The sequence below is a fragment of the Podarcis liolepis genome (genome assembly GCF_965112155.1).
Source record: "Podarcis liolepis genome assembly, chromosome: Z".
Classification (NCBI taxonomy): domain Eukaryota; kingdom Metazoa; phylum Chordata; class Lepidosauria; order Squamata; family Lacertidae; genus Podarcis; species Podarcis liolepis.
In genome coordinates this window covers 32,639,847-32,782,752 of record NC_139570.1, presented here as the reverse complement: position 1 = coordinate 32,782,752, position 142,906 = coordinate 32,639,847, and the positions used below count along the sequence as shown (strand labels likewise).

General features: G+C 47.2%; 1 protein-coding gene and 2 long non-coding RNA genes across 5 annotated transcripts; 1 reads left to right on the top strand and 2 right to left on the bottom strand.

Annotated features, from left to right (window-relative positions):
• Window positions 1-5,593: 5,593 nt before the first annotated feature.
• LOC310698396 lies at window positions 5,594-11,419 on the bottom strand. Its single transcript, XR_014521497.1, has 2 exons — window positions 11,141-11,419; window positions 5,594-6,078 (listed from the first exon to the last, which is right to left on the bottom strand). It is a non-coding gene; the product is annotated as an uncharacterized lncRNA (long non-coding RNA).
• A 5,746-nt stretch (window positions 11,420-17,165) lies between these two features.
• Window positions 17,166-19,320, bottom strand: LOC310698364. Its single transcript, XR_014521456.1, has 2 exons — window positions 18,919-19,320; window positions 17,166-17,531 (listed from the first exon to the last, which is right to left on the bottom strand). It is a non-coding gene; the product is annotated as an uncharacterized lncRNA (long non-coding RNA).
• A 19,431-nt stretch (window positions 19,321-38,751) lies between these two features.
• On the top strand, window positions 38,752-135,154 carry NOTCH1 (notch receptor 1). Of its 3 annotated transcripts, XR_014521360.1 has the most exons (35): window positions 38,752-39,277; window positions 48,707-48,788; window positions 75,702-75,964; window positions 76,085-76,423; window positions 79,980-80,102; window positions 80,979-81,212; window positions 81,379-81,534; window positions 82,681-82,866; window positions 84,211-84,324; window positions 88,496-88,609; window positions 92,234-92,467; window positions 93,511-93,621; window positions 94,081-94,273; window positions 96,318-96,463; window positions 98,694-98,807; window positions 101,113-101,232; window positions 106,929-107,081; window positions 108,070-108,298; window positions 112,493-112,694; window positions 113,466-113,619; window positions 114,313-114,497; window positions 115,651-115,783; window positions 118,973-119,230; window positions 120,578-120,690; window positions 122,237-122,805; window positions 123,536-123,961; window positions 124,268-124,416; window positions 126,480-126,696; window positions 127,681-127,771; window positions 128,298-128,463; window positions 129,021-129,316; window positions 129,702-129,849; window positions 129,933-130,030; window positions 130,750-133,395; window positions 133,427-135,154. XR_014521360.1 is itself a non-coding variant. In XM_083484904.1 (34 exons), the coding sequence occupies exons 1-34, from the start codon at window positions 39,196-39,198 to the stop codon at window positions 132,151-132,153; spliced, it is 7,602 nt and encodes a 2,533-aa protein (XP_083341030.1). In that variant the 5' UTR covers window positions 38,752-39,195; the 3' UTR covers window positions 132,154-135,154. The 3 variants fall into 3 exon arrangements, 2 of the variants coding, with proteins under 2 accessions (XP_083341030.1, XP_083341031.1); XM_083484904.1 differs by having other exon boundaries at window positions 130,750-135,154; XM_083484905.1 differs by lacking the exons at window positions 38,752-39,277; window positions 48,707-48,788 and adding an exon at window positions 54,549-54,624 and having other exon boundaries at window positions 130,750-135,154.
• Window positions 135,155-142,906: the final 7,752 nt, after the last annotated feature.

The following is a 142,906-nucleotide window of genomic DNA, read 5'->3' as shown; positions in this document are numbered from 1 at the left end:
GCTTCATGTCTGTGGGGCATTGGGTGGCCATTGTGAGAAGAGGATGCTGAAACAGATGGGCCACTGGTCTGATCCAGCAGCCAGGCTCTCTTTATGTTCATAATATAACACGACTAAGACGACTAAACAACAATACACATTTCTGCAGAGCCATTTCCCCATACTTAGTGCATCTTCATATGTTGCTATTTACCAATATATGCATATTTTATGCACACTTTGTATGCATTTTTGCACACATGACTTGGCTGAAGAATCGCACTGCAAAATTCCAAGGTAAAGGGACCCCTGACCATTAGGTCCAGTCGTGGCCGACTCTGGGGTTGTGGCGCTCATCTTGCTTTATTGGCCAAGGGAGCCAGCATACAGCTTCCGGGTCTTGTGGCCAGCATGACTAAGCCGCTTCTGGCGAACCAGAGCAGTGCACGGAAACGCCATTTACCTTCCCGCCAGAGCAGTACCTATTTATCTACTGGCACTTGACGTGTTTTCAAACTGCTAGGTTGGCAGGAGCAGGGACCGAGCAACGGGAGCTCACCCTGTCGCGGGGATTCGAACCACCGACCTTCTGATTGGCAAGTCCTGGGTTCTGTGGTTTAACCCACAGCGCCACTCGCGTCCCTATATTCCAAGAGTTTGGTCAATTTGGTCAAAATTCCAAGAGTTTGGTCAATTTGCCTATAGATATAATCTGAATTGAATTCCCTCCCGCCCACACCTTGTGCTTCCAACAGAGGACAGCCCTTTTTAAAAGCACCTTAAGTCAGTCTCCTAGGCCGCCCCCCTATAAATTTCATCCTGCTGCTCACACTTCCTCTTTCTCCAGGCCGGATCCAGCTATCTTCGGAGGAGCAGACCCCTCTGAGGAGGGAGGTGTTGATTCAGCTGCTCCATTTGTATCTCCAAAGCCCTGCTGCATTCTCTCCCCCCCCCCACTCCACCCCAAAGGTGCCTGGGAAAGGAAACGATTGTTCGGAGCAGATCTTGATGGCTCCAGCCAGCCCCCTCTCCCGGAAGAGACTGGGGCTAGTGACTGGCTGATGCATCTCTTTGAAATCAGGGAGAGGCCTTGAAAGGGTGGCATTTCCACAGATAGAAAGGAGAACCAGCCATGATTAAGTTCCAAAACAAAATAGGGAAGAAGCAAGCCACTGTGGTGTGGTGGTTAGAGTCTCAGACTAGCACCTGGAAGAGACCAGGGTTCAGATCTGCACGCAACCATGAAGCTCATGAGGCCAGTGACTGCTTCTCAGCCTAACCCACCTCGCAGGGTGTTGTAGAGTTTAAATAGGGTGGGGGGTGGGGAGAATCATGTATGCCACTCAGTGAGTTTCATGGCTGAGTGGAAATTTGAAGCAGATTCTCCCAGGTCCTAGTCCAGCACTCTAACCACTACACCACATGATAATCATGATAATAAATTAATAGAAAACTGCTGAGGAAATGTGAAGAACTGGATTTGAGTTCGGAAGAAGCGAGGGAACTGAAACTGACTGATCCTTCCATCTGTTTGCTCCTCTGGTCCCAAGGATTGATGGCCGCTCCCTCCTGTTCCTTGATAGCCCTCTGACCTCTTGTCGTTGGCCTCCTATACTTCCTCATTCATGCCTTATTTATTTGCTCAAGCGGCCCCTGTGTGCTGCTCCCACCTCAAAGCCTCCACAATCACCCCGGCAGAACTGTTTACACAGCAGAGGAGGGTAAACAGAGATTTGGAGGAAAGCGTTTGAACAGCCTCCCACATTAATCGGAGAGAGATGAGCCCCAGCCTTGCTCCCTGGTCTGTCCCAGATGTCTTCATCCTCCTGGCCTATTATGGGCATCCTGGAGCAATCTGGGACCCTCCGCGTCCCCCCTGGTATTCCTCAGCCACAGCTGAGTTTCTGGTGTGCAAAGGCAGGAATGTTTTCTGCCATCAGGAGGACAAAGCAAATGTACTGCCCTCCCTCCTTTCGCATCCCCTAGTGAGGGGGTTTCTTGGGGCTGGAGGCCAAGCCACAGTAGTGAAGGGGCAGATTCAGAAGTGCAGGTCCCTTCATGATAGTCATAGTCCCACCCCCTCACAGATACCCACCCTTCTAAGATAGATAGATAGATAGATAGATAGATAGATAGATAGATAGATAGATATAGAGATAGATATAGAGATAGATAGATAGATGATAGATAGATAGATAGATAGATAGATGATAGATAAGCATTGCAACAATCAATGCAGATCTGCATGTGTTTCCTTTCATCTATATCTACTATTTCTGGGCATGGGCATGAGCAAACGATTTGGAGTGCTCCAATATCTTCGTCCGGAGAGACTCAAGTTGCATTTTCCTTGAAGTTCTAGTGCATGTGACAGAACTTGCACCCCGTTCTCTTGAAACAGAAGGACCTTGTATTTTCAGTGTTGCTAAATGCTGAGCGTTGGATCAGACAGAATAACTCCTCCTCAGGGTTTTTCCTGTGCACCTTCTCCAGAGGGACACTGGGAGCCCATCCAATCCATACAAAATTATTCCCAATGACTACTAGCTCCCCTATCGTGCTGGCTGGACAGCTCTAGGAAGCTAGAGACAGTGATCCTGCTGAAAAATAGTACAGTGGTACTTCGGGTTAAGAACTTAATTCGTTCTGGTGGTCCATTCTTAACCTGAAACTGTTCTTAACCTGAGGTACCACTTTAGCCAATGGGGCTCCCGCTGCCGCCGCGCGATTTCTGTTTTCATCCTGAAGCAAAGTTCTTAGCCCAAGGTACTATTTCTGGGTTAGTGGAGTCTGTAACCTGAAGCATCTGTAACCCTAGGTACCACTGTATATTATGTCCCACATCCTTTGCCCATTTTATCATTACACACTTAACCTCTTCCTCTTTGGTTTCCCATTCCAACAGCAAATTATACATTTTTGACAGTAATTTTATATTATCTTCTACAATTTCTCTTTGAAATCTTGATATTGTATAGCTAAATCCTTTCTTTTTATCATTTTATTTGATAATACTGTAACCAATCTGTTACCTTCTCTATAATTTCCTCAAATTCTTTTAAGTTTAATTGGTTATCCACTTCTGTTAACAGCTCTCTATATGTTGGCCATTTTGTCCTCATATTTACCTTTTTTAAAGATATTGCTTCTACTAGGAATATCCACCATGGTGTTTTTTGTTCTATTAAATCTTTATATCTCTCCCATACCTTAAAAATTGCATTTCTTATTATATGGTTATGAAATCCTTTGTGGAGTTTCACCTTGTGATACCATAAATATGCATGCCAATCATGCTCTTCCAAGTCTAACAGGTCTATATTCTTTAATTTAATCCAATCCTGAATCCAGCAAATGCAGGCTGCCTCAAAGTATAATCTGGTAAAGAGAAACCTCCTCTATCTTTAATGTTAGTAAAAAGTTTATATTTTATTCTTGGTTTCTTCCCTTTCCAGATAAATTTTGTAATATCATTTTGCCATTCTTTGCCAGCTCACATTGCTCATCACTGGGATTGACTGAAATAAAAATAACATTTTTGGCAGTACATTCATTTTAATCACTGAATTTCTTCCTAAAATTTTCAATTTTACAATTTCAAATAAACATTTTACAAACTTTAAAATATCCAATGACCTCCCTTCTTGTCTTTCATTTTACATATATATCCCTGCATATTTTACTGTAAACTTTCAAATCTATTGCCCAGTGTGTCATTGAAGCTTTAACAAGCTTATCTTTTGTTTCCCATTCTAGTAGAAAATTATACATTTTAGACAAAAGTTTATCCTTATTTTGTAAAAGTTCTTTTTCAAATTGTGATCTTAGATCCAGAAATCCATTCTTTCTATCCAATTTAAACATATTGTATAACTGGTGATAACCAATCCATAACATGGCTTCTTAAGTTTTCCATTGATTTCAGTTTGGGTTCCTCCACTGTAAAATCCAGCAGTTCCCTGTAAGTCGCCCATTGTCTGTCCATATTAACTCTCTTAATCATAATTGCTTCAATGGGAGATAGCCATAAAGGTGTTTTTCTTTCCAGCAGATTTTTATATTTCTCCCAGACTCTATGCAGATTCTTCCTAAGGATATGGTTCATAAAACTCTTGTAGATTTTAGGCTTCCATACCAGAGACATGCATGTCAGCCGGATTTTGTCGTGAGCCTCTAAATCTAAGATGTCTGCAATTGTCCAATACAATCCATTTTTTAACCAACACAAACAAGCTGCCTCATAATACACATGCAAATCTGGCAGAGCAAAGCCCCCTCTTTCTTTAATCTATCATAATTTTATGTTTAATTCTTGACTTTCCCCCCTGCCAGATAAATTTAGAGATATCTTTTTTTCCATTATTTGAAGCAGCTTAAATTGTTTACAATTGGGATTGATTGGAATAAAAATAGCATCCTAGGCAATATATTCATTTTAATGGTTGAAATTCTGCCTAACAGGGGGAGTTTCATTCTCCCCATATCTCCAACTCTTTCTTAACTTCCTTCCACAATTTAATATAATTATTTTCAAATAGTTAGCCAAATTCCCAGGTACCTAACTTTTTGGCCTATTTTTAAACCAGACGTCCTTTCTTTTAAAAAATTGACTGCTCATCCCCATGGTCGCATTCTTCCTACTGAGAAGGCTGGTCTTCTTTGCTGTTTCTACCCCAGGAAGGACAAAAGGGGGTTATAGCAGCTGCTGCGACAGGCAATGGCTGGTTAAAAATAAACCCGTTGTAACATCAAAGGGACATTTATGAGCAAAAAAAAAAAAAAAAAAAAAAAAGCAAGCAAAGCATGTAAACAGTGATAATTTGAGATTGCAAGCAGTCCAGAGCACACTTGTTGTCTCATTAATTACCTCCTTCCATAACAAAGGAAGCCCAATGGTGATATTGATGATGTCACCTTTGTTATTGTTCCAAGGAGGAGTTTGATTCTTCAGCGGAGGATTTCTTGTGTGGTTTTTGGTTTTTTTTAGCCTCCAGCCTTCCTCAAATCAAAACATTGCACCATGTTAAAAGCTTGTTGGATTGTCTCTGATGGTTTCATTTGAATGCAAAATGTGGAATGTGACTAAATCCCAGGCTTCAGCATACAGAGAGTCTTGAGCCAAAATTTATTTGAAGGCCAAGGCTGCTTTGCCAGCATAGTTTGAAGGTGTCCAGCATGACCCCAAAGTTGCAAAAAAAAAAAAAGAAAGTACAGGATATCATGGTTAAATATCCAAAACAAACAAAATAAAACTAGCCGAGCCCAGCTTTGCCAAATTCAGTTCAGTATTGCAACAGGGGCATAGACAGAATGGTTGATGGCAACCTTTTTTAGAGCTATTGAGAAAGCAGAGCTTCAGTCTGTCTTTGTGTCAAAAGTCGCTCAAGGCCAGCAGTTTATGGCACCAGGCCAAATCTTCCTGGCCTGGAATTGCCTGACTCTGCTGATCTGACAATTGCAGTACCACCCCCGGGCCACCTGCAGTGATGGCACTGTGGAACAGATCCTCCCTCTGGCTGCAAGTAGCCAAACTGGAGCAGAGTTCTTTTTTATTTAACAACATTTATATGCCATTTGATACTTTAAAAAAAAACAAACACAACCCACCTCTAAGCAGTGTACAAAACTACTTTTATAATTTTTATTTATTTATTAAATTTGTATACCACCCTATACCTGAACTCAGGGCAGTTCACAACATAAAATCACAATATAAAAAACAGAAAATACATTATAAAAACAACAACAAGGACAACCCAATTATCCCTGCTTCCACAACACATTTTAAAAGGACATCGGATGTCAATCAGACAAAGGCCTGGTTAAAGAGGGATGTTTTTCGCCTAAAGGTGTACAGTGAAGACGCCAGCTGAACCTCGCTAGGGAAAGTATTCCACAAACGGGGAGCCACTGCAGAAAAGGCCCCGTTCTTGTGTTTCCACCCTCAAGAGTTCTCGTGGAGGAGGCACACAAAGAAGGCCCTCAGAAGATGCTCTCAGGGTCCAGGTAGGTTTGTATGGAGAGAGGTGGTTCTTGAGGTATTGCAGTCCTGAGCCCTTTAAGGCTATAAAATAAAGCATTAACATTTTGGAGGAGAACCTATTAAAAAGAGATGTTTGAATTAAAATCAACTGTAGCAAACAAGTGATAAAAACTTCTGTAACTTCTATGTGTGTCTGGATACGCTTGCCAAAACAGAAAGATCACAATTTGAAAAAGAGTGCAGCGAAGATGGCCACCTGATGTCAACAGGGAGTTCCAAAGTGTATGGATAGCTCAATTGGTTAGAGTATGGTGCAAGGTTGCAGGTTCGATCCCCTTAAGGGACAGCTGCATATTTCTGTATTGCAGGGGGGTTGGACTAGATGATCCTCAGGGTCCCTTCCAACTCTGTGATTCTATCATTCTGTGTAGCTGCTGCCATGCTAAAAGATTGATTCCTTACAAGTGTAAAATAAGTACTGTGTGGCACCTGTACTGCTGCCATATGTGAATATAGACCTCAGGCTACAGAAAGCTTGGCTACCCCTGATATAAAGGTAAAGGGGCCCCTGACCGTTAGGTCCAGTCGTGACCGACTCTGGGGTTGCGGTGCTCATCTCACTTTATTGGCCGAGGGAGCCGGCGTACAGCTTCCGGGTCATGTAGCCAGCATGACTAAGCTGCTTCTGGTGAACCAGAGCAGCACACGGAAACACCGTTTACCTTCCCGCTGGGGCGGTACCTATTTATCTACTTGCACTCTGACGTGCTTTTGAACTGCTAGGTTGACCGAGCAACGGGAGCTCACCCCGTCACAGGGATTCAAACCACCAACCTTCTGATTGGCAAGTCCTAGGCTCTGTAGTTTAACCCACAGCGCCACCCGCGTCCCTACCCCTGATATAAAGCCACCCTCAAAAGCTGGATGGCAGAATTTGCAAAACACCATTAGCTGAAGGTGCATCATGTGTGTATTACATTATTTTCTGGAGTGTGCTTGCAAGAGATCCCTCATTTGCTTGAAGCAAATAACTTTTGATTTAGCTTGCGAGTTTTGGACTCTCTCACACACATCTCCGGTGCCTCCCCTCCCAATTTTGAACCCAAGGAGGAGACCAACTGCTCTGCCAATCCCATATCCGTCCCCTAGGACAATATCCAGACTTCCTCCTCCTCTGGGCTATCAGCCTGATGCCATGGCACCTCCTTCCTGTGAAACATAGCGGGAGGAACACAAAGGACACCTATCACAGGGGGGCCCAAAGGGCCCTGATATGCTGCCTCTGGGATCAGAGGGAGGCTCAGGCCTAGGGACAGCTCCAGCGCTATGAAACGGGGGAGAAAGGAAGAAAATATCACTCTGAAATAAGGTTTGGGTTGTAGTCTAATTTAGGCCCCTTAATTGCAATGGATCTACTCTTGAGTGCAGCTTAGTTGGATGCAACTGCTTGATATTATTGTTACACTTTACATGCAGAAGGTCCAGATTCAGTTTCTATCATCTCCAGGTAGATGTTCCCCACCTGGAACCTTGGAGAGTCATGGGATAATACTGTGTTAGAGGAACCAATGGTCTGACTGTAGAAGCCAGCTTCCTATGCTTCTATTCAGTTCCACCCTTGCTTCAGAACAATGACTAGAACCTCACTTCATGTTTAAGGGAAGGGCCATAGCTCCTTAGTAAGGTCCCAGATATACACGCAGAAGCCCCCTGGTTCAGTTGCCAGTGGCACCTCTAGGTAGGGCTGGGACGTTTCCCTGTCTGAAAATCCTGGAGGAGCTCCTGCTGCCAGTCATCACAGACAGTACTGAGCTGGATGGATCAGTGGTCTGACCATTGGCTCATCTTGCTCAGGACTGTCAACTCTGACAGGCAGCAATGGCTCCCCTTGGTTCCAGGCAGGGGACATTTCCCCCGACCTACCTTGAGATGCTGCTAGGGAATGAACCTGGGACCTTCTGCATGCAAAGCACGTGCTCCGCCTCTGAGCTACAGCCCTCTGTGAGGTTGTCTGTGGGTCTTGTGGAAGCCACAGGGAACAAACCAGCAGGCTGGATAAGGCCTGTGGGGCCACAGAAAGGCCACCCCTGTTCCAGCGATACAAGCTCAAGGGTTGCCCCATGGGTAGAAAATCCCTGAGATGATGAGGAATGTCCTTGTTCTGGTGGAGCAACTGTGTTGACTGTAGGAGAGCCTTGTAGCCCCAGGTGTAGAAGTCCTTGACACCCCGCTCCAGTGATTTATTTCTTTATCTTTCCACCCTCAAATGAAAGCTGCCTTGGAGTTCTGGAAACACCCATCTCATTAGAGGACTGGTGCTCGGGGCCACCATTACCAGGATCCAAGCAGCCAAGTGGCTCACAACCTCAGAAGGCTTCCTCTTCAACTCAAAGCCACCGCCTTTCCCCTGGCCCGTAGGCCATACCTACGCATGTTGAGACTGTCCGCTGGACCTGGCAGGTGTTCCTGCATCCACCTGTTTATTGCTTTCTCCCTCCAAGAACACAGTGCCTCGAGCCACGGACTTGGAAGCGCTCCGGTGGGAACGTTCCTCTGTCTCCGGTTCCACGTTGCTCCCGGGATGAGTCTGGGCAGATCCCGCCCAGCCGAGAGAATATTTGCCCTCAAGAGGCCTTGTGGGGCTTCAAATCATGGTGGCTCAGGCAAGGGCAGGGATGAAGGAAGTGCCAGCTCAGGCTGCCACCTGCCCACCGCCCCTCCCCCTGGCACCCATCCAGGCTTTGCACAGGCCCTTTCGAGGCAAGGGCGAGAGAGAAAAGGGTCTCCCTCGGCAATAAGATCCTGGAAGGGTGGGGAGAGAGGCTGGGTGCTGCAGCAGAGCCTGGGAAAGCCAGCTCCCAACCCAGCACCCTTGTGGGTGGCCTGCCGTGCACCCTCCCACCTGTCAAAATGCAGATGCGAGAGGCCTAGCACCCAGGGTTGTTGGTAAGGATCTGAACACAGAAGCTGTGGAGAAGCAGACACATCATGCTGAGTCTAAGCAAGGAGCCACTTAGGCAGTGGGAACACAGGAAGCTGCCTTGTACAGAATCAGACCCTTGGTTCATCTTGCTGAGTATGGCACGCACTGACTGGCAGCAGCGGCTCTGTTGTGTTTCAGATGTTTGTCATGTGCGGCTTCAGTTGCAGATCATAGGTCCATTTAGCTCAGTATTGCATACACTGGCTGGCAGCAGCTCTCCGCTGAGCTAAAATCAAATACGGAGCCAAACTGTTGGTCCACCTAGTTCAGTGTTGCCCACACTGACTGGCAGTGTCTGTCCAGGGTTTCAGGCAGGGGACAATCCCAGCCCTACCCTGGATATGCCAGCAGGGATGGAACCTGGGACCTGCTGCGTGCAAAACAGATGCTGTACCACTGAGCTGTGGTACATCTTCCTTCAAACTAAAATAAAGATTTCAGTCCTCAAGGTTCTAAAGCAGGGGTCAGCAACCTTTTTCAGCTGTGGGCCGGTCCACCATCCCTCAGACCATGTGGTGGGATGGACTATATGGGAGGGGGGAATGAATTCCTATGCCCCACAAATAATCCAGAGATGCATTTTAAATAAAAGCACACATTCTACTCATGTAAAAACACCAGGCAGGCCCCACAAATAATCCATAGATTCATTTTAAATAAAAGCACACATTCTACTCATGTAAAAACACCAGGCAGGCCCCATAAATAATCCATAGATGCATTTTTTTAAAAAGGACACATTCTACTCATGTAAAAACATGCTGATTCCCAGACCGCCCACAGGCCGGATTGAGAAGGTGATTGGGCTGCATCCAGCCCCCGAGCCTTAGGTTGCCTCCCCCTGTTCTAAAGAAAGGGATGGTTTAAATAAGCAGCTGTCTTATACTCAGACTAATAGTCCATCTAACTCAGTGTTGTCTGCACTGACTGGAAGCAGAAGCTCTCCAGGGTTTCAGGCAGGGAGTCTTTTCCTGGCCCTACCTGGAGATGCTATTGGGGATTGAACCTGAGCTCCTGCATGCAAGGTTGAATGCCACCTCGTTGTTTTGATTGTGCAGCGTGTGTGTGTTTTTAATAAAGGGTGGGCGTTGTTGTTTTAACAATGGTGGTGAGCTGCCTCTAGGATGGGGGCGGGATGGAAACATTTTAAACAAGCAAATAAATAAATAAGCCAGCAACCCACGGCAAAAACAAGCCCCATTCATCCCTCGGCTGAGCCTTGGCAGACAGATCTGGCGGGACAATGGCAGGCATTGTCTGGGCTACATTGGTCTGCCATGGAGTTCCTCCATTGCCTTGCAGGAAGAAGGCACTCCAGCCAGCCCATTTTGGCTAAACTCATTAAATGCAACTCCAGGCAGTTATATTCTGGGAGGCTGGGAGAAAATTACACACCCACACCATGACTTCCCCCTGCAACTGAAGAGGACCTGGACCAAGGAGCAGAGAAAGGATAAAGGAGTCAAATTATGATTATCTGCAACAGCTGCTTGGATCAGAATCAGATCACTAGCAGAATCTCTCTGTATGTAAGTTTCCCCATCCTTTAAGAAGGGATTCACAAGTGGGAAGAGGTGCTGGATAGGATGGGGGACACCAGGCATGACAGCAGCACATGTTAGAGGGATCTAGGGGTGTTAGTGGACCACAAGTTTGTCCTGAGTCAACAGTGTGATGCAGCAGCAAAAAAAGCTAATGTAATACAAGGCTGCAACCAACAGAGGTATAGTCTTTGGATCAAGGGAAGCAATAGGACTGCTTTATTCTGCCTTGGCCACATCCCACCTGGAGTTGTGTCCAGTTCTGGGCACCCAAGTTTCAAAAGCACATTGGACAAGCTAGAATGAGTCCCGAGGAGGGCAACTGAGATTATGAAGGGTCTGGAAACCAAGCCTCATGAGGAATGGTTGAGGGAGTTGGGTATGTTTAGCCTGGAAAAGAGGAGACTGAGAGGAGATGTGATAGCCCTATGGAGCATGGGCCAAGCTTGTTTTCTTCTGCTCCAGAGGGTAGGATTCAAGATACAAGAAACGAGATTCCAGCTGAACATCAGGAAGAACTTTCTGACAGTAAGAGCTGTTCAACAGTGGAACGGACTCCCTTGGAAGGTGGTAGACTCTCCTTCACGGGATGTTTTTAAGCAGAGATTGGGTGGCCATCTGCCATGGGGTTTCAAGTGGGCAGCCCCTTCCTACCTGTTTACTCAGAAGTCCAGAAACTGCAGCAGGTCATGGCCTTGAAAGGTTGCTGGCATCATGTCTCTCTGTCCAGCAATATCTTTTCTCTTGGGCTCTGGAGAGGCCTGTTTTGGAGCAAGAAGTCCGTTCAGCAACATGGCCTCAGGGCCCACTTTCAGGGCACCTCCCTGAGGTTGACATTTGTAGAACACACCAAGGTGCCTAAAAACATCATTAGCCAGCAGGGCAGTCTCTTCTCTTTTGACAGGAGCCTTGTAAAAGGAAAGGGTGTGGTTCTTGTGGAGGAAAGAGGATCACTCCTTTCCATTTCTCCTCCTTCCTTTTGTGATGTCACCTGTTTCCATAGAGCTCTGCTGCCCCAAGGAGGGTGTCAGCTTCTGAGCTACCAAAATCTCTTTGCCTATGCTCTTCCTGCCACAGATGGAGACCGTAAAGATTCTGAATCCCAGTTGCTGCAAAATGCAGGAGAGTGTTGCTCTTGTGACCGGGTCCTCCTTGTGGGCTTCCCATCATGGGCATCTGGTCACCCACCATGAGAAGAGGAGGTTGGACCAAATGGGCCATTGGCCTGATCCAGCCAGGTCTCAGATGATGATCACAGGGTCCACATGGGTCTTTATAGGTCAAAACCAACACTTTGAAACCAACCAACTCATTGGCAGCCAATGCAGTCAGGCCAGGATTTATGTTATATACTTAAACTGTCTTGCCCCAGTGAGCAACCTAGTTGCTGAATTCTGCACCAGCTGAAGTTTCCGAACCGTCTTCAGATGCAGCCACACATATAATGTCCTGCAGTAATTAACCTAGAGGTTACCAAACGATAGACAACAGAAGTTAGGCTATCCCTAACCAGATAGAGGTGCAGCTGGGCATAGCACTAGCCAGCGTGGAGAAGTTGCCCGTGGTCTGCTGTGCACCTGTCCTAAGCAGAGGAACCGTGCGAGGGCAAAAAAGTTGGCAAGCCCCCCATCCATTGTTAGTTTCATTTATTAGTCTTGGCCGTTGTCCATAACAAAAAGTCAACATTGTAAAATATGTGGCGATACAAAAACAAAGCAAACCACACATTTCATGTTTCCAGTGACAGCTCAACAACTCCCGGAGTTGTCAGATTTGCAACTGACACAATGTCTGGCATTAAAAACTTTGGTGGGACAAAGCAAAAAGTTGGCAAAAAAGAAGAAGTTCCTGACACACAAAAATGAAGCTGCATGTTGGAAGATTCAGGACAGATAAAAGAAAGGGCTTCTTCACACAGTACAGATTTAACCTATGGAACTCCCACCCACAGGAGGCAGAGATGGTCAACACAACTTGGATGTCTTTAAAAGAGGATGAGACATGTTTGTGGAGGAGGATGTGGCTCTTGATGGCTATGCTCTGCCTCCCCAGCTGGAGGCAGCAGTGCTTCTGAACATCAGTTGCTGGAAGCCACAGGAGGGAGAGCTGCTGTTGTGCTCAGGTCCTGCTTGTGGGTTTCCCCATATGGGCATCCTGTTGTCCACTCTGAGAACAGGATGCTGGACAAGTTAGGCCTTTGGCCTGATCCAGCAGGGCTCTTCTTAGGTTCTCTCCATGGACAGAATGAAAGGAGGCCTTAGTTGGATCAGACCAGACACCTGCATGGCCCCCTGCACAAAACTTCCAATAGCAGAAGTTATTTTTACCGTATTTTTTCATCTATAAGACACACCCATGTATAAGACGCCCAATATTTTGGGGGACCCAGATTTAAGAAAATCCACCCTCGGCACTATCCATGTATAAGACACCCCCTAATTTTGGACATTATTTTTTAGGGGGGAAACTTAGTCTTATACACGGAAAAATGCGGTACATTCTATTTACTTGTTCACTCAGCATCTAGAGACACTTCAGATAAGTTATTGTTTATATTATTTTATTTATATCACACTTTTTCCTTCAGGGAGCTCAAGGTGACATCCATATTTCTCCTCTCCCCCACCCCCATTTCATCCTCACAACTACCCAGTGTGATAGGTTAGGCTGAGAGTGAGCTCACCCAGTAAGCTCCATGGCTGACTGGGTGGTGGTGGCGGCAGGGGGGAGGGAGGGATTTGAACCCTGCTCTACCAGGTCCCATATCTACACCACACTGGCTCCCATGGTGATGGTCGGCCAGGGTTCCTGGGGCCAGGGCCTCTGAGAAGAGTATTTTCAGGAGGAGGGGGTGTACAAAGTTTATTTTGAGCCTCTTCCCTTCTCCAGTAGTCTTCTTGTTTTTATCCACTAGGGTTTTATGCCATGAGCTGCAGCCTGTAAGGTCAAAAAGGGTACAGGAGAAGAGAGAAGGTCGCAGCAAAGCTCTCTGTTAACTTTTCTGAATTGAAGGCCTTACGCTCTTATGCACACTCTATGATAACAATAGATAAACATAAATAAAATAAGGTCAGAGATAAGAAACCACATTTGAAATGAATATCTTTGTTTATGCCACAACACAGATAAGGAAAAATAATTCACGTTGAATCATCCTTTTATATTGCAATGCAGATCAAATAATCAAAAGTATTAGTAAAAAGTATTAGTAAAAAGAAAAAGTAGAAAAACCTATTATTTACTTTTTTAAAAAGAAGCTTTTTAGGCCTTTATTGGGGAAGAATTCAAATCACAGCACGAAAATTAATTGTTCTTGGCAATGTTTGATTCAATACTTAGCCTAGCCAAATCCACAAGACGTCCTTGAGGCATTGTAGACCTTAAGTAATTCTTAATTAACCGAAGTTTGCTAAATGACCCCGCTGCAGAAGCTACTGTTGCTGGAATTGTTCATAGTATTCTTAAGTTAGCACAGACATTTGGAAACAGATCACCAAGTCTGTACTCTGTTAACCAGTGCAACAGATCTAACGGCTTTAACTGTGCAATTACAAAATTTGTTTTATTTGCTGAGGGTGAATGTTGCATTTATTTTCCATAATCACCACCACTAAGGTCAGCAGGATACTGCTCTAAGATAAAGCTTTTCTCTTTACATCACTTTTAGGCATGGTGAGATATTTCCACAAGAAATCATTTTTTTCTGCCAACTGCTTAACACCACTGAAGCTGACGGCTATAACATTGTATACCAAAATGTAAAACATATACTTTCTGTATGAGCATTGTTCTGTTCAGCATTGTTCTTGTAATTTTGCTTGTGGGCCATTGTATTTTCCAGCCATATTTGTTCCATTATTGTAGGCTTGAGCTCTGCAGTCATTGAGAAGGAATAGCATGTTCTTTCAATGTGTCAGTTACCAACTGAGCAATTTCTTCCCCTTTTTCATTGCCACAGTCTGCAAAGCTGAGAAATCGTTCTTGAATCTAATACTGCATTTATTTTAAAAGTAGGTATCTCAGATGAAATGCTGTTTGTTCCATATGGGAAGAATCTGGTGTGGAATCTACTATTACTGCAAAGTACTTTGCAGATTGCCTCTCAAGCAAAATGTGTTTTTTTCACAAGATTTGAGCATTCTGTAATAAATTCATTTTGTGAGTCAGAGGTCAGATAATGAACTTGAAACCACTCAATCCTTTTCTGTGGACTCTTCTACACTTAGCACATGTTCCTGAAGTCCCACGTGGAGGACAGTTCAAGAAGTCCTAAAAAGTTTCCATTGCTTGGCTTACCAATTCGATGGGATGAACCAGAAAATACTAGACCCCGTTCTCCTAATAAGAGTGCAACATTGATGATGTGCTTTAAAAGCATGTACCATTTTACAGCTTCAGCTTTTATTGACAATTCTAAGATGATGTCAACTCCTGTCCCAGATGTAATATAGTTTTCTATTTCCTTTTGAGATGGAAACTCAGTTATGGCGCATCCAATGTCAAGGCTTGCATTATAATTAGCCCTTTCATCTTTCAAATTCACCTCCACATGCGTCTGTATGCCTCTTTACTTCTGTTTTCCATTTCCATTTTCTGCATCTTCCCCTTCATCAGAATACTTTGCATGATTACCCAAATAAACTGTGCCTTGTTTGGGGATGAGGTTTTCAACAGTTTCTTATTGCTCCAATTCTATAGATGAGTTCAATGAAAAGGGTGTGTTTTTTTTGAAGCTGCACTTAATCCAGTTTGTTGGGTTAAGTGTTTGTTGGCCCCTTTTTCATTCTTCTCTTTCTTTCATTCTTTTCTCTTCTGGGTGCATGATTTGTGAGAATACATTTTGGAGAGATGATTTATAAATTAATATTTTTATATCTGAAGAAAGGGGGGAAAGGGAATGTGACAAAAAGATATATACAGGCAATCTTTGTTTTGCATGGGGGTTACGTTCTGTACCTCCCTGCGTGTTGACATGTTGTAAGCAATATTATAAACATAAGTTAAAACTGCAGCACCTAGCTGTGCTTGCTTGATCAAAACAACAATGCAGCAGGAGCGCCCCTGAAATTTTTGCAGCTTGTTGCAAGTTGGCCAAAATAATTTGAGTTGTGTTCAACTGTAAAAAGACTTTACAATTCCTTGTTTGTTCTATCTGAGCAACACTGTTTCTCAGGTTAACCAATAATTCCAAATTAACACCTTTTTCCAGAAAAAGCCCAAATAAAAATTCAGAGAGATGAATAATGACCCAGTCTTCTATTCATAGTATTAATAAAGCAAAACACTATGGGGGGGAAATGGGTGGGGGCGTTGGTAGAATTTTTTGTGTTTTTGCTTTTGTTACTTTTAATTACTTTTATTATACTTCTACAAATGTAATTTGAATGAAAGCAAATATGAACTCTTTCCTGATTCTTAGGTGAGTTGTTTGGAAAAGATAATTTTACCCAGAAATGGCCATGAGATGCTTCACCCTCCTCTGCTTCAAGGCGGACATCAGTGCCAACACCCCCTGCCTGTCACCGGTCCAGCAGGCAGTGGTCCCCTCAGTAGGCAGAGTGCATCTCCCACAGGAGAGGCAAAGCAAGCCCACCTTCTCAACTTGCCCACTTGCGATATTGTTTGCTGGGATTTCAGCGCTGCCTCTCTGGATTGCCCAGGAAAAGTAGACGGGGAGGAGGGGGGAACTGGCAGATGAGGAAGGAGGCAGGGGAGAGAAGTGTTGTGGTATTTTATGTAAAAGGTAAAGGGACCCCTGACCATTAGGTCCAGTCGTGGCCGACTCTGGGGTTGTGGCGCTCATCTCGCTTTATTAGCCGAGGGAGCCGGCGTACAGCTTCCGGGCCATGTGGCCAGCATGACTAAGCCGCTTCTGGTGAACCAGAGCAGCGCACGAAAATTCCATTTACCTTCCCGCCAGAGCGGTACTTATTTATCTACTTGCACTTTGACGTGCTTTCGAACTGCTAGGTTGGCAGGAGCAGGGACCAAGCAACAGGAGCTCACCCCGTCACGGGAATTCGAACTGCCGACCTTCTGATCACCAAGTCCTAGGCTCTGTGGTTTAACCCACAGCACCACCCGCGTCCCTCGGCATTTTATGTAGGCTTACACAAAATGTAAATAATAGGCTTCATACAATATATGCAAATGCTTTCTGAGGTCCCAGGAAATTTCTGGGTCTCCTCTTTTGACTCCCAGACCCCCTTTTTGATTCCTGACTGGGGCATGATGTACCCCCTACCCCCCTCTCTCCTGGGCCCAGGCAGAGCTGAGACCCCAGAGCCTTTCAGAATGAGGCCCACACAAAAAGAGACACCTGGCTGGCTATTAGGTCCAAGCACCATCCCCTCAGCTGGGATCCTCATTTCTGCAGACTCTCCGTGGTGCTTTCATCTTAAAAGTAGCCACTGGTGTCAAAGGGAGTTCTCTGCTTCTCTCACTTAGGTGTCAAGGGCTGCTGGCTTCCTGGCATCCCAGGCCCAGCACAATCTGATAGGCTGGTACCCAGTGCTATTTCACACCCTTCCAAGCTGCAGAGGTGTTGAGGCCTGGCTGGGACTCTCTGGGAGGTGTGAAAGTTGCTCTGAGAGAGTCAGCCAAAAATCTTGGGTATTTTTGCCATAGCAGGGTGTGGGGAGGTGTGATGGGGAGAGGCGAGAGATTCCCAAACTGAGAATTAAGCTGCTGTCTGCATTTTTATTCATTATTCTCTTACATCTATACCCTTCTTTGTTCCTTCACTGTATGGAACCATGCATGGTACTTTTCCCTTAAAAAATAAAGTGAAGATTCCTGTCCTTTTGGTTCTCAGTCAGGGGCTGGGGAAGCTAGCAAGCAAAAAGTCCTAGGTTCAGTCAATGCAGGCCTGGGAATGTTCTCCGCCATAAAACCTGGAGTGCTGCTGCTACTGCCAGCCAGAGTTTACAATATAGAGCTTGGTGGACCAATGATCTGTCTCCATAACAGGGCAGCTTCGTCTGTATTGCCCATCACCTCTCCTCTGGAAGCAGGAAATCGAAGAGGAAATCCTTCTATCTTCCAGCTGTGAAATGAAACAAATATGCATCAATTTTGTTTATTTCCTGGTTCAATTGTGATGTGGGAGGGAGGGAACTGGGCAGAGGCCAGAGGCTCCCTCTTTAACTCTTCCCATGCTCGCACACACACACACAGGTCCAGCTTCCCGGAGTATAGGGAAAGCCCTTTGCATCCATGCTCAGGAACTAGGCTGACCTTCCCCCTCCCCCTTCCTGATTTATGCTCAAGAGGGAAGCCTCCAGGGCCATAAATAAAGGCCACTGCTGGCATGTGAAGTCTGGGAACCAGGAAGTCATTCCACAGCACCCGCCTCCCCCACCCTCAAGCGGTCTGGATTGGAAACGTTGGAGAGAGGAATTTGGGGTGGGGGTGGAGGAACGCCCACAGTTTTCAAACTGCCCAGAGCACAGGAGCTCAGGTCCAACGTGGCTTCTCTCCGCAAGGCCTTTTCCCAGCTGCCCTGAGCTCTGAACCAGAAAATTAACTGGCTTTTCACAAAAAGCAGGTCAGAGCATCGATTTATGTAAGGTATAGGGGGACCTTTCCCTTTTGCAAGTCAAAACTGAGCAAACTTGAAAACAGCAACAACCAAGGGACTTTGATGGAGGTTTGGTGGGGCTGCATCACATTGCTCTGGCCCAGTAGTTTGGGGTTAGGCCACTGTAGGAACTAGATGCCCCCTATTCCTAGGTTCTTCTTTATGTTCAGCCTCAACCAGTAATGCTTCTGAATACCAGTTGCTAGACTCTCTGGAGGGGAGAGTTGTCAGGCTCATATCCTGCATTGACTTCCCTTAGGGGCACTTGGTGGGCACTGTGAGAACAGCAGACTGGTCTAGGTGGGCCTCCCTTGACTGATTCAGCTGCAGGGCTCTTCTTTCTGATCTAGATGCAAATACAGGTTGAGAATAGTAGAGGCATGGCGGGGGGGGGGAGTTATTGTGGCTATCTCAAGTGGTCTCCACAACCCCCCTCCTTCCAACACAAGAAGCACATAAAGCTGAGTGCCATCAGCCAGTGGTGACACAGTGGTTAATGTTGGGACTAGGAGCTGGGAGACCAGGGTTCAAATCCCCAATCAGCCATGAAGCTCCCTGGGTGACCTTGCAGCCAGCTGCTGCCTCCCAGTGTAACCTACCTCGCAGGGTTATTTTGGGGATTAAACGAGAGCCATGTATGCCACTTTGAGCTCCTTGGAGAAAAAGGCAGGAAAGAAATGCAATAAATAACAAGAACGACAACCATACTGGCAAATGTGCTGAGTTTGCAAAATTTCAGCAGTTTGCAGGATCCCTTGCTGCAGAATTTGTGGCCTCTTTTCAGTGCCCTTTGGATTCTGCCAGCCAGTGTGATGGTGTCGCTCTTGTAAGACAAAGGCCGTGTTCACCATACCTCACGTTGACAGCTTGCTTGGGGGGGTGTCTTCGAGCCCTGTTGCGAAAACCAGGCCCCAGGGACCCTTTTCGGCAGCCTGGCTGGTTTCTAAAGCTCCCTGCAGGCCTTGGTTTTGCATGAAGTTCTCAATCCGGAACAGCCGGAATGCCTGCAAAAGAGAGATCCTTGTCTCTTCCAGAGGGACTTTATCTGATGGACCGGCTCCTTTCTTATGTGCCTGGAAGGAGGAGGGAGCCCCGCCTTGGCCCGGTCTCACTATTCCTCCTCTGCTGGCATCCAGAGGCCTCCTGGCCATTCGCTGAGCTGCTGCCCAACAGATAACACAGCTCAAAGCCCCTTTGTGGGGAAGGACAAAAGGGACTTTTTCTGCAACTCTCTCTTCTCTCTCTCTCTCCTGCATTCCCCCCCCCCCCTCTGGCTGAGCTTGAAACGCTGCTTATGAGGCATCAAAGGGCCCCTGCGCAAAATGGCGGAATCCCAAGAACAAGGATGATGATCTTAATACTATTATGTATATAGTACAATTAACTGACTTACCCCATTAAATAATATATACATTATCCTATATATAGGACATAATACATACATGCTTAATTGTGCATTAAATATTTACCCCATGAATATCCTTATGAATACTAGTACCCATAGCTGTCAACTTTTCCCTTTTCTTGAGAGGAATCCTATTCGGAATAAGGGAATTTCCCTTAAAAAAGGGGAAACATTGACAGCTATGCTAGTACCTATAATTTTACACTCTCTGTGATTATATATATATATATATAAGTCTGCAGAATGAGGCCAATAGCCCACATAGTCCAACAGTAGCCAACAGTAGCCAACCAGATGCCCCAGTGGGAAGCCTGCAAACAGAACCTGGGTGCAGCTTACCTCCCCACGGTTCCAGCCTTGATGATGGAGCCTGTCATGGGGGTGCCTGGTTAAACCCCTCAGAAATTTGCGCCTGTTGCCGCGGCCCCTGTGCCCTCCCCCCACCATGCCACTGACCCTCATTGCCCTTCACTATGGTATGATTCTGAAACAAAGTTAGCCAGGAAACCTGCTCCTCCTGCTGCAGCCTTCCTTACACCACTGAGGGTTCCTCTTCCTGTTATGGAAAGGCATTCCCAAGCACAGAGGGCAATTCTAAAGAGCAGCTGGGGCACATTCCAAATGGGGACCTGAAAGCCACATGTACAATCTGGAGGTCATCAGCGCAGAGCAGGGGGCCACGTCCCTCAACCAGGCTTAGTTAAACAGCCTTAGTAAATGGGGGGGGGGCTCTCATTTTTCCAATATACTCCTTTTGCAATCTTCCACTGCAAAGCAAAACAGCTGCTGAGTTAAATGGGAACTGGAAGTTGGGAAGTGGGCAGCTCAGGTTTAGCACCTCTGGTCCAAGGTCAAAGGAAGGATTTGCTGTCTCAGTGCTGAAGCTGCAGCCTCCTTAATGCTGTCACCTGATTCGTCATTTATCCATGCAATGAGCATTATGTATGGGGGGGAGATGGACCTCCAACAGTCCATCTAGACAGGGTAGTGGCAGAGGACCAGTCATGCATGCAGAAGGTCCCAGGTTCCCAGAGCCATAGAACTGTAGGGACCCCAAGGGTCACCTAGTCCAACCCCCTGCAATGCAAGAGTCGCAGCTAAAGAATCCCTGATAGTTGTCCCCTAACCTCTATTTAAAAACATCCAATGAAGGACAGTCCACCACCTACTCAGGGAGTCTCTCCCACTGTCAAACGACTCTTCCTAATGTTGAATTGGATCTCCTTTCGATCCACAACAGCATCTCCCGGCAGGGTTCGGAATGCTCCCTACCTGAAACCCCGGAGAGCTGTTGCTGCCAGTCAGTGCTGAAGATACTGAGATTGATGGGCCAGTATTCTGATTTGGTGGAAGGCAGTAACCTTTTTATAAGATCTAGCAAAGTAATCCTGACATTCTTATTGTGCAAATGAGCTGTGCTTAGTAGACACAGACACCAAACGAAATGAGCTTGCCTGCTTTGGATTCTTCCAGATTTCTGCCTTGCATTGAACTCATGTCAGATAATGGGGGGGGGGGGAGAGGCACGGAGAGAAGATGTCTAGCAGTGCGTAAAAGCAGGCACCCGAGCAAAATCTTTGCTCTCTTTCAAGCCCCCCATCCCCATGTAATGATCCTGAGCTGCTAGGGTTACACTTATGAGATGGGACAGGGGGGGTGGGGGTGGGGGTGAAGTTGGAGCAAATGCTCCAGTTTGTAGAGCAGCCATGGATTGCAACAGATGACTGGGAATAAACTATGTTAGGAATGCCTTTTGAACACAATAATCTTTGGGAACGCGGTGCCCAAGTTCAACAACTCGGACAGGCTCCTTTAATCCTTGCTGAGGCTGCATTTATTACTTTCTTCTGCTTCTCTCTCTCTCCAAACCTCCCCCCCTCCGTGTGTGTCTTTCTCATAAAAATAATCCCCAAATCCTGCTCCTGTCCCAGCAGTAGGGTGCTGAGAGCTACTAGCCTGCCCTGCTTACCATGATCCCAGTTTATCCAACTCAGAGACTGCCCACATTCAATAGGATACCATCAGCCACTTTATCAAATGCTTCTGCGAAAGGCACCCAGGCAACAGTCTACTGTCCTTCAGTTGTGGGTCCCCAGATATTGTTGAATTACTATGCTTATCACCCCCATACGGATTAGCCCATGGCCAGGGATAATGGGAATTGTAGTCCAGCTGAAGACCAAAGGTTGAAGAACACTGCAAGAGTCTATTGGTGGCTAAAGTCACTCCAGGGACCCTGAATGGTGCCAGAACCAGGGCACTTTCTGTTCCCCAGCTGCCCACCTGCTCAAAGTGGATACAGCCCGGCCATTAACTGTGGTTCCTGCATTGCAGGGGAGTTAGACTAGGCGGCCTTTTGGGTGCCTTTCAGTTCTATGATTGCAACCCCCTGGTCCTCTTCCAGACTCAGAGCTGATTTTGGAGACTCAGAGGACACCCAATCCAGTGTATTTTCCCCCTAAAATTTCACACTATGATCACCATCAGAGTCCCTTCCTTGTGTGCCCCCTCCACAAGAGGTCTGGAGGATGGCAGCATGAGAGCGGCCTTTTTATGTGGTGGCTCCCCATTTGTGGGATGCTCTCCCCAGGGAGGCTCACCTGGTGCCTTCACTAGATATCCTTAGGCACCAGGCAAAAACATTCCTCTTCTCTCTGGCCTTTGGCTAATTAAACAATGAATTGCCCTTTAAACTGTGCATGGGAAGGGATATTGCTTTTGTTTGTTATGAAATTTTGTGTTTTTATGTTATAAACCACCCTGTGATTCTCGGATGAAGGGCAGTTTAGAAATTAAAATAAATAAATAAGGACACTTCTTCCATTTCTCACTTCCTAACTCCCAACAGTCCAACCATAGCATTCATTCATTCATTCATTCATTCATTCATTCATTTGCAAAGGCCACAGGGCATTTGCAACAGGCAAGTAGATTAATAAAAATACATAAATGACATAGTCTTTAAAAAGACTTAAATCACTAAAGAACAATGACTGGTAGCAGCAGAAGGCTATATGGACCTAAATTCCTATTTAATCCAGGCCTTTATTCAGAACTATGAGGACTTAGGAAGGGCCATAATTAAGTATCAGAGCATCTGCCTTGTGTGCAGAAGGTCCCAGGTTTGTATGTTCTATGCTTATGATATTTTGTTAATTATGAAGTTTTAAATGTGCATTTTATATTTGACTTCCTTTAGTAATGTCTTATTCTGAAATGTTTAAGATAATATTTTAGTAAAAGGCGAAAGATTTATACGATCTGAGGAGAAGCCAGAGTATAATGTTTAAGATAATATTTTAGTCTCCTGTTAATTATGTTGCTTTGAATGTATACTTTATACTTGACTTTCTTCAGCAATATTTTATTATGGATTATTTTATTTTATGTTTTAATCTGTTGTAAACCACTTTGATTTTTTTTCTTTAAAAATATAAAGCTATATAGAAATGAAAATGAAAATGATGATGATGATGATTCCAAGACATCTCCTGGTGGGACCAGAAATGTCCCCTGCCTGAAACCCTGGAAAGCCTCTGCCAGTGTAGGCAATACTGAGTCAGATAAACAAATGGGCTTGATTAAGCATCCCTGTGCATTGGACTAGATAAGTGAACAACTTTGCCTGGTGCAAAGTAGCTTTCAATAGCAATACCCTTGGATAATTTTAGACCCCAGGCTAAATGGACTTATGGGGTCCTTTCTTTAACTAGCAGCGTTTATTAAATCATGTCCTTCAAAGTGTGGTAAGCCAGCTGCATTGCGTTCAGGGGCTCTCCTGACATTCCTGCCACAATAAGATGCACTCCTCTGAGCAGTGTGGCGTAGTGGTCAAGAGCGGTAGTCTCGTAATCTGATGAACCGGGTTCACGTCTCTGCTCCTCCACATGCAGCTGCTGGGTGACCTTGGGCCAGTCACACTTCTTTGAAGTCTCTCAGCCCCACTCACCTCACAGAGTGTTTGTTGTGGGGGAGGAAGGGAAAGGAGAATGTTAGCCGCTTTGAGACTCCTGAAGGGGAGTGAAAGGCAGGGTATCAAATCCAAACTCTTCTTCTTCTTCTTCTGGAAGCACTCTTGTTGTATAGCAGCTAGTGTTGGACAAAGACCTGGAAGCTCAAATCCCCACTTGGCTATGAAGCTCACTGGGTGCCCTTGGGCCACCCACTGCCTCTCAACCTGACCTACTTCACAGGGTCGTTGTTGGGGTTCAAAGTTTGAGTTTGTAGTAAATGCATGTACTGTACTACTTTAAACTACATGAGGGCACTGCTTGTGGAGCAATCTAGCCAGCACTTGCTTGTAGCCTCTCTGTTGCAGATAGGTAGCCGTGTTGGTCTGCCATAGTCAAAATAAAAAAATTCCTTCCAGTAGCACCTTAAAGACCAACTAAGTTAGTTCTTGGTATGAGCTTTCGTGTTCATGCACACTTCTTCTAACTCCACCCCTAAAAGCTGAGGCATCCTCCTTGTTCTTGTCTCCAGACAAGATGTCTTCTTTCTTTTCATCTCTACTCATCCTTAGAACTCTAGAACTCTAGAGGCCTTAGAACTCTAGAAACTGTAAGTGATTATTCCAGTCTAATTCACCCAAGGTGCAAGGTGTGCTAACACCACCTTGAGCTCCTAGGAGCAAAAAAGGTTGTATATAAATGCAGTAAATAAGTATAATGAATAAATAATTGTTCTGGGCCATGCAAACTCTTCTGGGTTTGGAGGAAAGATTGCAATTTGGGTGACTTGAGGTCCCTCAGGAGCTGCCTCTCCTCCTGCTGCTGCTGTTGCCGCCTCTTATTTTCTCTTGGACAATAGTTTATCTGCCCCTTTCCTGTTTATTTTCTCCCCTAACAAATGGACTTTGATGCCATTTTTCTTCCTTTTTCAACTGTGTTTCCTGCCTCCTGATAGCAGTGATTGTTTTCTTACTGCACACCCGATCCCTGCTGCGGATCAAGCACATTTGCCTGAGCCCCATATGGTGGCGGGGGGCATAGGGAGAGTCAAGCCTGCCTTTAAGCATGAACTTGCACAATTTGCAATCTTGAAAACAGCACACCAACTATCCTTTGACATTTGGACTTCTCCATATTTTGCTATACAGTTCTCCAGCCCAGTAATGTGTACAAAAAGGCGCACACCAGAGCAAGGCGTGCAGGATGCTTCTGAATAATATCAGTAGCTGGGAAGCTCTTACTGCAGACAGGTAGGTCCTGCTTAAGGGATTCCCGTAATGGGTGCCAGGTTCCATAAGAATATCAGAACAGTGTTGCTAGGTCAGGCCAAAGCCCACTTAGTCCTCACAGTAGACAACCGGCTGCCCCAAAGGGAAGCCCACAAGTGGGACCTGATCACGACATCACTCTCTCCCCACTTGCAGTTCCCAGCAACTGATATTTAAGGCATTTACTGTAGCCATTGATAGTCATATCCTCCATGAATCTGCCCAGTCCTATGAGAATTGGGCAAAGGGCATTTATAGGCAGGTTGCTCTTTGAATTTATGCACTACTCATTTGGTTGCTATTTTGCAAGGTGAGGTACAACTTTTGTCTCCCTTCCTAGTGGAAACCAGCATCTATGAGAGTTTCTCATTGTCTTCGCCAGCATGCTTTAATGTAGGTGCATTATTGCAAATTTAAATGGGGCAAGGTAGAGAGAGAGAGAGAGAGAGAGAGAGAGAGAGAGTACAGTTGTAGGACACGGATGGGATGTTCCCCAAGGGCAGCTCTAAGGTAGGAAAGAACAGACCAGTGGCCCAATGGCCAAACCAGGTCATGACTGAACTTGCTCAGGAGTGATGCCAGTCTCTCCCCAAATTCATCTGCCTGAGTCCCAGCATGGCATTGTACCAATATCTTCATGCTATCATACCAATACATGGTGCAACCTCATTTGGAACACTGTGTACCGTTCTGGTCACCTCACCTGAAAAGGGATATTGCAGAGTTGGAAAAGCTTCAGAAAAGGGCAACCAAAATTATCAAGGAGATGGAACGACTCCTCTATGAAGAAAGGCTGCAGCATTTGGGGCTTTTAAATTTAGAGAAAAGGTGAGGAAGACGGGACCTGTGGTTACTAGCAAGTGTGATTCAGAAGCATTATTGCCTCCAACTGTGAGGGAAGAGCACAGCTATTCATATAATCATAGAACTATAGAGTTGGAAGGGACTCAGAGCATCATCTAGTCCAATCCTCTGCAACTCAGGAATCCCAGCTACAGAATCTATGGCCATCTGATCTCTGCATAAAAATTTAAAATGAAGGAGAATCCACCACCTTCTAAAGGAGTCTGTTTCACTGTCAAACACTGTCAGAAAGCTTTGCTGATATTTAGTCAGACTCTCCTTTCTTATAACTTGAAGCAATCAGTTCTAGACCTACCCTCCGAATCAGGAAAAAACAAGCTGTGGCCGGTAGCCACTGACAGCCCTCTCCTCCATGAATTTTTCCAGTCATCTTCTAAAGCTATTCAATATGGCGGTCATCACTGCCTCCTGTGGGAGTGAGTTCCAACATTTAACTGTGCTGCATGAAGACATCATTCTTTTTATCTGTTCTGAATCTTCCAATATTCAGCTTCATTGGATGTCCACAAGTACTGGTGTTATGAGAGAGAGGAAAAAGATTTTCTCTGTCTGCTTTCCATGTCGCATGCATAATTCTACAAACTGGATCTACCCACTTTGGAAGAATGGCAGATGAAGCTGATTGACTGTATGGTACTGGCAGAAATGACTGGCAGAATCCGGGACCAGGGAGAAGAGTCGGCAGAAGAAGATTGGAAAAAATTCAAGGACTGTCTACAAAAATATTGTAAAATTAAGGAATGTTGAATGATGCTGGATTGAAATTAAGTGGTTTCAAGCTGTAACTATGATAAAACGACTTTCTTTTTGTAAGCAAGAATTTAAAGCTATAATAATTTAAGATGTTGAGATAAGGATTTGCTGTATAAACAACTTAAACTGGGTATACAAGAAGGGGAGGTATGAAGAGGTCGGGGAAATAAGTCACAAGAAAATAAGTTGTGAAATTTAAGTGTTTTTATTATTTTTATGTTTGTTTTTTCTTTTGTTTGTAAAAAATTGGAAACTCTAATAAATATCTTTTTTAATAAAGTTGTTACAATGTTACAAAAAAATAAAAATAAAAATTCTATAAAAATTATCATGCCACACCTTACTTACTTTTTCTCTAAACTAAGTTCCAAATGCTGCACCCTTTCCTCAAAGGAAAGGCACTCCATCCCCTTGATCATTTGAATGTCCCCTTTTCAATTTTTCTTAGACCTTCAGCTTCATGAGTTAGATCCCAATGCCGCTAATTTGATCATCTTGGTCTGCCTGGGAAGGGAGGTAGGAGAAGGGTTTGGCTGTTATGCTTGGCCCTCATCCAGACAGCATTTTCACTTAGAGACACTCAGGGTCAGGGAGGGCTGGGAAGCCCACTCCTCAAACCAGTCCTTTCACACAGGGGAGGGGGTAGCAGCAACTTCAGCAATGATCATAAAAGGATGATAGCCCCCGCCCCCTGTACTTTGAGGGAGAAAGCAGAAGGAGGAGAGGCGACTGACCTCAGGCAGATCTTCATCCATACAGTTGGGACTGGTGTGTTTCACCTGGAGAAGAGGAGAGGGAGAGGTGAACTGACAGCCACCTTCAAACATCTGAAAGGCTGTCCCAAGCTTGCAAGCTTGCTTCCTGCTGCTCCAAAGTGCAGATCTCTAATCAACAGATTCAAGTTGCAAGAAAGGAGATTCAGACTAAATATTAGGGAGAACTTTCTGATGGTAAGAGCTGTTTAACAGTGGAACAGACTCCCTTGGAAGGCAGTGGACTCTCCTTCTTTGGAGGTTTTTAAGCAGAGGTTGGATGGCAATTTGCCAGGGACTATTGTGAATCCTGCAATGCAGGGGGTTGGACTAGATAACCCTTGAAGGTACATCCCAACCCTACAATTCTGATTCTATGGCCTAGTGAGAAAGCCTCTTCCTAAAGCAAGGACCCAGCCATGAGTGCCACATAGACAGACACCCTGCAGTCCAGAGGAGACTCTGGCTGGACCCATGAAAACCTCTGTATGTGTGTTTGTGTGCGTGTGTGTACGTGCGCACACACACACACCCCATGTATGAAAAACCTGCATTTCAAACCCCTGATTTTTTTTTTGATTTTTTTGCACAGAGCCAAGCAATGAAATCTAATCTATGTGTAATATGAATAATAAACCTGTGTTGTGAGAGCAGCTGTGGCTCAGTGGGTAAAGCAACTGCTTTGCATGCATAGGGCCCAAAGTTGAATCCCCAATGACATCTCCAGCTGAGTGGGTGTGGAGATCCCTTGACTGGAACCTTGGAGAGCTGCAGCTGCCAGGTAGTGTAGACAATACTGAGCTAGATGGACCACACTGCTTGTTCGCATAAGTATGGCTTGTGGCTTACTAGGATGTGCAGACATGGCTGTTGCAAGAACACTACAAAAGCCTACTCTTCTGTTTCCAACAGAGGCCAGCCAGAGGCTTCTGCAGAGCCCACAAGCAGGTTGAGATGAAAGGTGTGGCTTCCCACTGTTGTCACCAGGATTTCCCCCTTGTATTTGTGGAGTTCGTCTGCGTCCCAAGGAAAGAGCTCTGCTACTACACACAATTCATTATTTTCTGGGTTGCCACTATTGTGTTGTCCTAGGCGTAATCTATTGTGTGTTGCAGTTCCTGGGGAAATCCTCCAGCTGAAAAATAAATAAGACCAATTACTGGAGAATAAGAGCAATGACATAAAATGGCATAAAAATGGAACCTACTTATCCAAGAGCAGTTAAGCCCCAGGCTTTTTCTCTCTTTGCCACACACCCTGTTTTGTGATCATCCACACACAGCCTCATTTTTCAAGAGAATGTTTGTCTAGATGGAGCTTCCTTCAGCCATCCTATTCTTATAACCTTTAAAAAAAATTTAAAAAAACAAAACAACACTGTGCTTTAATAGCACTGAGAAATCTACCACAGAGACTATCAGGGCTACAGCTGCTTTGAATGCCATGGACATTCACATTCTTTTTTAAAAGGAACCTCCACATACAAGAACTGTATAGCCCTACTTTCTCTCTTTGTTTATATACCTTGTTTTGTGATCACCCAGTGCATCTGGGCACAGCCTTCGATGCCAAGAGACTGTTGGCCAGGTGCGCAGCCTGAGAGTCATTTTGGACTCACAGCTGTCCATGGAGGTGAAGGTCAATTCTGCGTCCAGGGCAGCTGTCTACCAGCTCCATATGGTACACAGGCTTGGACCCTACCTGTCTACAGGCTGTCTCATCAGAGTGGTGCATGGCCTGGTTATCTTGCTCTTGGACGACTGCAATGTGCTCCACATGGGGCTATCTTTGAAAGTGACTCAGAAACTTCAATTAATCCAGAATGCAGCAGCTAGACTCGTGACTGGGAGTGGCTGCCGAGACCATATAACACCGGTCCTAAAAGATCTTCACTGGCTCCCAGGACATTTCTGAGTACAATTCAAAGTGTTGGTGCTGACCTTTAAGGCCCTAAATGGCCTCAGCCCAGTATACCTGAAGAAGCATCTCCACCCCCATCACTCAGCTTGGACACTGAGGTCCTCCTCTGAGGGTCTTCTGCTGGTTCCCTCACTGCAAGAAGTGAAGTTACAGGGAACCAGGCAGAGGGCCTTCTCGATAGTGGTGCCCTCCCTGTGTAATGCCCTCCCTTCAGATGTCAAGGAGATAAAGAATTGCACAACTTTTAGAAGACGTCAGAAGGCAGCCCTCTATCAGGAGGTTTTTAATGCTTGGTGTTTTATATTTTTAGATATGCTGTGAGCCGCCCAGAGTGGCTGGGGAAACCAGATGGGCAGGGTATAAATAATAAAATTATTATTTTTATTGGTTTAGGTGGAGCTTATTTTTTCAGTCAGGCTCTTCTGATATTCTTTTTAATTTTATTTATTTTAAAATAAACAATTTTATTTATTTTAAAAACTGTACTTTGAAGGCACTAAGGAATCTACCATAGGGGCAATCAGGACTATAAGGTGCTTTGACTGGCACGGACTTTCACAGACAAAAAAAAATCCAGTTGCATTAACTTCCTTCTAGGAATGAGTTCATCGTCCTTTATTCTTTAGAATAAAGTGGCAGTTGAGGTCTCTTGCCCAGACACGTAGGATGAGGAATCCAGCTTACAATTTCTCTTTGGCACACTTGCTGCTGTTGCTGCCATCAATGCATTGCCGTTGCTGCATTTTTTAAAATCTGTCCAATCCCGCCTTTCTCACACAAACCCTGAAGTTCCATCCTTGCCAATGGAAGCATTTATGTATCTTGGGCTAAAAAGCAAATGTCATCCAGGAAAGAAATTCCCTTGCCTCCCCACCCACAACTACATTCATTGAAGTTTTTATTTCATATAATTTATACAGGGCTTTTTCTTTTTTTCTTTTTTTAAAGAAATACCTCAAAACAGTTTACAAAGAGAATAAAACAATAAAATCATCAGCAAAACCAACTCTTTAAAACATGCCAAAGGCAAAACCATCAATAAACTAAATACAGATTGAAACACACACCAACATTCCATGTCTAAACAAAAATGTTATCAGATGCTGAAAGAGGGCAGCGAAGATGCCTGTTTGATGTCAATAGGCAGGGAGTTCCAGCGTGTAGGTTCTGCCACACTAAAATATCAAGTTCTTACAGATGCAGAGTGGGCGTTATGTAGCACCTGTAATAGCACCAGGTCTACGGACTGAAGCAGTTGAGTGAGAGTATATGGGGCAAGGTGATCTCACAGGTAAACTGGTTCCAAGTTGTTAAGGGCTTTATATATTAATAATGACACCTTTGGGCTCCACCACAACTAGGAGCCACCTAGACTGGTGTTTCTCAGCCTCCTGGCAGCTGATACACCACCACTCCCCACTCCCCCAAGTTAAGACTAACGTCTGCCTGGAAAACAGGAGACCCTATAGCACAAACGCTCCATTTCTTAGGATCAGAGTGACTGTCATCTTATAAATAGCTTCCTGCAGGGATCCACCATTCAACTTGGTGAAGCTTACTTTTGACTTCATCAGTTCAAATTGTAAAACACAATGGGTGCTTTAACAAGATATATTCAGACAGCTGAACTGCAGCCTTTGGCTTTTAATTAGAAATGCAACTTTTTTTTTAAAGTTACCATTTTAAACTGATGGCATGAAGCAGGGGCCCTATCAAAGAAAAGGAAAGTAGTATCTAGCCTCTACTTGGTTATCTACCTCGTTCTAACTTCCTCAGGGCTAAGAGGCCAGAAACAAACTTTAAAGCCTCATTAGCACTTCACTTATTTCCAAATGAGACAGGCTAATAGTTAATGCGTGTTTCATTCCTCAGAAATACTGGCACCTGGGCCTAAACCTATCTGAACATATGGGGAAGGACTGCTGCTCAGTGACAGAGCAGCTGCTTTGCATGCAGAAGGCCTCAGGTAGGGCTGGGAGAAACTCCCTGCCTGAAACTCTGGCGAGCATCTGCCAGTCAATATTGGCAATAGTGAGCTCGATGGACCAAATATCTAACTCAGTATAAGGCAGCTCTCAGCTTTCCTATTTAATTCAGCCCTTTCTCCACAACTATGACTAGAATCATATTCTGTATTTAGGTGAAAGGGCTGTAGTTCTGTAGTAGGACACCTGCTTTGCATACAAGAGGTCCTGGAGTCAATCCCCAATAACATCCTCGGGCAGGGCTGGGAGAGGCAGGCCCCTATCTAAACCTTTGGACAGCTGCTGCCAGTCAGTGCAGACAATACTGAGTTAGATTGACCCAAGGGCCTGACTTAGAATAAAATAGCTTCATATATGTTAGGGATGGGGGACCATTTTTCAGCCGGGGGGGCACATTCCCTTCTGGGTGATCTTCTGAGGACTACACAGTGAGTGGGGCTTCAGGCAAAAGTGGACAGAGCAATGGATGCAAATGTATAACTTTGTTCCATAGGCTGATCTCTACATATGCCCCTCTCTATGTTCCATCCAGCCAAGCAAGCATGACCAGAGTTCCAATGATGCTTTCCAGCTACAGAGGCAGTGAAGCGAAGCTGGAGAAAGTGTTTCATTCATGGGATAACTAGCCTCATATAAGGTTCCTCCAGCTTAGCCGCATGGCTCTCACAAGCCACTCTTTTGAGTTCCTATACCAATAATTTAAGAACTTTCACCACTGCAACTAAGCCATGTTTTACAGCTTGTGCAGCTTTTTCTGACTGCTGTAGGAGAAAACTGTGCATCAGATGAAGAAGTCTTTTATTTTCTGTCCTGAATCTTCCAACATCCAGCTTCAGTGAACATCCTTGTACTATAGTATTATGAGAGATGGAGAAAAACTATTCTCTGTCCACTTTTTCTATGTCGTGCATCATTTTATAAACATCTATCATGTCACCTCTTACTTGACTTTTTTTTCTAAAATAAAAAAGGCCCAGACACTGCAAACTTTCCTCCTAGGGGAATTGCTCTGCCCCCTTTATAATTTTGACAAATTTGGCTAGAAAAAGCAAGTAAAATCAAATCTGATAGCAGGCTTTTGGGGGTCCAGTGCCCCATCTGTTTAAAAGCCAAGATATTGATTGTGTGATTATGTAAGAGAGATGAAAGGGACATGGATGGTGCACCCACCCAACTGTCTGGGCAATTGAGTAGCTGTAGGATTCGTGTGGAGCATGCATTTGCCAGAAAAAAAGTGGCTGATTTTATTTAAATAGCCTAGGGCAAATTTCTCACTAAACCAACTTTCCCACGCTGGGACTCTCCTCAGCCTCCACATTTTGGCAATTTTTTTGTTCCCTGAGCTGTCAGGGCAAAATATATAAGCATGCTGGTTTCACTTAGAAGGTTTTTTTTCAGCCCCTGGGGACATGAAAATAATTTACAGATGTGTGTTACCTGTTTATATTTCCTCCATGAACATAATTTCCTAGCTTGCAGGAGTGAAAAAGAATTAAAATAATCTTACGGAGGGTTTTTCTTATCCATTTTATTTTAACTTTCAAGGGGGGGGGGGAAATAAAGAAAGGGGGGGGGGAAACCCAAACCCCAACAACCCCAAACCCTCTGAACTTAATACATGTTTAAATATGTCTGGGCAGGAAAAAAGTTCAGAAGAACAACGAATCCTGTGGAGATTTGCCAAGGTTTCCATTAAGACAGACTTAACAATCATTTATTTTTAAATGCCTAAAGTCCTGCTATTTTAACTGAAAACATGGACTCAAATTGCTCTTTTTTAAAAATAATGATCTGGCACCCAGTTATCATTTAAGATATTTTATTTTGTGAAAACATTTCTCTCTAATGCATCATTTAAAAAAGCAACAGGGAAAAAGTTAGTGTTTGTTACAAAAGAAGAAAGAAGTCTCTATGTCCCAAGTCCCATGATTTAAAAAATATGCCTTTTGGTTAATTACCCAGCGGATAACTTGAAACTAACTGGTTGTGTCTCACATAAGGAAAGCAAGATTGTTTCTGATTTTCTCCCAAAACCCTTTCCAAGAAACCCAGCAGCAGCTATTTGCAACCCTCAAACAAGCACCCACATTCCGCCAGACCTGTGTGAAATATCTTTGGATCACAGGTTTCTGCATGGGTACACCTTTAGCTCTGTATGAGCCATCTTTTAAAAAGTTATCCTGGTTGGGAAAACAGACCGGGCATAATCCTGAAAGAGATATTAAAAATACAGAGGCCAAGGATGCTTAATAGTGCATGGTCAGTGCCAGTAAATACTGTACCTTGGGTTACATACGCTTCAGGTTACAGACTCCACTAACCCAGAAATAAGAACTTTGCTTCAGGATGAGAACAGAAATCGTGCAGCGGCAGTGGGAGGCCCCATTAGCTAAAGTGGTGCTTCAGGTTAAGAACAGTTTCAGGTTAAGAACAGACTTCCAGAAAGAATTAAGTTCTTAACTCGAGGTACCACTGTATATCTAATGTGGTGAAACAATGATAGGATGTAAGGCCCCCCCACCCCCTGCTGTACTGATTTAAAGCTTTAGGAGGCTAACCCTAATCCTGCTCCAATAATTACTTGCATTGGAGCTTATTTCTGGGATACAATGGCCCATCAAATACAACATCCTGTCCCCATAGTGCCCAGCCAGGTGCTCCAATTGGAAGCCCACAAGAAGGACCTGATTCCCAGCAACTGGTATTCAAAGCATTTCTGCCTCCAAACGTGGAGCCAAAAATAGCCATAGAGGCTGATAGCCATTGAGAACCTCCTCCTCCATGAATTTGTTTAATCCTCTTTTAAAGCCATCCAAGTTGATGGCCATTACTGCCTTCTGTGAAAGAGAGTGCTTCTGTCTAACTCTGTGCTGCAAGAAGAAGTCCTTCGTTTTATCTGCCCGGAGTCTTCCAACATTCAACTTTATTTGATGCCCACCAGTTCTAGTGTCATGAGAGGGAGGAAAAACCTTTCTCTATCCACTTTCTCCATACCAAGCATCATTTTGTGAACTTCTTGTCATGCCCCTTCTTGCTTGCCTTTCCTCCAAACTGAGAAAGGGAGTACCCCATCTGCTGCCAAAGACTCAATGGAGCCAAAGACTCAATGGACTCAAAGGATTCAATGGAGCCACTGAATACTTTAAGCTGTGGAGCATTAAGGTCCCTGACTCTCACCTGAAGTAGCTCAGTGTTCTCTAACCCGTAACCTCACTTATCATATACCCCAGTTCCATCCTTAAATCATTTGCTCTACTTTTCCTAGGTCGAACGTAATTCCAGAGGGAAAGGAGCAAAATGAAACAGGAGTGGATGGTTCCACTATTTCTCCATCACCCGTTTGCTATCTCCTCAGAGCACCAGAGACCTGCCACTTCTTGAGCTGAACACAGCCAACAGTTTAAAAAGCACTCTCTTCTTTCCAGACGGGATCCCACTCAACTGCTCTATCTGAAATCTCTCCCCCAAGTTCCTACCACCAAAATCATTTCACACTCACCCTTAGAAAGAACCTTTGAAAGCAAGAAATGTATCGGAAGCAGCCACTCTTTTCCTTGGGACGGGGAGGCCTTTGTGGGCCTCAAATGAGAATCGCTGTCTCTACTCAGCTGTTGCTGGTGCTGCATGCCTAAGGGGTATTGCTGTTGGGGGGGGGCAAGAAATAAGGTGCCTGTTCCTCGCTGCAACCATGATTTTCAACTGCCCACATGCCAAGATTAGCTTCCCTCCTCCTTCTTGGAATTGCTACCAGGAAGAAGAAGGGGGTAAAAGAGTCTTCAGCAGAGAGAAGGAAGAAGGACAAAGCGGGGGGGGGGGGCATGATGTTCCCTCTGCCTTTCCCTTGGAAATAAAAGAATGCCCCACTATATCCAGCAGAAATATTTTGCTAATGTGATGAAGGGGGATGGGAGACTAGTTCACAGGCCACAACAACTGCTGTCCTTCGGAACATTCCTCTAGAAACATGTCTCCGGCTTTAAGAACAACTGCTGTGGGACAGTGGTACTCCAGCAATTTTGGAACTACAGGAAGCTGCCTTATACCTAGTCCTAGCCCATCCCTTGTACCAACTACCTCAGTGGTGTCTACACCAACTAGCAGCAGCTCTCCAGAGTAGGGGACATTCCCACCCCTACACGGAAGATGCCACTGGGGCTTGAACCGGGGACCTTCTGCATTAGCCCCAGTGAGTCAAACCATTATGTCACCCAGCTCAGCAGCTTCACCCAAAATTTTGGATCCTCTCCAAACTAATGGCAAAGTTTTGTGCTTGTTTTGTGCCATGAACCCTGCATTTTGTGCTGCCACCCCAAACTGAGTAAATGATACTCAGACTGGGGGCCATAGGTATCCTTCCAAAACCCAGCATTGTCCCATTCACTCCAAGCTGGTGCCAAACCTTTGCAATGATTTTGTGCTGTTTTGTGTTGCAAACCCCACATTTTGTGCTCCCCCCCCAACTGCATAATAAATCTTACACATTTCCCTGCCTATTCTGCTTTCTTTAACTTCTCATGCTTTATGCTTCTGGAATTCTTGCTGGGCCTGGTGATGCCAACTTTAACTGCTGAAAATGTCTTTGTTAATAATTTCCCAGTGTATTTGTGTAAATGGATATTTGTGTATATGGATATTTGTGTATACTCCTTGTTATTCAACCCATGTGTGCATGTTTGGATATTTGCTCAACTTCTTCTCCATTCAGTTACATATCTTAAAGTAAGAAACCTCAAGAACAGAGGAGCATAACTTTGACATTGGGGTGGAGTAAGTAAAACAATGGAGGAAGCAGGTGGCGCTGTGGATTAAACCACAGAGCCTAGGACTTGCTGATCAGAAGGTCAGCGGTTCGAATCCCTGCGACGGGGTGAGCTCCCATTGCTCGGTCCCTGCTCCTGCCAACCTAGCAGTTTGAAAGCATGTCAAAGTGCAAGTAGATAAACAGCTACCGCTCTGGTGGGAAGGTAAACGACATTTCCATGCACTGCTCTGGTTTGCCAGAAGCGGCTTAGTCATGCTGGCCACATGACCCAGAAGCTGTACACCAGCTCCCTCGGCCAATAAAGCAAGATGAGCGCCGCAACCCCAGAGTCGTCCGCAACTGGACCTAATGGTCAGGGGTCCCTTTACCTTTGTAAGGCAATGATGATTTTGAAGTGGGATTTTGAGTGCAGTTAACTACAGTGACATTAACTAGGAACCCAGCTTTTAGTATCAATTCCTCATTTTGGGAGTGGGGTTAAAAGTGCAGAAGGATTTGAAACTACAGTATTGTAAAAGTCTGGCCCCACTTTAGAGTGAATCTGACAATGCTGGGTTGTGGGGGATACCTATGGCCCTTGGTTGATTATCAATTACCGTACTCAAAACAGCACAAAACTTTGGCATCAGTTTAGAGACAAAGTTGGGTTTTTGGGTGTCAACTTGTAACCCCAGTTTTAGACTGGACACATTCCCAGCGCTGCTTGCGATTTGGGGATTGAACTTGAGACCTTCTGCATGCAAAGCAGATGTTCTGCCATTGAACTGAGCTATTGCCCTGTACCTAACACCACAAGCCCATCCTGCATTTTGATAGGCCAACAACTGTTTCTTTATGATACCAGTGTTCTCCAATATATCCCTTACTTCCTTTCTCTTTGCCCAGCTTTGTGTGTCAGACTGCAGTTTAAGAGAGACCAGGATTCGAATCCCCATTCAGCCATGAAGCTCAATGGGGGACCTGGGAGAACAGTTGCTGCCTCTCAGCTTCCCTTACCTCACAGGGTTATTGTTGAGATTAAGTGAGGAGGGGGAGAAGAACCATGAACGCTACCTTGAGCTCCTTGGATGAGGTATATAAATGTAAATAAATAAAATACTGTAATATATGAGAAACTCTTCAGCCTCTTCCCCTTGATGATCCTTCTTGCCTGGATAAAAGGACCCACTCATTGCCCTCCCCCTATTAACTACATTAAACATGTTGAGTATTGTGGGTTTCTTTTTTATTTCTTTTTTCGTTTAGTCAGACATATTGATATAATGGAATACGGTATTAGTCATTGTTCATTAAAGTTTACTCATAACCTGATGTGTTTTCGGTAAACTGTGTAATTACTGTTTGCTTGTTTCCATTTCTGGACTTGCATTTTCAGCATAGTGACATGTCTGTTATCTTTATAAATATAGATGCATTTTTAAAAGGCTTTTGTGTGTGTGGCAGGGTTGGGGGGCAGGCTCCTTTGCTGGACCAATATGCTCGGGGGCCAGCACCAGGTTTCAGAGGGCCCTTGGCAAGGCACCACCCCATGGGCTGCCCCATGAATCACCTTCTTCACTGCCCTCGTGCGCCTCTTCCTCCTCCTCCTCCCTAGTTCCACACGCTTCCTTCCCAGGCAGAGTGCCAACGGCTAAGCAGGCAGTTTGCTCCGCTGCTGCTTCACTGACCTGTAGAGCCTAAGAAGAGCCTGGCTACACCTGGGTCAGGCAAAGGGGCCCCATCATAGGCTAACCTATTTTGCTCTTGCAGTGGGCAACTGGGTGCCCCAATCGGAAGCCCAAGTGCAAGAGCAACTCTCCAGTTGTGTGTGTCCCTCACCATCTGGTGTTCAAAGGTAGACTGCCCTTGGGCACTGAGGTTCTGCTACTATACTAGACATCCGTATGGAGAGCACTGCTTGGATTGGGCCGTAGTGGTGGTATAGTGGTTAGGGTATCAGACTAGGACCTGGGAGACTCAGGTTCAAATCCCTGCTCAGCCCTGAAGCTCACTGGGTGACTCTAGGCCAGTCTTTAGCCCTAACCTACCTGGCAGGGCTGTTAGGAAGATAAAAGATCATGTATGGAAGAGTCACGGCGTTTCCGTGTGCTGCGCTGGTGCAGGCTCACCAGAGCAGCTTGGTCACGCTGGCCACGTGACCCGGAAGTGTCCTTGGACAGCGCTGGCCCCCGGCCTCTTAAACGAGATGGGCACGCAACCCCCGAGTCGGTCACGACTGGCCCATACGGGCAGGGGTACCTTTACCTTTATGGAAGAGTCAGTGTGGTGTGGTGTATGAGTGTCAGACTAGAACTTGGGAGACCCAGGTTTATCCATAAAGCTCAGTGGGTGATGTTTGTCTTTTTTTGGCAGAAACTATCATGTGTTTGTTGTTTCAAATTTGTATCACTTCTGTTGTTTGTCTTGGCATTATTTCATATTTGCACTATGGTATTTGTATGTGTCTGTTCATTCTTGTGAGCCTCCTTGGGGGCTTTTTTTGGTTGAAATGACATACAGTATAAACAAACGGTAACGTAACACTCTCAGCCTAGCCTACCTTGTAGGGCAGTTGTGAGGGTCAAATGGAGAGTGGGCATAGCTCCTTGTAGAAAGGGAGGGCCAGAAATGTAATAATAATAATAATAATAATAATAATAATAATAATAATAATAATAAATAAAAACAAATGATAAATAACTAAGTCCTCTCCACTCTTGAGGGGTCCCCTCTCCGCCTCTCCCCGGCGCTGAGGCAGGCAGGCAAGCGAGCGAGCGGAGCGGAGTAACTTCCCTCTGGGTGGCAGGGCCGGGTCGGAGCAGGCGCCAAACTTTGCATGCGCTCGAGCGCCTTTCCCTCGCCCACCTAGAGGAAGGCTGAAGCCCCCTTTGAAAGGAAGGGAGGGAGGGGAGGTTCGCCCCTCATATACTAAGCAACCCCCGAGGCTACCCCGCCCCGCGACCGGCTGGTCCCGCCCCGCGAGAGGCTGTGGCTGGGCGCTCGCTCTCTCCCTCCCACACATACTCCCCAAACTTATCAGCGAAGAGGAGGCGGCGGCTGCGGAGGAGGAGGAGGAGAAAGTTCCTGTTTCTCTGTGCGGCGCGCGAGAGAAGGGCCGTCCCGAAGGAGAGCCCGCCGCGCGCCAGGGCGAGGAGGGGGACCGGGAATCGGGCGACGGGGGCTCCTTCTCTGCGCCCCACTGGGAAACTTCGCACCTGGCCCGGCGCGGAGAGATCCTCCGGCGGGGTGAGGGAGGCAGCGCGCTCCAAGGGGAGCTAGAGCGGAGAGAGAGTTAATAAGTGTCCCGGCGTTTCCTTTCGACGGGCTGCTGCAGCGCGGCGGCGCCCGAGAGCGGACCGAAGGGGCGGCCGCCTGTGCGGAGCCAGAGCCTCGGTGGGCAGGGCGGAGAGGACGCTGCCACCGCTGCCAACTTTGGGAGGCTGACCTTCTTCTTCTAACCCGGCGAGCCGCGCTCGGCTGGGGAGCGGCGGGATGCGGCCCCTTGGGGTGCGGAGCCCCCGCGGCTGCTGCTGCCTCCTGCTGCTGCTGGCACTGCTGCCCGCCTTCGCTCAAGGTAGGTGCGCTGGAGACGGCGACGCCACTTCGGCCACCTGTTGCGCTCCCCGGCCTGGACATCCTCTGGTGGGGTTCGCGGGACCTGATCCGGTGGGGGATGTGCTTCCTGGGCCGCTTTTTTCACTTTCAGGATTTCATGACGAGCGGTGGAATGGAGGGTGGGGGCTGAACTGTCTACCTGGTATGGTCCTCCTATGCTCTGCACTGCAGGGGGTTGGACTAGATGACCCTTGGTGTCCCTTCCAACTCTACGACTCTACGATTGTGTTTGCAAGCGTCTCCCTTGCCCGCGGCGTGGTGGTGCTGACGTTTAGGGCGATTAAAACAAAACAACGAGCCGGGCCGTTGTGTCGGCTCAGAGCAGCTCAGATGGGAAGCCTCCCCGTGCAAGCGCAGTCTACCCTGAGGGTTCCTTCCTGCCCTCCGCGCGAGTTTTCCAAGCTGCCTGGCAGCTGGTTCAGGCAGCGTCGGTGACCTGCAGCTCACCTTAAAAGGAAAGAGGGCAGGATTTTCTTTTCTTACTCTCTTTACATATTTATTTGATGCAAAGGGCGCTTTGGGGTTTGCAACAAAAGTGAAACAAAACCGAACAGCTAGGCTGCTTGGGGATTTTTTGCTTTTGCGAGAATGAGCGAAGCAGCTCCGAAAAAGTTTGCAGAGATGTTGGTTTCCCCGGGCAAATGCAGCATGAGCCTGGTGTTTTACTGGGAACGGCAGTCTTTCAAGAATAGGAGCGCGCGCGCGCGTGTGTGAGAGGAATCCCCTCTCCAGCTGCTTTGCAAAACTTTTCGGCTGCCCCCTCTTTCTAGGAAGTGGGAGTGGGAGTGGGAGTCTCCCACCACCGTGCTTGAGCAAATGCGTAGCCGTGCAGTACACAGTCCTGACAAAATTTGTATGGGGAGAGAGGAGGGAGAAGAGTTGTATCTAACAAAGCTCTTCTCGGAGTAGACTTTGATTGCAGGGGGTTGGACTAGATGATCCTTGGGGTTCCCTCCCAGCTCTACCGCTCTGTTTCTACACTCACTGAAACATACCCATGCCCATTCATTTCAGTGAGTCTGCTCTGAGCAAGGCTGGCATTGTAGATGTCCCCAAATCATTGGATATCTGGTCCTCTGCCTCTTCCTGGGCCTCCTGGGAGCACAACTACAGTTTCCCCCCTCCCATCTTGGAGAGGGGGCTTCTTTTGCAAGCACCCAACCAACCCAAACCTGGGTTTGCTGCATTATAATGTGTGAAAAGACTTGCCTTCTGTTTGGTAGGAAGCTGTGAAAGGCCAAACTATTGTCTGCATGGTGGTTTCAGATTTAATTGGGAAATTTAGGACTCTGTCACAGGTTAGGGTGCTTTTTCTGCGGTTGAGGGGGGTGTTTCTACTTTGTGGATATGCGTAATATTTCCTGTATTCGCACCCTTGCCTCTCTTTCACCTCCCTCTTCCTTTTTAATTTTTGCTGTGTTACTTTCTGGGGGTGGATGTCACAAGCTGTTTCTTGTTCTCTTGTTCTGCAGAACTCTTGTGAATCCTTGGTGGGAAGGGGGACAGTGGAATGAAGAACCTGGATGGGGCAGGCGAGCGCTAGACTTGGAGATGGGGCAAAAAAGTTTTGCACAGAGCAGGCTGTTCTCACTTTTCTCTGAAGCGCCTCAGGGCAATCTGTTTTGGAGACAGAATTTTAACTGGAGAAGTGGAGACAAAGGAAAAAAGGCTGTGTGTGTTGGGTGAATGGAACTTCTCACCAGCTGCCTGATTCATTGAATGAAGTCGTTTCAATTTCAAATCAAAGTGTGCAGTGGGGTGCTCGCTGGACAATTTTTCTCACCTTGATTCATATGTTTCGCTGCCAGGGAACGGTTTGTGATTGTTGCTGCCGTGATGCTGTGTGTGCTGAGAGTATATAATTCAGGGCACTTGCAGAGGTGTGTTGGTTTAGCCTCTGAACAAAAAACAAAAACTAAATTAAAGATTGAGTTTCAGGTTTCTCTGTCACACATGCTGTGGGTTTGGAGGAGAAGGCATCCTTGCTTTTGCAAGCACCTTGAAATGGGGCTGTGGGGGTGGGGGTGGAGAGAGCGATCTGCTCTGGGGTTTGGTGGGTGGGATCCTTAAACTATCTGGACACATAGATGTACACACACATCTCAAGCATAGCTCTCTCTGGATTGGAGCTGGGAGGAGACTAGGGCTCAGATCCTGATTTGGATCCCTTAGTGCAGAATTCATCAACTTTGTACTTCCAGGACTGCAGAGTACCATCATTGGGCTTACCCCAATTATGAGAATCATAGGAAGCTATCAGGCAATCTTGTCCTAGCCCTACCTGGAAAGTCCAGGGATTGAACCAGGAATCTTCTGCATGCAAAGCAGTTGCTCTACCACTGATTTACAGGATGATGGGAGTTATAGCCTAACCACACGTGAAAATCCCAAGGTTGAAGGGGGTTGACCTAGTGACTCCAAGCTCAGTCACTAAAGTCTCCCATCAGTGTCACAGGTCTTGGTCTCTCTTTCTCTCTTGGTTGCCAGAAGGAGCCTTTCTAGCAGGGACATAATTTGCTAATAATTTGAAATGGTCAAGCAATTCAGTAAATGTTTTTTGGAATAAACTTCTGGTGATAGTTGGCATGGATTGACCCATGTTAGTGAAAGTGAAGTGATTCTCTCCCCACCCCGCACTCCAGCCCCCTTACTTTGGAGCAGCTTGTAAATAGTTTCCAAAAGTTGTCGGCCCAATATCATCTCCTACCCCCAAAACCCTTGCATTTCTAGTCACCCAGAAAGACCTTTTTGTCCCCACAGCCTTGGTCTTTCCTGGTTTCCTCATACCCAACAGATAGTGCCATTTCAGGAAGACACCCCCTCCACCCCCACTTTGTGTCATCAATGTCTTACATTCTGATCCTAATTCAGTTCTCACAGTGCCATCGATTAATTAACTGTCTTTTTTAAAAATTGCATTTATATCCCACTTTTTTTTTGTCCAAGGAACTCAAGATGATGTACATTGTTCTCTCCCCTCCCCATTTAACCTTCATAACAACCCTGCGAGGTAGGTCAGGCTAACCTAAGGTCACCCAATGATCTTTATGGTCAAGTGGGGGATTTGAACCCTGGTCTCTTGCAGGTCCTAGTCCAACATTCTAACCCCTATGCCATGCCCACACTGGCTCAGTGGCAAGGCAGAGGGTGCCTAGAAGGCTTGCCATAACCCTGAGATTTGCAGAAATAATAATAAAATCATAAGGGAGAGAAGGGAATTCCTACAAGGCTTCTTGAAAAGTTTTGAGTGTGGGTCCTGAGCCTGATTGATGGTTAAGGGGCGGGGCTGACAGCTGTTTGGGATGAATGGAATGGAAGAGGAGGAGGGAGGAAGAGACATAGATATGGAAAAGGGTAGAGCTTCATTGGCTAGGTAGCTCATTTCCTGGTTCAACCTGCGATGCTATTTTTATATCCCTCCCGGGGTGGAAGTGATTAAACTTCCCATAGAAATCAGCAGAGAAATCAGAAGATTTTACGTAGCCGGGATTGGGAACCTATGTTTCCATCACACTCAGGCACCCAAATGGAGTATTATGATTATGCTCTTACTGACTGCCTTTATATCCAAGGAGGAAAGCCAAGGAGCTCAAGGTGGTGTACATGGTTCTCAGTCTTCTAATTTTATCCCCACAGCAACCCTGTAAATAGGCTTAGAGGTACTGACTGGCCCATTGGCCCAAAGTCATGAGCATCATGGCTGAGCGGGAATTTGAACCCTGGGCTCCCAGATCCTATTCTGTGATTCTAAGCATAACACCACACCGGAATACACAGCTTGCATGGAGAGTCCTGATTGATTTGGTAATAAAATTAACTGGCCCATGAACAGAAGCACTCTACAGTCCTAGCACTTTGCTGCAGGGCCATCACAGTCTATATGCCAATCCTGATCTGATTCACATAAGAGGGGCTTGTTTGATCAGGCCAGTGGCCAAAGAGACCCCTTCCCATGTCTGGGTTGTGTGTGCATGTGCAATCTTGGACCCAGTCAAACTGATAACCTCCCAGTCTCTCATAGAAGCTGGACTGTTTTAGCTTCCTTAGCAACTGAAAAAGTCAGGACCTTTGTTCCTGCTCAACCCATCAGCTTTTGAAGCTTCACCACCAGAATAATTGAGACAATAATAGGTTTTTCTGTGGGATTCCCAAGAATATCTCGGGTGGTGGAAGGAAGAAACTAGGAGGCAGGAGTCTCCATTACCAGAGCTGAGGGGCAAAGTTCTAACAGGGGGTTGGGGGTGCCTTCCCCATGCCGCCCCCCAGGCAGTTGTAGAGCACAGCAGAGATTAAAGCAGGCATGGGCAATCTGTGGCCCACCAAGTGAGTCTACAGTCTGGAGGGGGAGGGCACCATGTTGGTTGTCCATAGGTTAAACTGGATGCTCTTCCAGCTGAGTTCGTTGAGTGGAGTTTGGGGTTCAGTTGTGACAAGCAACTGGGAGCTGTAACAAAATGTTGCAGTGTAGGGTCCTTCTTTTTTGGATTCCAGTCAGGATACTCCACCCAGCTGTACCCCCTCCAAGAGTCAGGCTGCGCCCCATGCCTACTCAGCACACTCAGTGCTCACTGGGCTGTTGGGTTTCTTTCCCCCTAAAACTTGTTTGTGCTATGTTGGGACTATGGAATGTGCTTCCACAAGATGTACTGGTGGTCACCAGCTCGGATGGCTTTATATAAAGGCGATGAGACAAAATTCAGGTTGGATTGCTATCTGTCATGGATGCATTGCAGGGGGTTGGACTGGATGACCCTTGGGATCGCTCCTGTGATTCTATGCAGGAGGATAAGGGTACCAGTGCCTTCCTTGTTGGAGGCAGTATGCTTCTGAAAACCAGCATTCCTGGGAACCTCAGAAGAGGGCGGCTGCTGCTGCGCTGAGGTCCGCTTTGTGGACTTTCAGTAGGCACCTAGATGGGCCTCTGGCCCGGCCCGGTAGCCTCTTCCCATGCCCATGACAGGCCCGTAGCTGTCAACTTTTCCCTTTTTTCAAGGGAAATTCCCTTATTCCAAATAGGATTCCTCGCAAGAAAAGTTGACAGCTATGTACAGGCTACTTCTGGAGCAGGTGCTCTTTCAGTATTCACACATTTGGTGCAAGCCATCAAGTGGTTGTGTGTGCACATGTGAACCGCCTACTTTGGAAGGGCCTTCTAAGGATCTGGGCTGCCTGAGGCCACCCTTTTCTGGTGTTCCTGTGCGCAGCGGAAGTCTGCAAGTCACCTTAGTCATCATGCCAAATAGTAATTTCACCTCTTGCCTTCCGGGAAATGGAGGAGGAACAGCTCTCTTTTTTTGCATACCTTTTGGGGTCAGTGTCTAGTTTCGCTCTGTGTTTTCTCCCCCCAGCGGCAGTTCCAGCTACACACAGGCCCATCCTCCACTTTCCTTCTGAGCTATCGGTAACTAGAGTGCCTGGTTGAGGTTGCTGGCTGTGTGTGTGTGTGTGTGTGTGTGTGTGTGTGGTATGTCTGTGTGTGCATGGGTCCTGAAGAGTGCTCTCTCCCGACTCAGTCAGGAGCATGTAGGTGTTGGGTATCAAGGGGACTGAGCCAACCCCATCAGCTTGTAGTAAATACAAGAGGTATCCTTGGCTTTTGACAATGGGCAGCTCTGATTTCACCCCCTCCCTTCCCGCTTTGTTTGGGGAAGGCCCAGAGCTCTGCTCTGCAGCTGTTGCTTTTTCCCACGAACTCGGACCCGCCTGCTTTACAACTCTCTCTTATCCCGGTCTCTGTTGGGCTCCTTTTGCAGACACACTGCGATTAAAAAAAATATATTCATGAATATCTGAGCAGCCAGACAATTCAAAAATAGCTTTGTAAGAGAGAGTGTGTGTTTGTGTGTGTGTGTGTGTTCTGTGAGCAGGATGGTGGCGGGGTGTGTGTCTGTGTCTGCCCTCTGGAAAGAAAAGAGCCTGAACTTCTATAGCTGTGAATGAAAGACAGGTTTTTGGCTTCCTCCGTCCTGAGTGGTGGGCTTTCTAGAACGCAGCCGTGCCCCGGCTGCAAGGATGATCTCCCGCCTGAATGTTTTTGAAGCAGTAGCTTAAAAACTTAATTGAAATACCAATACTTTGCTAATTTGGGGGAATAGTCACTGCCCCAGCCTCTTTGGGACAGAGACCAATGTTTCAGTTTCTTGCTTATGCTCACCTCACAGTGAATGTGATGGAAGCATCATATCCATTTTTATTTTACAGAGAGGTGCTGAGCTGAACTCACCTTGTTGAAAGCTAAGCCATAAGCCAGGGGTATTTTGTTTATTTAGTTAGTGAAAGTCCTTGTTTTCTGGTTTTAGAGCACTTGCAGCCAAAAAGACTCAGAGTGGCTTTACATGCAGTCAATAATAAACAACAACAATAAAACAAAACAGTCTTTACCTCAGTAGGCCAAACAGCTGGTTCACAATCTAAACTTCCTTCATCTTTTGTCTCAAAAGCAGCCTTAACTTAAGGTATAAGTGGCAGCCTATAAAGAGCAGAGCAGTAATAGGGTTTTGCTTGGTTCTGGTTTTCTTGTCTGAGGTTCTCCTGGCTAAGTGTAGCCTTGAACCCAGGATCCCAAGATTCAGCCATGCAGGTAAGTCTGCAGTAGCAGCCCTGCCCATAGCACATGTCTCATGTGACCCATCAGGGACCTAAAGAGAAGAAATCAACAATTCTTTTCTGATGAGCAAGTACTTCCGTGCCTTCCAGGCAATCCAATGAATGAGCATTTAAATTCCACTACTGTTGCCATTGTTATACAACGGCAGAAGTTAAGCAGGCAGCTCTTTGCTTCAGTGAGCTACCACACAGGTGTGGAATCTCAGGCCTAAGGACCAGGTGTGGCCCTCAGGACTCTCTCTTCTGGACCACCCACATTCACCAAGCTGCATTAAATAGCCCTGCACTGCCCTCTCCTTAAGTGCTCTTACCTGGCTAGCTCTGGTGTCCTTAAACCATGATGGTGCTGCTTGCTTGTGTGGATGGAGAGAGGTGCGTGTACAAACTTCTGACTTTTGCATGGCTACAACAGAGTGTACTGTTCAGATGTAACAGCTGCATCTGTCTGTTCTTCCCACTTTTTTCCCTGGCCATGCCCTCCTCTGATATGTGGCCCCCCAGAAGGTTGGCAATGAAAAATTGTGGCCCTTGGGAGCTGAAATAAAACTCCCTGTCCTTGGCTTACTAAACGATGCCGGCTGGCTTCTCTTGCACCTTAGCCACTAATTCAGCCTTGTCTCGTTTGCTGCCTTAGAACCCCATTGGAGAAGAGCTTTCTTGCTCTTTTCCTTTTCGCAAAGAGTGTTTAGCTTAAGACTGAACAGTAGCAGTTGGAGCACAGGTACCCTGTGGCCGAGTCCTGACATTTGAGGGTCTGATGCTGAGCTTGATCTTCTGAGTAACCACCGCTGACATCATTATGGGGCTCCAGCAGGGTGGCGTGAACCTTTTTCTATTAAAACAAAGCCCACGCTTATGTGCTTTGAAACCATTGCTGGTCAGACATGAACTTCCTATTTGCAGGGAAGTAGGGCAGATTTTGGGACTGACAGCTCCACACCCACCCTCTTGCCCATTAAAAAAATGTGGCTCATCCAACAGCCAAGAACACAATATGGTTGCTCTTTGGATTTGGTTTGAGAATCAGACTTGCAGCATTTGCTTTTCCACAAAACTGGCCCTGAGGTCTCTCTGTTGGCTAACCAGAATTATGCTCAGCCAAGATGCGCCTTGTTGCAATGCGTTACTGCTGGCAAACCACAACACGTTCCAGTTTGTGGATCTTATCTGTAGGGCTGTGCACGTTTTCCCTGAATTGAGTTAAGCATAGAATTTGGCATCCTAATTTTTCTTCCTTTTCAAAACATTAAAACAAAAAACCCACCCTAGTCCTCATGGTTATGGAGGAAAGTCTGGAACTCTGCAGGGAGAATCAAGAAGGAGATCTGATGTGGCTCGAAATTGTGGGGTTAGAGCTGGAACTTACCATTCTGCACAGATTCCTGTCCCTGCCAGGCTCCCTCCTCTTCCCACTATCTTTGCTTGCCCCTCCATCCTCTTTTAGCTTCTTGGGGAACTGGGACTCTGGTTCCAAGCTAAATTTGCACAGATAGGAAGCATGGGTTTCATTGCATCATTTGTTTTAACTGCATATTTTATTTTAACTGCACTTTAACACTGACTTGCAATTAACACATTCAAACCTGGATCTCTAGCCTGCTCCAAGGTGGCAGAGGTGTCTTTGGCTGTGTTTGGGACCACGTGCAAGCGAGAATGTCTTTCCACACTTTCATTCCACGTGTGGCTTAGCCCGGGTGGTGCTGAACTTGAAGCACAGGAAGTGTTCAGAAAGAGACCTTTGGTGGAAAGAGGCCTCTCTTCTCTTCTCTTCTCTTCTCTTCTCTTCTCTTCTCTTCTCTTCTCTTTTGCCTGACTGATGCTGAATTCCTACTTGTTGCATGTCTGTAGTGGAGGAAAGTGAATCGTGTAGAACTAGAAAAACTGAAGGGCTGTAAAAAAAATCCCTTTCTTTACAAAGAAAAATGCCCCTCTTTGCAAATCTTTGGGTTGTTTTCAGTTCCTAAACTGAATTGCAAACAATTGCTGCTATATCTGAACTTGTTTCCTTTTTGCTTATTCTGTGTTTACTACTCTCCAAAGGCTTGGAAATAATGTTTTCCTTTTCTTTTTTAAAACACATTTATTTGATATTAAAACAAATTATAACAATACGTTCCTCACAAAATCAGGAGTTAGACTGCAGCTTTGTCCACTGCCATAATACCACAGAATAATCACTCCTTGCAAATAATAAACTAGGGTGGAGATAAGCGGCAGGCGGCTTGCGGTGACCTACTCCATAAACTTGAATACATTGTACTCACTTAGCATTCTAGCTTGGTTTAAAAAAACCAAAAAACCCCTGAATGCTGCCACAGTCAAAGAAATATAATCATCAGACCTCTTTCCTCTCAGCATTAACAACCCCACAAGGTAAAGGAATCCTGTCCCCATTTCACAGATGGGGATCTGAGGTTGAGGCAAGGCCCAGACTCAGGCTGTTGGCTGACTTAAGAATGAAGGTGGTCTGAAGTTTCCCAGGTTTCAGGATTCAAGTCCTATGATCTAAGCCTTGTCCTACATTGCCTTTTCAACCAAATTCCCAAATACAGTGGTACCTCAGGTTAAGAACTTAATTCGTTCTGGAGGTCCGTTCTTAACCTGAAACTGTTCTTAACCTGAGGTACCACAAATGGGGTCTCCCACTGCCGCCGCACAATTACTGTTCTCACCCTGAAGCAAAGTTCTTAACCCCAGGTACTATTTCTGGGTTAGTGGAGTCTGTAACCTGAAGCGTCTGTAACCTGAGGTACCACTGTAACTCTCTGCGGTCTCATTGCAGGCATCCAGTGTTCCCAAGCTTCGGAGTCCTGCTTGAATGGAGGAAGGTGTGAAACCTACCCCAATGGAACAGGGGTTTGCCGGTAAGTGCGAAATTATATGCAGTGGAGGTGTGACTTCTGGTTTACATCCTCAGACCTGGGGGCCAGATGTGGCCCTCAAGACCTCTCTGTCTGGCCCTTGGAACTCTCCCCAGGCAACATACACCCGGCTTTGCATCCCAATTTTTTTTGGGTGGCTTGGAATATGTCCTTGAATTCTGAGGATACCCTCTGCTTGGAGGAGAGGGGTATGGAGGAGTGTGTAACAACAACAACAACAACAACAACAAATAACCCTTAACCTACTTACAAAGGTATAACTTAAAGTGGTTGTCCTACTCACTTTTGGCCCCACCTACCACTGGCAGTATGGCCCTTGGGCAGTTGCCCAGAAGGCAGTGTGGCCCTTGGGCTGAAGCAGATTCCCTACCTGTTTTGTTTTTTAAAAAACATACATGGACTGATGGAAGCTAATCTGCAACCTGGTTCTGATAGGCAGAAAAGGGCTCCAGATTTTAATAGGACACTTTACATTTTGAGTTTGAAGTCCAGGATTACAATATGGCTTCCAGAAGGAGTCAGATAGCCTGATATTACATTGGGGTGTGCCTATTAAGAGGGAGACAACTTTTAGTCTCCACATGTGATAGATGTGACGCTGGGAGCCAACAATTTCCTGCCATCGCTCCCAATCCCCATCCCCACTAAGAGTTTGGGGATGTGCATCTTCTATTAACTGCTGCAAACACAGGCATATGTGTGTCTGTGTGATATGAAACAATGCTGTGCTGATGGGAGTTTGCAGTCTGGATCCTTGGGAGCTGAACCTGGGTTCAAGGTGCAGTTCCATCTGTGGAGTTGCCATTATCCAAAGTAGTTTCAACATGGCAGCATGCATCTAAGAGCGATCGTGAGGATAACACACACACCCACCCACACCCACCCACCCACACACACACCCTCCCCTTTAATTCATGCTGAACTTTGTGGAAGGGGAAGGAGGCGGATGATTGCAATTTAACTGAGCAACCCTAAACTATCCATGTCAATTGATCTGTAATTGTGTATGGCCCTAATGAGTGTATGTCGTACTTGTGCTCTGTGCTGGGGATTAGAGATAACTGGGGTTGAGGGACAGAGCCTCTTCCAAGTGGGAATAGCCAGCCCTTGTCTAGATTTTGGATGATGAGCATAAGAAGCTGCCTTGTGCTTTTAAACCGCTGAGAGTTTTTGCTACTATCAAGCAGTATGTGTGTTTCACTCAAATAAATAAATAAATAATAGTAAGTCAGGCCATTAGTTTATCTGGAACAGTGTTGTCTGCAGTGGCTGGCAGCAGCTCTCCAGGGTTTGGGGATCAGGAATCTGTCCATCTCAGCCCTGCCTGGAGATGCTGCTTGGGACCTTCTGCATGCAAAGCAGTCTCTCCCCCCCCCCCAATACTCCTAATGTTTCTGAAGAAAGAGATGTCAGAAGCACCAGTTGCTGGGAATCACAGGAGGCGAGAGTTGCTGTTGAGCTCAGGTACTGCTTGCAGGTCGCTTGCCATCGGAGCACTGTTGCGAACAGGATGCTGGAGTAAATGGGGACTCCTTTTGACCCATTCCAGGATGCTTGCCTTATGTTTCTGTGAATTAAGTATGGAAATAAGCAGCTGCCTTATATGCAGTCAGACCATGGATGTTGTCTGCACTGGCTGGCAGTGACACTCCAGGTTTTAAGGCAGGGATTTCCCCCCAGTTGCACTTGGAAATGCCAGCAGCTTTATTGCAGTGCCACCAAGTTCCCTACAGTGAGGAAAGTTTAAGAGCCTTTGAGTTTCTCATGGGCTTCCCCAAGTGATGGCTGCAGGGAACAAGTTGCCCACCAATTAATGTGGGGTGCGGGGGACGACGACGACGACGACCCAGCATCTCCTCCACCTCTGCTCTCTTTTCTTAACCCTTCTATAAAAGAAAAGCAGAAGGCAGCAGCCTCTCTGCCCCTCCTGTCCCCAAATGCATGTAGCCTCAGGATATGTTCAGTGGAATCCACTGCTTGCAAGAGTCCTGGAACAGAATTTGATTGAGAGCTGGATATGTTGAGATTGCTTGTTTTGGTGTGTTTTTTTTAACTCCACCTGTTGGAAGCAAATGTGAAGGCTCTTTTTAAAAAAAGGGGGGGTGCGTCTCTCTAAGGAAGCAGCTCTCCCTACAGGCATTCCTAATCCCAACTGTTGAATGGCAGACTTTTTCGGTGCAGTTTGGAATTGAGGGTGGGGGATGGAAAGCCTGCACCTCTCTGTCCCTTGTCTGCTCCACTTCTTTAATTTTGCCCCCACATTTGGCGTCTTCTGTTTGCTCCGGGGATGATGGGCGGGAGAGGGGGGGGACAGGGGGAGAGAGAAGAGAACCCTTCAGCAAATTAATCGGGCACATGAGCAATTTAAGGGACAAAGGCTGGGCGCCTTTGTGAGCCGCTAATGAATGCGCACCGCACAGTCGTCCCCCCCTTCTGCAGAAGCTGTAAGGACGCTTGACGCTCTAAATCTTGTTTTCTTTCATTCAGGGAGTGACAGCTGGGATTCGGTCGAAATTCAGCAGCTATTGTTGCGGGATGCAGATTAATGCTATGTGACTAATCGCGGAGGGCTTCCCAGAATGCATAACTGACTCCTCTTCCCCACCTCCTGTACCCTCACCCACCCCCCATTCTCACTCTCTCTTCTCTGGGTGTCCCCCCTCCCCCAATTTCTCTCTTTGGCTATTCTGCCCCCCTTACTATTTCTTCCTCCAAAAAAGAAGCCTTCTTGTATTCCCCTTGATTTACATTGGGTGTACAGATGGCAGGGGAATCTAATTAGGCCTGAGGCGTGTGAGCTGTGGCGGGGGGGGGGGGCGTGCGACGTTCAGAGGACTTCCCACTTGTAGAATGAGCAAGGATGACAGTGGGAGAACGCAGCCATGAATTTCCTCCTGGTGTCTCAAGCCAGCCTAGAAACCTCTAGTCATGTCATATATATATCAATATTTGGACGGCTTCCAGTGGTCATCATCATTGAAAGGGCCAAGCAGCGATGTGGAATGGAACCTTTTTTTCTGTTTCATAAAATTTGCTAGCAGTGATCACAAATGGAAGCAAGCCTTCAGGAGCAATATTGCTAGGCAACCTTCAGCAAGTTTGAAAGTTTCCAACTTTTTAATTTTTTCAACTAAATATGAAAGTAAACAAGTAAGCAGGCTGCATTAGATGGTGCACTCTCTCTGTCTTGGGTGTCAGAACATTTTTCAGTTGCAACCTGAACAAAAATGTTCTGATAAAAATCAAGCTTAAGATTTGCCTAGAGAAAATGTTTTCCCATTCAAGGTTTTCTGGGGAAAGGTCTGCAGCCCTGAGGGCTGATATATTTGCATGGCTGCCCATCCAAGCCTGGCTGTGTATAGTTGGACAAATGCAAATGGCATTGTTATATACAGTTTATTTCATTTCATAGCATTTGCAAACTGCTTTTCGACCACTGAGCCTGCCAAAGTGGGTTATATACCATCAGTTAAAATAAGACATTAAATCCTTTGGCAGGATTTCTAAGGTGCTGTTGTCCTGGACCACAATCTCTGGATAGGTGAGTGGGGGGAGGGACCTTTCAGCTTCCAGATGTTGCTGAACTACAATTCCCATCCTTCTCCCTGCCACATTGGCCACACTCTCTGGAGCTGGTGGGAATTGTAGTTCAGCAAAATCTGGAGGGCCAAATACTCCCCCACATCAGCCCTGCAAGGAGGACCAAAATCTAGGAAGCAACATGTGCCAGAGTTGCCTCCTCTTCTGCTCTTTCTATGCATGAGCACTGACTGTCTTCTGCATGCCAGGCAGCTGCTCTTACCACTGAGCCAGGGCCCTACCCTTCCAAGATGTTTCTGTTACACTGTATTTTGTGGACAGTGTAGGAACTTGGATGATGTTTTCAAGGCAGTAGCAGGAATTGAAACTGGGATCTGCTGAAGCATTTTGAGAAGAGAATCATGTCTCAGTTGCCGCAGTGTGCAGGAGGTCTCCTCAACTTGAGAATCTTGTTTCCAACTTCAAAAGTCAAATTAAAACTCTCCTGGCTGCCTTTGGTAAATAGGAATCACATCCAGGTGAACTTTTTTATATACTGTAATGTTTGCAAAACAATTCTAGATAACAGTGGAAGCTGCTTTGTAGATAAGACCTTTCCAAAAAATGGGGTAAAAATAAATAAATAAAAATTTATGAAAGATAATTTTAGCCACACTATTTTGTTCTTACTAGATTATATGCCCATAGAAAGAAAATAGCCAACTTTTTAAAATAGATAAATGGAATAATAGTCCCAGCCCACCTGCTTAGAACGAAGTTTTTCCCTTGCATGTGATGATCTGTGTTCCGTCATCCTTGCAAAAATAGCGAGAAAAGCACATAGAAACCAGAAAGCAAAACTATCTATCTATCTAGATATATAATATGATAAAAACAAAATGAGTGCTTGGAGGTGGCAGGGCTGGTCTTGTGCCAACAAGCACTGATGGTAGCTTCAGCTTTTTTCCTGCGGAGTCCTGTGGCTTTGGGGTGGAAAGTGCTAACTGCAGCTTTGCAGAGGAAAAAATTGGGCCCTTCACTTGGGCTAAATGCTTTTTCCCAGATCAGATGAAACGGTTTCTGTAGGGATCATGGAGCTGTCGTAGGTACCAATTAGACCTTGGCATCTCTGTCTCTCAGGCTGGCATCCCCACCACAGATGAAAAGGGACTTGCTTATTTATTTATTTGTCTTGGGATTGTGGTGACGCGGCTTGCCACTTTCCCAGGAACTCCCTCAACCCGCTGGCTTAGTTAGAAGCAGATGGTGCTATTGGGGGGGGGCAGGGTTTGGATGAGTGATTGGGTAGAAGGATGTGCTCATAAACTGGCCCAGAGTTGGGCTGGCTTATGTGTGCAGCTCTGGAGCCCAGGTGATGTGAACATACCTGCCATGGGCCTTGCATGGCAATGGCATCCCCATTTTGGCTGACAGGAGGTTTCTCTCCTGCTGCTGCAGTTGTCTGGGCCACAGTGAGAGTCAGGTGGACAAGCAGTGTGGAAGAGGATGGGGAGGGGCTTTTTCGAGGGGTCATCCTTCTAGGTGTGGCCCCTTGGTAGTTGCCCAGCTAGGCCAAACCTTGGTTCTAGCAATTTGATCTTATGCCTATGTTGGCAATACACTGCGACTTGAGCCCCAAGAGGAGCAGGGTGGCCCAGCCAAGGCGGCCCATTTTCGCAGAAGGCCACTATGGAGAGAACAGCTTTTTAGATGGCTGGCCCTGTTGGCTACTGGAAATGAATGGAGGCCAGGTGATTGGGTGATGATTTGCACCTCAAGGCGTCATTTTCAGAAGTGGCAGCTGCCTAGAAATTAGATTCTGATGTTTGAAACTGATCCTTCATTCTCGTGAGGGGGGATAAAGTTGTGAGGTGCTGCTTCTTGTTGTTTCCAACCCCACCAGCCGGGCAACTGCCTCTGCCTCCCAAGCCTCCGGCCATGGAAGGTTCAAAATGGGTGCCAGCAGCAGAGGACAGTATGTCTGACATGGGATAGCTATTCTCTGCCTCCACAGTTTGAAGCAGAAATGGTTCTGAATACCAGTTGTTGGTGACTGCAGGAGGGGAGAGCACAGCTATTGCACTTGGGTCCTGTTTTTGGGCTTCCTATTGGGGGCATCTGGCTGGCCAATGTGAATAAAGGATACTGGACTGGATGGGATCCCTTGGCCCAATCAAGCAGGCCCTTCTTAGGTTCTTAGCTTTTTTGCAGGGGTTGCTTAACACTCATGGGTGTTGCAGAGAAAACCATACCAGACGAGGAGAGTAAGTAAAGGACCTTGCATGGAAAGCTTCTTATGGTGAGGAGTCCAAAGCCCCTTCTGGTATTGGGTTTCTTCCCATCCAGCCCTGGGGTTATTTAACGCCATTGTTTAATGCTGTGAGAGGTGGAAGTTTTTCTGCCTGAGTTTTTTCCTCCCGTTTTAAGCTGCTGTTAATTCCATCAAATAACAGCAATGTGGGGGATGGGGTGGGCAAGAGAGAGAATAGGGACTCTCAGTGGGCAGGAAAAGGATGTGGTGTTAAAATAGCCAGAGGAAGTCCATAAAGGAACAGGGAATAGTCTTACTGGAACTGTTACAGGTCCCACATAACACTCATTCCCATTTTTAAGAAATCAGATCTTTTAATGTGGTGGTACCTGCCCTTCAGAACTCCTTGCCTACTGATGCCAGGCCAGCCCCTTTGCTGTACACCTGTTAGAAACATTTTTGTTTAGGATTTTTTAAAAGTTTCACATAGCCTTTTTTCAAAAGTAAAATGCTTACGCTTGTGAAAAAAACCTCAAAGTGATTTACAAAAAGAATAAAATTATCAGTTAAAACAGTTAAAAATAACTGTTAAAATATTTTTTTTTAAGTAAGATCAGCAATAAACTAAAAACTGGATTAAAACACACACCAGCCATTCTACATATTGGCATAGGACTTGCCTAAACAAAAATGTTTTTAGCAAGTGCCAAAAAGGGAACAGTGAAGGCAGCTGCTTGATTCCAACAAGCAGGGAATTTCAAAGTTTTCAATTGTTTTAACTGATGATTTCATTGCTTCATATATATTTTTTGTAAACCCCTTTGACCTTTGTTTGCCTTTTTTACCATCCATCAGTCTATGAATGTTATGCAATTAAATAATAATTTTTAAAACACAAACAATAAGTGAAACCTAATTTGGCTGCCATTCTTTGTTGACAAGGGTGCCTCCTCTGCTTGAGACAGGGTGATCTTTTGCTTCAACCCAGAAGTGAACTACAAGCACAGCCATTTCCTTCGCAGCTTCCTCTTTTCTGTGGCTCTGTAAACTTAAATGGGCATTTCTGGTTTTGCAGAGAGAGATGAAATGCATTTGTGGCGCTGCTGAGAGCAGCCCATGACACAGAACAAAAAAGCAGTTTGGTGCTAAAGGACTGGCTTCCGGTATCGTGGGCCTGTGTTCATTATTATAAAGAGACGGCAAGTGGAAGGAAACAAACACACCCCTTCCCTAAATTCTATTCCTCAGTTGGGCATGCAGCCCTGCCTTGCATCGGGCTGGTTTCTCTTCCCCCAAACTTGCAAGGTCTAAAGTTAAACCAAGATTTCATGAAGATTGGATTATACCAATTCATGGAGGACTTTTGAGGGCAACCGGCCGTGATGGCTATGCTCTGCCCTCCATGTTTTGAAGCCACAATGCTTCCAAATACAGTGGTGCCCCGCAAGACGAATGCCTCGCAAGACGAAAAACTCGCTAGACGAAAGGGTTTTGCGGTTTTTGAGCTGCTTCGCAAGACGAATTTCCCTATGGGCTTGCTTCGCAAGACGAAAACGTCTTGCGTTTTTTGCAAGTTTGTTTCCTTTTTCTTAACACCGTTAATACAGTTGCGACTTGACTTCGAGGAGCAACTCATAGAACGCGGTGTGGTAGCCTTTTTTGAGGTTTTTGGTGATTTTTGAAGCTTTTCCAAAACTTTTCCGACACCGTGCTTCGCAAGACAAAAAATTCGCTAGAGGAAAAAACTCGTGGAACGAATTAATTTCGTCTTGCGAGGCACCACTGTACCAGGTGCTGGAAACCACAGGAAGAGGGGGGGAGTGTGGGGCTGTTGTGTGAGTATGTGTGGGGCTGGCCCAAGATCACCCTGTGAGGATTGTGGCTGGGCTGAGATTCGAACCCAGGGGCCTCCCCAATGCTAGTCCGACATACTTAAGTATTACACCGCTCTGTCTCTCTTGCTTATCTCAGTCAGGGGACAGTCCAGCTGCATTGTATAAAGTGTTGGGTTTGGCATAGAAACATTGCAAGCACACACACACAAGCTCTGGCAACATCTTGTGGCTTCTGTGCTTTGCAGCAGGGAGTGTGAAATTTTGGTCCCTGTCTTAATTCCAAAAGAATTGACACCTCTTTGAGGTTCTGACAGCCTTTTGGCTCCTTTCCTAGGTTGGGCGCTATTTGGAAGTGGAATTGGGAGAGAAATCTGCTTCATAGCCTTGTCGCCTTTTGCTGCTGGCAGTCTTTGGATGCTGGGCACGTGCAGCTGTCCTTGGAGTGACCTGGAACCGGGCAGGGATCTGGTAGAACAACCCTAAGTCTATCCTGTGGGGGTGTTTTGCCTAAGGGGAGATGGCCTGTGCCCACTAAACTCAGAACTCTGGTCCTCTGACGCTGAACCCCCAGTAGCATTCTGACCACACTGACTCAGGAGGCGCTTTTAGGAAGCTAGACTTGGGGAGTGGGGAACCTGCACACTGGCACACCTACAACGTCCACAGTTTCGTAAGATGCCTTCTAGCAAGCCAGACCTTTGGCCTATCTAGCTCAGTACAGTATTGCCTACACTGGCTGCCAGTGGCTCTCCACATGCTTCTCCCAAGGCTTCCCCTCTTCATCTTCTGTGCTCCCATCAGATTCCTGGCCCACACTGAATAGAACGGCACTTCCTAAGTGGGGTGGGGTGGGGGGAGTCCCTGGACCTGCCGGCTATCTTGCAGGAATTTTAGATTGAGAGCGCCTGGGGGGAACTTCCAAAGGCTGCATTCCACACCCCTCTTATCCATGGGAAGGAGGACAGAGTTGACTTATTCAAAGGCTGGGGCAATAACTCATACTGATGAGGCAGTGCCCCCCTCATCCCCTCCCAAGAAATGAGTGCAGTTTACTTTGCAATGTCAACAGCTCAGATTCAGTACAGCTCAGTGGTTCCCTTTTCTTTTTCCAGGCTACTGGTTTCATAAACTCATCTGGCATGCACCATACTCTATCTTATAAGAAGCATTAATCAGAACAGCAGTTTACATGATAATTTTGTTGGCATTGGCTTAGGGGTGTGTCTTTGGGGGTGAAGTCAAAACTGTGGAAAGGTTACAGTGCCTGCTATAGCTGTAGAGACAAAATGGTAAGAATTAACTTCACATTTATTCCAAGTCTGATAGGCATTTACACCTCCAGTGCCTCCCTGTCACCCCTTGCCTCTTAGTACTCCCCGCCCCCCCCAGGGAATCCCACCTCCCTGTTTGTGTCTTGGTCTGATGAGTGTTTTGCACTGATTCCTTGTTCTGCCTCTGCTTCTCTTTATCTCCACCCCCCACCCCATGTCTGAAGTTATTCAAGGGTAGAGTTCATCAAAGTTGAAAGCAATTAACTTCCTGGGTCTGGGTTGCCATACCTTTTTAGTGGAATGACCAAGGAAGGTTTCAAGGAAGAGGGATTGATGGTGAGGAGTTGCATTTTAACAGAGAAGTTTCACGCTTGGCTTACCTGCAAGAGTTTACAGGCACGTAAACCAGTGCCTTCTTTAACAAGTTTTTTCCTCTTTGCATGCTCCTTGGACCTGTATATCTCTACCCTACATACACACACACACACACACACACACACACACACACACACACACACTTATTCAGGTGGCATTTATATGTCTAGAAAGCCGATTTGTACCTTTTACAAATTATGCCAAAACTGCACCCTCATCTCTCTCCCTTTCTGGGAATCACAGCTAAGCCAGTCATTTGAGGTGCTCTGGCAAGAAAATGCGAGCCCTTCATAGCTTGGGGGCTTGGATGGAACTGGCCGTTCGTTCCTCTTTGCTCCAGACACACAGCTGGTCACGAGAGTCTGGTGCAACAAGTAGAAACACGAGAGGGGGGGGGGGTTGGCTTTAATTTCTGACTGTACTCTTTTTGAACACTGGGCTCATCCAGACTTCAACTTTCCCCGCCATTTTCTCCTGGGGAAATCCAATCTTTAGCACTGAATTGGAGCAAACAGCAACTGGGTTTTCCGCAACTTAAAGCTAAAGAGCAAGTTTTCCCTAGAAGCAGAGCAAAACCACTTGGACCCATAGCTAGAAAGCTTGGGTCAAGTGGAAAACTGCTTGGACCTGTGCTTTCTAGGCACAGAACAAGAAGAGCCCATGGTAAAGAAACAGGTGGGAAAGCAGGAAGGTATCTTCCGTGTCCTGGCTTCAGTCTGTATCTTGCAGAAATGTTGTTTGGAGATGTGTTAGGTCTGATTGGATAGAGCGGAAGAGAGACCCCTTGACACTTGTTGTGGCCTGGAAGAATTGATTGCCCAGAGGAAGCTGGCAGGGAGAGTTCAGAAACTGCCCCCTGCCCCCCCATCCAGCTGCCTCCTCCTCTTCAGAGTCAAAGGGCAGAGGGGTGACAGACTGCTTTTCCGCACAGTGCCTGTTGTTCACCATGAAAGGTGGGTTTCCAAGAGACCCCATGGAAGAATGGCAGGAGGGCCAAGACTCCCCTCATTGTCTAGAGTCTGTCAATAAGGCCTCATGTTGACACATGGGCTTCGCTGACTGAATCTTGGTCTGAGGAGCCGCTGACAGTATGCTCCCAAGCCCAGCAGAGAGGATTTCTTTGCTCTGCAAAGTCTGCTTGTTTGCTTTAGGAAGTGGCAATTGTTTTCCCCCGTTTTGCCCACCAAACACAACCAGAAGCTTCTCTTATAATAGTGCTTGAGGAAAAAACAGATAACACCACTTGTTAGCACCCACCTTGTTTTTATAACTTGTTTTAAGCGGCTTTTAATGTTGTCACTTGTCCTAGAACCTTAGGGTGAAGGATAGGTAATAAACAGCAAAAACACAAAACAAAAACCATGTTCATTTCTAGTGGTTTGCTTTTATACTTATGACTGTCCGGAGTTCTCTACTTAACCCCCTTGCAAATGTTCTCTCAGTTGATTGGTATGCCATCTGACTCATCTGCTGATGAAAGATTGTGCAGTTTTTTTGTTTTTGGTGACAGCAACTGTTAGGAAATAGTTAGTTTGGTTTTGATGTCAGTCCTTGGGCCACATGTTGGGGGTGGTGGTCTTGTCTCAAAAACAGAACCATCCCTCCATCAATGCTCCACAGCACCACAAAGCAGCCTGAGATCAGGGCCACATTTCTTAACACTCCCCTCCTCCTCCTTTAAATCCCCCCACCTTGCTCTTCCCTTTCAGAAAGTCTAGACCAGCTAGCCCAGATACAATTGCTCCAGCTATTGCCCTACAGCAGTGCAAAATTAAATCCATCAGACATCCAGATCCAAGTTTATTAAAACACTCCAGGATGCCATCGGGAGACGGGGGACGGGACACAATTAAGCAGTGGCAAAATGCAAGGTGCAAGTTATGAATGGCAGACAGTGTTTTGTTTTTTTTTAAAAAGAACCCTGCCTCTTTGGTTGTGTTTGCGGTCCCCCCCCCAAAAAAACACCCCACCATTCTTAATTAAAAACAAATTGCAGACAGAATTGCGAACTTTTATCATCATCAACAACAAAAACCCATGTCTACCATTTATGGTGAAAGTTTGGGAGTGTTTCTTTTCCAATTTGTGTGCAACTTAGAATTGTTTTTCTTCCTCCATCCCAAGTGGGGCAGGGAGGGATGTATGGAATAAATCCTCAGTGCTGTTATGTAGGCAAATGTCACCCAATTTTTTTTCAAAGTTTTTTTTAAAGAATTGGGAGTCCCTATTGTAATGAAAAGATAGTACAGTCCACACTGATAAAAGGAGTGGGGGGGAGAATCACAGTTTGTGTCTGTCTCTGAATGGGGCGGGGGGGGGGGTTGGGGTTGGAAGAGAGGAACTGCTTTTGAATGAAGCATCTACAAGGTTCCATTCACAGCAGAAATACTCCTTTGCCAACTGAAGGGATTATGAATGATCATTTGCATCCACCCCCTTTTCTTTCTTTCTTTAAAAAAAAATCTAAGAAGAATCTCTTGTCTTCAGGTCTTTGAATATTAACCCTGTATATGCAAGCTTGCTTTTTTCCTTTTCAAATGAAATTTTGAGGTCTCAAGAAATGATCTGGGAATGTGGGGTGAAAACCACACCTAGCATAGGCTCAGAAAGCGGAGGGCACGGTTGTGCAGGGTTCTGAGCTGTTGCTCTTTAATGGGTACAAGGTGACTTCTAGCCAACGCATGGCCTTGTCCACATCTAGCTTTTCTCCCTCTCTTCTAACACTGGAACTCGTGGACCTCTAATCAAGCTGATGTTTTTGGGAGATTCAGGATGCATAAAAGGAAGTACTTCTTCATGCAGCGAAGAATTTTAACTACAGAACTCTCTCCTACAAGAGGCAGTTATGGCCACCAACTTGGATGGCTTTAAGAGAGTTGACAATATGCACAGTCCATATGCAATTACAGATCACTATTGAACAAAAACCAGACATAAAACAAATAAAAACAAACCACAAGCATACAAATGTGTGGAATGTAGCAACTGGATGTATTCATGGCATACGTACCTTGGTTCTTGAACGCCTTGATACTTGTACGTTTTGGCTCCCGAATGCCGAAAACCCGGAAGTAAGTGTTCCGATTTGCAAATGTTTTTCGGAAGCCAAATATCCGACACGGCCTCTGTTTGAGTGCAGGAAGTTCCTGCAGCCAATCAGAATCTGTGGCTGGGTTTTCAAATGGTTTTGAGAGTTCAACGGACTTCCGGAACGGATTAAGTTCAAGAACCAAGGTTCCACTGTATCCGAATGCCCCAAGTTACTATATCAGCCATATTCATTTGTAAGTCAAGGGGGGAGGGGTCCTCCGCCATGTTCCTCTTTGCTTGAGGTCAGACCAAAAAGGTACAAAACCATCCAGAACTCCTCCACCCATAGGTTCATGCAGTGCGCAGCTGAATTATGGAACTGCCACCCATAGGCATCAGTGATGGCCACCAGCTTAGATGGCTTAAAAATAGGATTGGTAACTCTCATGGAGGAGGAGAAGGCTGTTGATAGCTACTAGCCATGATGGCTGTGCTCTGCCTCCTCCAGGGTTGGAGGCAGTCATGCTTCTGAAAACCAGTTGCTGGAAAATGGTAGGAAGGGAGAGTTGCTTTGTACTTAGATCCTGCCTGCAGATTTCCCAGAAGAGGCACCTGGTTGTTTGGCCAATGTGAGAACAAGATGCTGGACTAGGTGGGCTCCCTTTTGACCTGATCCAGCAGGCTCTTAAGTTCTTAAATTTAAGAAACTCATGGCAAATCCAGATCTATGCAGCTTTAGTGGAGTCAGGAAGCTCAGAGCCCTTGATTCCTTTCCTAGCGTGTGCTGGAATCACAGGAACTGCTTGGAAGGAGAGGCTCTGAGTCATGAGATTGAGCTATCTTATCTGGGATAACTGATGAAAGACTCCCTGGCAGCACAGATTAGCTCTCCACAAGCGGCAAGTGCCTCCGCCTTGCCTGATTGAGAGCCTCTGCAACTTTCTAAGAAAGGATCTAAGAGAGTCTGGCTTCTAGATAAGGCCAACGGCCCACCTAGTCCAGCATCCTGTTCATACAGTGGCCAATGAAGTTCTCTTTGAGGATGGGTCCACTGTAAACTTGGGTTGATGCTTGTTTGGGCTGGAGAAGTCAAACTGGGCGCACCAAAATGGTTGCCGCCTGTACTACACAGTACTATACTTCACTGAACTGTTTAAATGCTCCTTTGATTGCCTTTAAACTCCCCACCACACTTGCCATCCTCTCCTGCCACACTAGTGTGGTGCGTCACACCCTTTGAGAACCACTGTACTAGTGGTATGCAACAGGAGCATTGCCACCAGCAAAAGATTAAGAAATGGGTCCCTAGATGCATGTTTGGATTCTGGGTCTAAAAAGGTTGAAGACTACTGTTTTAGGGGCACATCTCCCACTTTTGGGGACCAAAGTTAGCTGCCTTCTGCTGAGCCAAACCCCATCAGTGATCCACACAGCTCAGTTTTGTCTACGGGACTTAAGGCAGGGAGTCTCTTCCCAGCTTTACCTGCCGATGCCCCAGGCGAGTGAACCTGGGACCTTCTGCATTCAAAGCAGATGCTCCACCGCCCAGCTACAGCCTTTCCCCCAATTTTTGTTGCTCCTGGAGTGGCTGTAGGCAGTTTATGGAGAGCGGCAACCCCTTTTGATGGGTGTCATAAAACACTTGCTAGACCTGAGGCAGGCGATATCTGTACTGGATTGCTGAGAAACCTATTTTGTCTTCTTGCAGAATATTCCTCCCAGTTCTCCCAGGCATGGGAGGAAAGAAGCCCTTATATTTTAATCTTTATAAACACCCAAGAGTGCCAAACTTTCCTCGGGGTGGTGGGGGGCGGCACATCCTGGGACAGAGAGTGGAGAGAGAGGCACTTTTTCTGTTGACTTTTACAGCCAGCTTCAAACTTTGAGCCTCTGCATGGATCAATCATTAAGCACTTTCCAGATACAGGGCTAGGTGGCAGGGCCATAAAACAGCACCTGGAGCAGCAGAAGGGCTTTATAATCTCCACCAGGTGATACCTGTAATCAGGAGGACTTAGGGAATTTGCTGGGGAGAGCGCAGCTGTCAGCTACGGAGCTGGGCTGGCAGCTCACCTGGGAGGGTTCCCAGTTGTCAGAGCGGCAGAGGTGGAAACTCTTAGTGCTTAATTAATGTGGAGGCGGGCGGGGGGTCTAATTAAAAGGCAGTGACCTTTCTATTCCCAGACTCCCCCTTGAGTTGTTTTACCATGGGGGGGACGGACGGACAGGCAGAGCCAATATGATTCCAACAGATAAAGATTTTGGGGAGCAGCAGCTTCCATGACAGAGAGTTAGCAGGATTGGGTGTGGAAAATTTTTTTAGAGGGGCATTTAGTTTGCAATCCTAGAACTTTCTTAGAAATTGATCCAAGTCATTGGTTCACACAAGCGCTGATCTCACTTAATGTGTGGTGCTTCTTCATTCAGGGCATAGTTAAACTGTGGAACTTGCTCCCACAGGAGGCAATGATGGCAACCAACCTAGATGGTGTTAAGAGGATCAGATGAATTCATGGAGGAGAGGGCTATTACAGGTTACAGACTCCGTTAACCCAGAAATATTGCTTCAGGTTAAGAACTTTGCTTCAGGATGAGAACAGAAATTGTGCTCCGGCGGCGCGGCAGCAGCAGGAGGCCCCATTAGCTAAAGTGGTGCTTCAGGTTAAGAACAGTTTCAGGTTAAGTACGGACCTCCGAAACAAATTAAGTACTTAACCCGAGGTACCACTGTATGACTAGGCCTTTTTTTGTATAGCTTTTGCTACTCGACTTTCTGTGTTCCTTTCTGGTAAAAACAAACAAACCTCAAGTTGAACGGACAGGCAGTTTTAAAAATGAATGAATCAGAATTAGTTTGAGGGAGGGAGGCTGTGGAGCTTGGATGCCTTATGGTCCATGGGAAACTTCTTTCTTTGCAGACAGATTCCCCCCTCCTGAATTCACGCTTTCTCTTGTCCCGTGATGGACCTTTTGATTTCTGTGTCAGATTGGCAGTGGGCTTATCCATCGTAAGGTGGGAGTAGGGACTCCCCCCGCTCTGAGAAAAGGGCAGGATGAAACGGACTGTGAGGCTTTTTTTAAGGGGGGGAGAGTGTGTGCGATGTGTGGGGGTGCGTGTGCGTGGCATCTGTCCCTGGGGTGGCAGATGGTGAGCTGGAGGCTGTGAAAGAAAAACGGTGAACCTCTTGAATTGATCGCGGGTTAAAGGTCAGCAAAACATCTGCCTGGGGTTGTGTTAGGAGACGGCATTTCTATACAGGGAGAGTGTAGGGGAGACAAAACCTGTTGCTGGTAGAAAGGCAGAAAAGCCCTGAAAAACAGTGGAAATATTGAAATAAGAGAACAAAAGACGGGGGGGGGGGGCGCACGTTTTGTCAAACAGGCTCCAGACTGCCAGAGGACTGTCGGCTCTGTTTCAGTTTTAATTCAGGAAAAGTATTGGGCTTCGCCATTATGAGTTTCCCTAGAGGTCAAGCAGGCAGTTGCCCAAAGGGGTAGCTAGCATTCTCACTTATAAAACTAGGTGGGGGCGGCGCAAAGCTGGAGTTGGGGAAATATTTCCTCCCTCTCCTAAACCTAGAACTCATGGGCATCCAACAAACCTGTATGTTGGAAGATTCAGGACATTTAAAAGAACGTCCTTCATCACATAGTGCATAGTTAAACTATAGAACTCACTTGTGCATTTTGGATAGCTTTAAAAGAAGATTAGGCAAATTCATGGAGAGGATAAGGCCACTGATAGCCACTAGCCACAATGGCTATGCTCTGCCTCCAGAGTCAGAGGCAGTAATGTTTCTGAATACCAGCTGTTGGAAACCACAGGAGGGGAAGGGTGCTCTTGTGCTCAGGTGCTGCTTTTGGGTTTCCCATTGGGGCATTTGGTCAGCTACTGTGAGAACAGGATGCTGGGCTAGACGGACCATTGGACGGATCCAACAGGTCTCTTCTTCGAAATGAATTTTATAGGAGAATTTGTGAGAAATGCTGTTGCCTCTTAACTCAGACTGCACATTTTGGTGAAGTGCAACAGGCACCAGCTAAGATCTCCCTCGTTTCCAACAAACGCCACCTAAGAAAAGCAGAGAGCCAGTTCCAGGATGCACCCAGTTTGTTACAGCAGAAATGTTTGAGAATCTTGTGGCATTTTGAAAGACGCAACACGTATATTTGTAGAATCGTGGAATTGTAGAGTTAGAACCTCCTGTGATGCAGGAATCTTAGCTAAAGCATCCATGGCAGATGGCCGTCAAACCTCTGCTTGAAAACCTTCAATGAAGGAGCGTCCACCATGTTCTGTGGGAGTCCATTCCACAGCTAGTTCTTCCTGACATTTAGTCGTAATCTCCTTTCTTGTAACTTGAAGCCATTGAGAGTCCTACCCTCCAGAGCAGTAGAAAACAAGCTTGTTCCGTCTTCCATGGGACAGCCCTTTATATATTTGAAAACGGCTACCAGGCCTTCTCTAGACTCCTCTTTTCCAGGCTACACATGCCCAGCTCCTTCAACCATTCCTCATAAGACTTGGTTTCCAGATCCCTGATGATCTTGGTCACCCTCCTCTGTACATGTTCCAGCTTGTCAACATCTTCCTTAAATTGTGGTGCCCAGAATTCAGACACAGGTGTGGTCTAACCATAGCAGAATAAAGCAGCGGGACTATTACTTCCCTTGGTCTATTCTTCAGTTGATGCAGCCTAGAATAGCATTAGCTTATTTTGCTGCTGCATCACACTGTTGAGCTTGTGGTCCGCTAAGAACCCCTAGATCCTTTTCATATGCACTGCTAGTAGAGTGCAGTTTCCTGGGCCAGAGCCCGTGTCATCAAATGCATGAAGCACTGTCCATATACGTACAAGTGTGTGTGTGTGTGTGTGTGTGTGTGTGTGTGTGTGTGTATCTTGTTTTCTCCTGCTCTGGAGGATAGAACCCAAACCAATGGCTAAAAGTTGCAAGAAAGGAGATTCCAGCTAAACGTCACGAAGAACTTTATGACAATAAGTGGAACAGCTTCCTTCAGAAGGTGGTGGTTCTTTCTTTGGAGGTTTTTAAGCAGAGGTTGGATGGCCATCCGTCATAGATGCTTTAGTTCGGATTCCTGCATTGCAGGGGGTTGGACTAAATGACCCTTGGGGTCCCTTCCAACTGCAGTTCTGTGATTCCTTTCGATTGGAAGGACTATCAGGCAGATCAATGAATGTGTGCACCTACACACATGCTTTTGACAAATTGCACTGCTGCGCTCAGAAAAATCAGAGCCTCCTTTGCCAATATGACCAAGGCAACTCTTCTTCCAGTGCCCAACACCGCTGCCTACAGCCTGCAGTACAAACTGTGATGTGTTAGCAGAAAATATACACCGAGCTCACTACACACAGAGCCAGTTTTCAAAAGAAAAGCCCAAAATTTGGTGAACAGGTTAGATTAAGCACCTGCATTTATGGGTAGTTTTGTTGTGGTAGTTCCAAGATTGTGCTTTTAAAAGAAATACTTTGTTGGCAAAGCCCTACACGGGAAGCTGACGGGTGGGTGCTGTGGCATTCTTAGATTAAATGTCATGTCCTGATGTGATGGGAGGTAATGGAAGGGCCCCGGAGCCACAAAGAGCTTTGACAGGATGCGACAGTTTGCCTCCCTGCTCTGCATACCACCAGAAAGCTTTCTTCAGCCTCGTTTGGACTTCTGAGAATTGAAGCACCCTCTTCCCACACAGGTTTCCAAGCTTTTATTTGCAGGCATCGGGGCCACAGAGAGCTGTGCTTGTCTTTATAGACACACAACACAAATGCACACTCTAGGAATGGTGGGTCAATGCAACGGTTTAGTTTCCAACGGAAGATCTTCACCAGGGCAGATAGATATGCCATGAGTTTATCTGGTGCTTATCTGCAGCAGATCTTGAATCCACGGGAGGGTTAAGAGCCAACCTCTCCAGTAGATAAGCAAGAGCCTTTATCACAGAGACACAGGTCGGGGGATGCTCAGTCAGACAACCAAATGTAGTCAAGCACTATTACCCTGGACCAGGGGTCAGCAACCTAAGGCCCATGGGCCAGAAGCAACCCACAGAGGTCGTTTGACCGGCCTATGACCTGCCCCCGAACTGAGCTGCTGGCTCGCATGCTGCGCTAAACTGGCGCAGCACAGCACGGGGACTCACTTCTGTGGCACTGGAAATTGTGTCTGTGCATGCGCAGACACTGAAAATTGTGGGTGCACTTGCTCATGCGCACGCACGATCCAGCCCACAGAGGGATCTCTATGGGACCAATCTGGCCCAGGCAAGATAAACCTTCCTGACCCATGCTCTGACCTTTGAGGGTGTCTGAAAGCTTGCCTCGTCCACCCAGAGACCTAGCTACTGCCTTGCCTCCTCCTGTCTATGGAGGGATTCACACACACACACACACACACACACACACACCCGCACAACCAATGCATTTTAATTTAAATGTCTATAAGGCACAAATTTCATTCAGTAGATCCAGGTGTTAATTGTTTTCGTTTTAAGCCAAACCACATTACATTCCAGTAGGGAATGAGGGAGGGGAATTTCCCCCAAGAATCATAGAACTGTAGAGTTGGAAGAGACCACAAGGGTCATCTAGTCCAACCCACTGCAATGCAGCAGTCTTTTCCCCAGTGTAGGGCTCGACCCCATGACCCAGAGATTAAGAGTCTCATGCTCTACCATCTGAGCTATCGTCCTATTTCTTTCTTTGTTTAATGTATTTATATCTAACATTTCTCCCTATTTGGCATTCAAGGCAGCTTCCCACATTTTAGAAGTGTCATTGTAATAAATACAAAGCAATAAAAATAAACTAGGTAAGATCAATAATTAAAACATATAAATAAACAAATTTAAAATCAGCATTCAAATATGGTTTGACCTGATGACAGCCCATTACAGAAAATGGGGAAGAAACAAGTGATTAAAAAAAAAGTGTGTGGATGGGAAAGTAGTTTATTAACCATCATAAATCAGAGAATATCATATCATAAAATTAAAGCTGCTGGATTGTAATTGTTGCTAGTCGTACTCGCAGTGTAGAGGGTGGCTTTGCAAGCGTTTACTGTATTTTTTTTTATTGTTACTAATAGAGTCTTTGCCCCCTGGATCCATAGTTTGGCTAAGCCCAAACTACATGGATTCTGCAAGGATTTGCAATGATGTCTATAGTATTATTATTGTATTATTATTATTATTTATTGAATTTATATCCCACCCTATACTTGGAGGTCTCAGAGCAGTTCACAGAACAATATCAAAATATATAAAACCACAAAATATATAATAAAAATAAAAACAACAACCCAATAACACCCCCCCCACACACACACCAAAAACCCCCCACATTTTAAAAGGGCATAGGATGTCAATCAAATCAACCAAAGGCCTGGTTTAAAAAGATCGTTTTTGCCTGGTACCTAAAGGTGTATAATGAAGGCGCCAGGTGAACTTCCCTGGGGGAGCTTTCCACAGATGGGGAGCCACTGCAGAGAAGTCCCGTTCTCGTGTTGCCATCCTCCACACCTCTCGGGGAGGAAGCACACAAACAAGGGCCTTAGAAGATGATCTCAGGGTCCAGATAAGCTCATATGGAAAGAGGCGTCCTTGAGGTATTGCGGTCCTGAGCCTTTTAAGGCTTTATAGGTCAAAACCAGCACTTTGAATTGGGCCCGGAAACAAATTGTTAGCAAGTGCTGTCGGACCGGGATCGATGTAATATTATATGCTCAAACCGTCTTGCTCCGGTGAGCAACCTGGCTGGTGAATTCTGCACTAGCTGAAGTTTCCAAACCATCTTCAGAGGTAACCCTGCGTATAACACATTGCGTAATCTAACCCTGAGGTTACCAGCGCATACATAACAGTAGTTAGACTATCCCTGTGCAGATAGGGGTGTAGCTGGGCCACCAACCTAAGCTGATGGAAGGCACTCTGGGCCACTGAGGCCACCTGAGCCTTGAGCAACAGCTAAGGATCCAGGAGTATCCCTATGCTACAAACCTGCTCCTTCTGGGGAAGTGTAACCCAATCAAGAGGAGGCGATTTCCCACCCATCTGGTCTAGGGAACCACCCACTAACAGTGCCTCAATCTTATCTGGATTGAGTTTCAGTCTGTTGGCTCTCATCCAGTCCATTACCGAGGCAAAGTATGGTTTTTTCATTGTTATTTGTAAAGACATGAGAGCATTTCCTGCAAGTGGCTCACAAATATGAGGCAATTTTCCTTACTAGTAAAGTTCGTGGGAAATGTAGAAGAGCAAAATTACTCCCAGACGTGGCGCACAGCATGATTTGTGAGTCCTGCTTGCTGGCATGGTGCTGCACAGACAACATCTGTGGAACCGAGTCGGTCCGGAGAGTGTCCGCAGTAAGATAGTATCGGCCAGAAAGTTGTTCAAGAAATTTGACAAGCTTTTGAGACTTCCAGAACTCTTCTTTAGCAGGCGGCCCGCATTTGTATAAAAAAGAAGAGCCTGGCTGCTGGATCAGGCCAGTAGCCCATGTAGTCCAGCATCCTGTTCTCACAGGGGCCAACCAGATGCCCATTATGGGAAGCCCACAAGCAGGACCTGAGAACAAGAGCAACACTCTGCCCTCCTGCAATTTGCTGCAACTGGTATTCAGAGGCGCACTGCCTCCAACAGTGGGGGAGAAACTAAAGAGGGTTCCTGTTGGCTCAGGCCTGTGGTCCACCTCGTCCAGCGTCCTCCTCTCGTGGTGGCCAACCAGATGCCAGAGAAATGTGCAAGCAGGGCCTGAGCACAAGAGCACTCACTCTCGTGTTTTCTTCAGCAATTTCTATTCAAAAGCATTGTTGCCGCTGACCATGGGAGCACAGTATAACCCGCATGGCTAGTAGTTGTTGCTAGCCTTATTCTCCTCCATGAGTCTCTTTAAATCCATCCAAGCTGGTGCCCTTCACTGCCTCCTGCAGGAGGGAGCTCCATAGTTCAGATGTGCGCTGCATGAACTTACTCAAGCAGGAGCTCTGGGGAACTTGGGACCTTCAGCTGTTTATGTGACTTCTTTTGGTTGGCCCCAATGCAGACAGATACCCAGCTGTGGGCTGCTGAAATAAGGAAGTTTGCTACTTCCTTCTTCCCTTAAACAACTCACAAACCTCTCCCACTTCACACACTCTTTAATGCCAGCGCCATGCACTTGGGGTGATTTGCTTCTCCAATCTGAGCTTATGAGAAGGAAGAGAGGGAGCCACCGCAGGAAGTGCCAGAGGGTGCAGCCGCTGGTAGCCACACATGCAGTAGCAGCCCTGCAGCCGCCTCCTCGGGATGCCTCCATTGCTGCCCTATGCCTCCATCTCGCTGGCGCCTTTCCCCTGAGCAGCGCCAAAGCAGGCAGCTGAATTCCCTAACAGAGCCGTGTGTGTGTGTGTGTGTGTGTGTGTACGCGCGCGCACGCCCAGCCCCCTGCAGTTCCCCCTTCCCTGCAGCATTCGGTCCTCTGGAACAGCACATTGGCTGGCGAGCGGGAGAGCAGCTGCTCTGACCCTCTAATTAACATGCGCACCTGCTCCTGGCACCCTTTTGTCTGCCCAGCAGATGCCCTGCTTTCCTTTTTCCCTTCCCCCTCCCCTTCTTCCCCTCCTCCTTCTCTTTCTGTTATGCCCACTTTTCACTGGGCCTGGCTCATGCCATCTCATTAACTTGAAATGTCCTCGGATTCTCACAAACACAAGGACCCCAAACAATGGGAGCTTGGGAGTTTGTGGAGCTGGAGGAGGAAGGGGTGGCTGCTGGCTGCCTCCTTCCTTTGCTCTCTCCATTTGCATGAAGGACATTTGGGGGGGTTGGGTTTCCTTGCTCCCTCTGGATCAGCTGGTTCTGCTGACCTACTTCCTGCCTTGGTCTCCCACTTGGTGTTTTTGCTGCCCCCCCGGGGTTTTTTTTTATTGATATCATCTGGACACATTTTGGCCTCCCAGGTCTTCAAAGTGTTGAATGTGGACCACCCAAAGCCGAGCAGTTTTGAAGCCCCATAATAGCAACAGTGCAAGGACACAGAGGGAGCTGCGCTTGCGTCAAGTCAAACCATCGTTATTTCAGCTCAGTCCTTCCAACGCTGACCGGCAGCAGTATCTCTCAGGGGTCTTTTCAGGCAGGGAGACTTTCCCAGCCCTCCCTGGAGATGCTGCAAGGGGTTGATCCTGTGGAGCCTTGAGCAGTCTTAAGTTGCAAATGGTTCTGGGTGGGTAGAGGAGGTTTTAGCAGGTGGGGGCATCTCTTGCCCTCCAGATGTTGCAGGACGATGGCTCCAAATCATCACTCCTGGCCATAGACCACACTGGCTGTGGGGCTAAATTGGCGGGTACCAGTTTTGCCTGAAATGCCTCCAGCCCCCCACACGGTGATCTGTGGGTGGCAGCGGGGAAAGTTCTTGGCACTCACCCTGCAGCTGCCCTAGGAGAATGGGCTGTGCCTCAAAAGGCTGCCCTTCCATGTTGTGGCAGTTTTGCTACATCCCATCCCCCTGTGTAAAGTGCTGCTTATTCTCCATGAATGCAAGAGCAGGCTGGGGCTGAAGCCAGCTGCAGTCCTCTTTGTGCAGGATGGCAGAGTCGTGGCAAAGTTAGATGGCGGGTGCAGGGAGTTGAGAACGGTGAGGAGAAGGAGAGAGGGGGGGGGAGGGAACTTTCCCTCCCTCTCTCTTTCCAGAATCCAGACACAGGGCGCTTCTTAATAATAATCGCCATCATTGTAATCAAAGGGATATTCCCAAGACAGCCCCTGTCAACACCTGGCTAGCACAAACCCACCTGTCTCCTGGCCCTTTGTTCGGGCATCTGTGGCACAGGATGGGCCTTCATTTGCCGCCTTTGAACTCTTTGGGTTGTTCATGTAACCAGCCTTGTGGAAAAAAAGGGAAAGAAAGAGGGGAATTATGGTACACAGGACACCTTTTCTCTTTTTTCTCCCTACCATACAGGCAGAGTTTCACTTGCAAAGGGCCAAGTTCAGCCTCTGAACCAGAATTGGCTTCTATGTCCTGAATCCGGTGGATTTATTTATTATCTTTTTATTGCATTTTTATCCCACCTTCTTCCCTTCAAGGGGCTCAAGCTGGTGTATGTGGGTCTCTCCCCCCCCTATTTTATCCTCACAACAGTCCTGAGAGGCCTGACCCTCCCCTCCATCTTTTTAAGTTGTGGGGTGTTAGGCTAAAGCCCACAGTGTTCCTGCCATGTTGTCCATTGCTCTCTTGGGGCAAGAGAGCCGTCTATAACAGCCCTGTTGTGTAGTTCTGTTATGCCAGCATTGCAGGTAGGAATGCTGTACTGAGAGTTGCTCAGCCCAGCCCAGCAGTGTAGTCCACTTTTAAGTGTTTCAGGCCAGAGGCAGGAATATTAAATTGCCCCATTCAGACCAAACCAATCACTTGAATTGCTTGGAGAGGCCTCGTACTGGTGGTGATGGTGGTTGTTTAATTCAATTTATACCCTGTCCTTCCTCTCCAACGAGCCCAGGGTGGCAAACAGATAAACCATTTAAAACCAAAGCAAAAGCATTCTAAAAACAACTTCAGTTAGACAACATTCTTCCATCCTATTAGCATGAGGCTTCCTAGAGCAGCTGTCTTCCGCCTCCTAATGGCTGGGGTAAGCAGGAATGTTTTTAATTTCCTCCTCCTGAAAAGCTTATAATGATGGAGACAGCTGCACCCCACTAGGGCGGGCATTCTGCAGCTGGGGAGCCATCGCTGAAAAGGCCCTGTCACAGGTCAGCACCAACCAAGCAGCTCCCAACAAGCCCTCACTAGACAATTGCAGGGTCCGAGGTGGTTGGCACTTGAGAAGGTGCTTGCACACCGACTGGGTGCTCTTTTTAAAAAACATTTGGAACTTAAAATAAATCTTGTTTTTTGCACATGATGTAATACCCACGTTAGAGATGGGGGCTCTGGAGTGTTTCTCCATCCTCCCACCCACACCAGGGATAATGCTGCAATGGTTATATTGCAGGGCTGTTTTCGACTCTCCAGAATTCCACCCCACATCACCACTGCAGCCCTCTGCAGGAGAAGAAACTGCCACCTTTTTGCTAGGCTATCCTTAAAATACCTTCCTTTCCCCAAAGCACTGAAACTTGGGGCCACAAGAAAGATTAGAGCTGCACAGGATTTTGCTGCTGAAAGACTTTCTCCTGGTTTAAAATAATGATTGTAGCTTTCTGGAATCTCAGAGCATCCTTTCCATGGAATACTCACATCTGCAAATCCGCCTCTTTCTCCGGCCCATATGTGTTTGTGTCACACGCTGCCTTGTTTTGTTTAGGGTCTCTCTCTTTTATTAACGAGCTGGCCCTTTTGGCTTCTGGTAACAGATGGCTCTGCCAGTGACCACTTGATGGATGGGTGTGTTTGCTGCTAGGATGTCTCTATTTTTTTGAAAGAAAGAGAGAAAATAAAAATGGAAGCGCTTTCACACTGAGATAATCTGGCATATGTTGCATGGGGGGGGGGAGCCTTGTTTCCTGCCTTTTTAGCTGTAGGTAACAACTTTTGGAAGGGAGCTTATAGTTGAAGGCAGCGGCGAGGCAGTTGTCTCGAGGGTTGTGCACCCAGTAGGAGTGGGGGCATTAGTAAGGGTGCTGCTTCACCTGTTGACAAGCGCAGAGTGGGCCCCTCGCTCTTTGACTTCCACCGCATAAGAACATAAGAACGGCCTGCTGGATCAGGACAATGGCCCATCTAGTCCAGCAGCAAAAAAGGGTGTGATTTCTCAGGGATGGCTCTTTGATCTTTGGAGCTGCCTCTTTGAAGGCTGGGAGATTTATAGCTCCCTCGGTGGCTCTGGGAGGAGTTGGGGCAGGTGGTTCGTGGGCATTGGGGGTGGGTGGGAGTGTGTGGCCAGGGTGTGAAAGTGGTGCCTAAGGTGCATGTGAAAAAAGGGTTCCCATGGGCTGTGGAAGGCTTGGACAGTTGATGGATTGCTTGTGATTCTCCAGCTCAGGTCTTTGCAGGAGCTGAGGGTAGTTTGTGATTTAAAAACCCAGGGGATTGAGTTTGACTTCTGTGGGAAGCCTGCCTTTATCTTGTGCAGTGACCCCTGTCTCTTGTCATAACATCAGAACCCAGGAGTCATTCAGTGAAATTGATTTGCAGCAAGTCTGGGGGCAAGTGCAAATTGTGATATGGCTGCTTTCCGCAGGACATAAAGGCCACTAGTTGTTAAAAGGGGGCTGGACAAAATTCAAGGAGGGGGACACATTTATTCACAGCTATGAGCTATGACAGCTCAGTGGAACCTCCACATTCCAAGGCAGTCTACCTCCAAGTATCAGTTACTGGGCCGGTGGGAAGCAAAGAAGCCTGTTGAGTTTCTGCCCTGTCTGAGGACTCCCTAGAAGCATCTGTCTAGCCACTGTGGGAGACGAGAAGCAGGGGGCTTTTAATGCAATCTGGCAGGGCTGTTAAGAATTTACAGCCTTGAGGCCCTGCCCTCCTTCTTTCTTCTTCTTGTGTCCCCAGTAACAGTTTATTCAGCTGTTTTTAAATGTGTTGCTTCCCACCTAGAACCTTTTGAATGGGATGGGCTATAAATCCAAGAGAAACCCACAAATGTGTGACAAGAGGTAACAAAAAGCCTGTTGTGGCCCTGCGGAATATACAGGTTACCTGTCCTGTCCTGGAAATGAGAGGGCATTTTTTTCAGGTGGCAGGGGTCAATTGCAGACATGGGCTGCAGGAGGTGATAGTTTGGGGGCACAATGCAGAATGCTGGGAGGGGCTGATACAGGTCCACCAACCAGTTGCCCTGAGCATTGTATGGATTGCTGAGGTACCTGAAACATGCTGGGAAAAGTCTCCTGGAAGACCTCCTACTACAAGTTGTATATCCATTGCTAGATCCTGGATATGGCCAAAGGGGCCCCCCAGCACCCTGTCCTCACAATGGGTGTCCAAATGCCTATTGTGGGAAGCCCACAGGCAAGACCTGAGCACACAGCAACTCTCCCCACTTGTGATTCTCAACAACTGGTATTCAGAGCTAGACTGCCCCTGGGGATGGAGGTTCTACTCTTAGGGTAGACCTCTTATGGTAAACCTTCACGTTGGCTAACCAGATGCCCCAATGGGAAGCAGTGTTAGATATATAAGTTAGGCGCCAAGGGTCACCTTAAACCTAGTTTGTGGTCACTACAATGGAGTGCCTTACTTGTCAGAGAGTTGGACTAGATGTCTCTTGGGGTCCCTTCCAACACTACAATTCTATGATCTCAGCTACATTGCTTGACTATAGCTTGCTCTACAATAGTTCATTTGTCCCAGTATACAAGGAGAAACACAACACAGCGGAAATGGTATTAACTATGGCCTAAGGCAAAGGTTTTTAAATTGTGGTTGCCAACCTTGCGCCCAGAAATCTCCACATAGTTTCAATTGGACCTGCGCCAGGAGCAAAATGCACCTTGGGAATTTTAAACACTGATGTGTTCTGAGTGCAACTGTAGTCTCCTCTCTTGTAGTTGGCATTCAGAGGCAATGGAGGTGCAATGTAACCATTGAGGTTTGCTGTTTTGGGTAAATGCTGCCATGCCACCACTCTCCTTAGTCCTGATGTGTCCCCTTCTTTCTCACTCTAGGTGTCCCAGCTCTCATGTGGGCAGCCGGTGCCACCTGCAGAACCCGTGTCTCAGCTACCCCTGCAAGAATGCGGGCACCTGCCAGCCCATCGTCCGTGGCAATGTGGCTGAGTATACCTGTGCCTGCCACCTAGGCTACACTGACAAGCTGTGCCTTACTCCCGAGGAGAACGCATGCCTCAGCAGCCCCTGCCACAATGGAGGGAGCTGCGACCTTGTCACACTGACGGAATACAAGTGCCGCTGCCCTCCAGGATGGTCAGGTAAGCGGGCGGCAAGTCTTTGAGCACCAGCAATCCCAGGTTATTATCAGTCCCAACTCAGTTGGGCTGCAGAATGTTTTTCTAAAGGAAGCTTGTGTTCTGTGTTCGCCCCTTCCCTAGGCAAAACATGCCAGCAGGCAGACCCTTGTGCCTCCAACCCTTGTGCCAACAGTGGGCAGTGTGTGCCCTTCGAATCGACCTATGTGTGCAAGTGCCCGTCGGGCTTCCATGGGGCCACATGCAAGGAGGACACCAACGAGTGCAGCCGCTCCCCTGCCATCTGCAAGAACGGCGGCACCTGCGTCAACGAGGTGGGCTCCTACCAGTGCCACTGCAGGCAGGCCTACACAGGACAGAACTGCGAGCACCTTTACGTCCCCTGCAACCCCTCGCCCTGCCAGAACGGAGGCACCTGCCGGCAGACCGGAGACACCACCTACGAGTGCACCTGCCTGCCAGGTATGGATGGGGGCACTGCCCGGTTCTTGCTGGCTGCTTGAAGCTGCCTTTCCTCCTTGGCTTCTAGTGGCCCTGAGCCCTTGGTGGGGGTGGGTACGTAGGAAGCTGCCTTCTGCTGAGCCAGAGAATGGGGCTCCCACTGAGCTCCAGCCCTTCACCAGGGTGTTTGTGGAGAGGAGTTTCTAGACCTCAAGAGTTCTGAACCAAAGCGCTGAATTAAATGGAAATACAGGAAGCTGCTCAGTGCTGAGATATAAAGCTAGAATATTCCAATTGCCCAACTGCTATACGGCAGCTCTTTATGCCCCATGCAAACCACCTGCACCCAGAGCAAAGAGGGGCTTCTTTGCCCCTTCCAGCAAGCTACCCACTAGCAGCCTGGCTACTAGTGGTCCTGTCCTGTGGCACCCAGGCTTGACATCTGCAGCTAGAGGTCCCTTAGATAGGTTTCCTCCCCACCCAAAGTGCTGCTCAGTATCAGTGCAGTCCGTTTCCCAGGCAGCAATCAGATCCTTCCGTGTACCCAGGAGGGGCAGAGAGGGGTCAGTTATCGCAACAGGAGTGTGCTGCTGCCGGGCTCTTCAAAAACAAAGCCCTCTTCCCCTGTTGTTGTTTTTTCCATCCCAACTGCCTGCTAACTTTATCTAAGACCCCTATTGCTGCTGCTGCTGCTGTTGCTTCTGCTGCTGCTGCTGTTAATGTGCTGCTTTGAGTTTGAAAGCATTGGTGCCTCTCCAGCTGATTAATTGCTTGGGACAGGCTCAAAAGGAGTTGCGAAGTGTCTTTGCTGCCTGATCCTTAGATTGGTCAATTGGGCTTCTTTGAAAGATTAATCAGTTTGGAGAGGCACAAGTTCAAAAAGTAACAAAGAAGAACAAATCAGGCTTCCTCTTATCTTAGCTGCCCTACTTTTTTAGCATTCACAAATGACTAATTTTTCTTTTTCTTTTCTTTTTGTCTGACCTGCTGCCTATTCTTTGCATTTCTTTTTTTTTAACACCCAGTCCTCTTTCTGTGCCTCTTAACAGCAGCCAGAGAGGCAGCAATTTAACAGCTTTGTGGCGAGTCAGACATTGGTCCATCTAGCTCCATATTGCCCATTCTGACTGGCAGCAGCAGTGACTCTCCAGGATTTCAGGCAGGGGACATTATTTTTCCTCCAATCACAGCATCTTCATGACAAGAATAACTTCTCTGAGCTATAGCTCAGTGGTAGAATACCTGCTTTGCATGCAGAAGGTCCCAGGTTCAATCCCCATTGGCATCTCCAGGCAAGGGCGGGGAAAGACTCCTCTTGAAGCTTTGGAGTGCCACTGCCATCTGTGTAGACAGTATGGAGCTAGATGGCTTTTTGGTCTGACGTTCCTGTTTTATTCAGAATCTTAACTTTATTTTTAGGAGGAGGGCTGCTTTTTGTGTGCAGAAGGCCCCAAATCCAACCCCCAGCATGTCCAGGAGGCTCTCCACGTGAAAACCTAGACTGCCACTATCAGCCAGTGTAGGAAGGTCCTGGGCAGAATGGGCCATTTGTAGTTACTCATTAAAAGGCAGCTTCTATTGTACATATAGGAAGTAGGAGTTTTCTAAAACACACACACACAAAAAACCTTGCAGCCCGCAGTCAAAACAGCTGTTGCTTCACTTCTAGGTGTGTGTGTATCTTTTTGCAGAACCTGCTTCTCCAGCTCCTTCACTGTATACTCTCAAGTATATTGCTTTCACCCTGAGTTGAGGACACAGGGTGGCAGCTGGAGAAATCTGTGTCAATGAAGAGCAGAGAAGGAGGGTTCCTTGATCAAACAAGATCCTGCCTTTTCCCTCCTCCTCCTCTTCTATTTTTGAGGGTGGGAGATCCTTTCTGTGTGGAAACAAGCAAGTCTCTGGGTCCATTGCTGTGTCACGTTTAAGCCTTCAGACTTTGATGGAGCTGGTTTCTTGGTAGGAGGCAGAGTATGCATCCAAATGCCAGCCGGCTGGGAAATCACAAGTGGGGGAGAGCGCTGCTGCTGCCGCTCTTGTGCCTGAGTCCTTCTTGTGTTCTTCCCTTCGGGGGTATCTGGTTGGCCACAGGGAGAACAGAAGTCTGGGCAAGCTGCACCATTGGCCAGACCCAGCCACAGCAGGGCTCTTCTTAGGTTCCTGTCGCAGAAGTGGACCCCTTGTTTCGGGCTGCAAGTGTCAGGATGCTAGGAGGACTTCCTTGCGCATGGGGGGGGCGGGGGAGAGAGAGAGCGGCAGGAGCAGGAAGAGAAAAGCAGGTTACATCATGGACGGCACAGGGAGCTAAAAGGAGGTGAAGCGGGCAGGGCCCTTCCGCTATAAAACCCTGTGGTTGGCTGAGTCTGTGTGGCACCAGTCCCATTCTCTACCCCCACTCCCAATTGCAGTGCAGTTCCTTCCTTTCTGGGCCCTGTTTTCCTGCTGTGCTGAATGGAAGGACACCAGGCGATGGAGCCTCCTGCACTGGAATCTCCCACACACTTCAAATTGCATTCTCTCCCCACAGTTATTATACATCTCCTCTCTTGGGAGCTTAGGTAGAAACAGGTTGCTGTGGCCAGATACTCACACAGCTTTTCTGCAAAGTCTTGTACCCGGGGGCTCGCTACTCTGGCTTCACAGTAAAAGTGAGCGTAAACATAGTCTTATGCAAATTCAGGCGTGTTGGTTCCTCCAGGGTGCAGCAGTTAAGTTTCTGGAAAAAACAAAACAAATGGTGATGCTCCAAGAACAAATGTGAGCTGAACCTTTGGCCCTCCAGGTTGTTGTTGAATTACAGCTACCTTCCTCCCATAGGGATCAAGAGCTCCTGCTGAGAGAGAAAAAGGGGGAGTCCCATTAGTGGGGTCACAACATGTCTGGAGAGCGAGGGGTGGCACCCAGTTCACCGTGCTATATTTGAACCAGCAAGGTTCAGGCCCCCTGCCCCCCAAGAGAAGAAACAAGCAAGCTTGTGTTCTTTTAGAATGGACTTCTTCATGCAGCACATAGTTACGACTGTGGAACTCGCCCCCCACAAGGAGAAGCGATGGCCAACTTGGATGGCTTTAAAATAGGTTTAGACAAATTCATAGAGGAGAGTTTACTAGGCACACTGGCGATGCTCTGCCTCCATATTTGGAAGCAATAAATGCTTCTGAATAGCTGTTGCTGGAATGTTCAGGAGGGCAGGGTTGCTGTTGTGCTCTGCTTGAGGGTTTCCCAGAAGAGGCACCTGGCTGGTGACTGTCTATGCTACGTTGGGCCTGATCCAGCAGGCTCTTCTTAAGTTCTTAAGCAAGCATGGAGGCTCCAAATCCAATATATAAGGTAATTTTCCAGTATTTTTTTTTTTTTATGGGGCACCCATATTTTCTGAGACTGGATGGCATTTCACGTCAAGTCAGAGTGACAGCATCTCTTGAGGTTTTCCAGCAAGCTGAGCAATTTTGCTTCCTCTGCCACTAAGTAACAGCCTGCTGTTTCTCCCCCATTGTCAGAGGGGGCCAAAAACCAGGTCTGACACACGTTTTCTTCCTTTCCCCTTTTTCTTTCCCTACCTTCAAACACCTGGCAGGTTTTGCTGGTCAGAACTGTGAGGAAAATCTCAATGACTGCCCAGGGAACAACTGCAAGAATGGAGGGACCTGCGTGGACGGGGTGAACACCTACAACTGTCAGTGCCCCCCTGAATGGACAGGTAGGGAATGAAGGCCAATATCTTTGGGTGGGGGACTAGGGAATAGGCAAGGGTTTGGCTCCAGGGAGGGTCATGGTTAGGGTTTGAAGACTGGCTCAGCTGCACCCTTCCAATCCATTTTCTGTTCATAGGGCGCACCTAAGATGCCAAGGTTTTAATGCACTTGCAGACCTTTACAGATTTATGTTGAAAGTTATGCATTATGAAATACGCAATACAGTCGTATCTCAAGTTGAATGTGCTTCGGGTTGAGCGCGTTCGAGTTGCGCTCCGCAGCAACCTGGAAGTAACGGAGTGCATTACTTCCAGGTTTCGCCACTCGCGCATGCGCAGATGCTCAAAATGATGTCACGTGCATGCGCAGAAGCGGCAAAACGTGACCCGCAGACGCATCTTACGTTCCGTTCGGAATGCAAACGGGGCTCCTAACTGATCCCGTTCGCATCCCGAGGTACCACTGTATTAGTGTTGTTATTGCCATTTTATTTGCCTTAGCTACAACTATTATTGGTGTTGCTCTTGCTACCATTAATAATGTGGCTGGGGCTTATCCCACATTACACCTCCTCAAAGTAAGCCTATTGAAATGGGTGAATTTGACTCGCTCAGGTCACCCAAATTTTAGTAGGTCAGCTCTGCATAGGACTTAGCTGTAAACAACCCACTCTTACAATTATCACGATTGTTACTGATGACCTTGCGTTATATAAGTGAAATAAATTTGCTGTCTTTTGACAATGAGGGCAAAGATGATGTCCAACTCATCTCTTTACTCCGCCCCACTGCGATTCCTGCGTTGCAGGGGCTGGACTAGATGACTACCCCTTGGGCCCCTTCCAACTCTTCCAATTCTGTGATTCTGTGAACCTCTTCCAGGCCAGTACTGTGCAGAGGACGTGGACGAGTGCCAACTGATCCCCAATGCTTGCCAGAACGGGGGCACGTGCCACAATACCCATGGCAGCTACAACTGCGTCTGTGTCAACGGCTGGACAGGCGAGGACTGCAGCGAGAACATTGACGACTGCGCCAACGCTGCCTGCTTCGTGGGAGCCACCTGCCACGATCGTGTGGCCTCTTTCTACTGCGAGTGCCCGCATGGACGGACAGGTGCGGATCGAGGGAGCTGAACGGAAGGTCCCAGCTCTCTCCCCTGTTGGTACACAAAACCAGAGTGCCACTTTGGGGTGGGTGGCCATGGCACTTTTGAGAGAGGGAGGGTCGGAGCCCCCCTGCAAGCATTCTTTTCTAAGCACCTGTGCCCGTTTCCTTGCAGGTCTGCTGTGCCACCTCAACGATGCTTGCATCAGCAATCCCTGCAATGACGGGTCCAACTGCGACACCAACCCAGTCACTGGGAAGGCCATCTGCACCTGCCCCTCTGGCTACATGGGGCCTGCCTGCAACCAGGATGTGGATGAATGCTCGCTTGGTAAGTGGGCACAGGGAGGACTTGGCGGGGAGAAATACCAGTGGAAAGGGACCTGCGTAGTCTGTTCTAGCCTGAAACCCAATGTAATACAGTCAGCACACAGGAAATAAAAAAAAGCATGCCTCACACAAGGACTTTCAGAACATAGCAGATATCTAAATGCAAAATAACAACAACTGTAATCTCGAGTTAGAATCGTAGAGTTTGAAGGGATCCTCAGGGTCATCTAGCCCAACCCCCTGCAATGCTGGAAGTCCGGCTGACAGAGTTACTCGCTGAAAATGCTCTCTCTTGGTTTCAGGTGTTGTTTTTTTCTCACCGATAGAAATTTAGCTGCCATTGATGCCTTTGTTTATGTTTTTATCTTCCATTAGATTTTTAACATAAAGTTGAACTGACCTTGGTCAGCAAAGGGGCCAATTTTTTTTCTGCTGCCAAACTCCAGTTTAGTAATTGCAGAACAGATATACATTGTTTTGTGGATTCCAGCTCCTGATAGTTAACAGGGGCATAATACCTTGAAGGAAAGAAGGGAGCCAGCATACCTGCTGTCCCACAGCACTTGGGATATGGAAGGACATTGAATCTGCCCAGAGTTAACACTCTGCATTATTTAGCAACATTTGGACCCCCCAGAATAGGGAGCTAGCTAGAGCAGGTCATCATAAGAAATACTCAAGGAGTACAGTGGGATCCTGAAACCCAGCTCAGGAGACTACATGCAAACAGAGAGTTTGGGGAAGGACAAGGCCAGGAGCCAGAAAGGTACAGGCTGGGAGGTCCCGATCCATGGCCACCATCCCCAGTCATGCTCTGTTGCTTCCTTTGGGAGCTACTGCTTCTCTACACTGTGTTTTTTTTTGTGTGTGTTCAATTTGGATTTGATTTAATATTTGTTTGCTGCTTTCTGGAAGGGGGGGGGGAGCACAACGGCAGTGCCAAGCTCAGAGCATCTCACAACAACAACCGTGTTACAAATGAACAAACAATATTTCTTGTATTGAAAAATTCACGACAGCCTGTAGATAAAGCAAAGGCGAACATAGGAGTAGTAAAGAATGAACACAGTTCAGTACAAACTCGGAAGACCAGTAATGCTAATATAGAATGCTGATTATGTATTTTTAATGGTTCTGAACCCAACAGGTGCCAACCCCTGTGAGCATGCGGGGAAGTGCCTCAACACAGAGGGCTCCTTCGAATGCCAGTGCCAGCAAGGCTACTCTGGCCCCCGCTGTGAGATTGATGTGAATGAGTGCTCCTCAAACCCCTGCCAGAACGATGCTACCTGCCTGGACCAGATTGGGGTCTTTCACTGCATTTGCATGCCAGGTGAGTGCCCAGTTCTACGTACCACCCAGGAGGTATCCCCAGCAGTGTGCCCTCTAGGTGTTGTTGAATTCCCAGCTCCCTCTATTATTCACTTACACACACACACACGCCCCAAAGGAGTTCAAGGTGGCATGCATGGTTTTTTCCTCTGCTCCTCATTTAATTCAGCAACCCTGTGAGGTTAGGCTTAAGCTAAGAGGCGGTGACTGGCTCCCAAGTTCCTGTCTGGAAAGCTTTGTGGCCAAGTTGAGGGGTGGGGGATTTTAACCCCGATCTCTCCCAGGTCCTAGTCGACACTCTTAACCACTGCATCAAACCTGACTCTCAGCATAGCCAGTGTTTGTGAATGATGATGGGAGCTGGTGGTCCAGCAGCAGCTGCAGGTCACCACATTGACAGCCTCTGGTACAACCTATTTGTGTATCAGTTTGTGCCTGCACTGTGTGAAGCCTGATGCCTAGGAGAGAGGTGGCGTCTGGGCATATTCTGCTTCGACGTTTGCCACACCTGGACTTCTCCTACCAATGAAGTAAAGCCATAGGGTTGGTGCAGCTACTGAAAAGGCCCTGTCTCTTGTTGCCATAAGCTGTGCCTCCCTCTAGGGTGGGACCATAGAGAAAGGACATTTCCTTCTGATCTTAGGAAGAGGGGCAGGTGGGAACCCCATGAAACAGATCAGTATGCTCTTCTGAGATCTGGGAGAGACTCTCTCTGTGTGGGCTGCCTTTACACTCTTGAGTAACTTGTAAGAGAGCTGCCTCCTAAAACACAGGGTGCTTTGGTCTTGGAATGCCTGGGTTTTAGGAAGTTTAAGAGGGTCTGCCAGGGAAACAAGCAAGCTGCTTTGACCCTAGCCTGGATGCACAGGCTCAGAGCCTTTTTAAAAGTAATTGCCTTGGTGCACCCCAGATCCCCTCCCTTCTGGGCTGCAGGAGTAAGTGGGAGGATGGAAGGTGGCAGCAATTACCATAGAGTAAAACCCATTGGCAACACTGCAGGGCTGTTGTGTTGCAGCTGGTCAAGGAAGGGGGTGGGAGAGCCTCGCTTAGGCACACACACACGCATCACATCCTGAACAAGAGCAGTCCTGGTATGTGTTGATGCACTACAACATTTTGCTGCCACCAAACTGCAGGAGAAAGTGGCTTAGCAGAGCCAGGAGTCTCTCCTCTACCATAAAGCCAAAAGAGGAGCTGGCCTTGCCAAAGGTGGGCTTGAGCCATTTGCTGCAGGCTCTTTGAGGCACGGACCTTTTTCTGCTATAGGTGTGCTGTCCTCTCTGCATGCATCAGGGGAGCTCCTTTAGGCTTACCTTTTCTTTCCTTGTTTGGAAACTCCTTTCAGGCTACGAGGGCATCTACTGCGAGATCAACACGGACGAGTGCGCCAGCAGCCCCTGCCTGCACAACGGGAACTGTGTGGACAAGATCAATGAGTTTGCCTGCGAGTGCCCCAGAGGTACTACTGGAGCGGGGTGGGGTGGGGGTGGAGGGGCATCGATCTCTCCGCCTTCAGTGCAAAGCCTTTGTAGTGAGAACGGAGCTGCAGTTAATCCACCACCCAGAGGCAAACCTCGCCGGCAAGTTTGAAATACGCTCAGAGTGGGCAGCTCGGGGGAAATTGGATGCTTCTCCTCTGATGTCTCTTAATTCTGGCAGTTCCAAGGGGCTCCATGCCTGCATTTGAGGTGGAGGAATGTGGTGTTGAGAAGTGGGTTGCCCTGTCTTTGAAGGAGTGTCGGGGGGGGGGGGCTGCCACTGCTGTTAGCCTTGGTAAGTAAAGGAAACCTCTGGGTCCAGAGGTCCAGTTTACCTTTCAGGCAGGGGGTATCTCCTAGCCTTACCTAAAGAAGCCACCAGAGGCTGAACCCTGGGGTTTTGAACCTTTTGCATGCAAAGCAGACGCTCCATGCTACTGGTGGCTTTTTCCCCTAAAAAGGGAAGTAAGGTTACTAGTCCTCATGATTCTAAATAAAGGGCAGGTTTAAATAGAAATCTGCCTTGCACAGACAGAATTTGCACTGTGTTCAGGACAGAAAGAGCCCCCCCCCCCGCATCAGAGGTGTTGTGTCTTTAAATGCCAGTTGCTGGGGGTGGCTAGCAAGGAAGTGCTATTGTGCTCAGGGCCCTGGTGTGCACGTCATGTGTGGATGAGAGGAGTGTGCACTGGGAAGCTTGGGAATCACCCAGGCACGCTCATCATCAGGCAGACAGGACTGGTTCCGTTCTCTGCTCAGTGCCTGCCCTATGGAGAAACTGAGTTTATCATTTGGTTTGTTTGTTTGTTTGTTTGTTTTTGTGTGTGTGTGTGTGTGTAAAATTGCTTTGTCATTACAAGATTCCTAACAGCAAGTATAATTTAGGTTAAATAGTTGTGACCACAGGGAAAAAACCAATGACCTCTGTGCATCCTGTTACCTTTTTAGAGGCTGCATTCACTCGGTAGTTTATTTCGCCTTCATGATGTTTCCTCTGTGTTATATTTGAACTTTTGCATGAGATGAAAACCAGAGATCTAGCAGAATGCAGCGGAGGTTTCACTCTCATTTCTGTGTTATTTGCAAACAGACGTTTCTTCTGGAAGCAAATAACAGAGATACATGTTAAAACTTGCTCTACATTCCACTAGATTTTTAGAGGTGGCTTCTTCGCCATGTTAAAGCTCATATATAATGCAGGAATCAACAGTTAGGGAAACTTCAGGAAAATGGGATAAACTGTGCTGGGATTACAGCCTTCTCTATATTCCTGGAAGTGAATTTACATCGTGTGAAAGCTCAAATATAACATGGAATCTAGCAGTTGGGGAAATGTCGGGAAAAGGGAATAGACCAGGGGTCAGCAGACTTTTTCAGCAGGGGGCCAGTCCACTGTCCCTCAGACCTTGTGGGGGGCTGGACTATATTTTGAAGGGAAAAAATGAACAAATTCTTATGCCCCACAAATAACCCAGAGATGCATTTTAAATAAAAGCACATGTTCTACTCATGTAAAAACACGCTGATTCCTGGACCATCTGCAGGCCGGATTTAGAAGGCAATTGGGCCAGATCCTACCCCTGGGCCTTAGTTTGCCTACCCATGGAATAGACTGTCATGTAAACGCAGCCGAAATTATGCCACACCAGCTGCACAACGAGCCTCTGTGCCACTTTTGCAGAGTTAAGATGCTGAGGGTGGGGGTTAGGGGTTCTACCCTGTTGATTAGAAGGGGCTGCTACTTTGGGGGTTGTTTTGCCCCATTCTGACACCCCCCCTTTTTTGTGCAACTCAGAACAGCAAATGCACACACCTCTCCTCTCAGCATAAAGAGACCTTCAAGCCAAGCTCTACTTCCTCCTTCATCTGGGAGACAGAATGAAAGCGAGGGAGTGAGAAACCGAGGATCAATTTAAATAATGGCAGGAACAAGATTTGCACTTATAATGGCCCCCCTAGTTGGGGAATAAGTTGGTGAGGGGGAGCACTGGGAAGCTGGGAGAGGCAGAATGAGAGGAAGGCTGGATGGATTTAAATGAGGTCTTGCAGTCCACAGGACGAGAGAATGGGGGAGAGGGCTGGATAATCCATGAAATGGGGCTTTGGGGGCTTTTTGAAGTCGAGAGGCCGGGCTTTCCTCCTCCTCCTCCTCCACCTCCTCCTCCTCTGTAGATGTAAATAAGATGTTCTCAGGGAGAGCCAGTCCAGCGGCCATTCAGAACCCTAGGCAGCCGTTTCCATGGCAATGGAGAGCGAAGGCCCTGAAAAACTTGATTTGGGGGCTGAATGGAGGGAAAGCAGAGCCCCAGGGTACAGAAGGCTGGCACCCCAAGTGTTGACGTGGAATAGTTGCCACAACAAGCCACAATTTACTAGCAAGAAGAGGATTTGAAGGTCCCCCTCCCCTTCAGCGTCTAGTTGGAAGAGTTTCTGTGTGTATGGAGGGGTGTGTGAAAAACCCACATTTTCAAGCTCTTTTTTCTTACCCTGCTTGTAGGGATAGTTATGGGGTCCTTGTGTGTGTGTGTGTGTGTGTGTGTGAGAGAGAGAGAGAGACAGAGAGAGAGAGAGAGAGAGAGTGAGAGTGCTCCACATTCACACCATAAAGCACTATGATTCCACTTTGAGGAGTCATGGCTTCCCCAAAAGAAACCTGGGAGCTGCTGTTGGTTCAGGGTGCTGTAAGTTCCTAGGAAACCTCTCTATTCCCTTCATGGAGTTACAGTTCCCTGAGTTCCCTTTGAAGAGGCATTGATGGTTAAACTGCTCTAGGAATTGTAGCTCTGTAAGGGGAATATGGGAGGTTGCCTAACAACTCAACCTCCTGAACAAACTATAGTTCCCAGGATTCCTTGGGGGGAAGCCATGGCTTTTTAAAGTGGCATCACAGTACTTAAAATGTATGGTGGCCAGAGGGTGCCGGGGGTGGGAGAGAGAAGTCATATTGGCTTTCTGCAGTGAAGTGGAGCAGATTTCTACTGCTGCTTTGGTGCTGCAAACTTCCCAGAAACAAAATGTGTAACTAAGAAGGTGCTGGAGACAGAGAGAGTTGGCTGTCGCTTTCGCACCTGGGCACTGTGCCAAGTGGGGCAACTGAAAAAAGGGGGCAGCCAGACCCCCATGACATGCTTTTTACGCTCTCTAGAGAAGATTTCCAGAGACAGGACAAGATCTTGGAAGGGGGAGCAGTGCCCATCTGTCAGTTTGCATTTTCACATTTCTGGACATTTTTTAAGGGATTGAGGATGGGGGGCGGGATACAGCTTTACCCTCCAGTTTGTGGGAAATCACAAGAGTTAACGTAATTGTCCGCCCCGAACTGGGTCCCCCCGCCCCACTTTGGGGCTGAGGATGTTTGTGGGAAGGCAGCTGTGAAGTGTATAATGACAGCCTATTCATCAAGATATTTCACAGAAAAGGTTTTTTGGCTTTTATTCCCAACTCCTCTGACTGTCCCTTGGGTACTCCTTTTTTAAAATAAAAGTGACTGGGAAATTCAAGCAGGGTGTCTGGACTGCATCCTGACCAGATAAAGATGTGCACAAAGGGGTCATCGCCAGCTAAGCCCTACTGAAGAGTAGAACCATTGAAAACTGAAGTTTTCGTAATTTCCCGTAATTTCCAATAGGTCTATCTTGAGTAGAACTAAAACTGAACTTAAGAAGGGCCTGGCTGCTGGATCAGACACCGGCGCCCCTCTATGCCGGCATCCTGTTCTCACTTGTGGTGAACCAGATGCCCGTATGGGAAGCCTGCAAGCAGGATCTAAGCACAAGAGCCCTCCCTATGCCATGGTTTCCAGCATCTAGCTCAGTATTGTGTCCAGTGGTTTCATGCAAGTCATGTTCCCAGCCCCACCTAGAGATGCAACCGGGGACTGAACCTGGGACCTTCTGCATGCAAAGCAGTGACTCTGTCACTAAGCCACAGCCCTTCTCCTAAAGCCCCTACAGTTTCCCTTTCTGGTCACCTAGAGGAATCCATTACTTGCCACAGGTGACTGGGCAAGAAGAGGCTTCTCACCTGTGGAAGAGGTGGGAGCCATATTTGTTCCTTATCAGCAAGGGAGAGGAGGAGAGTGACCACTGCAGGGGTCTTGACCATACTGAAGTCGGTGCTCAGGCCAAGCTCAGCCTCTTTGTTTCCCGGCAGGTTTCAATGGCCACCTGTGCCAGTATGACATTGACGAGTGTGCCAGCACCCCGTGCAAGAATGGTGCCAAGTGTGTTGATGGCCCCAATGCCTACACCTGTGAATGCACTGAAGGTAAGCAGGGTTGGGGGTGTGGGATCTCTGACCTCTTCTGGAGGGCAGGGATTCTGAGGAAGGGGGCAGGCCACTGTGGAAATAATGAATTTCATTGCGCGCAAAGGAATTTTATTTATTTGACTTTTATATCGCTTGTGCTAAAAGAAAGTCTCTAATGTGCTTTAGTATATATTTTGTAACATGCCTTGATTGAAAACAAAACCCTTCTGTGCAGCACAAAAATGCTTAAAACAGATTATCAATAAGAAGAATAAACAACAATAATTTAAGAACTTTTTTAAAGGTTAAAAGCACAATGAACTAAAGCTTTCATCAACTTTCTAAATACCTGGTTAGGCCTGTCTAAACAAAAATGTTTTTAACAGGTGCCAGAAAGAGTACGGAGAAGGTGGTTGCCTGATGTCACTAGGCAGGGAGTTCCAAAGTATACTGCAAAGTAATGCAAAATAGAATAACGTAGTAGAGAATGTTACACAATGTTGGAACAAGAATTGTAAAACAAAACTTCACACACCGTAAAGCACAGACTGAACATTGTTAACAACAGTGTCATTAAAATCACCCATATCCCCAGGAGAATAAGGGCTTTTATTGGAGGAGGGCTACCTGGAGATTCCAGGGACTGTATACCACAGAGCTCCGACCCTTCCCCTAAAAGTAAAGTAAGATTCTAGTCCTCATAGTTCTGAAGAAAGGGCTGAGTTAAATAGTTACGTTGGGGGTGCCATATACTGAGACTGACCCTTGGTGCATCTAATTCATTACTGTTTGCACTGAGTAGGGTCTAATTTTTCTTTTTCTGCATTTCATCAGACAAGAGTCTAACAAACACTTTGCTCGTAAAGCCAGGCTACTGCCTATTCTCTCTTTGTATGTGTGTGTTAAAGAAAAACCAAGTCCTGCTTCTGTGCCTCTGACAGTAGCTTGAGAGGCAGCAGTTTACCAGCCTTCTACTGATGCCATGGTCCCTCTAGCTCAGTCTACTCTGGCTGGCAGCAATGGCACTCCAGAGTTTTCAGGCAGGAGATGATTCCAGCCATACCTGGAGATATATGTGGGGATTGAGCCCAGGGGCCTTTTTCATGCCAAGCAGATGCCGCCATGACACTTCCTCAGATGTTTCTTAAAGGCCTAAAGGGGTCTCAGTTCAGCTTGCAACCTAGAAATGCTTTCAGGAGGGGAGGAGCAGCAGCTCTGATTCTTGACTGGTGCAATGCCAGGATCCCTGGCACCGACAACTGGTGGCACCCCCCCCCCAAAAAAAATTGGACTCTGCTTCCATTTCCTCCCTCTCTTCCCCACTCCTCATGAGTTTTTCTCTGTGCAGCACCTGACACAATGGAGGCAGCCCCCCCTCACCTTGGCTGAAAACATTGCTGGGGAAGGGGGTGTTGTGTGCCAGCCATTGGGGTCTTTGCCTCTGGTCTCCTCCTTCCTTCTTGGGCCCCTCGCCTCCCCGCAAAGGAGAAAGCGGGGACAGAGCAATACAAAAAAAAAAGGCCATTTCCAAACCCTCACACACACATACACACGGGGTTTTTTTTGGGGGGGGTAGCAGGGGCCGTGTGCACTCGACGAGTGAAACTCAAGTAGGTTTGGGGACAAAGCCGACGCCATGAGCCGGCAGCAGTGAACAGAGGTGCTTTTGTGGGGGTCCTCCGCTAAAAATCTTCCAGCTGAACAGTCTCTAATGAGCATCTTGGTCTCGCCGATGAAAAGCTGAGATGTGGATTTCGTTGATGGGGGAGGCCTGTGGGGAGGGGGGGAACAGTCAAAGCCTGACTTTGTCTTCCTTCCAACCCCCCTCTTCCTCCCCCCACTCCCGGCTTTTGTCCTTCTCCCTCCTCTGTCTCCCGGCACTTCTCAGTTGCTATTATCCCGCCATACAGGCAGCCGTACATGCAGCCGTTTGTCCCAACTGAACCCCCCCCCCACACACACACCGCACCTCCCCCTCCCGTCCTGGTCCTGCCCTTTTGGATTCCATGGCCAGCCTCTCTGAGCTGCATGCAGACAAAGTGGGGAAGAGGCTGCCTCTGGGCTCCTGCGAAAGACAGGAAGAAAGGGGTAGTCTGTGCAAGGGGAGCCATTGTGCGCTCCTGGGGACAAAGCCGGGCTCTCTTTGCATTCAGTTGGGAGGCAGTAGGGAGGGGGGGTGCGGCTCCTTCTCCTTCCTCCAATCGTTAAGGAACCTCCCCTCCAAATCCTCTTGCCACGCGCTGTCTTCCCTTTGCAGCCAGGGTCCCCCCTATCCATGTCTTGGCCACGCCGGCTGGCAAAGGGGTTGTTAGCTGCTGGGCTCAAGGGCACTTGGTGTGTGTTTGGTTCAGCTTCTGTGCCCCAGGCTCTCTGTGGGGGCTTCCCCGGGAACTCATCTGTATAGGAAGCTGCCTCATGCTAAGTCAGACCATGACATAGGAACATCAAGTGAGCCTCTTGGATCTGGCCATCTAGCATGCTGTTTGCAGAGTGGCCAACCGCAGCGGCCCACAATCAGGACCTGAGCACAAGAGCAACTCTCCCTGTGGTTTCCAGCAAATGGGGTTCAGAAGCATTGCTGCCTCTGACCGTGGAGGCAGGGTGCAGCCATCATGGCTAGTAGCCACTGATAAACCTCTTCCTCTTCCTTCTCCCTGAATCTGTCCAATCCTCTTTTAAAGCCATCCAGGTTGGTGGCTGTCACTGCCTCCTGCAGGGGTGAGTTCCGTAGTTTCACTGGCCTCCACTTCCTGCACCAGGCGCTGATTCCAAACCAGCTTCAAGGTCACAGCAATGAGAAGAGCCACCTAAGGACTGGTCATACTGGTGTTCTGTAATCAGGCTCTCCCTTAGAGAGAGGAGGCTCAGAAGGTGTCCACAAGAGGCTTTTTGGCTGTGTCCCACCAACCTCTGAAATGCTTTCTCAAGTGAAACCCACCTGCTGCAGACATTGGCATCTTTTCAATGCCTAGTTAAGACTTTCCTCTCCTTGCTCCCTGCCCAGGCTACTCAGCAGTTGATGGAAGTTGAAAAGTTTTGAAAAGTTTTTAAACTTAATTGCAAGTTGCCTATGGGTTGCCCTGTGTTGGTTTTTGTTGTTGTTTATTAAGCTTACAAGTTGCTTTATTACAAAAATAACTCAAAGCAGCTTATAGCACGTACATTAAAACCAGCAGAAAGGTAGACTCTTAAGTGCAGACGTGTTTCATATCTGGACCTCACAACTCTGGAGTTTAATATTAATGCACAAATGGACAACACGTCCAAGAGAGTCAAACTAACAATCAAGCCACTACTGTTCAATCAACCTGGTGTAGTTCTGCGATATATATGCAACATCAATAGAACATGGTTATAGGCTCTGAGGACATCTGGCAACTTGTGGAATGGTACATTTGTTTAAATCTTTGAAGTTAATTGTAATTAAATGGGCATTTGTTGCTTCTGCAGGATGAGCGTTGGCATGGTTTAATAGTCATTGTTGTTTCTTGTATAAAGAAGTGAAAACAACAACATATTGGGGGGCGGAACCCAGTATAAAACGAAACAGAGAAAGATCTGTGTTGGGGTGACTAACTCCCAATTTATTGATTGACTGATGGACTGATTGTCATGACCTGCTTGGTGTTGCCTCCTCCTCAGGCTTTTCTGGCCCCCATTGTGAGACTGACATTAACGAGTGTGACCCAGACCCTTGCCACTATGGGACCTGCCAAGATGGCATTGCCACCTTCACCTGCCTCTGCCAGCCAGGCTACACGGGGCGTCTCTGTGACATGAACATCAACGAGTGCCAGAGCCAGCCTTGCAAGAACGGGGGCACCTGCCAGGATCGGAACAACGCTTATAACTGCCTCTGCCTCAAAGGGACGACAGGTAAGAGCTCCCAGGGGTGTTCACTGCAGCAGTCTTTTTGTAAAAAAATTAAAATAAAATCCTAAAGGATGTTTAGGTAAGGCAAAGGCTCAGGACAGACAAAGGAAAGTACTTCTGCACTCAGCACATCGATTAGCTATGGGAATCGCTCCCATTTTCACAAGGGCCACATCATCTCCATTCTGTACTTGCAAGGAACTGATCCAGCAGCATGGCAGCACCGCATGCCCGCTCGGGAGTGTCCCAAAATAAGAGCATAAGAAGAGCCTGCAGGATCAGGCCAAAGGGTGCCCATCTAGTCCAGTGTCCTGTTCTTAAAGTGGCTAGCAAGGAGGACAAGAGGCCTCCAACTGTGGAGGCAGAACAAAGTCTTATGGCTAGTCTTATGGCTAGTAGCCCTCTCCTCCTCCATGAATTTGACTAATCCTCTTTTAAAGCTATGCAAGTTGATGGGCATTTCTGCCTTCATTGGGAGCAAGTTCCACTGATGACGGAAGAAGTCATTTCTGTTCCAAATTTTCCATCATTCAGCTTCATTGGACACCCACAGAGTTCCAACGTTACAAGAGAGGGAGAAAAGCTTTTCTCCATTCATTTTTTCCATGCCATGCGTAATTTTGCAAATTTCTACCATGCCCTCTCTTGCCTTTTCTTTAAACTGAAAAGTCTCAAATGCTGCAGCCTTCCTCAGGCGAGAGGCTCAATCAGCCCCTTGTTGCTGTAGTATCCAGCTTGGGTCCCCCGTCGTTCAGCCCGGACACTGAGATCCAGCTCCAAGGATCTTATTGTGAGAAGTGAGGTTAAGGGAATCGGGCAGAAGGCCTTCTCAGCAGCCATGCCCACCCAATGGAACGCCCTCCCAGCAGATGTCAAGGAGATAAATACCTGACTTTTAGAAGACATCTGAAGGCAGCCCTGTATAGGGAAGTTTTTAATGTTTGGTGTTTTGCTGTTTTAATCTGTTGGAAGCCACCCAGAGTGGCTGGGCCAACCCAGTCAGATGGATGGCATAGAAATAAATTCTTATTCTTATTCTTATTAAGGTCCCAATTGTGAGGTCAACCTGGATGACTGCGCCAGCAATCCGTGTGACTATGGCAAGTGCATTGACAAAATCAATAGCTACGAGTGCACCTGTGAGCCTGGATATGCAGGTGAGGACGGGGGATGAGATAGGAGCAGAATGGGATCATAGAACCATAGAATTGTGGAGTTGAAAGGGACCTAAACCAATAACGGTTGCGTTGAAGTGCAATGCAGGGAAGCCATTCTTGTACTGTACAGTGGTACCTCGGGTTACATACGCTTCAGGTTACATACCCTTCAGGTTACAGACTCTGCTAACCCAGAAATAGTACTTCAGGTAAAGAACTTTGCTTCAGGTTGAGAACAGAAATTGTGCTCCGGCGGCGTGGCAGCAGCGGGAGGCCCCATTAGCTAAAGTGGTGCTTCAGGTTAAGAACAGTTTCAGGTTAAGTACAGACCTGCGAAATGAATTAAGTACTTAACCCGAGGTACCATTGTATTGGGTTTTCTTTACGGCTATGGTGATTGGTTCTGGGTTGTGACACTGGGCCAGCCTGTGACCTCTTTCTCTTACCCAAACTTCACAGGGAGGATGTGCAACATCAACATTGACGAATGTGCCAGTAACCCTTGCCACAATGGAGGCACCTGCAGGGATGGCATCAACGGCTTTGTTTGCGTCTGCCCAGAGGGCTACCATGATCCCATGTGCCTCTCGGAAGTCAATGAGTGCAACAGCAATCCCTGCATTCACGGGAAATGCAATGATGGCCTGAATGGGTAAGCTTCTGGGGAGGGGGCTCTGGGGCTCTCTGGCTGGCATGGGGGAGTTCCCTCCGCTGTCTCACATGGTCAGATGCAGCCCTTGCCAAGCTGAGAGTAGAGCAAGGTGAGAGGTTCTGGGGTCACTTCCCAGACAGGCATCTCTCAGGTTCTCATAGTCACTTAGTTGGGCCCCATGACAACAGGATCATCATCAATAATTATCTATTGATTTATATGGAAAAAAACACCATCTAAGCAGTTTCTATATAACACAGAAAGACAATTTTTAAAAAGAGAAAGAGAAATGTATGTACAACATTAAAAACCAAAAATATAAAGGAATATACAAAGGAATACATCATGGAAGCTGCAAAATGACACTGAGCAGAAGGCTCAGTCTAAGAAATCGTACCAAGCATTTTGGCTACAGAAGGAAATTTCTGATCGCTATCCTGCACATAACGATAGACAGTGGTTTAGAAGCTCCTTGTTGCAATTCCAACATCACATTTGGTGGAACATGCTTTTAGTGTGGTCATCCAAACAAAGAAATCAGATTCCTAAACGTGGTGATTTAATACTCCTGCTAAGTGACTTGAAACCAGACATCGGGAAACTGGTATCACTTCATGAAGCCCATGCATCGAATTAAGAATTTGCTGCACAGTGAAGGAGTTACTAAGACTAAATGACTATCAGATGTTGAAAAGCTGGCATCCCTGCAGCAAGTTCCATCAATTCTGTTGAATTAATTAAACTCAATAGTTTTAATTGGATTTTGAATAAATGTGCAATTAATTGTTACTGTTTTGAATTTTATTCTGCTGTTACCTTCCTTAGTGAGTTGTGAAAACCACTCTTCTGAATAATGCTTTTTATAGGTTAGGGGGCCGTGGGGATGAGTTGATGGAGCCAAGGGCATGGTGGCCCAACAAAATTTTGGGAACCACCGCTCTGTGTCTAGGGAAAGTCTACCTCTGAATAACCAATGATGGGGAACAACAACTGGAGAGTGTTCTTGTGCTCAGGTCCTATTGAAGCATCTGGTTGGCCACCATGAGAACAGGATGCTGGGCTAGATGGTCCACTGGCCTGAGCCATCAGGCTCTTCTAATGTTCTTTGAGTCTACTCTGAATAATTCTTGGTTTGCATTATCCTCCAAGCATCTGTAAGAGATGTGGTCTTCCTGTGACTGCATGGAATCTGTGGGGTCAGAGGCAAGTTGCCCGTGAACTCCCAATTTCTAGGAATCACAAGTGGGGTTGTTGCACTCAAGTCCTGCTTGCCGAATAGTGGCATCTGTTTGGTCAAGTTTGGGAACAAGATGGCTGGACTAGATGGGCCATTGGCCTGACCAAATAGGCTCTTCTTATGTTCCTATAACAGCCGCCATACACTAAGGAAAAGAGAGCCCAGAGAGGTTTTGGGAAGTGTCCCAGCTTAGTAGAACAGCAGATGTTTCCCAGGTAGAAAGTCCAGTAGGGCTGGGACTGTCCACTGCCTGAAACTCTGAGGAGCCACTGCCAGCCAGTGTAGAGAATGCTAAGGCAGATGGGCCAAGAGTTTGGCAGCTTTCTGTCTTTGTTTGCCAGTTTGATGTCAGTTGCTAAGAATCACATGCAGGGAGGTAGCTAATACATTCAGGTCCTCCTTTTGTGGGCTTCTGTGAGAAGATGATGCTGGACTAGATGGGGCCTCCTTGGCCTGATCCAGCTGTTGCGGGACCCTTCTGAGGTTCTTAGAACTGTATACATGCACAGTGTCTGAAAGGAACAGGGCATCCAGGATGGCAGCTGCTTTGAGCAGCAGACACTTGGAACCAAAGATTACAAGAAGCATTACAAGATGGGTCTCTGTTGGGGGATGGCTGCTGTAGACACACAGTCTGCACCAGCCCTTTCAATTGCCAACTTGGTGCCCGCCAGATTCTTTGGACCACAATTCACCCGCCAGAAGCAGGAGTTGTGTCATCCAAAACATCTGGAAGCCTCCACGTTGGTCTTCACACATGCACATGCTCAGGCACATGCTCATGCGCGTTCTGCTTCTTAACGACAGCTACAAGTGCGATTGTGACCCAGGCTGGAGCGGGACAAACTGCGACATCAACAACAACGAGTGCGAATCCAACCCTTGTATGAATGGTGGCACCTGTAAAGATATGACCAGCGGCTACATCTGTACCTGCCAGGAGGGTTTCAGCGGTAAGAGGTCTGGGGAGAGAGGACAGGGAGTGCTTGCCCTGCCTTGAGCACACCATGAAGTGTGACTGGCCCATGGTGTAACAGGTAGTGTCATTCTACTGTTCAGTCAATAGGTGGCACTAGACTTCCTGGTTTTGGCTGGGTGGAGCTTTCTGGTCACTGTTCTTGGTGTTTTGTTTTGTTTTGTTTTGTTTTGTTTTGTTTTGTTTTTTGAGAGAGAAACAATCGAAACTCTATTAAAAGCCAGGAGAAAACAAACCAGAAGGAAGAAACTTTGATTAAATGGAAGGATGGGGTTTCTTCAGGGGGCGTTGGAGGCTGTATAAAATGAGACTGGGGGCCACAGGTTGCCCACTTCCAGGTGCTCCGAAGTTTTTGTAGCCAGTGCTGGTCCTGCTCTAGAGTAAACCCACTGAAATGAATGAGCCTGAGTTAGTCATGGTTATTAATTTCAGTGGGTCTGAGAAGGACTAGGACCTTCACCCCTAGGATCCCAAGGTGGGTCACAACAATTTAAAATACAACATTAAAAGCAGTTTAAACAAATTGCCTTAAATGGCTCGGCGCCGCAATACCTCAAGGACCGCTTCTCCCCTTATAATCCATCTCAGACTCTGTGTTCATCATCCGAGGCCCGTAGTCGTGTGCTGCCTCCATGTGAGGTCCAAAGGGTGGCAGCACGAGAATGGGCCTTCTCCGTCATGGCTCCCCATTTGTGGAATCCTCACCCCTGAGAGGTTTTGCTGGCACCATCATCATATATGGTGCCAGGTGAAAATGCCATTCTTCAACCAGGCTTTTGGTTGATTAATATGCTACAGCCTGTTAAATGTTTCTGTGGGACGAGGGGTGTATTGTTTTGCTGTTTTGTTTTACTTACCGTATTTTTCGCTTCATAGGGCGCACCGGACTATAGGGCGCACCTAGTTTTTAGGGGGGGAAATAAAGAAAAAAAAATATTTCCCCCCAGCCCCAAAGAGCAAAGAAGCCAAAACAGCGAGTGGGATCCATCCCGCTGGCTGTCTTGGCTTCCTCTTTAGCCACGCACAACCTCTCCAGCTAGGAGAGGCTGCGCATGGCTTTGGCAGAAGCCAAGACAGCAAGCGGGATGGATCCCGCTCGCTGTTTTGGCTTCGTTTTCAGCCGCGGGGCTGGGGCAGGGGAAGCCCGGGCTTCCCCCACCCCCAGCCCCCAGAACGGGTCTGGGAGCGGCGGCAAGTCTTGCTCTCCCGGATTCAGCAAAAGGAACCCGAAGCCTTCGGAGCGCAGCGCGAGTTATCGCTGCACTCCAGAGGCTTCAGGCGGCTATCCCTGAAGCGTGGAGAGTGAGAGGGGTCGGTACTCACCGACCCCTCTCGCTCTCCATTCGCTCCATAGGACGCACACGCATTTCCCCTTCATTTTTGGAGGGGAAAAAGTGTGTCCTATAGAGCAAAAAATACAGTATTCACTTGTTTTTATCCTGCATTTTATTCAGTGAACTACGCTCAGATCTTATGATGAAGGGCGGTATATCAATCAATCAATCAATCAAATAAATGAATGAATAAAATTGCAGGTCATAAGAATAGGGAGGATCCTAAACACATGCCTCTCAGGTCTGTCAAAGACCAGAGTGAGGAAGATACGTCATCAGCATGCCTGCTGAAAACCTTTCTATTCCTCCAGACCTATGCAGGCAATTAAGAGTACATCCCCACAATGGCCTATGGACTTTAATTTATTTTTATTTTTAACTGGTTTCAAACTTTTAATGATTTTATTATTTGGTTTTATGTTTTTATGCTGTTTAAAACCACTGTAATCATAGAAACAGTGGCATAAAAAAGTATTTTTTATAAATAAAAGCTGTACAGTGAAGGTGCCAGGCACACCTCTATTGAGGGGAAGTCTCACAGCATAGGGGCTGCCACAGAGAAGGCTCTCTCCCAGACACCACCTTCATTAACTTATATGGGAGTGGGAACTACCAAGAGGGCCCCCTTTGCCGACCACAACACCCAAGGAGGGTCTGAAGGGAAGGAGGCTGCCTCTCAGGTATTTGGGACTTAAGTTGTTTATGGCTTCAAATACTAATGTGAGCACCTTGAATTGGGCCTGGAAATGGACTGGCAACCAGTTAAAGGCTTCCGGGAGGCTGGCTTGGGAAGGATCCCAGTCTAGGAGTCATGGAGAGAGGAGGCAAGCTTTGGCAGGCTGACCGTGCATGTGGGTCTCTCAATCTTCCCAGGTCCCAACTGCCAGACCAACATCAACGAATGCGCCTCCAACCCATGCCTGAACCAAGGGACCTGTATCGATGACGTGGCCCGTTACCAGTGCAACTGTCTTCCACCCTACACTGGTAAGAGACCAAACCCTGGATCAAAAACCTGTAGCCGTGGGAGCACCGGAAGCTGCTTTCTGCTGAGTCGGACCCATTGGTCCATCTTGCTCTACACTGACCGGCAGCAGCACCTCTTCAGGCAGAGAGTTTTTCTCAGCCCTGTCTGGAGATGGTGAACCTCGGGCCTTCTGTATGCAAAGCATCCATTGCATGCTGCTGAGCTATTGCTTTCCCCCTTAAATATAAAATAAGGTTCTAGTTCTCATGGTTCTGAATAAAGGGCTGGTTTAATGAGAAGCATAGAAAGTTTCCCATAGTTTTCTCGGAAGAGGGATTGATTATTAAACCGCTCTGAGAATTGTAGCTCTGGTGTGTGTGTGTGTGTGTGTGTGTGTGTGTGCAAATAGAGGTCTCTTGGACCCCTTAGCATACTGCTGTTTCCAGGATTCTTTGTGGGAAGCCATGACTGTTAAAAGTGGTGTGGTACTGCTTTAAATGTATCTTACAGGTATGTCTTCCCTCCAAGAACCCTGTAATTTACTGCACATAAAGCTACAGTTCCCAGCACCCTTAACAAGCTACAGTTCCCAGAATGCTTTTTTTGGGGGGGAGGAGGGTGTCATAACTGTTTAAAGTGGCATGGTGCTGCTTTAAACATGGGGGCAGATGTGATCTTAGCTTTTGTGCAAATCCGGAACTCAGGCCAGCAGAAGCACCTACGCCAAGGTTGTCTGAAGGGCTGCTTGCTCCTGTTTTCTGCCCTGAAATCAAAACCAGCTGGAAGAGTTTTCTAAACATAGGATGCTTCCTCCCGCTTATCATTTTCACATGCTCCTGAGTGGGGAGGGGGGAGGTCATATTTTGGTTTGCTGGAACAGGAGGGACTCTTTCCCACACTCACATTTTGCAGCACCTTTTTCTGTGAGAAAGCCTTCTTATATGAACCAGCTTTTCTTCAATGAGTCCATTTTTCACTAAAAAAAAACACAAAACTGCAAAAAGACTTTTCGCTCATGCCCCTGGATGCTTCCTTTTGGAATGATGGAGGCCTCTCCCGCATCACCTGCATAGGCAGGTCCATCAGCTTTGTAAGGGCAGGGATTTTCTGCTGAGTTGAGTCCTCTCTGCCCCGTTTCCTGCTTCACAAAACAGCAGCATCCTGCACACAATTAGAGGAAGCCATGACTCCTTTCCTGCCTTGGCCAGTTGCTGTGGAAACAATCCAGAGAAAAATGGGGGAGTCAAAGGCCCCCTTCTGGAAAACAGCAAAAGGGTCCTTGGATGGTAAGGGCCTGACAAGGGAGATAACGTAAAATGTGGGGAATATTGGCTTCGTAAACAGGAAGACAATGGGACAGAGGTGGGGAGGAGAGAAAATATGAGTTAAGTTGAACTCGCACACCCCATACAAATAGTGTTCCCTTATTGGGGTCGCCCTGACAGCATGCAGAAGCATGTGAAATTGGGAACGTACCTTTCCAAAACGCCCCTTCACAAGGGATAAGAAATACAGTGGTACCTCGGGTTTAGAACTTAATTCGTTCAGGAGGTCCGTTCTTAACCTGAAACTGTTCTTAACCTGAAGCACCACTTTAGCTAATGGGGCCTCCTGCTGCCGCCGCACAATTTCTGTTCTCATCCTGAAGCAAAGTTCTTAACCCAAGGTACTATTTCTGAGTTAGCGGAGTCTGTAACCTGAAGCACCTGTAACCCGAGGTACCACTGTATGTTTCTTCCCTGAGAAGAGAATCTCTTGGAAAATCTCTCAAGGCTCCCAGCAACACCCTGAAGGCCCACAGGCCAAAGGGCACAGAAAAGTTTCTAGGAATGTGTGTTAATCTGTCTCTCTCTCACACACACGAAAATTTTGCACAGCATGTTGCTTCTCCATGCACACACAGATCATCCCAAGTCTTATTGGGCAGCATGAGAAAAACATAGCATGTCCGCAACATTTTTAGGGCAAGTACTGGACCAAGAGGATGTAAGGAGCTTCCTTCTACTGAGCAAAGACAATTGGTCTGTCTAGCTCAGGATTGTCTACCCTGGCTGGCAGCAGCAGCCCCAGCACAAGTAGGGACATCGGAAGGTGCCTTATGCTGAGTCGTTGGTCTGTCTAGCTCAGGATTGTCTACTTGACTGGCAGCAGTGATACTATAGGGTTTCAGGTGGGGAACAATCCCATCCTACCTGGCGACGCTGGCAGGAAATGAAACTGGGTCCTCCTGCATGCAAAGCAGATACCCTGCCTGTTGAGCTGCTATGGCTGTTCCCCTGACCAAATGTGTGGACTCCTCTCAACTTTGATGTATTTACACTCCAGGGCCGACCTGTCGGGATGTCCTGGCTCCATGTGCAGACGGTCCCTGCAAGAACGGTGGCAAGTGCAGAGAATCTGAAGATTTTGAGAGCTTCTCTTGTGCCTGCCCTCCAGGGTGGCAAGGTAAGGGTTTGGTTCCCATTCCATGGTCTACAGAGGTGCCCACATGCACGTATGCGGTGGTGGTGATGGTGCCTGCTTCATTCACTGCAACAGAATATAGGGATGACCTCCAGTTTGGACAGCTTTAGAAAGGGGTTTGGTGAATTCATGGAGGAGGAGCAGGATGCCAATGACTGCCAGTCACAATGGCTATGTAACTGCCTCCACTGTTGGAGGAAGTAAATGCCTCTGAAGTTGCTGGGAATCACAAGTGGGGAGAGTTGCTGCTGTGACGCTCAGGCGCTGCTTGTGGGCTTCTCATTGGGGCATTTGGTTAGCAGCTGTGAGGACAGGATGCTGAGCTAGACAGGCCCCTTTTGGCCCAATCCGGCAGATCTCTTGTGAATGGCTTTAAATGTGGATTAGACAAATCAGTGGAGGAGAAGACTATCTAAGGCTGCTAGCCGCAATGGCTATGTTTTGCCTCAGTGGTTGGAGGCAGCAATGCTTCTGGACACCAGAAGCTGGAAACCAGAGGTAGTGGGAGTTGCTGTTGTGCTCAAATCCTGCTGGTGGGTTTTTCATGATGGACATCTGGTTGGCCACTGTGAGGCTGGACTTTGGCAGGATGCTGCAGCCAGAACACTCAGACTTAATAGACTGAGCCTTCTATTTCTTATAAACTATTGGGTGTAAGTCCTCAGAGTAGACATGCTGAAATCAGTAGACCTAAGTTAGTCATGATCTGGGGCCTGTCACTGCCTTTTAGCATAGCCTACCCCACAGGGTTGTTCTGAGGATGAAACAGGGTAGGAGGAAAACCATGTACACCACCTTGAGCTCCTTGGGAGGAAAAGGTGGGATATATATGTAATAAATAAATAAGATTAAAATAACATCTGTGTTCATTAACTTCAGGGGATATACTCTTGAGTAAGACTACTGTTAGCTGCAACTATATTGTTGGTTTTATTTTATTTTTAAAACTTGGACCAATGCAAATTATGTTCTGCGGTGTGCAGGTGGTAAAATAACTTTTTGAGAGTCTCCCAGGTCTCAGATATTGTTAATTTCCCTCTCTTCCCCCACCCAACTCCCTCAGCACTGAGATTTGAGAAAAAGAGAGTATTGCATCTCAGCTCTAAATAATAAAGATACCCTGAAAAGGCCCCAGATAGCCCCCCCCCAAACCCCACCTCCCTCACTCTCTCTCTCTAGTGGCAGGTTACTTGATTTATTGCCTGAAGCGACAACCGCTAAATAGGTCTTGGTTTGCCTAGGATGCACCTGCCTTCCTGCAGCCCCTTGCTCTGTGGTTAGCTGTTAACCTTCTCCCTTTGCTCTCTATCCCTCCTTTCTTGTTGCTGGTGCATTTCTGGGCTCATTTACAAAGAGCCACTCCTCTTCTCTTCTCTTCTCTTCTCTTCTCTTCTCTTCTCTTCTCTTCTCTTCTCCAAGGACATCAATGATTGTATTTGGCGCTAGCGCCTCAATTGTTTTGCATGTTGTCAGTGAGCTGATCCCAAAATGACAGGCATTCATTTGGAATCCCTAGACAGCCCCAGGACAGGCAGGAAACTCAGCCTGAAAGTCTGTCTTAAAGGGGTACACTTCCTCTCTCCCCTTTCCAGCACCTGTTTCTTCTAATGATTTTTTTCAACCCTGGTTTACCATCACACCACAAACCATGGTTAGCACTAGGGAGCCTGTGCTATGTCTGCACCAGGCAGATATTAAGAACATAAGAAGAGTCTGTTTGGTCAGGCCATTGGCCCAGCTTTCTGTTGCCACAGGGGCCAACCTGATGGTCAAATGGGAAGCCCACAAGCAGGACATGAGTGCAACAGCAGGAATAATAATAATAATAATAATAATAATAATAATAATAATAATAATAATTTATTAGTTATACCCCGCCCATCTGGCTAGGTTTCTCCAGCCACTTTGGGCGGCTTCCAACAGAATATTAAAATACAATAACCTATTAAACATTAAAAGCTCTCCTAAACAGGGCTGCCTTCAGGTGTCTTCTAAAAGTCTGGTAGTTGTTTTTCTCTTTGACATCTGGTGGGAGGGCGTTCCACAGGGCACATGCCACTCTTGAGAAGGCCCTCTGCACAGGACCTCAGTGTTCGGGAAGAACGATGGAGGTGGAGACGCTCCTTCAGGTATACTGGACCGAGGCCACTTAGGACTTTAAAGGTCTGCACCAACACTTTGAATTGTGCTCGGAAACGTAATGGGGACCAGTGTAGGTCTTTCAAGACTGGTGTTACATGGTCTCGGTGGCCGCTCCCAGTCACCAGTCTAGCTGCCGCATTCTGGATTAGTTGTAGTTTCCGGGTCACCTTCAAAGATTGCCCCACATAGAGCGCATTGCAGTAGTCCAAGCGAGAGATAACTAGAGCATTCACCACTCTGGCGAGACAGTCTGCGGGCAGGTAGGGTCTCAGCCTGCATACCAAATGGAGCTGATAAACAGCTGCCCTGGACACAGAATTGACCTGCGCCTCCATGGACAGCTGTGAGTCCAGAATGACTCCCAGGCTGCGCACCTGGTCCTCAATGGGGCACAGTTACCCCATTCAGGACCAGGGTGTCCTCCACACCCGCCCGCCTCCTGCCCCCCAAAACAGTACTTCTGTCTTGTCAGGATTCAACCTCAATCTGTTAGCCACCATCCATCCTCCAACTGCCTCCAGACACTCACACAGGACCTTCACCGCCTTCACTAGTTCTGATTTGAAAGAGAGGTAGAGCTGGGTATCATTCGCATACTGATGAACACCCAGCCCAACCCTCTGATGATCTCTCCCAGTGGCTGCATGTAGATGTTGAAAAGCATGGGGAAGAGGACAGAACCCTGAGGCACCCCACAAGTGAGAGCCCAGGGTCTGAACACTCACCACCACAACCACTTTCTGAACAGTGTCCCCAGTGTATAACAGTGCCCCCAGCTCCCAGCCCCTCTGGACGGTCCAGAAGGATGTTATGGTCGATGGTGTCAAAAGCCGCTGAGAGATCCAGCAGAATTAGGAAACAGCTCTCACCTTTGTCCCTAGCCCGCAGGAGATCATCGACCAGTGAGACCAAGGCAGTTTCAGTCCCATGATGAGGCCTGAATCCCGACTGGAAGGGATCCAAATGGTCCGCCTCTGCCTGGAGTTGTTCAGCAACCACTCGCTCAATCACCTAGCCCAAGAATGGAAGATTTGAGACTGGGCGATAGTTGGCCATATTGGCAGCATCTAAAGATGGTTTTTTAAGAAGTGGTTTGATACCACCTCTTTCAGCAGGTCTGGGAAGGCTCCCTCACAGAGAGAAGCATTCACCACCCCGCAGAGCCCATTGCCCAGCCCTTCCCGGCTAGCTTTTATAAGCCAGGATGGGCAAGGATCAAGTAGACAGGTGGTTGGTTTCATTCGTCCAAGCAGCCTGTCCACATCCTCTGAGGTAACAGATTGGAATTGATTCCACTCAACTTGACTAGACAGGGTCTAGCACTCTCCCGCCCTGGTCCTGCTCCCACGGTGGAGTCTACCTCTTCCCAAATCTGAGCGACTTTATCTGCAAAAAACTTTGCAAAATCATTGCAGGAGATCATGTGGCCCGTTCTGGGCCCCGATGGAGCAGGTGTTTCCACTAAATTGCAAACTACCTGAAGGCGCTTCCTGCTGTTTTCTGCAGATGCAATAGAGGCGGTGAAGAAAGAATTCTTTTCCGTCGCTTCCGCCACTTGGTAGGCTCGACATTGAGCTCTAACCCATGTCCGGTCCGCTTCATAATGAGTTATCCACCACCAGCACTCTAGCCGTCTCAGTGATTGTTTCATTGCCCTCAGATCCGTGGAAAACCATGGGGCTGTCCGGGCTCCATGCAATCAGAGAGGGCGCTTCAGAGCCAAACAGTCAGTAGCCCTGGTTAACTCCACATTCCAACAGGCCACCAGGGAATCAGCTGAAAGGCCATCAACATGGATAAAGCATCCCCTACCACTCTCTGGAAACCATTTGGATCCATTAAGTGGTGGGGGCGGACCATCCGAATCAGTCCCACCTCCCTACGGAGGGGGAGGGTCGCAGAGAAGTCCAGTTGCATCAGGAAGTGATCTGACCATGGCACTTCTTTAGTTTCACTTTTAGCTAGTGTCAGATCACCAACATCCATAGAGGTGAACACCAGGTCCAAGGCATGTCCGCGGATATGAGTTGGGCCAGACTTATTCAGGGACAGTCCCATGGACGCCATGCTTTCCATGAAGTCCTGAGTGGTCCCTTGTAAGGTTGTGTCGGCATGGATGTTAAAATCCCCTAGGACAACCAAACTAGGTGTCTCCAGGAGAACATCCGCCATGACCTGAAGGAGCTCAGGCAGGGAATCCTTGGTGCAGCGGTGAGGTTGGTACACCAAAAGGAATCCTGTACTGCCCCTATTGCCCAACTTTCAGAACATGCACTCAGAGAACTGGGTCTTCCCAATAGGACGCCTGGTGCAAACTCTTTCCAGCAACTAATACAGTGGTGCCCCGCAAGACGAATGCCTCGCAAGACGAAAAACTCGCTAGACGAAAGAGTTTTCCATTTTTTGAGTCGTTCTGCAAGACAAATTTCCCTATGGGCTTGCTTCGCAAGACGAAACGTCTTGCGAGTTTGTTTCCTTTTTCTTAAAACCGCTAAGCCGCTAAGCCATTAATCGCCGCTAAGCCGCTAATAGCCGCTAATAGCCGCTAAGCCGCTAATAGCCGTGCTTCGCAAGACGAAAAAACCGGAACGGATTAGTTTCGTCTTGTGAGGCACCACTGTATTCCAGCAACTAATATTCGGTAGCATTGCTGCCTCCATCTATGGAGGAAGAGCACAGGCATTGTGGCTAGCAGCCATTGATGGCCTTCTCCATGAATTTGTCCAATCCTCTTTTAAAGCCATTTTAGGTTGGTGGCCATTATTGCTTCCTGTTTGAGTGAGTGCCACAGTTTAAACTATACACTGCGCGAAGAAAGGCTTTCTTTTATCCATCCTGAATATTCAGACACTCAGCTTCATTGGATATCCATGAGTTCTAGTGTCCTGAAAAAGGGAGAAAAGCTTTTCTCTGCCCACTTTCTTCATTTGATAAACTTCTGTCATGTCACCTCTTCCTTGCCTTTTTTTTTGCAAACTAAAAAGCCCCACATGCTGCAAGCTTTCTTAATAGAGGAGCCGCTCCATCCCCTTGATTGTTTTGTTTATTAAATTTGTACTCTATTAATCTTAAGCTTCATTCAGTATCTCAGAAAGGCACCTATATTGTGATGAGTGACAAAGATTTCTTTCTTAGTTTATGGTGCTTCGATCAGCAGAACTGGCACAGTTGCCACATAATACCCTTTCCAAATTTGTAAGAGCTCCCATCTTTCAATATGGCGGCACCTACATTTTGGAACTCCTTGCCTATTGATGTCAGGCAGGCACTTTTCTTCCTTTACTACCTGCCAAAACCATTTTGTTTAGGCCAGCCTGTCCAGATGTTTAGGAAGTCGGTACAAGTTTTAATCTGTTTTTAATCTATTGTTGTTTTCAATTTTTGTATGTCTTAAAATATCGCTAATTTTCTTAGTGGCAATTTTATTGTTTAATCTTCATAAGCCTCATTTGAGATATTTATTTTTTTAGCAATCAAACTCTGTAAATTTTATGAAATACGTAAAAAATAAATATCCATTCAAATTGCCTTCTCAGGGCAAACCTGTGAGATCGACATCAACGAGTGCGTGAAGAGCCCTTGTCGGAATGGTGCCGCATGTCAGAATACGAATGGTAGCTACTGGTGTGTCTGCAAACCTGGGTTCACAGGCAACACCTGCGAAACGGACGTCGATGACTGCCAGCCTAGTAAGAGCCTCAAGGAGGCTGGGGAGTGGGTTGCCTTAGGAGACCTGGACCCCATCTGCACCATATATTGAAAGCACTGCTGCACATCACTTTAAACAGTCAAGATTTCCCCCAAAGAATCCAGGGAGCTGTAGTTAATAAAGGAGTGCTGAGAGTTGTTAAGAGGACCCCTCTATTCCTTCCCAGAATTCCAATTTCCCAGAGCTCCCTGGGAAGAAGGATTGATTGGAACAGAAAAGAACAGGATGCTGGACTTGATGGGTCATTTGGCCTGATCCTGCATGCTCTTCTGGTGTTCTTAACATGAGGAAAGGGAGGTCTTGTGAAAATTCATTGACATATTGGAATTGTTCTCAAACATAAATATTCTGGAAACTCATTCAGGCTAATAAGATCTCTGCTATGTGAGGATATCATATACCCTTCGAACATAAAATATTTCTGCTTGGTTAATGTAAAAGATGTTCTTCTGGAAAATGATCAAGAAATAGTGTTTAATCTTTTAACTTTTAACTAAGATTGTAATAGCTTAAAATTCGGGTTGGGGGTTGGAGAAGCCTATCTCCTGCTATGTCTGAAAGAGCTGAGAACATTTGCTCTGCAGTAACTATGATATGCTAACTTACTACAAAAGGCTACATCTAAAGCAGGAAAACAGGTTTCATGGGAAAATGGGCATTTTCTGTAATGTTTTGGAAGACTGTTCAGTGATAATGTTCAGCTGTGTACAGTTTGCAGCCATCTGCAGCAGTGTTTCTGTAAGCTTTATCTTTGATTTATTTTGTTTATTATTAACTAGATAAACAAATAACAGGGCACTGAGTTATCAAAGGCTGGGGCGAATTGTGCGTTCAGTTCACACAGAAGGTTTAGGAAAGAATGTGGGAAGTTTTGCAGAGGCCAAGGCAGCCTCAAAAAAAATAATTAAAAAAACCATCAGCCCCATGGAATGAGAGTCCATCGCTGCCCCTTTCCCCACTCCCTCTAGATCCTTGCCACAACGGCGGGTCCTGCTCCGATGGCATCAATGCCTTTTTCTGTGACTGCCTCGCTGGCTTCCGGGGCCCCAAGTGTGAGGAGGACATTGACGAGTGTGCCAGCAACCCTTGCAAGAATGGCGCCAACTGCACGGACTGTGTCAACAGCTACACCTGTACTTGCCCTTCTGGCTTTAGCGGGATCCACTGCGAGCATAACACCCCTGACTGCACAGAAAGGTAATTCAGGAGCCAGAAATAACGTTGGAAGTCATTTTTAAAAAAAACAATGTGCTTGGCTATAGTCATGCTCCTGTGTGTGAGTGGGGATGGTTCATCCCAAGAGAACCAACATTCTGCACACCGCAGTGTTGGTATAAATCACACCCATCACTTGCAAATTTTTATTTTGCACAGTCTATTCTGGTGATGGGCAAGAGGGCTCTGGACCCTAATCAAATGGCCTTAGAATCATAAAGTCGGAAGGGACCCCATGGGTCATCTAGTCCAACCCCCTGCTTTGCCGGAATCTCAACTAAAGCATCCACGACAGATGGCAATCCACACTCTGATTAAAAACCTCTAATGAAAGAGAGTCCACAACCTCCCAAGGGAGTCCGTTCCAATGTCAAACAGCTCTTACTTTAAGTTCTTCCTTAATCTCCTTTCTTGTAGCTTGAAGCCATTGGTTCGAGTCTTGCCCTCCAGAGCAGGAGAAAACAAGCTTGCTGCATCTTCCATGTGACAGCCATTTATATATTTGAAGATAGCTATCATATCCCCTCTCAGTCTCCTCTTTCCCAGGCTAAACATATCCAGCTACTTCAACTGTTCCTCATAAGGCTTAGATTGCAGAGCCTTTATAATCTCCTCTGCACATGCTGCAGCTTGTCAACATTCTTCTTAAATTGTGGCACCCAAAACTGGACACAGTATTCCAGATGTAGTCTGATCAAGGCAGAATAAAAAAAGGCAATGTCTTTTTCTGTGACTGCCTGGTTGGCTTCCGGGGCTGTTACTTCCCTTGATCTGGAGACTATACTTCTGTTGATGCAGCCTAGAATAGCATTAGCTTTTTTTGCTGCTGCATCACAGTGTTGACTCAAGTTCAGCTTGTGGTCCACCAAGACCCATAGACCCATTTCACATGTACTACTAGTAAGCCAGGTGTTCCCTATCTTCTCTTTGTGCAGCTAGTTCTTCCTGCCTAAGTGCAGAACCTGCCATTCATTCTGCAACTGTTGGCTACTTGTGTACACTCTTCCTTTGTGATTTCCTCTTTCTTCCATTTCTGATACATGCCCTTCTTAAATCTCAGCTCATCTGTAAGCTCCTTATGCAGCCACACCAGTGTTTCTTTAGATACTTCCAACTTTTCTTTCTTGTTTGAATTTGGATCTGCATTTGGATCTTCAATATTTCATTTAATAAACTCCCACCCATCTTGGACTCCCTTCTCTTTGAGTATTTCTGACCATGGGATCTCACCCAGTAGCTCCTTAAACTTTTGAAATCAGCCTTCTTAAAGTCCAGAGTGCCTGTCTCACTATACTCAGCTTTCCCTTGCCTCTGTATCATGAAACCCAGAAGGACACTATTACTTTCTCTCAAGTTTCCAAATGTTTCCACTTCTTTGATCAGTTCCTCCCTGTTGGTGAGGACCAGGTCCAAGATAGATGATGTACTTGTTACTTCTGCCACCTTCTTGGAAATGAAATTGTCAGCAATGCAGTGGAGGAATTTGTTGGACCTTACATTCCTGGCATTGTTTGAGTTCCAATAGATATGGGGTACTTGAAGTCTCCCATTACTACTTTATCTCTCCTTTTTGAATGTTTAGTAATCTGCTCTAGGAAGGCACCATCCAAGTCTTCGGTCTGACCTGGTGGTCTATAGAAAGCCCCCATAGTAAGATCAGTATTGTTTCTCTCTCCTACAGTTTTTACCCATATACTCTCAATATGCTTTCCATGCTGCAGGTCATTGATTTATTCACAAGTTTGGACATCCTTTACATATAATGCTACTCCTCCTCCCTTCCTGTTTGGTCTATTCCTTTTGAACAGTTTATGCCCCTCAATTCCTGCATTTCAGTCATGAGTCTCATCCCACCAGGTTTCAGTAATGCTTCCCAGGTCATATTTGCCATCCTGCATTAAAAGCTCCAATTCGTCTTGTTGGTTTCCCATGCTCTGCATTTGTGCAGAGACAACTGGAACCATGAATCATTCCCTCCAGTTGCTTCCTTCCTCTAGTACTTTGCCCTTTAGCAGGGCAAGCATCACCTCAATTTCTTGTGCACCGATGAAGCTACTATCCCCAGTACCAGGTGTTCTTCTGCCACCTGTAATGCTGTCTGCCCTCCCGCTCAGAATCTAGTTGAAAGATCTCCTGATCAGGTATGCTAGACTCTTATCAAACACATTTTTGCCAGTCGCTGTGAGGTACAACCCAGAAGTCCTTCCTCAAAGAAGTGGAGATGGTGATCCAAGAAGCCAAACCCTTCCTGATGACACTACCTGTACAGCCAGTGGTTTACTTCCAGTATTTTACTCTTTTCCTGGGCCATGATCTTCAACAGGAAGAAGTGATGAAAAGACAACCTGTGCCCCAAGGCTCTTCAGCTTCCTGCCCAGTCTCATAGTCCCTTGCTATATGTTGAAGTTGTGGTCAGCGGGCTTTATAAGACATGGCAAGTTCTCTGTCACATTGCGAATCTTTGCACCTGGAAGACACCTCTTGGGACATCCTGTTTCCTCCAAAAACTATTGCCTCTTGCCGTTTACTACCACCAACAGTCTCTTCCTCCTCTGGGGAGTGTCAGGAATCGTTCTGTACACTGTGCTTTCCAAAATCGCCTTGGAGCGTTCTAAGGTCTGCAGCTGCTGTTCTTGAGTCTTCTCCTCTCATCTCTTCGAGCTGATCTGGATATTACTGGAATAGGTTACAAAGGCAGGAACCTTATGGTTCTAGTACTTCCTCCTCCTCCTCCACTCAACTTGCCTTCTCCAGACTGCAATTCCTTTTCTCCTGAGATCATTTCCTTGGAAGGTAGCAGGTGGATTATCAGCATACTCATTCATGATCAGTAGCCTTGGATCTGAAAGGGTTAGATCAAGAATGGGGGGGGGGGAAACTCCCAAGTCCATCTCCTCCTGTCTGTTCCTCCAAAGGGGGTGACAGGGATCATTATGTGCCCTGTACCTTTCACAGCTACCTTGGTGTATTCTGAGTTCCCTAACTCTTCTGCCCCAGAATCAGTGTCCTAGGTGAGAGCATGGAACCGATTTCGCAGTTCTAATGACACAGCATGGTTCCTGACAGTCCTACTTGTGTGCGTCACGTTCCTCCAGGGGTTGGTCTCTTGCCATGAGCAATCTTCCTCCTCCCTTGGGGCGCCTGTGTTGCTGTTCTGTCACAGTCCACTCAGCTCTATCGCATCTTGCCCTATACCTCGAAGTGTTGACTATTTGGACCTCAGGTTGTTGTACCTTCTCTTCCAGCAAGCCAACCAGTTTGCACTTGCTACAAGTGTAGCTTTGCAAGTTCTCCTGCAGGAAGACAAACATGGCGCAGGTCTTCCTTAACATTAATTTACTTTCATTTATCTTACTGCATTTATATCCCACCTTTCCTCCAAGGAGCTAAAGTTGGGGTACGTGGTAATCCTTCAGCCCACTTTACCTTCCCCAACAACCTTGTGAGATAGGTTAGAGCTGAGAGAAAGCTGAGAGAAAGATCACCCAGTGAGCTTCATGGCCAAGTGGGGCGGGCATTTGAACCCTGGTCTCTCAGGTCTGAGTCCAACACTCTAAGCACTACGCCATACTGGATCTTGCTTTGTTGCCCTCTCTGGCTTCTGAGATTTCAGCAGACATTGGCTGTGGACTAACTTTGCAGCTGTAGAATCATAAAACTAGAGTTGAAGGCACCCTGATGGTCATCTGGTCCAACCCCCTGCAATACAGGAATCTCAACTAAGCACAGAAGCACCCAAAATGCCATTTTTCACTCCTCCCCTAAAAACTCGATATGTCTGAAACCCTGGACAGCTACTGTGCTGCCAGTCAGTGTAGACACTACTGAGCCAAGTGAACCCCATGGTCTGACTAGGTATAAGTAGCTTCCTATGTAATTCAGCCCTCCATTCAAAATCATGAGATCTAGAATACTATTTTACATTTTGGGGAAAGGCCACAGAAAGGCTCAGTGGTAGAGCACACACTCTGCATGGAAAGAGTCTTGGGTTCAATCCCCAATGGCAACTCTGTAAGGCTGGGTAAAACTCCCTGTTTGAAACCCTGGAGAGCCATTGCTGATGGTGGTCAGTGTACTCTGTACTGTACTAGACGGACCCAGCATTCTGGCTTTTGCTATAAGGCAGCTTCCAACGGAGAGCTTTGATGGCACAGCCAGTTTCCTTCTGCCCCTCAGCTCCTGCTTCAATGGGGGCACATGTGTGGACGGCATCAACACCTTCACCTGTGTCTGTCCACCTGGCTTCACGGGAATCTACTGCGAGCACGACATCAACGAGTGTGACTCCAAACCCTGCCTGAATGGCGGCACCTGCCAGGACAGCTACGGGACCTACAAGTGCACTTGTCCTCAGGGCTACACTGGCCTCAGTTGTCAGGTAAGGGGGCCAAGACCCCACTGGATGCCGAACCAGTTCTGCCTGCAGAGCCTGACCTTGAGTGGGACTTGCCTTTCCCAGTTCATTTGCTTCTGTTGTTTCACTGGGGGCTTGGGGTGGGTGGGCTCACAGAGTGAGGAGCAAATGGCTGAAGTGTTGGGGTCAGAGCAGAGAGGCAGCAGCCCTGGTTCGCACCTGGCACAAGCTCATGGTTTGGTTTGTTTAGCTTGCCTATGGTTTGTTTGACTGTCTGAACCCCACCTGGCAGACTTAACAGTGGTTCATTTCACCTGGCAACAAACCATGATGTGAAGCCAAGGTACACTGCTGGCTTGAGAATAGGTCAGCATTCTGTGCATTCCCCATCAGCCTTGCTTAACTCTGGTTCTTTGACAACCCCAAAGTCACATGGCAAGAGCAGCTGGGGAAACCAAGCATGGTGAAACAAACTCTGGCCTTGCTTGTCTGTGAGATGATTTGTGGTTTGCTGAGCCAAACCATGGTTAACACAACAAAACATTGCTTAGCCATGGGAAACCGTGTTGCTGCACTACAACTCCTGTCATCAACATCCATGGCTATGCTGGCTGCCAGGAGTTGGAATCACATGGCACTTGGAAGGGCTGTTGACTCCTCTCCACCCTGGCATCTTCAGGGCCATGTCCTTCAACCAGCTGTGCAGGGTTGACCCCACAAAGCCCCTTCTCTGTACCACCCTACCCTGGCACTGGTGCTGTTGCACCCACAAACCTTCTGATTTTTCACCCCCAGAACCTGGTGCGTTGGTGTGACTCCTCACCCTGCAAGAATGGTGGAAAGTGCTGGCAGACAGACAACCTGTACCGCTGCGAGTGCACCAGTGGCTGGACTGGACTCTACTGCGATGTCCCCAATGTCTCCTGTGAGGTGGCTGCACGGCAGCAAGGTAAGAATGTCCCATCCTGCTTGCTGTGTTCCCCTTCCTCTGTCTTCCCCCTTTGGTCTGTCCTGGGAGCAGACTCTGGCCAGGGCAGGACCCGGTGAGGGTTGGCTGACCCCAGCCAGATGCATAGATTGGTGTTTGGCATTTCGTTTTGAAGTATTTGATAGTTGTTGCAGTGAGATGCTTATTGGTTTATATATATTTTTATTTTATTTTTTATATATTACAGCTATGCCATACACACACACACACACAGACAGACAGACAAAATCCAAGCTGCTGTAGTTGCATACATAAACAGATTTCTTCCAGCTCTTAGGGACCAGCTTACACAAATTTAAACAACACAGATAAAATACAAAAAGCTAAAAACATATTTAAAAAAATGTTTAAAAGCAAATTAAACTCCCAACGGGGGGGACCCCAAAAAGAAGCACATGACAGATGATGATGATAATGATGATGAACACCATATAGAAACACCCATTTCTTTAAAGACAGTTATTTCCTAAAAGCCTCCTGGAATAAAAACAGTCTTCACCTGTGGAAGTGTGACAAGGAAGGAGCTGGTCTGGCTTCTCTTGGGAGGGTGTTCCATGGTCTGGGAGTAGACATCACTGAGGAGGCGTTCTCCCACACACACACACACACACACACCTGTTACTTGTACCTGACCTCCCTCCTATACCTTTGCAGGCGTCGAGGTGGTGCACCTATGCAGGAACTCTGGGCTCTGTGTGGACAGGGGCAACACCCACTCTTGCCAGTGCCAGGCCGGCTACACAGGCAGCTACTGCGAGGAGCAGGTGGATGAGTGCTCCCCCAACCCATGCCAGAACGGGGCCACCTGCACAGACTACCTAGGGGGCTACTCGTGTGAGGTACGGTTGGTGCTCAGAAGGGAGGTGGCATGGGGGGGCAGTGGACACAGGGTGAACCCTCCTTTACCTGGGTTTGTGCATTGCCAGCAGAGCTGGGTACATGTCCTGAGATGTGGTGGAACATCAGAACGAAGTACAGGACATCCCTCCATCATAGATATTTCCAGATTGCTAGGTAGTTTACAGCCACCCTGCAAAGAAGCCACAGTTTCCAGGGAAAGGGGTACATCATAACTTGGTAGCAGAGCATCTCCTATGCCAACAAAAGATCCCAAGTTCACTCCCTGCCAGCACGTCTGGCAAAGCTAGTTAAAAGATGGAGGGCTGTCCTTCATTGGAGGCTTAGAAGCCTCCAATGAAGAGGTTGGAGGGCCACCTGTCAGGGATGTTTTAGCTGGGATTCCTGCACTGCATGGGGTTGGACTAGATGATTCTTGGGGTCCCTTCCAACTACAGTCCTATGATTCGGCAGTCTGGCTGGGTAGAAGGCAGCACCTTTGTCCCTGCTTGTGCCAGCCTCCATTTCCCAGTCAATGTAATGCATTTCAGTGGACAGAGGCAGCCTCATAAGCTCTTGCATGATAGAACATTTGGGTGCTTCCCTTGCGGACTTCAAAGCTAGCTGAAATCGTAAAGCTACTGTAGAGTGGAGGGCACCTAAACATCTTTTGGCTTTTCTTAATGAAAGGCCAAGTAATGCAAGTATTTTTTATTATGTCTAAGCAGCCTTGATAATTGTTTGACCATGAGCTTCAGAAATATTCCCAGCACACCATGCCATGCCCACCCAAAGTCCCCACCCCAGTCTCAGCCCCCTATTTTTTTCTCCACTTCCCGCGGCAAGATTGCACAGTTCAGTCTTGGCCTGTCCTTGCCAACCTGACCCTCCAGCGGCTCGTACGCTTGCAGCTCCTGTGACATTACAGCAGCTCAGGCACTAGCCATTTTTGGTGGGGTGGGTGATTTGAGGACGGTACAGTTTGTCTATTTTTTATCTGGTTGCATTTTTAAAAATATACTACAAGTTGGTTTTGGCATTTTCCATTGTGGGCTCCCTTTTGAGGGGCTGCCTTCCAAGGTGGGAAGGAGGAAATCCTCCTACCCCTCTAGAACTCATTTCAACTAGGGAATATTGGACTACCTTTCCTTGTAGTGTGTTGCTGGCTACCACGGGATCAACTGCTCAGAGGAGATCAACGAGTGCCTTTCCCACCCCTGCCAGAACGGAGGGACCTGCATTGACCTCATCAACACCTACAAGTGCTCTTGTCCCCGAGGGACTCAAGGTAAATGTGGTTTTGGGTGGAAGCAGGGGCATGGGCAGGTAGGGAAAGACCCAGTCTTTAGGGGTGTCCCACTTGAATGGGGTGGGGTGGAGGGCTCCAGTATTTCTATCAGTCTGTTCTGTATTGGCTTAAAAGACATCAGTTCAGTGGGTGCCTGCTTTTGAATGCAGAAGGTCCCAGGTTCAGTGCTCAGCAGAACCTCCAGGTAGGGCTGGAGAAAGACCCATCCTTCCCTGGTAGAAATCCTGGATTGTTACTCCTGATCAGTGTTGACAGTACTGAGCTAGATGGATCCAATGGTCTGATTCAGTACAAGGCAGCTTGCTAATGTTCCTATTTAAACCCCAAATTTATTGAAAACCCTGAGGATTGAGATTTTGGTTAAGTGGTCGAGCATGAAGTGCAGGTTGAATGCTGGTTGGGAGACTTTGCATATAGAGCTGACTGAATAGCTTCTGCTTACACACACTTTTGCAAAGGGGTGTTGTATGTGTATGTGTGTCCGTCTCAGAAGGTGTGGGAGGGGTATTCAGCAACTTGCCGGGGGAAGGGGCACAGTGTTCTTTTTGCAGGGGAAGGGTCTTGCCTTGATTGAAAGTAAAATACATTGCTTCTCCCCACTCGCGTTCCCCTTTGCTGTTTTCATGGGACCTTATTTCGAGGAAGCTGACTGGAATGCCATTGGGTTGGCAGCTGGTTTGTCTTATCTGTGTATTTATGACTATGTTGAACATTCCACCTTTCCTCCAAGACTCTCCGTGCCACCTTTGTAGTTCTCTCCCCTCAGTTCACAAAACAACCCTGTGATGCACATTTGGACAAATACTTCCATGCCTTTGAATCCACCCAAGATGGTGCCCATTGCTATGAATTTGGGAGAGTCTTGAGAGAAAGAAGGAACAAATTGTTTTTATAAAGCTGCTTCACATATGTGCTGCCAAGAGTGTGGAGGCAGGGGTATTGGTTGGCATTTTTGGTGGATGTACCTGGTGGAAATTTTTAGAGAACAAGTGTTTAATTAGAGATAAGCAAAATGACTCATCGGCATGGCACGGCTACATCTGCAGGTGCCCTCAGGTGTGTTGTCAGCGTTACTGAATATGGGTTTAAGTGGGTATCAGGACTTGATGAATACACCACTAATTGGATTTCTAGCAAGGCCAGAGCTCAGGGATGATGGGAGTTGTAGTCCAACAACATCTGGGGACCCACAGCTTGAGAACCGCTGCATTAGTGTGTTGTATACAGTACAGTGGTACCTTGGGTTAAGTACTTAATTCGTTCTGGAGGTCCGTTCTTAACCTGAAACTATTCTTAACCTCTGAAGCACCACTTTAGCTAATGGGCCCTCCTGCTGCCGCCGCGCTGCGGGAGCACGATTTCTGTTCTCATCCTGAAGCAAAGTTCTTAACCCAAGGTAATATTTCTGGGTTAGCGGAGTCTGTAACCTGAAGCATATGTAACCTGAAGCGTATGTAACCCAAGGTACCACTGTATAAGGATGGGGAAGAAAAGAGGGGGGAGGGGGTGGTAAAACTGACTTTCTTTTGCTTAGTGTATGCTTACTGTATTTGCTTTTTGTGGCAGTGCCACTTGAGTAGTTTCTCTTTCTACAGTCATACCTCGGGTTAAATATGCTTCAGGTTGAGCGCTTTTGGGTTGCGCTCCGCGGTGACCCGGAAGTAACGGAGCACGTTACTTCTGGGTTTCGCCGCATTTCTCAACCTGTGGGTCCCAGATGTTGTTGAACTACAACTCCCATCATTCCTAGCTAGCAAGGCCAGAGCTCAGGGATGATGGGAGTTGTAGTCCAACAACATCTGGGGACCCACAGCTTGAGAACCGCTGCATTAGACTGTTGTATACAGTATAAGAATGGGGGAGAGAAGGGGGAGAGGGGGTGGGGTGGTAAAACTTACTTTATTTTGCTTAGTGTATGCTTAGTGTATTTGCTTTTTGTGGCAGTGCCACCTGAGTAGTTTCTCTTTCTACAGTCATATCTCAGGTTAAATATGCTTCAGGTTGAGCGCTTTTGGGTTGCGCTCCGTGGTGACCTGGAAGTAACGGAACGCGTTACTTCCGGGTTTCGCCGCATTTCTCAACCTGTGGGCCCCAGATGTTGTTGAACTACAACTCCCATCATTCCTAGCTAGCAAGGCCAGAGCTCAGGGATGATGGGAGTTGTAGTCCAACAACATCTGGCGACCTACAGGTTGAGAACTGCTGCATTAGTATGTTGTATACAGTATAACATGGGATCTCAGGTTAAATATGCTTCAGGTTGAGCGCTTTTGGGTTGCGCTCTGCGGTGACCCGGAAGTAACGGAATGCGTTACTTCCGGGTTTCGCCGCATGCGCAGACATGGGTTGCATTCGCTTCAGGATGCGAACAGGTATCCGGAACAGATCCCGTTCGTATCCAGAGGTACCATGGTATTCACTTTCTGTATTTCCTTGGTAGTGAGAGAAGTTGGTGGGGCAGGGTTTGGTTGGTTGTCTTTAGTTGGAACAGCTCTTGTTTTCTGATGTTAAGAGCTGATTGACAGTGAAATGGACTCCCTTGGAAGGTGGGGGACTCTCTTTCATTGGAAGTTTTAAGCAGAGGTTGAGTGGCCATCTTTCATGGATGCTTTAGTTGATATTCCTGCATTGCAGAGTATATGGCTCTTGGGATCCCTTCCAGCTCTCCAATTCCACCATCAGGAAGTTCTTCCTGATGTTTAGTTGGAATCTCCTTTCTTGTAACTTGAAGCCCTTGGTTTGCTTCCTACCCTCCATTGCAGGAGAAAACAAGCTTGCTCCATCTTCCATATTTGAGGATGGCTATTGTATCTTCTCTCAATTGTCTCTTCTCCAGGCTAAACATACCCAACTCCCTCATAAGGCTTTTCCAAACCCTTCATCATCCTGGTCTACCTTCTCTGCCCACATTCCAGCTTATCAATAAACTTCTTAGACTGTGGTGCCCAGAACTGGACACAGTACTTGTGGATCACTTAATTAAAATGTGTTTTACAGATGCATACTGTTAAAAGTTTTGGTGTATGTACAGGTTTTCAATTTATTTGTTTTGGGGGGTGCCTCCAGGAAATGTAAAGAAAATGGATCAATGCTAGGCCAAGTTGTAAGCAGGCCTCTGGGGATCCAGCTCACACCTTCTTCTGCTCCCCATCACTCTCCCCACCACAGGAGTACACTGTGAGATCAACATAGACGACTGCAGCCCACCCTTTGACCCCAACACCTTCGCCCCCAAGTGCTTCAACAACGGGCGGTGTGTGGACCGCGTAGGGGGCTACAGCTGCATCTGCCTGCTGGGCTTCGTTGGGGAGCGCTGTGAGGGTGACGTCAACGAGTGTCTGTCCAACCCTTGTGACCCGCTAGGAACCCAGAACTGTGTGCAGCGCATCAACGACTACGTGTGCGAGTGTCGTCTGGGGTATTCTGGTGAGCACCACAAGGCTCCCCAAAAAAACACACGTGGTCTTTGTGTTTTCCTCCCTCTTGCTTTTTCTCCAAGAATTACTGGCTGATGTTGACAGTAAAGGTATTCTCCAGTCCTAATGCAAACATGCAGTTTAATATAGGTGGTTCATATACCCAAATATTAAAAGCCATGGACTGTATCTAGTAAGAATATAAGAAGAGATATTCAGCTGGATCAGGGCAACTCAGCATCCTTTTCCCACATTAACCAAACCTGGTGCCACAGTGGGAAGTCCACAAGCAGTACCCAAATACAACAGCACTTTCTCCTTCTGCGGTTTCCAGCAGCTTGTATTCAGGGGCATTCTGCTCTGACAGTGGAGGGGGAACATAGGCCTTATGCTGCTCCATGTCTTTGCCCCCCCCCCTTTTAGAGTTTATCTATGCACTGTGTAAAAAAGTACTTTGTTTTCGTTTGCCCTGAATTCTCCCAAGTGCATAGACTATCTTAGCTGGGAGTCCTACTCCCTGCCTTTTCCCACCTGGCCTGTGGGGGAGGGCCAAGGCCCTGCCTGACGACTCCCAGCTACAAAAGATGAGGCTGCTGAACAGACTCTTGTGCTGGGGTATTGCTTAGTAGAGGTTGTTGCTGTTCCTGGTATTAATTTTTTGCAGGCTTGTTTTTAGATCTTATTTTCATTTATGTGGAAATTTTTCGGGTTTGCTGTGTGCTTCCCCCCCCCCTGTGTTTTATTTATTGTTTGTGGCCATTTTTGTAATTGTGTAATTACATAGTTTTAACTGTGCAAAGGCAGTATACAAATAAAATGATGATGATAGTTAAACTCCTTCCCACAGGAGGCAGTGATGGCCACAAACCTAGACTGCTTTAAAAGAAGATTAGACAGAGGGCTAGAGATTGCTGCTAATCAAGATGGCAATACTCTTGCCTCCACAGATGGAGGCAGAAATGCTTTTGAATACCAGTTGCTTGAAATCACAAGGAGGGGAGAGTTCCCTTGTGCCCAGGTCCCCCAAAGGTATCTGGTTGGCCACTGTGAGAACAGAATGCTGGATGAGATGTGGTGCCTTTGGCCAGAACCAGCAGGCTCTTCTTAGCTTCTTAATATCTTCAACTTTTCCATTTCTAGAAAAGATACATGGGGTGGAGTGGGCTGCCCTGGTGGCATAGACATCTTCTTTTCAGCCAATAGGTATCCATCAGGGCCCCCCCTTAACTAGCAAAAGAGTGTGCACATGAGATTTCAGAGGTGGAGAGATGCAGCTGTTTTACTACAGAGCTCCAGGGGGAAATGTTGGGGGTGACGGCGGGGCAACCTGACAAGGCTTTCTCCATCCCCTTTCCAGGGCGCCACTGTGAGACGGTGGTAGACGGCTGCCGGAACCAGCCCTGCAAGAACGGTGGGACCTGTGCAGTGGCCAGCAACACACAGCACGGCTACATCTGCAGGTGCCCTCCGGTGTGTAGTCAGCTTTTGGTTTTAAGGGACGAGCTGTGGGGTTCAGAGACGGAAGCAGCCTCTTGGGCTGGGTGGAATTATTTACGCCCCTTCCTAGCCAGCATCTGTTTTGGATGCTTAGGAGTTGCTGGATGAGGAAACGCCATAGTTCGGTGGTAAATCAGCTGTGTTGCATGCAGAAAATCCCAGGTTCAATCCCAGGAAGAGCTGGGCACATCCAGTGAGTCTAAAACCTTGGAGAGCCCCTGCAAGTTAGTGTAGACAATATTGAGCTAGATGGATCAATTGCACTGACTTGGAAGAACACGGCTTCCCATGTTTCTGTTTATTTCATCCCCTTATTCATAACTTTGAGGACTAGAACCTTGCTTTATTCTTAGGAGAAGGGCCATAGTTCAGCAGGTAGTGCATCTGCTCCACACGCAGAAGTTCCCGTGTATATATATGCAACCCTGCCAGGCAAGTGTGGACAGGGGAGCACATGATCTCTTGGGGGGGGGGAGCACTGATTCTGCTCATCTGAACACTAGGAGACTGTAGCAGCTATCAGTAAAGAGTATGCTGACCTCTACTGACTTCAGCATAAACTGCAAATTTAGGGTTGCAACCAATGCTAGTCCTGCTCAGAGTGGACCCACCAAAATGTGCAGACTTAAGTTAGTAATGCCCATGCTTTAGCTGGGGTTCTAGCATTCAGGGGGTTGAGCTAGATGCACCCCCACCCCCACCAGCAGCAGGACAAAAGCAGTAGCCAGACCAACGGCAAAGGAGATAAAACTTTTGCCACCACGTTCCTGCTTTGCCATGCAGCTGCTCCCCTCTGAAGGGAGATAATGGATAGTTCCTGGAGGAGGACACTGACCAACCCACTGCTGATATAAAACAGTTGGCCTGAGAACAGAGTTTGGGGCAGGTTGGTGAAGCTAAAAGTTGGAGAAATAGTTGGTGAAATCTGCTCATTAGTGGGTAGGAAACCTGCTCATTAGTGGGTGAGTATATTCTTGGTTTATTATTTGACGATAATAGTTAATGTTATTTGTTATTTATATAGCAGGTGTGTTTTTTCTTTTCATAAGTATTGTGTTAGACCAGAGCTTTCCAAACTGTATCGTGACACATTAGTGTGTTGGCTGCAGTGTGTAGGTGTCTCACATGAATACTCCCCGTGCTCCTCCTGGGGCTGAAAAGGGGTTAGTTTAACCTCTGGTTTGCTAGGAAAACTGAATTATGGTGTTGCAAAGTGATGCATGCCTAAAAAATGTATCACCAACATGAAAAGTTGGGAAAGCTCTGTGTTAGACAATATATTGATTCCCCCCTTTTCTCTTCCCTTTTGGGAGGAGAATATTTGTGTGTGTGCGTGTATTACTGTGAGTCAATTGGAGACCTTCAAGTAACAAGCAACAAATAAGTTTAACAGATGAGAATAATAATAATAATAATAATAATAATAATGACCCCTTTGAGGCCTTCCCACTTTACTCTTCTGTGATTTGGTGACTGCCTTTGGAGTAGTCTGAGTCGTTCCACTCTTTGCCCTCTGCAGGACTGGGACGGTGCGACTTGTGAGAACGACGCCCGCGGCTGCGGACCATTGCGGTGCCTGAACGGCGGCACCTGCATCTCCACCCAGAAGAGCTCCAGGTGCCTCTGCCCACTGGGCTTTAGCGGAGCTGCCTGCCAGTTCTCCTCTGGCAGCCCCTGCCACTCCAGCCCCTGCTACAACGGGGGCACCTGCCAGCCTGCCAAGGAGCCACCCCACTACCGCTGCAACTGCCCAGCCCGGTTCAACGGTCTGAACTGCCACATCTTGGACTACGACTTCACAGGTGGCCTTGGCCAGAACATCACTCCACCTTCCTTGGAGGAGAAGTGCGAGATCCCTGTGTGTGCCAGCCACGCCGGCAACAAGATCTGTGACGCCCAGTGCAACAACCACGCTTGCGGCTGGGACGGCGGCGACTGCTCCCTGAATTTCAACGACCCCTGGAAGAACTGCTCCCAGTCCCTCCAGTGCTGGGACTACTTCAACAACGGGCGCTGTGACACCCAGTGCAACAACACCGGCTGCCTGTACGACGGTTTCGACTGCCAGAAGATGGAAGGGCAGTGCAAGTGAGTGGAGTTTAAACTGTTTTTAACATTGGGTCACGATGCACTTTGATATCAAAGTTATGTTTTAATTGTTGTAAGTCCCCACCCTGGGACTTTAGGTGGAAGGGCAGATAATAAAATTGTAGTAGTAGTAATAATAACAATGATGATTTGCTTCTGGGGCTAAAGGATGTGCCCGTTTCCTCTTTTATGATGAGAGTATGTGGAAAGAGCAGGGAGGGCCCAGAAGCAAAAGGTTGTTTCTTCTTTCTTCTACCCCTCCTTCTCCTTCTCCTTCTCCTTCTCCTTCTCCCTCTTCTTCTCATTTTTATTTTTGAGCTACTATTCACCTTCTAAACCATCATCTCAGGGCAATTTACATATAATTTAAACAGTTCAAAAGACAAAGACAACAAATATATGTAAAAACACAAGTGAAATCCAAACCAGTGGGCACTCATGTCAAATACTCATTTATCTAGCTGAGAAAGCCTTTGGGGGACAAAATGGCCCTTCAACTATTTCCAAAAAGCACAGATTGTGGAGCTTATCGTATCTCATCAGGGATGCTGCTCCAAAGGACGGGCAGCCACACTAAAGGCCCTGCTCTGAGTGACTATGGGGCTGAAGCAACCAGAATTGTGCACAGTATCCCAAATGTAGCCACATCATAGACTTGTATAATGGCATTATAGATACCGGGCAGTTTTGTTTTCAACTCCTTCTCCTCCTCTCCCCATTGCCTGCGCAGCCCTCTGTACGACCAGTACTGCAAAGACCACTTCTCTGATGGACACTGCGACCAGGGCTGCAACAACGCAGAGTGTGAGTGGGATGGTCTCGACTGTGCCAACAACGTTCCCGAAAAGCTGGCGGACGGCACTTTGGTGGTGGTGGTGCTGACCTCCCCAGAGAACCTAAAGAACAACTCCTTGAACTTCCTGCGGGAGCTCAGCCGCATTCTTCACACCAATGTGGTCTTCAAGAAGGATGAGCAGGGCGAGTACATGATATTCCCCTACTATGGCAAGCCAGAGGAGCTCAAAAAGCACCATATCAAGCGGTCGTTGGTGAGCTGGCCAGGTGTGAGTGATGCTGTCTTCAAGATAAGATCTAAGCTGTATGAGACCATCGTTGACAGACGCAGGAGGGAGATGGACCATGTGGACATCTGCGGGTGAGTGGCTCAGCTGGGGCTCTCTGGGAGCAGGGAGAAGGAGGTTGTTGTCTGCAATGACTGGCAGTGACTCTCCAGAATTTCTGGCATGGAGTCTCTCCTGGCCCAACTTGGACATACCATTGGGGCCTTCTGCATACAAAGCAGGTGCTCTGTAGCTGAGCCATGGTTCTTCCCCTAAAAACAAAGATTCTGGTCCTCATCATTCTGAAAAAAGGGACTGAATTTTATAGGAACCTAGAAAGCTGTCCATCCAAGATTATTGCTTCTTACTCCCACTTTCTTTTCTTCTTCCAATACCTGCAGATCAATCGTTCACCTGGAGATTGACAATCGCCAGTGTGTCCAGTCCTCCTCTCAGTGCTTCCAAAGTACCACAGACGTGGCGGCCTTCCTCGGTGCTTTGGCCTCGCGGGGCAGCCTGGACTTCCCATACAAAATCGAAGCTGTTAAGAGTAAGTCTGCCACATGTGCAGGAAACACCTGCTGATGCGTTAGCAGCCCTGCTGGCATATCCCGGGAAGCTGGGCCGCCTCTGCCCCGGTCAGCTTTTGCCCCTAGCAGTTTTTCACTTTCTTTTACAAAAGCTACATACACTTGATTGTAATGAAAGCTTTGCGCTGGAGCTGCCCAGGGTGTGGTCCACAGATGAGCTTCAATCAGGTGGTCCACCCATGCATGCCTGTGGATCTGAGGTTAGAGATGGGAGATGGCACACTCTTTGCATTAAATGTTTTTAATTGTGTCTTTCTTCTTCATTTATTTATTTGGAGTATTTGTACCAAGCTCTTCAGTCAAAAAGGCTCCCAGAGCAGCTTTCGTACAGTCAAAACAAGGCAGTCCCTACCTACAGACTTAAAATAAAAATTTAAAAAGGCATGATACACAAAGGAAAAGGCACAAGGAGGGAAGAGGAAAACCAAAACACAGGCACCAGTTTCTAAACAGTTGGTCCTCTAACAACCAGCTTGCACAATCCAGGGGCAGGAGGGGCCTGATGGGGTTGGTCTGTCACAGCAGAGCCAAGGGAGTGTTTTTATCACTTCCTTTTATTTATTCTGTTGTATTTTATTGCATTGCAATTAGAATTCCATGGAGGCAGTAAAATAAAAATAATAAATTATTTGTACCTCACCCATCTGACTGGGTTGCCCCAGCCACTCTGGGTGGCTTCCAGCTTATATAAAAACATAGTAAAACATTACACCTTAAAAAGCTTCTCTATACAGAACTGCCTTCAGATGTTTCCTAAGTGTTATATAATTGCTCATCTCTTTAACAGCTGATGGGAGGGCGTTCCACAGGGTGGGTGCCACTACCAAGAAGGCCTTCTGCCTGGCAGGCAGGAATTTAAGAATGCAGCTAAAAACAACACAGCATCTAGCATGGTGCATTTCTGTTTCTACAACAAGCTGAGAAATAATTCAGTGGTCCACTGAGACCCTCGGCAATTTTCAGGTGGTCTGTTTGTGGGGGTAGGGAGAATTTTGGAGCCATTGCTCTAAGCATTTCCCAAAAAGATAAAAGCCTGACAACATTAAAGGACTAAGAAATATAGATAAGTGACAGTTTAAAGCACATATTTAAAGGCATATAAAAATTATTAAAATCAACAGTAGGCTAAAAAACAGATTAAAACACTTGTCATCATTCAATATGTCTGGATGGACTTTCCTCAACAAACATATTTTAAGTGGGAGCAAATAAGAATATGCTTTTTAGCCTATTGCTGGTTTCAGTTATTTTTGGAATGATTTAAATGGTGGGTTTTTTGCTGGTAATTTCGTTGTTTTGGGGGGTTGGGTGTTTTCCCCCTCAACAATCAAATGGTATATAATTTTTATGGAATAAATTCAAAAGAGTTACAGTGTATGATGTTTGTCTTAAACAATATCGTAAAAAGAACTTGATTCCTCTTTAAGAAGGAAGTGGTATCTCTTTAACTCTTTTTTAGTTCTTCTTCGAAGTTCTGTCTTGATGGTTCCGCCCCTCTCTCATCCATAGCTGATTCCAAAATCATTACTGCTGGGGGAGGATGAAGGAGTGGGGGGGCGGGGGGGAGAGAGAGAGAGTGCAAAGTTAACCCCACAACCCAAACCTTGTAATCGATCAGTGACACGCAGAGTGTTGAAGTTTGCATCTTCCAAATCCCCCTTCAATCCTTTTGACTTAACAGCTCAATGTGAATGCAATGATTTGAAGTTTGCTTAATCCTTTATCCGTGAAAGGAGGAAGGGGGGGAACCCTCTCCCCCTCCAGCGCTGCAGATACAGAAACAGTTTGCAATTCTGATGAACAGCGTAGAAAAATGACCTTCTTTTTTCCAGGGGGCTTTGGAGGAGTTTGGGGGCAGTGAGTGTGGAGGGGTGGGGGTTTGGTTGCAGGCGGAAGAATCAAGGCACAGCCAGGCTGGCAGCTTATTAACTTAATTTCACTGCATTTTGCCTTCTGCCTCCATTCAGAGATGCATCTTAACTCGAGGTCCTCTCGTCACACTCTGCCTCTCATTCTCTCCTAGGTGAAAGTACTGACCCCGAAAAGAGCACCCAGTGGTACCCTATGTACATGGTGGTGCCTGGTGTCTTCCTCCTCCTCTTCATTGGTTTCGGGGTTCTGGCATCGCGCAAGCGGCGGAGGGAACATGGGCAGCTCTGGTTCCCCGAGGGCTTCAAAGTGACCGAGTCCAGCAAGAAGAAGCGCAGAGAGCCCCTGGGGGAGGATTCTGTGGGGCTGAAGTGAGTAATCCCCCTCTTCACCTCTTCCCAGGTCTCCTTTGTTGCCATTTGGTTGGTTGGGTGGGGAGGGAGGGAAAAGCCCTTTCCCGCCTCCTTCCTGGGTTGCTGCTGTTGTTGGGGACCATAGTTCTTTTTATTCACCAACCTGGTGCCCTCCAGATGTTTCGGACTACAACCCCCATCAGTCCCAGCCACCACGGTCTGATGGGAGTTGTAATGCAAAAATCCAGAGGGCACAAAGTTTTGCCAAAGGCTTGATGTTAGCTTTACACTCTGCACATTTTAAAAAAATTGGTTTTAATTTTTACTGTGCCACAGCTCTATGGATGACAAGCTGGAGAGGAAGGGAAATCTGATGTCAAAACGTTTTTGGAAGGGATATTCTGAGCCCAATTTAAGTGTCAGTTTTTCCAGGCCATTGAAATGAACATGTGGAGTGTCCAGGGAAGGGTGGTGGAAGCCAGAAGGCCAGGCAGTTCAGAGCAAGGGGCTTAGCCCTTCACTGAGTAGACCCACTGAAATTGATGAGCATGGCTAACTTAGATCCATTACTGTAGTCCTCCTTTGGCTTGGAGGAAAGAAGGATCCTTTTGGGGTTGGGCACAACCTGCCCATTGCTTTTGTCTGCTTTCTCCAAGTGTAGCACCAAGATTTTACAGCATATATAAAAAGCAGATTGGTGCATCATCCACACAAGGCAGAAATAGCACACTGAGGCTGGTGGAAGGACTTTGGAGAGGCTTGGTTCTTAATTTCACTTCTTTTCCTGCTTCTAAGCAAGTTCCCATGTACAGTGCCCAGCTCTGATAAATGATGTCTGAAATGTCACCTAGGTGTGGCACAGCTTGGACAAGTCTAAGTATGGCAGGGGAAACTTTTTAAATCATCATCATCCTTAATTACTCCATTTAGCCCTTGGTGAAAAAATTAAGAGTTTGGTTTTTTCTAGTGGTGGATCTAATTTCCTATTTTTTCTCCATGAAGACCCTTGAAAAATGCTTCCAATGGGACCCTGATGGATGACAACCAGAACGAGTGGGGTGATGAGGAGACACTAGACACCAAGAAGTTCAGGGTAAGCCAGCGAGCTGCTGTTTCCATGTCGTTTCAGTCTTAAAGGCATTCACTAATTCATAGGTCTCTTCCATCCTGTTTGGATGCATTTGGTATTTACTGCGAGTCCCTCCCTCATCCCTGGCCCAGTGGAACTTTTTGACACCAAGAGGCCCCTATCTTTGGTCCTGTCTTAAAAAAGCAAGTTTCTTGTCCTCAGCAGAAGATCAGCACATTGCTCCTTCCTTCCTTCCTTCCTTCCTTCCTTCCTTCCTTCCTTCCTTCCTTCCTTCCTTGCCTTCTCCCCCTTTGCCTCTCCAGTTTCAGGAAATACTGGAAAACCCGCTTATGCAAAATTAAACAACTCTCATTCTGATAATAGAATTTAGCTTTCCATATCATGTAGTGGCAGGGTTCATTTTATATTTGTTGAAGTTGTGGACAGAGGGGATAACTCTTGTTTTCAACTCAGCAGCACAGTGTGTGAGAAAGAGTAGAGTTTTATGCCTGAAAGGATCCTTTAAAACCTCAATCGCCTCTCTTCCCAGGTGGAAGAACAGGCCATGTTGCCGGACATGAATGACCAGGCTGACCACAGGCAGTGGACACAGCAGCACCTGGATGCAGCCGACTTGCGCATCTCCTCCATGGCACCCACCCCACCCCAAGGGGAAATTGATGCTGACTGTATGGATGTCAATGTGCGAGGACCAGGTAAGGAGGGTGTGTGGGTGTCAAGGCCTCTCTCTTCCTCCCTTGCTGTGATTTTGTCAGGGGAAAGGAGGACAATGCCAGGAGGGAGGGCATTAGAGGTGGCCCAGGGGAAGAACCAAACAGCAAACAGGCCAGGTGGGATTTTGTGTGGGGAACAGGACTTTGGAGTAGCCCAGCTCTTTAAAAGAGAATTAGACAAATTTGATAGCCTTCTCTTTCTCCATTGCCAGCTACTAGCTATGATAGCTATACTCTTGTTTCCATGGTTGGAAGCAGTAATGATTCCAAATATCAGTAGCTGGAAATGGCAGGAGGAGAGAGTTGCTCTTGTGGTTCATGTTCTGCTTTCAGGTTTCCCAGAAGAGGCATGTGGTTGGTCATTGTAAGGACAGGATGCTGGACTCTTTGGTCTGGTTCAGAAACAAGACACTTGTTCTTAGATCCCGATCACCAATATTCAAGCTTAGTTCAGGCCCTGGTGTTTTGATATCCTGGGAGTGCCTCCAGGCACTGTCATTGCGCTTCTGACAGATTTCCCTCCACTTGTGCCTTGGCAGATGGATTCACACCACTGATGATCGCCTCCTGCAGTGGAGGTGGGCTGGAGATGGGCAACAGTGAAGAGGAGGAGGACGCCCCAGCCGTGATTTCAGACTTCATCTACCAGGGGGCCAGCTTGCACAACCAAACAGATCGCACTGGGGAGACAGCCCTCCACCTGGCCGCCCGCTACTCACGCTCAGACGCAGCCAAGAGACTGCTGGAAGCCAGTGCCGATGCCAACATCCAGGACCACATGGGGAAGACGCCACTCCACGCTGCCGTCTCGGCTGACGCTCAGGGGGTCTTCCAGGTAAGGCGAGTTCAGTGCTTCCAGAGCTTGGGAGCAGTGCAGGAGGGCTGGGTAGCTCCCTGCCTGTTGGAGAGGGTTGAATTTGATGACCCTTGAGGTCTCTTTCCACCCTAAAATTCTATGATTCTTATCATTTTGTGACTCTAGTGCAAAAGCCCCCAGAGATTGCTGTGCTCATTGCTGGGCAATCATTCTGCCTTCCCAGTGAGGTTTTTCTTTTTTCATCCAACCCCCCTGCAATGCAAAGCAGGGACTTTTGAGTTTCTAGTTACCTACATGTGGCTTTCAGCTGAGTGGCTGTAGAACGGACATTCGCTCTCTTGCCTTGCCAGTCTACCCCTGCCAGGATGTCAAATAACCAAGATGTCTCTCTTTCCTGGGACAGATTCTGATCAGGAACAGGGCCACCGACCTGGATGCCCGCATGCACGATGGGACCACCCCTCTCATCCTGGCTGCCCGTTTGGCTGTGGAGGGCATGCTGGAAGACCTCATCAGCTGCCATGCAGACGTCAATGCGGTTGATGACCTAGGTACCTGGCATTCCCAAAGCATTCTGGGGAAGGGTGAGGGGCTCATGGTCATGGCCTTAACATTTGTGCCTTTGTGTCCATAGGGAAATCAGCGCTGCACTGGGCTGCTGCCGTGAATAATATTGATGCCGCTGTTGTGCTGTTGAAGAATGGGGCAAATAAAGACATGCAGAATAACAAGGTGAGAAGGGAGGGGGCTTCTTCCTGGAGCAAGGCTGGGCCAGTGCGAGGCAGAGCTACTGGCCATCCAGCCAAGGATAGGACCAGCAAGCCCAGGATCTTCAATGACAGGGTCAGAAGCTTTGCTGGAATAAGCTGCGAAATAGGAGAGAGGTGCCCTGGCATCTTGTGGGCTTCCCTGGGCAGAAGGAGAAGTTTATCGTTTATCTGCAATTTAGGATGGGAAACAGGGAGTTAGCTTTAAGTGAACTTGAATTGCATCCCTTTGACGATTCAGGATAGGCTTCATGCAGCTTATAGTTAAACTATAAAACTCCCTCCCGCAAGAGGCAGGGATGGCCACCAACCTAGATGACTTTAGAAGAGGACAAGACTAAGTTCATGGAAGAGAAGATTATCAGTGACCACTGGCCATAATGGCTATGCTCTGCAACACTTCTGAATACAAGTTGCTCGAAACTGCAAAAGGGGAGAGGGCTCTTTTGCTTCCAGATGGGGCGTTTGGTTGGCCACTGTGAGGACAGGATGCTGGACCAAGTAGGCCATTGGCTGCAGAGCTCTTCTTATGTTCTTAAGCTGCAACTAGACCTTTCATTGTGTAAAGGAAATTGATAAATGTAAGGAATGACTAATAATACTTCAGCTGCATAACCCTGTTCATTTTGGAGAAGAGCCTCTAATAAGTCTGCTTTCTTCTTCCCTTTCCTCCCATGCCTTTAGGAGGAGACCCCTCTGTTCCTGGCGGCCAGAGAAGGGAGCTATGAGACGGCCAAGGTCCTCCTAGACAACTTCGCCAACCGGGACATCACAGACCACATGGACCGCTTGCCACGGGACATCGCCCAGGAGCGCATGCACCATGATATCGTCCGCCTCCTGGACGAGTACAACCTGGTGCGCAGCCCTCCTTTGCATAGCGGGCCCCTGGGGGCACCTACCCTCTCCCCGCCCCTCTGCTCACCTAGCAGTTACATCGGCAGCCTGAAGCCAGCTATGCAGGGCAAAAAGGCGCGGAAGCCCAGCGCCAAGGGACTGATCTGCAATGGGAAGGAGTCCTCCAAGGACCTCAAGGCCCGCCGGAAGAAGTCGCAGGAGGGCAAAGGCTGCCTGCTGGACAGCTCCAGTGTCCTCTCCCCAGTCGACTCCCTAGAGTCCCCCCGTGGGTACTTGTCTGATGTGGCATCTCCTCCCTTGATGACCTCCCCCTTCCAACTGTCGCCCTCCATGCCCCTCAACCACCTGCCAGGGATGCCCGATGCCCACCTGAGCATGAACCACCTCAACCTGGTGGGCAAGCAAGACCTGGGCCTGGGTGCCAGTCGGATGCAACAGCCCTTCGACTCGGTGCCCCCGCGGCTCTCCCACCTGCCCACCTCCAACGCCACTGTCATGAATTTCACCGTGAGCGGAGCGCCTGGCCTGAGCGGGCAATGCAGCTGGCTGAGTCAGATGCAGAACGGCATTCAGGTGCAGGGCCAATACAATCCTATGCGGAATGGCCTGCAGCAGGGGGCACTCCCGCAGGGCCAGGCCCTCCAGCATGGTCTTCTGACCTCCCTCCACAATGGGCTGCCCACCACCACCTTGTCCCAGATTATGAACTACCAGGCCATGCCCAACGGCCGCCTGCCAGCCAATGCCCAGCCCCATCTCCTGCAGGCACAGCAGCTGCAGCAGATCCAGCAGCAAAGCATGCAGCAGCAGCAGCAGCAGACCCACAGCACCGCCCCAAATGCTGGGAGTGCAAACTTCCTGGGGAATGAGCTGGGCCAGCCTGACTTGCAGCAGCAAGTGAATGGCGGGACTCTGGCAGTCCACACCATCCTGCCCCAGGACACCCAGGTCCTGGCCACCTCCCTGCCCTCTGCCCTCACTCAGCCCATGACCACCACCCAGTTCCTGACTCCACCCTCCCAGCACAGCTACTCCTCCCCCTTGGACAACACCCCCAGCCACCAGCTCCAGGTGCCAGACCACCCGTTCTTGACACCTTCCCCGGAGTCGCCGGACCAATGGTCGAGCTCATCTCCACACTCCAACCTGTCAGATTGGTCCGAGGGCATCTCAAGCCCGCCCACCAGCATGCAGTCGCAGATGGGGCACATCCCAGAGGCGTTCAAGTAGAGCAAGAGGAGGGGAACCGCTTGGGCAGGCGACCCCAGAGAGTTTCCTTCGGAGGGAGACGCTTCTTTGGTTGAACCAGAGTAACCTTTGGTTTGAGTTTCTGTTTTTTATATATATATATATAAAAAGAAAAAGTATTTTTACATACAATGTAAGAGGGAAATTTCAACGTTTTTCTTCCTTCGTTAGTATTTATTTATGTACTACATGAAAACACTGCCTTTTTTATTTATAAGTTTTGTTGAGAGCTCAGTGGGATGCATTTGCTGTGGTCCAAATTTTAAAATCTTATTAATGGGGTTTGATTGCCTGCTTTGCTCTCTCTTGCTTACTACTTTTTTTTTTTTTTAGGACATCCTCTTTAAACAAAAACAAAAACTTTTATACCACAAGGATGTTCTTGTGCAGAGAGGTTTTCTTTTGTAAAGCTGTAAGCAAAGACCCATGATTATATAGTGACATTTATTTATTGAACAAGATATTTCTTTTCCTGTTTTTGTTTTTAATTCTGGAAAAATAGGGAGGATGGGCACATTTTTTCAACAAAAGTTTACCTATTTGAAGGGAAATTATAATTTAAACATAAGTTGATGGTTTTTTGCGGGGGGAGGGTGGTTGTTGTTGGGTTTTGTTTTTTGTTTTGTTTTGTTTTGTTTTGTTAAGTGCTTTAAAATATTCCCTTGTATGAGGGTGGATAGAGTCGGGGAATATTATGAGACAGCAGCCATGAATTTCTGTTTTAAAGTTTCAGTATTATATAGTTTATCTCGCTTGTCCTTTTTTGCATGATAGCAAGCTTTACTTCTTTTTTATTTATTTGAAATACTGCCTATGATCAAAAATCAGGATCACGGGTTCTAAGCTATAAATGAAATCCCAATGCTTCCTTCGGGGCCCACCCTCCAACTTCCCTTCTCCAAAATAGTCTTGTGCTCAAAAAGGCTTTTGGTGCAGAGGAAGAAACTTTACTTTGACTCCAGGATAGCTTTGTGGTTTTTCTCTAAATTGTCCCAATCGTGCTATTTTTAAAGCACCCATCACCTTGGGGGGTGTTGCCATTTTAAGAACCACATTTCTTACTATGAGAAGACTTAACAAAATGCTGTTGGTTATGACAGGCAGGAGATGTATGTGTCTGTGTGAAAACATAAGCTGTATAGGTTAGGGTTACCCAGAGAGAGGGTTGGTGTGTCTGTGCAGTGCAGAGAAACCTCAGGGTATGAGCCCCAGGCCATTAGTCACGTGGCAATAGGCTCACCTATAAATATCACAGCGCTGTAATTTTCCCAGAAGGGGTTGATCCTAGCAACCCATTCACTTCTATGGAAGAGAGTGAAAAGGTGCCTGCACTCAGGGACATGTCTTGGAGAGGGTGCCGCTTCAACCTTCTTCCTGCCCTTGTTGCTTCCAGTTTAGCCCCCTGCAGCAACTGCAAATCCCACCCCCTCATCTCTTGAGTGGCTCTCACCTTTCATCTGTAGAGTCCTCAGTGGAATTCACTGTGTTCCTGTCCCACTTGAATATTGGGAGCTAGAGAGTGGAACTCTGGGTGGAAATTAAACCCTGCTTGCCAGAATCTAGGCCAGCAGTTCCAAACCCGCCCCCCGCCCCCAATTTTTCTGCCCTGCCCCACATGCAGGAGGGCAGTGACGGGGGCATGGGGGTGGGGATACCTAGACCTTGATGGGCTGGCAAAACATTTGCCTTGGATGGCCCTTTGGGAGATGCCAGTGCCAAACTGGCCAGGCCCCAGTTAGGTGTTCCTGACTTTGAAATTAGTTTTACAGCCCGACTTGGGTTGGAATCTTGTCATCACAGGACACCTCCAGAAAGCAAAAAGGGGCTGAATTCATTGTTTTTAAGACAGAGGGGGAGAGAGAGAGATTGCAAAGTCTTCCGGAATGGCACGTTGGATGTTTGCTCTTATGGCAATAAGGAGAATGGGGAAGGGGGTCGACTTTGTAAAACAAAATAAAAAATTATTATATATATAAATATATAGTATAAGCCTATGGCAAAGCTAATGTTCTGTAAATAAGTTTTTTGTTTTGTTTTGTTTTGTTTTTACTTAAAGAAAAGAGAGATAAAGGGTGGATTTTGTTTAAAAAATCTAAAACGGTTTTAAGTTGAAAGTGAAAGTGGTTTAGAGGTGGTGAAATATTGCTCAAGAGAAGGAGCCCAATCCACCAAAAAGTTCACTGAGAGAGAGAGTCACTGAACTGAACAAGGCCTTTGTGTGACCACAGCGCTCTTTTGAGAACGAGTTAGTTTCACTGGCAGGATTTGCCAAGTGAGCCACCCTTGAAGACTTCAATCTGACACACATTTCATTTGGCGCTCATGCCATTGACTTTGCAGGGGCTTCCTGATTCAGAAACACTTCCCTTATGCAGTGGTACCTCGGGTTAAGAACTTAATTTGTTCCAGAGGTCCTTTCTTAAGCTGAAACGGTTCTGAACCTGAGGCGTGCTTTCGCTAATTGGGCTTAACCTTCCTGGTTAGTTTGTAACCCGAAGCATCTGTAACCCGAGGTACCACTGTACTAACATATCCAAGTTGCTGGCTTTGGTGGGGTGGGGGCATTCCAATATCCTGTGCATTTATTGTCCTACGGTGGTCCTCTGTCCAGCTGGACCTCACCTTGACACACTCAAGCATATCGCGCGCGCGCGCACCCCGATTGTGGGGGAGCCTCTTTAATACCCACCTCTCACGAAGCATGGCGAAGTGCTGATATTGGGACATCCCTAAAGCAAAGTGATTTTTAAACACCCTCTGGTGTTCATTGTTTTATGTTTTATAAACTAGAGTGTAGTTTCTTAAGTGTGGGGGTGGGTGGGATGGGATGGATGTGGGTGGTAAAAAAGCACCCTTCCATAATAAAAATGTTCAAGCAAAATGTGTAGTTTGCAAAAGGATGTATTTTTTTGTTTTTTGTTTTTGTTTTGTTAACTGATTTGCAATAAAGTATGCCCCCGGGGCATCTAGAAATTCTATAAAAGTTGAAATGTGGTTTTTTCCCCCTTCTGAATCCTGCGTCTGTTGCTGGGAATCACAGGTGGGGGGAATTGCTGCTGTTATGCTCAGGTTTTGGTTGTTGGCTTCTCATTGGGGCACCTGGTTGGCCACTGTTGAAGACAAAGGTGCTAAACAAGGTGACCCAACTCTCATACTCTTAACATTCTTATAACAGTTTTTTATTTTTAATGGAGCTTCATAAGAAAATACAGTCGTACCTTGGTTGACAAACACCTTGCGACTCAAAACGTTTTGGCTCCCGAACACCACAAACATGGAAGTGAATGTTCTGGTTTACGAACGTTCTTTGGAACCTGGACGTCCGACAGGGCTTCCGCGGCTTCCGATTTGCTGCAGGAGCCAATCGGAAGCCGCACCTTGGTTTCCAAACATTTTGGAAGTGAAACGGACTTCTGGAACTGATTCCGTTCAACTTCCAAGGTGCCACTGTACATTGCTTCAAGCAGCAAAACACTTTTTGTCTGGTAAGGTTTAAAGTTACTTAAGGGTGTATCCAAGTCAGTTGGTGGATGCACTGAAATTAAGCTGGATAGGTATTCATTTCACTAGGTCTACTCTGAGTAGGATCAACATCGGATGTGATCCCTTCTTTTTAAAAAACACTGTAGAAATTAAGTTCCAGCAGCCAACAATTTTGAGTAGTCTTGCATCTTGCTGATTCAGCAAAATCTTGCCTACATATTACAGGTATACTCGTTTATCAGGATGTAAAAAAAATGCAGAGCATTTGCCATGGAAACTCCTCCCCCCCCGCCCACAATTTAATGAGAGTCCTTTGAGGAATACCCTTTTAAGCACTGACCCTGAAAGGTGAGCCCTCCTTGCTGCAAAACAGAAGCCAGGTTGCAAATTTAACACTGGCCTCTAAATCCACCTTGTCAGGTGGGGCCTGCATGTTTCAGCCACTCTGAGATCTCTGCTATTGACCTTTTCCACTATAAATAAAGGAGAGGCAGCAGCAGATCCCCATTGGGGGGGAAACGGCAAATCACTACAAAAGGAACTGTTTCTCTGACCAAACACCACAAACCTGGAAGTGAATGTTCTGGTTTGCAAACGTTCTTTGGAACCTGGACGTCCAACAGGGCTTCCCCGGCTTCTGATTGGCTGCACCTTGGTTTCCAAACATTTTGGAAGGCAAACGGACTTCTGGAACGGATTCCGTTCAACTCCCGAGGCGCCACTGTACATTGCTTCAAGCAGCAAAACACTTTTTTAAAAATAATAATATTTATTAGTTTTCCAACAAATTGAACACTACAAAAAACCAAAAAAGAAAAAACATACAATAATACAATACAATACAAAAAAACACACTGCAAAACACTAACATACAACTAACAAAGCAAAACAAAAACCATTTAAAACACAGTCCAATTTAAATATCTTATCTTTCTTTCACTAATTTCCATGACCTCCTCGCACCTCCCTTTTTGTATTCCACTTCTATTAATTGTTTCAGCAATTCCTTTCCATCATCCTCTGTTTTCTATCCTATAATTGTCTTAACACATTCTAACCTTATTTTTCCCTTTAATGCTCTATTAATCTATTTATACTTAATTCCTTATGACATTTCTACTAAAGCCATATAACTTCGTTCCATCATTTTTCTAACATTCATTAATTTTACAGTATTTCTGTAAATAGTCTTTAAACTTTTTCCAGTCTTCTTCCACCGACTCTTCTCCCTGGTCTCGGATTCTGCCAGTCATTTCCGCCAATTCCATGTAGTCCATCAACTTCATCTGCCATTCTTCCCTGGTGGGTAAATCTTGTGTCTTCCAGTATTTCGCGATGAGTATTCTTGCTGCTGTTGTTGCATACATAAAAAAAGTTCTATCCTTCTTTAACACCAATTGGCCGACCATGCCCAAGCAGCAAAACACTTTTTGTCTGGTAAGGCTTAAAGTTACTTAAGGGTGTATCCAAGTCAGTTGGTGGATGCATTGAAATTAAGCTGGATAGGTTTATAAAATAATAAGCAGGCAGAAAATATAAGATCCCTAGCTTGTCAGTAGTATATGGGAAAAGGATCTAGGGGTCTTAGTAGACCTCAAGCTCAACATGAGTCAGCTGTGTGACGCAGTGGCAAAAAAGGCTAATGCAGTTCTAGGCTGCATCAAGAGAAATATAGTGGCCCAATCAAGGAAAGTTACAGTCCTTCTCTATTTTGCCTTGATCCGACTACAACTGGAGTACTGTATCCAGTTCTGGGCACCACAATCTAAGATGAATATTGCCAACCTGGAACATGTGCATAGGACGGCAACCAAGATGATCAAGTGTCTGGAAACCAAGCCTTACGAGAAATGGTTGAGGGAGATGAGTATGTTTAGTCCAGAAAATAGGACACTGAGAGATGATAGCATCTTCAATATCTAAAAGGCTGTCACATGAAAGATGGAGCAAGCTTGTTTTCTCCTGTTCTGGAGGGTAGAACCCAAACCAATGGCTTCAAGTTACAAGAAAGGAGATTCTGACTAAACATCAGGAAGAACTTTCTGATGGTAAAAGCTGTTTCCGACTGGTTTCCCACCATCTGGCTCAACAAATCATGGGGCAGAATCCAACACCACGGAAGTGGCCTTCTTGCATAAAAGGACTTCACCTTTCTCTCCTCATTCCTATAGCCCCCCACCCAAAGTGTTTCCCCAAAATCTGTTCTGGAGAGTCCCCACACCCTCTGGAAGTCCTGTTTAAGCAAATGACATAAAAGGAGATTCCAGCTAAACATTAGGGAAAACTTTATGATTGTAAGAGCTGTTTCACAGTGGAACAGACTTTCTCAGAAGGTGGTGGACTCCTGGGAGAAGAGGAATGCTTATGCCTGGTGCCTAAAGATATGTAATGAAGGCACCAGAGAAGCCTTCCAGGAGAGCATCCACAAATGGGGAGCCACCACAGAGATGGCTTGCACTCATGTTGTCACCCTCTGGACCTCTCACAGAGGGCCTCAGATGGTGATTGCAGTTGTTCATATGGGGAGAGGTGGCCCTTGAGGTATTGTGGTCCTGAGCCGTTTACGGCTTTATAGGTCATGGGAGTGGTTGGGTGTAGGAATACCAAAGAAGGATGTCAAAAACATCAGAATGGCCAGTTCTAGAGAAGGTGTAGACTTACAGCAAAGCAGCCTGCCAGTTCTCCTAGCCTTTACAGATGTGGGACGGACACTGCAGCAAGGAGATGGCTTGTCTACACCCAAGCAAATGTCCATACATTCTTTATACACAAAGCAGCATACATCACAAGACTGCCCATCACTTCACCTAACTAGATGAGGGCATAGGTGGCAAAAACTCAAGTCTTACAGATGGCTTCCCTTTCTGGGCTCAGAGCCCAGGACCCCAAACCCCACAGATAAGGGTAACATCAAAGCAAGCCAATTAGCTTATATCAAAGCAAGTGATATATGAGCTCATTGCTGCAACAGCTACCAATTAATTGTGGGCTTATCTTGACTACCAAGATGGCATTAGCAAATCTTCCAGAACAGTTCACCTTTGGTTCAACACAGGGGCCTATCTAGTCCAACCTCCTGTCTCAAAGCAACCAATCAAAGGGGATCCTGAAAACACAACAGCACTCCCCTCACCTTTGCAAACTATTCGATCCACCACTGATATTGGAGGCAGTAAACAGCCATCATGGCTATTAGCCAGCAGTAGTCTCTTCTTCTGCTGTGGATTTGTCCAATCCTCTAAAGCCATCCAAGTTGGTGGCTATTGGTGCCTCCTGTGGGAGCAAGTTCCATAGTTTAGCTATGGTCATTGATAATAAGAACCTGGCTGCTGGGTCAGGAATAATGTGGTCAGAGGCAATTTTAGGTTAGTGCGATCAGTGTAGCTACAGTGCTGCAGGGGATGCCACAACAATGCTGCAGAACAGAGTGAGAGAGGTGGCAAGGGCACCATGTTTATTTAGCATTTCACAGGGCACCACTGATAGGGATTCATCCAATCCTGCATCCTGTCCTCACAGTGGACAGACAGGTGCCACAAAAGTAGGGTTGCCATATTTCAATGAGTGAAAAGTTCTTGAGCTTTTTGTTTGTTTGTTTGTTTGTTTGTTTGTTTGTTTGTTTGTTTAAAGAAATCTTAACAAAAGAAAATGAGGTTTTGAGCTGTTTTAACTGAACATCACCAAAATCTATGCTACCGACACGGGCTGCCATGACATTTCAGCAATTTCCACCCAGGCACTGCTTAAGGTCCGGGAAAGGAAAAGGGACCTTCCCGCCGGAGCAGTACCTATTTATCTACTTGTAGGAGCAGGGACCGAGCATCGGGAGCTCACCCCGTCGCGGGGATTCGAACCGCCGACCTTCTGATCGGCAAGTCCTAGGCTCTGTGATTTAACCCACAGCGCCACCCGCATCCCTCTTACTCTGTAGGCAGCATCAAAAAAATCATGCATCCACTGTTTCGTGGGGCTGCAATGGCACAAAAACATGGTTAAAAAACACGGATCCTTGTGGCTCCTCATGATTTTTGCACTAGATCAGCCCAAAGTCACCATCAGATCAAACATCATCGCCATGGGCACAGCCTGCACCACAAAAAATCACGGATCCACGGCTTCCTGACCATACCGTGGCCCAAAAATGTGGTTCTGAAGCATGAATCCTCATGGATCCTCACGCTTTTTGCATTGGGCCAGCCCAAACTCACCTTAATGGGAGCCTCATAACAGAGGGTCCTGATTGCGCTCGGGACCCAAGAGCTCACCTGACAGGGTTAAAATGGGGGGGGGGAGTAGGAAGTCCTGGCCATTCCCCTGGGATCATGCTAGGCAGTTTTAGCCAATAGCCAGTAGGTGGCGTGATCCCAGGGGCTTTAAAAACAGCAGTGTGATGCAAGTGGGGCATTTGCATGGCTGAACACCCACCCACCCTCCCTAGTTTAGGTAGAGTTGCTTGGCCATGCTTTGGTTTGGGTCACCTGTTTTGGAGCAGGGGCTGGGTGGGAATTTTTTCCATTTGGCAGATTGGCTTTAGCCATTTGGTTTTCGCCTACCTCTTAGCAAATCATCACAACTTGTAAGGTGGTGGTTAGGCACTGGATCAGTTGGATTGTGGGGAGGAGAGGTGCGGCCATCACCTGCCCCTCCAGGAACTGGGTATTCTGTTAAAGGAATTTGGGGGTCCTGGATCTTGTCCGAAGTCCGCTTGAGGGGCCAGGACCACAGGAACCCCGGGGTGAGCTTAGGTTGGTCCTCATCAACCTTGCTCCCTCGTTTGGTTTACCCCATTGGACAATCACCCTGAGAGCTGGAGTCAGTTATAGTGGGGAGTCACTGCATAAGTCAATACCACTCACGTGATTGTATTTCAATAAAGTTGTGGCCAAAATTTGCCCCAAAACTTAAACTAATATAAGTGTCCATGTGTAATTGGGGGGGGGGGCTGGGTCTGGGGCCTCGAGACCCATTCTATGGTCCAAAAACGTGGTTTTGAAGCACGGATCCTCAAGGATCGTCACACTTTTTGCAATGAGACACCCCAAACTCCCTGTCAAATCACAAATCATAGCCAGGGGAACAGACTGCACAAAAAAAAAAAAAAAAATCAGATCCACGGCTTCCTGGTCATACCATGGCTCAAAAACGTGGTTTTGAAGCCCGGATCCTCAAGGATCGTAAAACTTTTTGCATTGGGCCAGACCAAACTCACCATCAAATCACACATCATTCCCGGGGGCACAGCCTGCTCCACAAAAAACTCGGATCCATGGCTTCCTGGTCGTACCGTGGTCCAAAAACGTGGTTTTGAAGCACAGATCCTCATGGATCCTCATGCTTTTTGCATTGGGCCAACCCAAACTCACCATCAAATCACACATCATGTCCAGGGGCACAGCCTGCAGCACAAAACACTCAGATCCACAGCTTCCTGGTCATACCATGGCCCAAAAAACTGGTTTTGAAGCTTGGATCCTCAAGGATCATCACACTTTTTGCAATGAGCCACCCCAAACTCCCCGTCAAATCACACATCATAGCCTGGGGCACAGCCTACACCACAAAAAACTCAGATCCATGGCTTCCTGGCCATTCTATGGTCCAAAAACGTGATTTTGAAGCACGGATCCTCAAGGATTGTCACAATTTTTGCAACGAGCCACCCCAAACTCCCCGTCAAATCACACATCATAGCCAGGGGAACAGCCTGCACCACAAAAAAAACTCGGATCTACGGCTTCCTGGTCATACCACGGTCCAAAGACGTGGTTTTGATGAACGGATCCTCAAGGATCGTCATACTTTTTGCAATGAGCCACCCCAAACTCACCGCCAAATCACACATCATGTCCAGGGGCACAGCCTGCACCACAGAAAACTCAGATCCACAGCTTCCTGTACTGTAGACCAAAAACGTGGTTTTGAAGCACGGATCCTCATGGATCCTCACACTTTTTGCATTGGGCAAACCCAAACTCACTGTCATTTGTGGTCAGGCTGTGCCCCTGGACATGATGTGTGATTTGACAGTGAGTTTGGGTGGCCCAATGCAAAAAGCATGAGGATCCGTGAGCATCCGACCTTCAAAACCACGTTTTTGGGCCATGGCATTGCCAGATAACCATGGAGCTGAGTTTTCTGTGGTGCAGGCTGTGCCCCTGGCTATGATGTGTTATTTGTGGGTTTGGGGTGGCCCAATGCAAAAAGCTTGAGGATCCATGCATCAAAACCACGTTTTTGGACCACGGTACGACAGGAAGCCATGGATCCGAGTTTTTTGTGGAGCAGGCTGTGCCTCCAGGCATGATGTGTGATTTGATGGTGAGTTTGGGCTGGCCCAATGCAAAAAGCGTGAGGATCCATGAGGATCCGTGCTTCAAAACCACATTTTTGGTCCACAGTACAGGAAGCCGTGGATCTGAGTTTTCTGGGGTGCAGGCTGTGCCCCTGGACATGATGTGTGATTTGACGGTGAGTTTGGGGTGGCGCAATGGAAAAATCATGAGGATCCGTGAGGATCCGACCTTCAAAACCACGTTTTTGGGCCATGGCGTTGCCAGATAACCGTGGAGCTGAGTTTTCTGTGGTACAGGCAGTGCCCCTGGACATGATGTGTGATTTGACGGTGAGTTTGGGGTGGCGCAATGCAAAAAGCGTGAGGATCCATGAGGATCCGCTGCTTCAAAACCACGTTTTGGGGCCATGTTGTGGCCAGGAAGCCATGGATGCTAGTATTTTGTGGTGCAGACTGTGCACCTGGCTATGACGTGTTATTTGACATTGGGTTTGTGGTGGCCCAATAGAAAAAGCGTGAGGATCCGTGAGGATCCGTGCATCAAAACCACGTTTTTGGACCACGGTACGACCAGGAAGCCATGGATCCGAGTTTTTTGTGGAGCAGGCTGTGCCCCCGGGAATGATGTGTGATTTGATGGTGAGTTTGGTCTGGCCCAATGCAAAAAGTGTGAGGATCCATGAGGATCCGTGCTTCAAAACTACGTTTTTGTTCTACAGTACGACCAGGAAGCCGTGGATCTGAGTTTTCTGTGGTGCAGTCTGTGCCCCTGGACATGATGTGTGATTTGGCTGTGAGTTTGGGCTGGCCCAATGCGAAAAGCGTGAGAATACATGAGGATCCGTGCTTCAAAACCACGTTTTTGGGCCACGGAATGGCCAGGAACCTGTGGATGCTGATTTTTGTGGTGGATGCTGTGCCCATGGCCATGATATTTGATCTGACTTTGGCCTGATCTAG

What these genes read in the sequence shown, in the direction of transcription:
- NOTCH1 (XM_083484904.1), top strand. Translation starts at nt 39,196, where the DNA reads ATGCGGCCCCTTGGGGTGCGGAGCCCCCGCGGCTGCTGCTGCCTCCTG. An exon ending in ACCCCTGACTGCACAGAAAG is followed by an intron (nt 108,299 to 112,492) that starts GTAATTCAGGAG and finishes TCTGCCCCTCAG; the next exon opens with CTCCTGCTTCAATGGGGGCA. An exon ending in TAGGGGGCTACTCGTGTGAG is followed by an intron (nt 114,498 to 115,650) that starts GTACGGTTGGTG and finishes CTTTCCTTGTAG; the next exon opens with TGTGTTGCTGGCTACCACGG.